Genomic DNA, 144,179 nt, shown 5'->3' with positions numbered 1-144,179 from the left:
ATTGATTAATCTAAACACAACTACCTCAACAAAGCAAACAACTTTATTTCCTTTAGGAATATCATTGTTTTGTTACTTTACAAAGTGAATTTGTTCCAAAAGATTGAAAGTGGGTTTCAATCTTGAAATCCTACAGCATGAGTAGATTAAAAAATCAGTTTCTCCAATTATATTCAACACCACTAAACCACGCCATGACATCATCTTGCAGGGAGCAAAAAAGAAATTTATACAAACAATTAGAAAGAATATAATTGTAAATATAAAGTTACGTGATTTAATGGTTAAAAACTACGTAAACCACCTAGCTAGTAAGAAATAAAAAGTATATTGAAACTAAGGACTTACTTGAGCTGAGAGTTCAAATAATGTTTTAAGAGTGATAAAAGTTTTGTTGGATTGAGGTGATTGTAAAGAGATATCTTCTTATGCACAAAGAGTTTCAGATGCATGTTACCGAAGAACATAACATGCTAAACAACAAAGGTAACCCATTATACATGTTGCTCACAATTATCTCATTGCAATCCTGCAGATATTGCTGATCAAGATTGTTTGAAAGAAAATGAAAATTTTGAGGTGTAAGTAAGTACAAAGCTAATAGATACACAAAATTACAAAGGGACTGCATAACCATCTTAATTAAGAATTTGATACAAAAGTGACCATACCTATTTATAGCAATCAGTTCTACATTTATGTTCAATTATCAATTAACAATTTCATACCTTTTATGTCACGGATTTGGGACCCTATGAATTTCTATTGCTTTTTTTGTCCATCTAATTTGCAATCTGTGATTTCCTTTTCTTGTTTATCATCCTTTGAGCTTCCTGCAGAGAACATAGACATGCAAAGCATCTAATCTATATTTTGAGGAAACAAAAACAAAACTCTGTCTTTTCCAGTGAGTGCAAAGATAAATTTAGAAAGAAATGGGCAGAGTGGGTATGAATGGTGAGAACGTGGAAGTGAAGCTGGGAGCAGAGGATTGCCGCTTTTACTGCAAAACCAATACTTTATCAGAAGAAAAAACTAAAAAATGCTTATAAAGACTACAAATGAAACAAATATTGTTAACATTTGGAGCAAAAACCTGACCATTTGAGATTTTCTTTCCTTATATGCTTATATGTTTATATAATAAGTGATAATCATGCTAAACTGAAAACAACTTTTCATTCCCAATGGCCTTCTTTATCGTTTTTCCTAAATGGGTTAGCTGAATATGGGGGAGATGCTGGCTTTAAATCAAATTTGACAACATTTTAGAATTTGATTTTTATTTTTTGCCTGTTTGGTTAGTTTGCTTTTCATAATTTGTTTTGCTTATTTCGACCACACAATGTTACCGTTCAAATTAAAATACATAAATTCCAATAATCGACTCTAATTTAACACTACATTATATAAACATATAACGAAAGCAAAACACATACAATTGGATTATCATTTACAGATAGCATTAATCATATGTTTATGCTAAGCTTCCTTATATTTTATTTTAGGATTCACTAGTACAAAAACATGGTTGCGCGACGGAGCACATTTCGTCATGCAAACTGTCTTTGCACAACGAAACTTTGCGAGGCAGAAACTGCAAAACTAGTTGTAGCAGCTACCTCCCTCCCCCATCTCTCTTCAAAAACTTCTCCAATCCTCTCCCTTCCTCGATCTATTCCTATCCAGTAAGCGATTTGATTTTGTATATGTAACTTTGAATTGAGAATTCAAACTAAAACTGCTAAATTTGTTTTGTACAGGATTTTTGTATACAAATATCATTGAAGAACGAATTTGAAGGTATTTTCTTCATATTGCATATGGGATTTTTGTATATATATACCTTTGCCTACTTGCTATGCCCTTTTTTGGTAATGGTGGAGTTTTGTGAGATTGAATTTTGAAGTAATCTTTATTAATTTTACCTATTAAAAGGAGTGAGAGTGTAGATATATTGTTGAAGACTTGTTTGTGCTTCATTTGGAATTAGCATTTGAATACTTTATCGGGGTTAACTTATATATTTACACGGAAGAAATTGTAAGAAATGTTGGTTTCCCCTTGAAATTTCTTGATTTACATTATACGGTTGAGCTGTAAAGGAAAAAGCAGGAGGCTGAGGAGAGGCAGAGTCAAACAGAAAAGCCACGGGATGAATTCAAAACAATGCTGGAAGTACGTTGTTATCTGCTCCCCTCAAATTCTTCTTCTCTACATAGAAATTATATGCATTGTCTCATTTTCTTATTCATGGCTTGAATTCCTTGGAGGAATGCTCAGAGTTAACATCATTTGCAAGAAGGGGGTATGTCTTTCCTTGTATCAATATTCTTCTGTTTCCAATGTGTGCTTAATAGACAGTTTGATACCTATATGTTTGTGTAAGGGTTGAGGAGAGAGAGGGATTGATGGGCTAGGAAGGAGAGATTAATGGCTTCAGGAACTGCAGATAAAGAATTTTCTGATGTCAATGATATAATGCTGAACCGAAACAAAATGCTTTAACTAGTATGCTTTAATGGACCTCCATTTAAAAGAAGAAGAAGAAAATTAACTAATTATTCTTCTAACCGAGTGGGAAGGAACTTTTAGTGGGTAAAAATAATTTATCCATAGCTCTTTGATATGGCTACGATTGATTGGAAAAACATTACAGCTCTGGTTCCGGCTCTGGTGGTCAAGTTGCTAAGGATGCTCTCGGAAACGACGTGATTGCAGCTGAATGGCTTAAGACTCATGGCCCTGGTGACAGGACCCTCACACAAGGATTGAAGGTACAGATACATGTCACTGATGAAGCTCAATATCTTAGATTATCATATCCTCATTTCAATTTGTATGACATGTTCAAGTCTAACTTCCAATACAATCAGCAGCATTATGGGATTATGAGCTAATGATACTTTTTGATGTGATCAACCATTCTGAAAATCGAATTGAGAAATTTGGGATGTATATTATTAGAAGGTATTAAATTAACTTGGATTGTTTGCTATGGTTGTTGTGGTATTAAATTAACTTGGTTGTGTCGTGCCATTTAACGAGGCGGAGAACAAGTTCTTATGCCCCTGCCATGGATCCGTACAATGACCAAGGAAGGGTTGTCAGAGGACCTGCTCCTTTGGTAAGTTCATTTAGACTTTTATTGACTCTTGTTAGTTCTTATGTGAAAGGCTGCATAATACGTACGATAAAAGGCTGTTTCTTTACCTCCTTTCTGAAATAACCAATCTTTGAAATTTTACTTATTGGAACAGTCTCTGGCGTTGGCTCATGCCGATATTGATGACGGGAAGGTGTTTGTTCCATGGGTTGAAACCGATTTCAGAACCGGGGAAGCACCATGGTGGTCTTAAACATCACAAGGCAACTCTTACGAAAATATGTAATTTGAATTGTTTCGCTATATCTTGCTTCGTTCGTAAACAACCTGTGTCATAAGGTTATTCTTCGTTGAATTTGAAGCATTTATTTGTCCGAGGAGGACCTAATTTTTTGCCATGTTCTGATCTTCTCTTCTTTATGTATTAATACTGGCTTTTGCAAAACCTGTTGGATTGTAATGTCTTGTAGTTGGTGGCTCCATTGAGTCGTGGCAAAATTCTATCTCCATACTGACTGCAAACGTGTCGAATGAAGTTTAAGCCACATATAAATTTATTTAGAATTTGTTGAATTACCAAATTCAAATTGCCGTATTATTTGGCAATTCATATAAGTAACAGATTCAATTTGACGGTTGGATTATTGAAATTAGTTTCGTATGATGCGTATTACATCAAAACGATAAATTCACTAACACTTAAAGTTTATTTATACTTTCCATTAAGTATAACATAAGATTTTGTGGTATCCACTAGTGTAAATATTTTAAATTGACGATCGAGTTCATTCATTGTATTCATATAAGGTCAAGGAGTGTAGCTGTAAAAAATCATCAAAATCGGAGTTAAAATTATTGTTAAATCGTGATTTTTCATTTATAATCGTCGAAAAGTTTTGTCTTGTTACTTGATCTCTGAATGTTTGTTTTTTGCGATTTTTGGCGTATGCAATCTCGAAATATATACAAACAAGTTTGACGGTTGAATCGTTGAAACTAGTTTCATACAATGCGTTTGCCATCAAAACAATAGATTCACTAATACTTAGAGTTTATTTATACTATTATTAAGTGTAACATAAAATTAGTTTCGTAGGATGCGTATCCCATCAAAACGATAAATTCACTAACACTTAAAGTTTATTTATATTTTCCATTAAGTATAACATAAGATTTTGTGGTATCCACTAGTGTAAATATTTTAAATTGACGATCGAGTTCATTCATTGTATTCATATAAGGTCAAGGAATGTAGCTGTAAAAAATCATCAAAATCGGAGTTAAAATTATTGTTAAATCGTGATTTTTCGTTTATAATCGTCGAAAAGTTTTGTCTTGTTACTTGATCTCTGAATGTTTGTTTTTTGCGATTTTTGGCGTATGCAATCTCAAAGTATATACAAACAAGTTTGACGGTTGAATCGTTGAAACTAATTTCATACAATGCGTATGCCATCAAAACAATAGATTCACTAATACTTGGAGTTTATTTATACTTTCATTAAGTGTAACATAAGATTTTGTGGTATCCATTTAATTGTACGGGCCTTAGCGATGTTCGGCCTCCAAATCCTGATGCTAGCACCTGATCTTGCTTCACCTTCGACTTCCCAACCACTTTGCCCAATCAATACCCAATAGCATGATGTATTAAACCTAGAATACTTGTACTTTTTTCTATTTTGTTCGGACATCTTGTATGTACATTTTCATATATTTTATAGTTACTTTTTCTTGGTTTATTAATTATTGTTTAGAATTTAATTACAATATTTATTAAAAAGTAAATTAAAAAAAATTGCCAAAAAAAGAAAAAAAAAGGGTTTGCGTGACGAAGAAGTGACCTACGTCGCGCAAAACCACTTTGCGCGACGTAGGACCTACGTTGCGCAAAGTCTTTTTTGTGGTATCCACTACTGTAAGTATTTTAGATTGCAGATCAAATTCATTTCATTGTATTCATGTAGGGTCAAGGAGTGTAACTGTAAAAAATCATCAAAATCGGAGTTAAAATAATCGTTAAATCGTGAATTTTTATTTATAACCATCGAAAAGTTTTATCCAGTTACTTGATCTCTGAATGTTTGTTTTTTGCGTTTTTTGGCGTATGCGATCTCGAAATATATACAAACATGTTTGACGGTTGGATCGTTAAAACTAGTTTCGTAGATTGCGTATCCCATCAAAACAATAGGTTCATTAACACTTAAGAGTTTATTTATACTTTCATTAAGTGTAACATAAGATTTTATGGTATCCATTTAATTGTACGGGCCTTAGCGATGTTCGGCCTCCAAATCCTGATGCTAGCACCTAATCTTGCTCCACCTTCGACTTCCCAACCACTTTGCCCAATCAATACCCAATAGCATGATGTATTAAACCTAGAATACTTGTACTTTTTTCTGTTTTGTTCGGACATCTTGTATGTATATTTTCATATATTTTATAGTTACTTATTCTTCGTTTTTTAATTATTTTTTAGAATTTCATTACAATATTTATTAAAAATTAAATAAAAAAAATTTTGCCAAAAAAAAAAGAAAAAAAAGGGTTTGCGTGACGAAGAAGTGACCTACGTCGCGCAAAACCACTTTGCGCGACGTAGGACCTACATTGCGCAAAGTCTTTTTTGTGGTACCACAACTGTAAGTATTTTATATTGAAGATCAAATTCATTCATTGTATTCAAGTAGGGGTCAAAGAGTGTAACTGTAAAAAATCATCAAAATCGGAATTAAAATAATCGTTAAATCGTGATTTTTCATTTATGACCGTTGAAAAGTTTTGTTCAGTTACTTTATCTCTGAATATTTTTTTTTTGCGATTTTTGGCGTATGCGATCTCGAAATATATACAAACATGTTTGACGGTTGGATCGTTAAAACTAGTTTCGTAGATTGCGTATCCCATCAAAACAATAGGTTCACTAACACTTAAGAGTTTATTTATACTTTCATTAAGTGTAACATAAGATTTTGTGGTATCCATTTAATTGTACGGGCCTCAGCGATGTTCGGCCTCCAAATCCTGATGCTAGCACATGATCTTGCTCTACCTTCGACTTCCCAACCACTTTGCCCAATCAATACCCAATAGCATGATGTATTAAACCTAGAATACTTGTAGTTTTTTTTGTTTTGTTCGGACATCTTGTATGTACATTTTCATATATTTTATAGTTACTTTTTCTTGGTTTATTAATTATTGTTTAAAATTTCATTACAATATTTATTAAAAATTAAATAAATAAAAAATTTTCCAAAAAAAGAAAAAAAAGGGTTTGCGTGACGAAGAAGTGACCTACGTCGCGCAAAACCACTTTGCGCGACGTATGACCTACGTTGCGCAAAGTCTTTTTTGTGGTATCCACTACTGTAGGTATTTTATATTGAAGATCAAATTCATTCATTGTATTCATGTAGGGTCAAGGAGTGTAACTGTAAAAAATCATCAAAATCGGAATTAAAACAATCGTTAAATCGTGATTTTTCATTTATGACCGTTGAAAAGTTTTGTCCAGTTACATGATCTTTGAATGTTTGTTTTTTGCGATTTTTGGCGTATGCGATCTCGAAATATATACAAACATGTTTGACGGTTGGATCGTTAAAACTAGTTTCGTAGATTGCGTATCTCATCAAAACAATAGGTTCACTAACACTTAAGAGTTTATTTATACTTTCATTAAGTGTAACATAAGATTTTGTGGTATCCATTTAATTGTACGGGCCTTAGCGATGTTCGGCCTCCAAATCCTGATGCTAGCACATGATCTTGCTCCACCTTCGACTTCCCAACCACTTTGCTCAATCAATACCCAATAGCATGATGTATTAAACCTAGAATACCAGTACTTTTTTCTGTTTTGTTCGGACATCTTGTATGTACATTTTCATATATTTTATAGTTACTTTTTCTTGGTTTATTAATTATTGTTTAGAATTTAATTACAATATTTATTAAAAATTAAATAAAAAAAAAGTTTGCCAAAAAAAGAAAAAAAAAGGTTTGCGTGACGAAGAAGTGACCTACGTTTCGCAAAACCACTTTGCGCGTTGTAGGACCTACGTTGCGCAAAGTCTTTTTTGTGGTATCCACTACTGTAAGCATTTTAGATTGAAGATCAAATTCATTCATTGTATTCATGTAGGGTCAAGGAGTGTAACTGTAAACATCATCAAAATCGGAGTTAAAATAATCGTTAAATCGTAATTTTTCATTTATGACCGTCGAAAAGTTTTATCCAGTTACTTGATCTCTGAATGTTTGTTTTTTGCGATTTTTGGCGTATGCGATCTCGAAATATATACAAACATGTTTGACGGTTGGATCGTTAAAACTAGTTTCGTAGATTGCATATCCCATAAAAACAATAGGTTCACTAACACTTAAGAGTTTATTTATACTTTCATTAAGTGTAACATAAGATTTTGTGGTATCCATTTAATTGTACGGGCCTTAGCGATGTTCGGCCTCCAAATCCTGATGCTAGCACTTGATCTTACTCCACCTTCGACTTCCCGACCACTTTGCCCAATCAATACCCAATAGCATGATGTATTAAACCTAGAATACTTGTACTTTTTTCTGTTTTGTTCGGACATCTTGTATGTACATTTTCATATATTTTATAGTTACTTTTTTCTTGGTTTATTAATTATTGTTTAGAATTTAATTACAATATTTATTAAAAATTAAATAAAAAAAAGTTTGCCAAAAAAAGAAAAAAAAGGGTTTGCGTGACAAAGAAGTGACCTATGTCGCGCAAAACAACTTTGCGCGATGTAGGACCTACGTTGCGCAAAGTCTTTTTTGTGGTATCCACTACTGTAAGTATTTTAGATTGAAGATCAAAGTCATTCATTGTATTCATGTAGGGTCAAGGAGTGTAACTGTAAAAATCATCAAAATCGAAGGTAAAATAATCGTTAAATCGTGATTTTTCATTTATGACTGTCGAAAAGTTTTATCCAGTTACTTGATCTCTGAATGTTTGTTTTTTGCAATTTTGGGCGTATGCGATATCGAAATATATACAAACATGTTTAACGGTTGGATCGTCAAAACTAGTTTCGTAGATTGCGTATCCCATCAAAACAATAGATTCACTAACACTTAAGAGTTTATTTATACTTTCATTAAGTATAACATAAGATTTTGTGGCATCCACTAATATAAATATTTTAAATTGAAGATCGAATTCATTCATTGTATTCAAATAGGGTCAAGGAGTGTAGCTTTAAAAAATTATCAAAATCATAGTTAAAATAATTGTTAAATCGTGATTTTTCGTTTATGATCGTCGAAAAGTTTTGTCCTGTTATTTGATCTCTGAATGTTTGTTTTTTACAATTTTTGGCGTATGTGATCTTGAAGTATATACAAACAAGTTTGACGGTTGGAGCGTTAAAACTAGTTTTCATACAATGCATATGTCATCAAAACAATAGATTCACTAACACTTGGAGTTTATTTATACTTTCATTAAGTATAACATAAGATTTTGTAGTATCCACCTGATTGTACGAGCCTTAGCGATGTTCGGCCTCCAAATCCTGATGCCAGCACCTGATCTTGCTCCACCTTCGACTTCCCAGCCACTTCGCCCAACTGATACCCAGTAGCATAATGTCTTAAACCTAGAAGACTTGTAGTTTTTTCTTTTTTTGATCGGACATCTTGCATATACATTTTCATATATTTTACAATTAAATACTTTTCCTTGGTTTATTAATTATTGTTTAGAATTTAATTACAATATTTATTAAAAATTAAATAAAAAAAATTTTACCAAAAAAAAAAAGGGTTTGTGTGACATAGGACATGCGTCGCGCAAAGTCTTTTTTGTGGTGTCCATTACTGTAAATATTTTAAATTGAAGATCAAATTCATTCATTGTATTCATATAGGGCCAAGGAGAGTAACTATAAAAAATCATCAAAATCGGAGTTAAAGTAATCGTTATATCGTGATTTTTCGTTTATGATCGTCGAAAGGTTTTGTCTCGATACTTGATCTCTGAATGTTTTTTTTTTTTTTTTGCAATTTTTTGCGTATGCGATCTTGAAGTATATACAAACATGTTTGATGGTTGGATCGTTAAAACTAGTTTCGTAGAATGCGTATCCCACCAAAACAATAGATTCACTAACACTTAAGAGTTTATTTGTACTTTCATTAAGTATAACATAAGATTTTGTGGTATCCACTAGTGTAAATATTTTAAATTGGAGATCGAATTCATTCATATTCATATAGGGTCAAGGAGTGTAGCTGTAAAAAATCATCAAAATCAGAGTTAAAATGATCATTAAATCGTGATTTTTCGTTTATGACCGTCAAAAAGTTTTGTCCCGTTGCTTGATCTCTAAATGTTTGTCTCTTGCGATTTTTGGCGTATGGGATCTCGAAATATATACAAACATGTTTGACAGTTGGATCGTTGAAACTAGTTTTGTAGAATGCGTATCTTATCAAAACAATAGATTCACTAACACTTATGAGTTTATTTATAATTTCATTAAGTATAACTTAAGATTTTTTGGTATCCACCAGTGTAAATATTTTAAATTGAAGATCGAATTCATTTATTGTATTCATATAGGGTCAAGGAGTGTAGCTGTAAAAAATCATCAAAATCGGAGTTAAAATAACCGTTAAATCGTGATTTTTCGTTTATAACCGTTAAAAAGTTTTGTCCGTTACTTGATCTCTGAATATTTGTTTTTTGCGATTTTTGGCGTATGCGATCCCGAAGCATATAAAAACAAGTGTGACGGTTGAATCGTTGAAATTAGTTTCGTAGGATGCGTATCCCATTAAAATGATAGATTCACTAACACTAAAGAGTTTATTTAAACTTTCATTAAGTATAACATAATCCACTAGTGTAAATATTTTAAATTGAAGATCGAATTCATTCATCGTATTCATATAGGATAAAGGAGTGTAGCTATAAAAAATAATCAAAATCGGAGTTAAAATAATCGTTAAATCGTGATTTTTCGTTTATAACCATTGAAAAGTTTTGTCTTATTACTTGATCTCTGAATGTTTATTTTTTATGATTTTTTGTATATACGATCTTGAAGCATATACAAACAAATTCAATGGCATATATTTATATAAAATAATATTTTTTATTTAAAATACCTTGCACGACGTCTTAATATAAATGTTGCGCAAAAGTACTCTGCGCGACGTCATAATTTATAACCAAGGTATAAAATATTGATGATATCGGAAATATCGGTAGTCCAAGAACACGGAAATTTCGATGGAAATATCGGAATATTATCGATATCGATTAAAATTGAATAAAAACCACGAAAATTGTAAGAAAAACTTGGAAATTTTTATTGAAACTTTGCAGGATGTTTATTTAGTCAATTATCTATTAGTTTATCACAAAAAAATTGGAAGGAAATGCATTGCATGATGGATATAATTGATTTAAGTTGATTATATAGCGAGTTGACAAACATTGTGAGTGTAAAAAATATGTAGTAATTAATGAAAGAAGTTTAAACACACCATAATCATTTGTATATAATGAATTAGTACAATATTTTACACTTTATACATTGCATGGTAAGATACATGAGTGACTTAGCAAGGTCTAAAATATCGATGATATCGGAAATATCGATAGTCCAAAAAAATATCAGTATTCCAAAAACACGGAAATTTCAATAAAAATATTGGGATATTATGGATATTTTAGACCATATTTATGACTACGTCGCACAATTGTTAAAAGTTTGGCGGTTTAATTGAAAAAACATAGGCCTTTTTTTAGGGTTTAATTGGAAAAGAGTCCAGACGCTACCCACAAATCTATCTCTTCCCTCCAGCTCACTCGGTCTCTCTCCCCTCTCGCTCATCTCGCCCTCTCTCTTACCCTGTCTCGCTCACGCTTAGAGCCGAGTGCTCCTCCTGTTTTTTTTCCATAGCACAAGCTCACAATCTCCCCTCTCCTCACCCAGACGACGTCGTTTGCTTCGGTTTCCTTCGAAGAACAACTTGGAGTTGAGAGCCCTTTCTCGTTCTCATAGTTGGCTCTACGTGCGACTATGTCTGAGTGATGAGCAGTCGAGCAGTGGAAGACGATGCACTGGCCAAAGCCGCAAGAGCTGCCGAAGCTCTTTACCTCCTCTGAGACACCTACTTTCCAGCCGACCCGGATGACAAAATCTCCAGATTAAACGCCGATTCCGATCTTGCCCTCAACCTCCTCGATTCCATACCTCTTGGTAATTTTTCCATTTACCCATTTCGTTTTAATCTCTGTTAATTCCATTTGAAGCTGACCTAAGTGCCCTTTTATTATAAACCCGATTGTGCCTTTCTCTTTTGTGGGTTTTCGTTGATATGCTCGTTTCAACTTTGAAGTTCCAATTTTGATTTTGGACTACATTGGTACACATAGAAGCTTAAAATTTGAGAAATAGACTAAAAAGTTGATGAATTCAAAATCTCCCCCGATAAAAGTGTTGTTTCTGTAACGATAATGCCTACATTGTGTTCTCGAATCGCTGTCACTGCTAATTCCTTTGTTATTATGTTGCATTTGTATTTGTATCTTATTAGTTCAAGTTTCAAACACTGTGTCTTTTACCAGAGCAAAGAAAGCATCCGGCTTAACATGCGAAATACGAATATCTGAGAGGAAAGATACTAGATGTTTTACCGAATTATAGAAAAGAAGCAGAGGATCATCTATCAAAAGTTGTAAGAATGCATTGTGACTTCCTGTAGTTGAGCATGTTTGTAATTCTTTCAGTTCACTTCCTGAAATAGATTAAACGACGATGCAGGTTAAGTTGAATCCATCTCTTGCAGATGCTTGGCTATGTTTAGGTAACCGCATTTGGAAGAAGGGAGATCTATCTTCAGCCAAGAACTGCTTTAATCTTGCCCTAAGCAAGGTTATTCTTGATTAGATTTTTGTAGTTTTATTGCAGTGACCTCTCGATTCATTGTACTATAAGTTTTATGATTGAGACGTGCATTGCGTTTGGAGGCAGGGTCCAAAAAGGCAAATACTCTGTCAACTTTCGATGCTTGAAAGAAAAATGGTTCAAGGCAACCGTTTTGTCGCTCAACTTGTTTTTCCTGTTGTTTTTCATGATGTGTGCGTCATTATGCTTACCTAATTTTCATCATTTTCTAGGTACCGTCAATGAGGCAGAACTTGTTGACCAAAGCATTCAACATGCCAAGGAAGCCATAACTCTTGATGTCAAGGATGGCAATTCATGGTGTAAGATCTCATAATCAACCATCTCAAAAAGTTCTATATTCTTCGGATTTGAGTAAGATTTATACTTGATAAGTTGTATAGCATGTAACATTTAGTTTGCTTTGCCATTTACCCTGGATGTTTGCCAGCCTTCTTCCAGTTAGCATAGTTTGACTGGTATCTTGTACATGCATAAATATTTTCTACTGATTCACTTAATCCCTAGTTTCATTTCTTTGGTTATTTTTTGGAGATCATTGCTTATTCTATTTAACTGAATTTTTCTAACTTTATTGGCAGACAATCTTGGAAATGCATGTCTTACAAGATTCTTTGTGACTGGAGCTTGGGACCATTCCAAACTTCTGCAATCTTTGAAGGCATACCAAAATGCTATAAGTGCTTAAAGTAAGAACTACTGCAGAGTCAAAGTCAGTTGTCTATGTGCTGTATTTCTTGTAAGTATGGATCTTCTGTCCATGAGCGGTAGGTCTTGGGTTCGAGACTTGGGAGTAGCCTCTCCATAAATTGGGGTAAGGCTAGCCGACATTCACCTCTCCCAGACCCTGCATAAAGCGGGAGCCTTGTGCACTGGGTACGACCTTTTTTTTTTTATGGATCTTCTGTCAGTTAGAAGATGTTCTAATGTTTTACATTGCGTATCACGAAAAGGATGAAAGAATGCAGTCCAATCCAGACCTATATTTTAACTGTGCCACTGTAAGCTCAGTTTTTCTTGTGTTTTGTCTGGAATTAGTACTCATAAGTTTCTCAAGTAGATGATGATTCGTCAATCTTTCTTTTCTGAGTCAGCGTCTAGATAGGTTAAAGATAGAGTTGTACTAATACAAGTAGAGAGAATAGGAAACAGTAATGATAAATTATATATTATTTTCTGTTTTTGTTAAGTAAAGAGGAGGATGTATGAAGTGACATAAGTTGCATGAGTCTTAGAAAGACATTCTGCCACCCGATTGGGTCCTTAGTACTGCTCAATATCTCATGTTTTGTACAATTATAGGATTAAGTTTCTGGTTTTAGGTAAACAGATATCTGGAAAACTATGAAAGGGCCCTTTCTGGATTTGAAGATGCTGCTTTAAAGGATCCTGGTCTCAATGCTACAGAGGAGGTTTAAAAGATTGTTAGCCTTCTTGACAAGCTGGATAATCTGGTATTTCGGTGTCTTCAATGTTGATATTAAGTTAGCCTCCTCGCATGAGTTTTCTGCCCTGATATTGTTAAGTTTCAGTATCTTTGGTTGTTTTACCCGTTGGTTTTGCTATTGTTTTAACTTTTACATATTATTTACAGCCTTGCTGTGTATCCGTTTGTATGCTATATTGCAAGAATTATGCACAACTTTGCTAGGCTTATTGTTGAGATTGTCAAAAATTTCGTTGCACTTTGATGTGTTTAAAAATTAAAACAATATCATATTCCTTTGTGTTGATGACACATCTGTATATGTAGGTTTAATGAATTTGGTATGGTGGCCCTGTTGCAAAGGACTTGGCTCCCAAGTTTAATGTGTTAAAGAAAAATTTGTCTGCTAAGCTAGGGGTTACAATACCGGAGATAGACATAAGTCTTTATTTCTTTCTCAGCAGTTTCTCCCTTGGATTCTATGGTCATGTTGCGCATTTGTAGTTTAACTTTTGATATCGGAATTCAAATTTTAATTAGATTGCTTAGTTAGTGGGTCGTTTCCCAAAAGTGAAAATGGACATGGTCATGGAGTTAAACCCTAATTCTTTTGAATTGGGTTGTAATTCCAGTTTTCGGCCCAGGAAGCAGTAGCTCAGGAAGCGAGATTGCAACCTAGTTTTCGGCCCAGGACGAGCAGATGAGTATGATCTTACAGGCCTTACAGATGTTTGGCCTCCAAATCCCAATGTCAGCATCTGATCTTGCTTCACCTTTGACCTCCCGACCACTTCGCCCAACCAATACTCAGTAGCCTAATGCATCGAGCCTAAAAGACTACTTATTGTAGTTTTTTCTTTTATATTTGGACATCTTGTATATACATTTTCATATATTTTAAAATTCAATACTTTTTCTTGGTTTATTAATTATTGTTTGTAATTTAATTATAGTATTTATTAAAAATTAAATAAAAAAAAATTTTGCAAAAAAAAAAAACATAGGTTTGCACAACAAAGAAGCGACCCACGTTGCCCAAACTACTTTGCGCAACAGAGGTCACTTTTTCATCATGCAAACCCTTTTGTCATTACCTTGACACGACGATTGGTGCACGACAAAGGTTCTTTGGGCTAATTTTTACGCGATGTTTTATGACTTTGCACGACGAATGACCTACGTCGTTCAAAGTGTTTTTTGTACTTTCGTGTGAAGTGTTTTTTGTACTAGTGATTATATATTGACATTCCATTGTTGCGGGAATGTATTGCATATAAGTGTTAACTAATGGACTATATGTGTTATAAATATTTTGCGTAGATTTTATACACACCATATTTTTAATTCATTTATCTAAAATATTACTGAACTATATAAAAAAAACTGGAGGATTCAATTCATCCAAACTTCTGACATCTAAACTTTCAACCTACCATCTATTCTTTAAGAGTTCATTTAGGATCCAACTGAATTTTACTGCTTCCTTCATCTTCCTCCTCAGTTGCACACTTATTTGTCTCCCAATCCCTTCCACTCCTGCATTATCTGTATTGATGAAACATGGAAAAAATACAGACTTTCATATAGCATATCTTTCAATCAAGTAAACATTTGGTCAAATGCTTAACCATCTAATAATACTCTTAAATCAAACCCAAAATAACCGGCCAAAGGGTTTATAGATTCAAACCCAAAGTTAACCAGTTAAAAGCATATAATAATCACCATAAGCACATAAAACTAACCAAAAAAATACAATCAAGAATGCTAGCCAAGAAGGACAACGTTGTTGGATGCCAAAGTTTTTACAAAATATTGTAGGAATACAAAACATATTTACCAATCAATGAAATTAAGCATGCATGCCATTGAATGCCCAAACAAAAAACGGAATTTAACTCCAATATAATAAAAAACCAAAAAAAACTCTAAATCAAAATTCTGAATTCAATAACCCCAGAATCATTCTCTAACTTCTCACGCTCTAATAAGTAGCTTTCCTCAAGCTCTTGAAACCACTTTATGCAAAGTTTCAGCCTTTTAATATACTCACTCATAGTCTCCCATTTTTCCTAGAAAATCAATTAAAATTAAATTTCATAATCTAAAAATATACCCAGAACCCATCTCAGGTAAACTAATAATAAAAAAATTAAAAAACTCATACATTCAAATTTCAAAGAGCAAACAAAATTATTAATAATAAAATTAAGAAGTGAAAGCTCACAGATCTTGAGATTGAATACTTCCTTCCTTTTGCTTCTCTCGCTCAACAATGCATTAACACAACAAATACAATCTTTTCAGTGGGATCTCTGTACATCCTCGATAATTAAAAAGAAGTAGAAGCACAACCTACCACTGAGCATTAAACCTAAACCCAACTAAGAAGATCAGGTAATCTACTCAAACATACCAACTTAGGGTCCTTGTGCCACTTCAACGTAACTTTGCAAATAGTCAACCTTATTTCCTTGCATTTGGCAACAATTTCCATATCTCATAATTTCCCCTAAAATTGGCAGCCAATAAAGTGATATAAGCAAAGGAGAATCAAGCAATGGAAACTCTACCCGTACGCATATAACACATGTTTGACTGACCTCAGGTCCATAGAAAGGATGTCACGGTGCACAACGTCATAAAGATCTTAAACAGCCTTAACTGCTCATTTCTCCAGTTTGGGTGTTCCTTTTTCTTTCTGTGCATTATATAAAACGAAGCGAAAATTTTGAGAAAAAAGAAATCGATATACCAGAACATATGACAAATAAATAGCCATATAAAAACATCAATTTTATGTAATTAGAAGAAAAGAAAACTTAGAAAGATAATGTAAAGTTTAGAGAGCTGCCTTCAAAGCGTTAGACAACTATCACAGGAAGCTTGTAACCAGTTACAGTGACTACCCAGTTCACAATTGTGAAGTCAGAAGAGGTACTTACAAAATCATTTCTACTCCCTCAGGATTTACATATCTCAAGTAGTCATCCCAGCCGTTGCTAGTCTCATCATAGCCTAAAAGAAATTCACAAAATCATTCATATCACACACATGAATTTTGATATAAAAAATATACATGAATTTAAAGAAGATTCTGATAATCCATAAATAAACCAATCTAAAGCAAATAGTTCACCCATAAGTTTTACCTCCATAGTAATAGGCAGCAGACATAATAGTTATGAAGATAGCACATAGATGAATCCATGAAATCAGATAACAAAGGGGTAGCAGAGCACTCTGATGCGATTTGTCCATTTGCAGCATTACCAGACTGAATAGACCCGTTTTGGTTAGTAGAAGGCTGCATGAAAAAAGAACCCAAGCTTGGAACCACCATATATAATATAAACGAATGAATGTTTCAAATGTAGTTTGTTAATAGTTTTTCACGACCAATTGTTGTGATACCTAAATACCTTATCTCACCCTGTTCAATTTATATCACGTCTCGTACCATAACTACAAACAAATACATAGTTACTCAGTTTCTCAAACAATCAACTTTCACAATATACAAAATAAAACTATCACAATATTACCCCAAAAAAAAAAAAAAAAAAATTGTTCCACAAAAGCCTCAAGGGAAAAAACCATAATTATTTACCTTGAGCACAAAGGGCTTCGAAAGCTTCACACAAAAGCCCCAAGAAACGAAGAGTAACGAGTCCTGAAACGAAAAACAGAAGCAAATCATACGCCCAGACAACGATTCTAACTATATAAACAATACCCAAAATTACAAAAACAAAATTCATACACAAATCCCATCTGAATACAAATATCTCGATCATCGTCAAATTCCAATCAACTTTAGTTAATTGAATTAACGTTATAAATTGTAATAAGAAGTAATGATTATGTCCAAACTTCAGGTCAACATTTGTAGGCTATATCTACAAAAACTACCAAAAAAAATTTAAAGGCCATACCAAGAAAGTAAAAAAACTCATCAGCAAATGTAGAACTTGGAGGTAAAAAAAGGGACCCAGATAAAATCGAAAAACCAACAAAATTCCAATCGACTGAAGATAAGGTACAATGAGGTTTCATAGCTTTTATACACCTTGAGCACAAAGTGGTTCCAAGGTTGCATACGAAAGCCCCAAAATTGCAACACCACCATTTCCTGAAATTGATACCTAAATCATATCCAAGCGCACACACAAAACCCCAAAATTACAAACACAATTTAAAACACAACCCCCCCCAAAATTATAAAATCAAAATTTAATCTGCTATCCCTTCTCTCCCGTTTTTCTCTCACCCTAATCTCCATTTCTGCAAATGACCTACCTCCCTCTCTCCGTGTATACTCCTTATCTCTCTCATTAAATCAAAACTCTCAAACCCAATTCCATGCCTCATCAGAACCCATAGCATAATCTAATTGAAAAATATTACCCAAAAATAAAAGATTCAGTTTTTAATATTTTAAAATTGAAGAAAACAAAACCCATAGATTTGAAAAAAAAAAAAGAAAAAACAAACTCCGAGATGTAGGTTTCAAAGAACTTACCAGAGCTTAAAATCATCTTCAATCCAAATCAAAAAGCTGAAGAAGCTTAAATTGATTCAGACTTTTCCAGTGAGCCAAGATTTGACAGGGATAGAAACGAAGGTTTGAGAGTGATGGAGACCATGGCGACAAAGAGAAAGGGAGAAATGCTTGCAAAACACTGAGAAGAGGGCGAGAGAGAGAAGAGAAAAGGAAAGCAAAGAAAGAAAAAGCAGAGAACCGAAACAGAAACGGCAGCGATGATGGACGTGTGCCAAGCGAGGAACAGAAAAAGAAGATCGAACCTAATGGCACACGGATGAGAGAAGCGTGGGCTAGGAGGACAAAACCGCCATTTTACTGTGGGAGTAAAAAAGGTTGAAGACCAATTGGGGGCATTTTCGCCCGCGCACTGTCCGTGAACAGTGCATCCAAGTTTGGGTTTTACTTTTAGTATAGAAATTGTTATAGAATTAGTGGATGAATAATAAATGTCCACTCAAAATTGTAAAGACTTAATAATAGTGAGTAATAGTGTTTGATACTTTCAAAAGTATCATCATTATATTTTAATGGTTGTAGTTACGGGAGTCACTCTATAAATAGAGCACTTCGTCTGTTATCAAATACACTACGAAAGAAAGCAAGAGAAATAATATTAGTATCTTTCCCTCTCTTTTTCTGCCATCATTTTTGTATTATAGTTACTAAAGTTATAGTGTGATATTTTACACCTGCTTCGCTCATGTCCTTAAAAAGGTTATCTCTCTAACTTTTGCCTATTTATAACACGTTATCAGCACGACTCTTTAACCTTAAATAGTTTCCATTTACCTTCACCGAAAGAAAGAAAGAAAAACAATTTCCTCTAAGGATTTTACTATTCATCTTCTTCCTCTACCTCAACTGCTGGACATACCCTTGCGAAGAACTGTTTGCACCATGCATGCTTTTAGTTCTCAACCTAACAGTTACATATATCTTTGATTTCTTGTTTGGTGTAGCTATTGATTATTAACCCAGTGTTTATTTATATTTTACTGCAATCCAAGATGATGTGGTATAATCACCATCTTGAACTGGAAATTTAATCTTACTGCAATCCAAGATGGTGCGGTATCATCGCCTATCTTGGACTGCAGATCTAATTTTACTGCAAATTTTAGGTGGAGCGGTATAATCGCCCACCCTACCCTGCATATTTAAATTTGCATGCTGTTTAATTTCATTGCAATTTTAGGTGGTGTGGTATAATCGCTCACCCTGCTCTGCGTATTTAAATTTTCCTGCTGTTTAAGTGGTGCGGAATAATCGCTCATCTTATGATTGTTTCGATGAGAATGGTGCGGTACAATCGCTCTTCTCATTAATCATGAAAATCTCGAGCCTGAAGTTTTGAGTGCTTATCATTTTTGGCCCGAAGATCAAAATGAAAAATATCTAAGAACTAGAAGTTCTAACGCTATATTCCTCCAGGAATACATATTATTGCAAGTTTTTACACATCTCATTTTTCTTTCAGAAAAGAAAATGGCGAACTTGGCAAAACTTGATTTTGCTGCCCTGGACATTACTGGGAAGAATTACCTTACCTGGGTGCTGGATACCAAGATCCATCTAGAAGCAGGGAATCATGGAGATACCATTAGGGAAGAGAACAACTCATCCTCTTAAGATCGGGCGAAGGCCATGATCTTTATTCGTCGCCATCTTGACGAGGGACTAAAGAGTGAATACTTAATGGTTGAAGATCTGTTAGCTCTCTCAAAGGCCTTGAGAAATAGATACAATCACCAGACAACGGTGATTCTTCCAAAAACTCGCTATGAGTGGACTTACCTAAGGATCCAGGATTTCAAGTCAGTGGTTGAGTACAATTCTGCGTTGTTCAGAATTACCTCTCAGATGAAGCTCTGTAGGGATATCATTACTGAGGAAGATATGCTGGAAAAAACTTTCAGCACATTTCATGCCTCTAATGTGCTCATGCAGCAGCAGTATAGAGTGCGAGGCTTTACTGAATACAACTAGCTGCTATCTGTGCTCTTGGTAGCTGAACAAAACAATGAGCTCCTAATGAAAAATTATCAGTCCCGACCTACTGGATCTGCACCATTCCCAAAAGTGAATGATGCTTCCCTCGAAGTGAACGCCACATCATCTGGTGGTGATAATCATAAATGAGGACGTGGCCACAAGCAAGGTCGGTGGAACAGTAAAGGCAAGAACCATGATGATCAGTCTCACAACCAGGTTCCAAAGCAAAATTCAGGCTGAGCTTTAAAAATGGAAATCGCCACAAAGGCAAAGCTCATATGAACAATGCTCCTAGAAACTCTAATGAAGCCTGCCATAGGTGTGGTGGCGATGGGCATTGGGCGTGTACCTGTTGTATCCCAAAACATCTGGTGGATCTATATCAAGCCTCTCTCAAGGAGAAGGGTGTCGAGACTAATTTCTTCAACCAAACTATACCAATGGATATACCTGATCCAGTGTGCGACTTATCTGGACATTTGAACACAACCCCCCTAGATGTCTCGGATTTCATTGTGGAAAGGGGGAATGAAGTGCATCGGTTCGACTGAATCATTTATGTTTGATGTACTTTTATTATTCTGAACTTGTAGTTTAAAACTAGCATTTCAATTCAATAAAAGTGGTATTTAAATTTCCTATTATAAGTTGTTTTTAACCGTGATCCTTTTTACTCAGAAAGCATGGATAAAAACTATGGTTATTCTCAGAACATGAGAAATGGCGGAGATATTTGTCTTGCAGATAGCGCAACCACACATACAATACTTCGTGATCGAAAGTATTTCTTAAGCTTGATGCTTACAAGAGTAAGGGTAACAACAATATCAAGCAAATCAGATGTAATTGAAGGCTTAGGGAAAACCTAGATTATGTTACCAAATGGAACAATATTGTCTATACATAATGCATTGTATGCTACTCGATCTACTTGAAATTTGTTGAGTTTCAAAGACATACGTTTAAATGGATAACACATTGAAATGAAAATTGCAGAAAATGTGGAGTATCTATGCATTACCTCCAATGATACCCATAAGCATATATTGGAGAAGTTGCGTGGTTTGTTGAGTGGATTGTATTATACATACATAAGAACAATTGAATCACATACTGTCATGAACCAGAAGTTCATTGATTCAAAAGTTTACATGCTTTGGCATGACCGTTTGAGTCATCCAGGATCCACCATGATGCGTATGATCATTACCAACTCTAATGGACATCCATTATTGAGCAGAAACATTGCTATCTCAAATGATAACCCTTGCAAAGCTTGTTCTCAAGGGAAGTTGGTAATTAGACCATCACAACTAAAGGTTGATGCTGAATCCCCATCATTTTTGCAAAGAATTTAAGGGGATATTTGTGGACCTATTCAACCATCTTGTGGACCATTTCGATATTTTATGGTTTTGGTTGATGCATCTACCAGATGGTCACATGTTTGTCTCTTGTCTACTCGAAATGTAGTTTTTGCGAGACTTCTTGCTCAGATAATTAAGTTACGAGCACAGTTCCCAGATTACCCCATTAAGTCAATCTGACTGAATAACGCTGGTGAATTTACATCTCAAACCTTTGATGATTACTGCATGACATTGGGCATTGATGTTGAACACCCTGTTCCTCATATCCATACTCAAAATGGTTTAGCAGAAGCATTGATCAAGCGGCTTCAATTAATAGCTCGCATTCTGCTTATGAAAACAAAATTGCCAGTTTCTGCATGAGGACATGCCATCTTACATGCTGCATCATTGGTTCGATTGAGACCTATAGCCAATACTCATCAGTACAACTCGTGTTAGGGCATCAACCAAACATTTCACATTTATGAGTTTTTGGTTATGCCGTTTATGTGCCTATTGTACCGCCGCAACGCACTAAAATGGGACCTCAGAGTAGACTGGGAATTTATGTGGGTTTTGATTCACCATCTATCATTAGATATTTGGAACCCCTGACAGGTGATATATTTACAGCTCGTTTTGCTAATTGTCACTTTGATGAGACAGTCTTCCCGTCGTTAGGGGGAGAAAAGACCGTTCCAGAAGAACGGCAAGAGCTGACATGGGTTGTACCCCACCTTGTATCATTTTGATCCACGTAGCACTCAATGTGAAAATGAAGTAAAAAGGATCGTTCATCTTCAAAGTATTACCAATCAAATGCCAGATGCATTTAATGATGCTATGAAAGCGACAAAATCACATATACTAGCTGTAAATGCACCTGCAAGAATTGATGTCCCTGTTGGACAAAATAAAATGGCAGCGAATGATTCATCTGGTGCACGCCTGAAGCGTGGTAGACCCCCAGGTTCAAAAGATTCAACCCTCGAAAGAGAAAGACAAGGGCACATCTGAATCCAAATGAAATCATTCAGGAAGAGAGAATGAATGACAAATTCACAATTCATGATTCTGGACTTCTAGAAAAAGAAAATGTCCTTGATGAGACACATGTCCCTGAAGAGACAACAGTACATGAGAGCAAAGAAATTTCCATAAATTATGCATGTACTAATGAATTATGGGATCAAAATGAAATAATCATCGATGATATGTTCGCATTTGCAGTAGCCACTGAAATCATATTAAGTGATGATATTGAGTCCCGCTCTGTTGATGAATGTAAATAGAGATAAGATTGGCCTAAGTGGAAAGATGCAATCCAGGCAGAATTAAATTCCTTGGAAAGGCGAAATGTTTTTGGACCAGTAGTCCAAACTCCGCCCGATGTAAATCCCATGGGTTACAATTGGGTATTCACAAGAAAACGCAATGAGAAAAACGAGATTGCAAGATACAAAGCACGACTCGTTGCACAAGGCTTTTCACAAAGACCTGGAATTGATTATGAAGAGACATATTCTCCTGTAATGTACGCAATTACGTTCTGTTACTTAATAAGTTTAGTGGTTTCATAAAAGCTTGACATGCGACTTATGGATGTCATCACTGCGTATCTATATGGAGAATTAGATACTAACATATACATGAAGGTCCCAAAAAGACTTAAGTTGCCTGAAACAACTAAAAAACCACGAGGTATGCTCTTGATCAAATTAAAGCGACCATCGTATGGGCTGAAACAATCTGGACGAATGTGGTATAATCGTCTCAGTGAATATTTGATCAAAGAATGATAAATCAATAATGTCATTTTCCCTTGTGTGTTCATTAAGAAATCCAATTCTGGATTTGCTATAGTGGCAATATATGTTGATGATATGAACCTAGTTGGAACTCCAGAAGAGCTTAATAAAACTGCTGAATATCTGAAAAGTGAATTCGAAATGAAAGACCTTGGGAAAACAAAATATTGTCTCGGCTTGCAGATCGAGCATTGTGCTAATGGAATTTTGGTCCACTAATCAGCTTACATTGAAAAAATCTTGAAACGATTTGGCATGGACAAGGCTTATCCACTCAGCAAGCCAATGATCGTTCGTTATTTGGACATTAAGAAAGATCCTTTCCGTCCAAAAGAAGATGGTGAAATGGTCCTTGGTCCAGAAGTACCATATTTGAGTGCAATAGGTGCTTTATTGTATTTAGCACAATGTACTAGACCAGATATAGCTTTTTCAGTTAACTTGTCATCAGCATACCCATTGCTGCTAGGGCTTGACAACCCATCAATCTCCAGCTTTGAATTGGTCATCGCCCAAACAACACCACCGCCAACTCTGCCATGTGGTGAACCCTCGCTCGCCTCCTCCACCTCAACTAAACCAGGAGTAACCAAATTGGCCTGGACTTCCTCCTCATCATTCTCGATCTCCTGGTGATTATTTTCCGTGGCCGATCCATGTGCGATGCCATTCCCGTGGCTATCGACCTCCGATAATGCGAGGGCTGCCAATTGGTTTTCTAGGGGTTTGGGAGTATGGTCAGGGTTAGGGTTTGGCTCAGAGGCTTCAACGCTGGAGGTTGAAGCTCCTGATTCGGAGGACATGGATAACCAGAAAGGTTAGGGAATCGCGGTGAGCCTTGGTGAAAGTGAGAGATTAGGGCTCCAATCGACTGTGCTTGGAGAGAAAGAGGTGAAGAGGGATGGGAAGTGGGAGGGATCGGGGAAGATGGATGAGTGGGTTTTTTTTTGTTTTTTGTATTTTTTTAATTTTTTAATATTGAAGTGGACCCATATTGACACGTGGTGCTCAATTATTGTTCATGTGGACGCCACGTCATTAGTTAACAGAAGTTCTAACGGAAAACTTAACGGATGTATGAAACTGTCCCAAAATTAAGACTTGAGGTATTGCTCTGGGATGAAAAAAACTTCATATACTAAATGTTGAAAATCACGAAACTTCAAGGTAGTATACAGAGATTAACCCAAAAATATAAATCAAAGCATCGATATCTTGAGACTCGCTCTTTTACTTGCTGCCATTTGCACTTAAAATCACAGCTCTTAATCAACTAAAACTAACACAATATCTAACTTAACAAAATCCAACCAAGATCGAAACTTTCCAAAACCACACCCGAGTCCGGAACAAAACGGAAACAAATTCGATACCGCTCTATTACTTGCTTCCATTGCACCTAAAAGCAACGTTCCCAGTCAACTAAAACTAGCACAACAGTATTAACTTCCAAAATCAATGCAACCAAGTTCGAAACTTTCGAAACCCACACAGAAAACCCAATCACGAAAACAAAAAATCCCCTGTTTCCAATCTCATTATCTAAGTTTTCAGAACATACAAACAAAAACCCAGAAGCAAAAAACAGGGAATCGAAGAAAGAAAGTTTTTTTTCAGTTTTAACTTTACCTTTAATATTAATATTAATTAAAATCCACGTAAGCATCCATGTCATTTAATGAATAAATAAGAACCTTTGAATGTTATAAAATCCAAACGCTACAAAGAAGTGTGATAATATTTGTAAAAATATTTGTCCCTTGATCCTATCCCGATATATATATGAAAGAAGAGCTGGCTGGCCCTATAAATATCCCCGACTTACTATTCATTTCATTTCACTAATTCCAATTTCCATCTTTCGTTTGCATTAGTACATACAGCTTGAGAGGGGAAGCAAAATTATTGTTTGCCAAACAAGGAACAACATGAAGTTTTTGAATATGCTTTTGGTGGCCATGATGGTGGTTTTTCTTGTGAACGTGCAGTCGAATGAGGCCTGCAGAGTGTTGTATCATGGGAAAGAGAAGTTGATGAAGATGGAGTAGGATGTTTTGCATAAGCACTTCCCTATGGAGGATAGAATTATCAGGCAAATACTGCAGAGGGGTCCTGCTCCACCCGGTGGTCCAAATCCATCGTTAATTAGATTTATATTCTACAACATTTAATTCATTATTTAATCATCTTGTAGTGATAAGTACATGATGCCGTGTTCCCTTGGAAAAGTTGCGTAAGCTGTAAAACTGTTAAATTAGCTTTGACAATGTACATGACTATATTTGACGGAATATGTATAATACAAAGTAATAAAGAGGAAGTTCTTTCTTTCATTATTCTTTTCTGGTTTATTTATATTTTTCGTCGTGTTAAGTGGAAGTGGACATCAAACTGACCAATTCAAATTGTAATGAGCAGTTTGATTCGGTATTGCTCTCAAAATTGAACCAAATTTGCTCGTTCAACCATAGTTTTGGTCCTCTAAAACTCACAACCGAACATCCGTTTCATATTTTAAACCGGCTGAACCAAACCACAAGACAATGAATTGGTTTAGTTTGGTTTCGACCATGGTTTAATTTAAAACGAAACAAAAGTTATTCATTATATAATATAATGAGTATGGTTACCAATTGAGGTGCGAAACCTATCCAAATCTGCCTACCCCTAACAACTTATACAAAAATCTTATATATGAATCATCTATAAATTAAAATCATATATTACGATCATATAGGGAAACTTGGGAAATCTTGAAAACATGCTATATTTTTTCCCATTAAGTACTACATCCATGTTAACAAAAAACTGATCATATTTTCAATTAAGAAATCTTTCACTGATTAACACCAACATGTTCAATGCCAATTTCCTCCCGTGTGTGGAAAAGCATCCATGAAATATTATTGATCAATAACTTTTGAGTATTTCTTCATGTTCACTCTTTAGCCCAGAACTGAGAAGGGAAGAAAAAGAGAATAAAAAGTAGTGGCATAGAAAGGGAATGCAACATCAAAAGAGTAAGCATAAAACGGCCTCTAAATCTCTAAATACTCATATTACATATCTTACTGTTTGTTTACTCCCTTTCTCTCTAAAGCTACATTCCTTTTATGGTTTGAAAAGCTTTTTTGTCCTTTTTTCTCCCATTCTTTGTAGGATTAGCCTATTTGGGACTTCCTTTGTTTTTGGGAAAGAAAATAAGCCTACACCAAAACTAGTATAAATATAGGCTTATACTATTCTCAAGTTCTCAACGTACCCCTCTTTAATTTTCCTTGAGTACGTAGCCATCTTCAATTGGCCTTGTGTTTGTTTGTTGCGAAGTAGTGTACACTTTAGTCGATTTTAGTGATCAAGATGTCTGAAGTAGGTTCAACAACCCCAACAACTAAAGAAAGCATATTAATGCGACCGGAAGATGTGCCATGCCCGCCAGCACCAAAAAAGTACCGACCTCATAATAATGAAGTTGATCCTAAGAAAGCCCCAAAACGTGATTTGAATAAAATTTTCAATGAAGTACGCAAATTGAGTTAAGAAATAATATAGGGCTATCAAGAGATGGATGGTGTTTTAGGTCAAGGTTATTTATAACTTAGGAGTTTCATTCATTATGTTAATCATTCGTTATGTTACTTTTATGAAATAATATTTATTTTTGGTAGCTTATTATGGGTATGCATGTAAGAGGAACTGATAATAGTTTTGAATAAAGATTTACATGTTGTTTTATATGATGGGTTTGACATATCTATACATGTAAGAGAAACTCCAAAGTTGATTAAAATTATTTTTGCATAGTATATATGTTGGAATTCAATTATTTGTCGTGGTAATGTTTGGTACCATGGCATGGAACTGCCTGGCGCCTCTTACTTACTGATATCTAATTTGTAGAGACCAATTTGGTAATTGTGTTCTTCTACATGCAGACATCTGAAAGAACTCCTTGAACAAAATTTTCTGATATTCCAGGGTTTGTTTACCCTGCGTCATGTAATATTAGTTAACTTTTTTTTAGAAAAAATTAGACAACAGTTCGAAACTACTACAATAATTTAAAGAAGGAAAAATTTCTAAATCGGTTGAGATGCGTGGGTGAACAGTCAACACTATGTCCACTAGGATATTAGATTACATGTATATAGTATTAGTTAACCAGAGATGACACAAAACATAGTAATTGAAAGTTGAAAGTCTATAATGTAACCTGAAAAAAAACAAAAAAATAATGCCTCACAAACTTTGAGTATTTGCTCAATTATATAGGGTATATAACAGGGTCCAATAATACATGGTTTAGGGTTTATGGTTATAACATGCATGCAGAAGTTTTGCAACTAAAGAACTTTTTTTTAAGACTGCGCTGCAGTATCAAATTTCGGGTACAAAGATATCAAAACCAAACCTTGTGCTGTCGATCATCCAACTATTAAAAACTTAATTGGTATCGGCTGTTAGTTGCAGTCCTTGGAGATTTTACGTTGTGACTGTCACACTGTTATGTATTGTTATTAATTCACTTGTGTTAACATGCGTGTATTTATTTATAAATATTATATCCTAGTGTATGATATATCAACTATGATGTCCACTCTATTATACACGTGTCACGTGTGACCGTTAATTACACTAAAAAATTGCTTACTACTGCATCCTGAGCTTAATATGTTTCTATGAGAAATCTCCTAAACCCTTATACATAAATGAAGATATAAAGTAGTAATTAAAGAATAGTGTTCATACAAAGAGGGAGTATTTAACCTAATTAAGACAATCATTCTACACATCATGCATGATATATTCCAGTCAAGTGGGACTTTCAGTCGTATACCATGAAATTCAATTTTTTTTTTCAGAGTAATCCATGTCGTGTAAAAGGTTAGCACACATCCAATACTACAAACGTTCAAACTTTCAAATCGTAGTTAATGCTTCCCCGTCAAGCCTTACTTCTCAGTTCTCAGTTTGCAAAGCAAGCAAATGAATTGATCAAAACTCAACTTTATCACTACGTTAATTAATTAATATTACCTTATTCCATATAATATTGCGAGATATTCCATGTATATATAGTTAAATACAATCTATATGGAATTTTCTGAGGTGATTTTACATATATATATAAATTTTTTTTTTTTTGAAACTCAGTTTCTTCTCGTAATTGTATGACTCTCATTCAATATCTGACCTTTTGACACAATAGTCAAAACAAAGAATAGCTTCATAAAATATGATTGGAAAATTCAACTCATAATATAGGTTGGTCCATATATATAGAAAGCTCTATAGTCCTCTATAATTCATTCATTCATTCTCCATCTCTTGTTTGCGTTGCATACAGAGAAAGACAGAAGAAAGAAAATGTTGTGCTTTGGCCTGTTATCTCACCAACTTATAAATCCACAGTTGAACAATTTAAAATACAAGAAATAAAGACACCAAGAGAATTACGAGGTTCGGCAAAAACCTGCCTACGTCCTCCGAGAGATATTGCTCTTCACTATGAGAATAACTAGTACAAGATACACTTGAGTTAAATCGACATAACCCAAACCCCAATCCCTTGTACCCTCACAGAATTTTACTAAGAGACTCACTCTCCCCAAGAGTTTCTCACTCTCACTCTATATTTTCTACCACTTGTGTTCTCCTCTGGATGTTCCCACAATTCTCTCCCCCTCTCACTCGGCAAGCCCTACTTAACATGCAACCCCTTTCTTTCTTTACATTAAATTACAAAGAAAGCAAGCACACTTGCATAAAGAAAACCAAAGTTTACGGGGTCATGTTTCCAAAGTCCAAAAACAAGCCTACTCTTGCTTTGTCCTTTGTAGCAACTTTAAATGATGACTACAAACACAATCATGATTTTCTTCCACAAAACATGCTCCTTGCTTTGCCATTTAATCAAGCCCCAAAGCCACTCACGGGTTACCTTATTGTTGCTAGCTCAAAATATGAGCCAATCACAACAGAAAAAAGAAAAATTTTTAATTGCCAAACAAGAAACAACATGAAGTTTTTGAATATGCTTTTGGTGGCCATGGTAGTGGTGTTTCTTGTGAACATGCACTCACACGAGGCATGTAGAGTTTTGTAGGGGAAAGATAAACTCATGATGATGAAGGAGGATGTTCTGCAAATTAGGGATAGGGGTACTACTGTCAAATACAACTTCCCTATGAATTTGATTATCAGGCAAGTACTGCAGAAGGGTTCCGCCCCACCCTGTGGTTCAAATCCGACCAACCCTTGAAGTTGTAACCAATTAATAAGACTCTACAAAGGCAGGATTCTTGCTTGTCATGGCCAAATGATGAGTACAATACTCACATGAAAAATGATGTCGACGAGTTTATCCTGCAAAGAGGGCCACATCGATCCATATATCAAATTTTAACCATCAACCAAAGAATTATTTTTTTTTTTTGCAAATCATATGCAATTAATTTTATATTCTTTCTAATGAATAATTAAGGAAAGACCTAACTGTTGGTTTTTCGTTTTAGCTTAATAAGTTGTGTAAGTTGTAAAAAAATTGTGTATTAGCTTATCAATGTAAATGAGTTTGACAGAATATAATATAAATGATTGAAGAAATTCTTTATTTGATAATGTATTTCTTTTTTACACATTTTTTGTATGTGATACGATGCAATTTATACTATATATGTTTGTAAACATTGTATTCTTTTAAGGGACAGAAAAAATGATAAAGCGAATTTATTTTTCTTTTCTATTTTCCTATAACAGTGTTTTATTATTGAGTTTTGCGTTTGTTGTACCCCCCGCGTTATCCGACTTAACTTTGCCTTGAGGGAGGTTGGCTCCCTTTCTTTCTAGGATGAAGCTATATTCCTTTTATGGTTTGAAAAGCTTTAAATGTGCTGGGCCTATTTAGGATTTCATTTATTTTTGGGAAAGGAAACAAGCCTATGACAAAGAGTATAAATCTAGGGCCTAGTATTCTCAACACATCAACGTATAATTTCCTTGAGTACTTGGCTTTAGGCTTCTTCCAATGGCCTTGTGTGTGTTCGTTGCAAAGTAGTGTACGCTTTAACTTATTTCAGTGATCAAGATGTCTGAAGTAAGTGCAACAACCCCAACAACTAAAGGAAGTAGATTAATGCGACCAGAAGATACCCCATGGCCACGAGCACCAAAAAAGTACCGACCTTGTAATAATGGAGCTGATCCTAAGAAAGCTTGATTTGAATAAAAGCTTCAATGAAGAAGCAAATTGAGTAAGGAAGGAATATTAGGCTACCATGACAAGGATGGAGTTTGAGTTAAGCGTAATTCGAAGTTGAGAGTTTAATTTGTTGTATTTTCTTTGTTTGGCAATCCTATTATTATGTTACTTTTTAAGACATAATTTTTCTGTTATGGTAGTTACAAGAAGCTGATAGTTATGAATAAAAATTTACTTGTTATCTTATGTAATCGATTTCAAATATCTATACATGATATGGAGTTGATTAAGATTTTGACATTATGTTGGAATTCAACACATATAAAGCAGATGCTAGCGTTTTTCTCTGCCTGCAATCCCAGAAAACTCCCCAACTAGAATTATTGTGATCAAACTTTCCAATAAAAAGTATTGCACTTGGCAATTATTTTACAATATTTATGAACCAACACCAAAATAAATTTGAACCAGTTGTTCAAGTTTTATCATCCACATAGAGCAATGAGAAAGCAAGTTATTCAAATGAAAACAATACAAAACTATAATTCGTGCATGATGATCAACTAAGCTTGGAGCTTAAACGTTTCTAGTAAAACTTCTGTTTTACCCTGCTTCATAACATAGTTGATAAAGAACTCTTTGTATTGAAAGGGTTTATAGTGCTGTGGATTGCTTGCACTAATAAGAGCTTCCACAGGTTCTACAATGCAATCGTCTGAAGGCGCGATGAAAAATGCAGTAGATGTCCTGGAATGGCTTGAACTCGTCACCGCCCAATGTTCAACACTTTTCAGCTTCCCATTACTGATAATCTACATCTCATGTCAATCAAAGAGAAAAGGGTTTTCATATGGTAATTAAGAAGGGTGACTACATATGTGGGGAAATATCCTCAGGCCCTCATATCGACATGATATTGACAGCGATGTATTAAAGTACCATTACTATCAACTATATCAACAAACATGATATTGACGGCTTTGAAAACCATATATAATCTTCCCCTAAAGAAGGGTACACACTGAATCTACTGATGTACCTGTAGCTGATGGCCAATGTTAACCACCAATGCTTGTGAAATAGGCTCCACACTGATCCATTCCCCGTTTTTGAAAACTTGAAGTCCATTTACATGATCTTCTTGAAGTAAAATGGTTGAGGTTTGGATCACAATGTTTAGGTACATCTAATGTCAAACTTGGGTCCAAGCAAGGCAGGTAATGATTAACTGAGAGTGTCACATTATGGCAAAGTTCATCCCTAAAATATGTAGTTCCGAGCCCAAGTCCTTCACTTATTAGCTCCAAAACTTTCATAGCTACTTTTCTCACTTGTGCAGAACATGTCCCAACAAGATATCTGGAATCCATATCATCAATAATTAGTCTTTGTAGATATGAAAATATATATGTCACATATATGCAACAACAAAAAAATGGAGTTTTCAGAACATGAATCTATATATCTTTGGTACCTATATCTACTAGGCTATTGAGTCCACTGCTGCATACATTCCTCTAGAGGATGGCAAGGGTGTCGTAGGTAATCACGCCACAAATGAACATCTTCTAAATCAAAATATCCACTGCTGGTTGAGAGCATGTAACTTTTTTTCGGGTCATCAAAGTAGAGGTTTGCCTTGTCTTCTGCATGCAAGTCAAAGAACTCCTTGAACACACCCATCGTGTCATTCAACAAACTTTCTGATATGCCATGGTTGACAACCTGCTTTGTAAATAACATTAATTGGATGACGCATAACATAGTAATTGAAAATCTGAAGCAGTGGTTACTCGATGATCAAGGAAGAGTATTTGAAGTCTCAAAAAGTTACCTGAAAAAAACCCAAATTCCTGGCAAGACTTGAGTATTTTTTGGATTACATAGGTTTGATCACCGCCTTTTGCTCCACCCAGATCAATCACTGGAATGTTGTCTCGCGAAGGAGCAGTAGTAAGATTCCCAGATCTTGCATCCAGTGGGAATATGTAACTCTCAGGCAAGGTTTGACCGTTGTACCAGCTTGAAATAAGCTTCTCCATTCCCTCAATGTGTATCTAGCCTCACAATGATTGAAGGGGAAAACTAGTGCACATATAAAGCTGAGAAATTGCTTTCAAACTTACCTATGATTTAAAGTCAACCATCCATATATTCCAAATTTTTTATATCAATTTGGAATAAAGATAATTCTTACGTGTATCAATTGGCTTAATAAAGGCTCACATAATGCAGATAATCTTGTAATTAAATAGAAGACATAAACAATACATTGATTGTGATCCAAGGCCTGCAAGGCGATGCTTGACATTGTTGAGAAAGAATTTTATATTGATGGGGGGAGAGAACCTTGCATAGCCTTATAAGAGGTTGGAGTACTTTTCATATTGTTAATTGGTTTTATGGTGGAACCCCAACTTTCTTCATGGTATAAGAGCAGGTTGTCTCACATGTGAAGCCTAACGGCCATACACGCTCCACGTAACTCCGTTTGTGTTGTCCACGTGCTTGACTTGAAATTCGCCATACGTAAGATGCGTGTTGAGAAAGAATCTCACATTGATGGGAGGAGAGACCTTGCATGAGCTTATAAGAGGTGGGTTACTCCTCATATTACCAATTGGTTTATAGTGAAACCTCAACTTTCTTAAGATGTTAAGGTAAGGTCAAGTCACTGCACATAAAAGAAAAAAAATAAGGAAAGGATTTGAAGTCTCGATAGTTGATAAATTACCTGAAAGGAAAATAAATAAAAAAAAACCGATTTCTTGACTAGCTTTGAGTATCTGCTCGGTTATACAGGTATGACCACCTCCTTCGGCTCCACCTAGATCAATCACTGGAATGTTTTTACTGCATTCTATATTTGCACAAACAGTTTCCTTATCACAACAAACTTTTAAATGAGTATTGAGAATCTTGTTATTTGCCTATGGCGGACGCGGGGAGGTTAAATGGTTGTGATGGACTCCATCGGATTTCAGTGTGGGATGCAGATGGGAGGTCGGCAAAGCGTTACATGTTTTATGATGCGATGGTTATTTACCGAGGCACACTGCATTAGTGTACCAAGTCCAACTTGACATTTCCACGACTGCTTAGAAGATTTCAATATTAGGAGATATGGTTGTAAACGCTTGTATGTGGTTTTTTTATTTTATTTTATTTTATATTTATATTTATATTTTATATTTTTGTATATGTCTTTGTTTTGCCCCATGATAGTGTTCGGGCAACGCATCTTTTGATCACGTTTTTGTTACTATAATGCTTATATTTGAATTTCAAATGAAACATTTTTAACTATTCTTTGAAACATCTCATGGTGCTTGAATAAAACGTCTTACATTCTATTCATCTCCACTCTCATACTGCATAAGGAAGAAAATAAGATATTTGTAAGAGAATTCGTCTATTTTCTTATTCAAGTAGAGTGTGCTGCAAGCAATACAAAGACATCTAGGGTTTTTCCCTTCTACTTATTCTGCACAGTAAACACTATATTATATCACATTATATAGGTTTTTTTCCCTCTACTTATTCTGCACAATAAACACTATATTATATCACATAATTTGATGTATCTTATTAGGTTGGAATTTCTGTAGTTATTGTTAATCATTCAAATAAATGATTAACGATCTGTAGCCACGCCGAGTAGTGATCTAGCCACGGCATTATTAGGGTATGCATCGTGTGGAGGAGGTGAAGTAGTAGTACTCGTAGTGTGGCCTGCAAAGTTCCTTTGGTTGATGGTTGTATCGGCAAGATCAGCAGACCCGGGGATCTTCCCACTAGGTCCACCGGGAGGAGGAGGGCCCCTCAGCTTCGAATCCATCAACATGATGATTTTGTTCACCGTCGTTATCGTCTTCAAGTTTTCTTTCTCATCATGCAACATCCTGCCTGCACTAACCACATGCAAGTCCATACTCACGAGAAATACAACTGTTATAACTGCGAATAAACACTTAAGAAACCTCATGGTGATCTATTGATCTTGTACTTAGAGATATTAAACAAAGATAGCCAGCTTAATTACGAAGGATGTGTTATGTGGAGGTTAGATACGTGTGTATTTATATGCACCAATCTGCATGACTTTCAACCTTTTTCTTTTGTGAAAAACATTAAAAATTGAATGGGTCAGAACAGAAAATTTGATTTTGTTCTATGATAGTAGAATTCAAAGTAAAACTTTCAAAGTTCATAAGTTGGCATCTCTTGTTACATGTATTGGCACGAGTCTTGCAAAGAAAGTTCTCCATTTAATTGGCATGCATTTTGGGTCACAAAGAAATCAAAACCAAACCCACAATATATGTTTCTTTGCACTTACAATGGACTTCGCAATACCTTCACTTCGAGACCTACAACCGAGATAAAATCACAGAAATATATATCTTCTTATGTTTACAGGTTACGTGATGAGTGTTGTAGATACACAGAGATTTATCTTCGATGACAAAGCAGATTCTCTCATTTTCCGTCCGAACATTTGACCAAAATGTTAATGAAAACTTTTGGGTTGACTTGCTGATTGTATATTAGGACTTGAATTTCGTGTATCTCAAGTTTGAAGTCATGGATGTATAAAAGCGAAACTTGCAATACATGTTGCGGTTTAACGCTGCAATGGTTTGAGTTTTGACTTGTACCCAATTCTTCACGGCCAGCCAGTTTCTGTTTTAGGAACTGGATCATCTCATGAGCTCAGGATGGGGATCCTCCTGAGCAGCCCATCTGGGCCGTTGAAATTTGATCCAACAGCTCCAAACAGGAGGCCCCTCTAAAAGTTATAATAATTGCAGCTGTTGGATCAAGTTTGAACAGCCTGGATGGGCTGCTCACGAGGATCCCCATCTTGAGCTCAGGAGAGGATATCCAGTTCCTCTGCTTTAGCCGCACTAATTGCTTCGTCATGCATAGAAAATGTTGGAACTCACCAAACCGGGTGGAAAACTGAATCTTTACTTGGGAATGTCTACATTTTGGTCTAAATTTTTGCCCGTGCTATGAATTTACTCTACATTCTTTTCGTTTGTTGGAAATTCTGAAAAGACTTCACTTGTTGGGATAATGACTCGTGTTTCTAACACGAGCCGTTTTATCGTTCTCAACATGGCACGAGAGGGGAGCAAGGGAGAGAGTCCGACTCTAACCTAAGATGTAATTAAAGTATCATTATCATACGCATGGAGGAGTAAATACTCGGTGACGCTACAAACCCGGGAACCGGACTTGAAAATCATACAAAACAAATCAACTTAAAACGTAAAATGACACGGGTAAAGATTGATTAGTGCACAAGCAACAAAGCTATATAACACAGCTTTACATATATATGTGTATATAATACATATCTATACCTGTTCTCTGGAAAAATAAATGATACAAATATATGTAACTCATGAATTCAACCTTAACTACTTACCACTTTACTCACAAGTAAGGTATTTATTTTGGTCTGCCGTACTTTCGGACTAGACAAATATGCTAGCAGCAATGACCCCGAAGAACCAATATAGACAGCGCTGCAATGACCATTTGGGTCATCCAGGATCCACCATGATGCGTTGGATCATTACCAACTCTAATGGACATCCATTATTGAGCAGAGACATTGCTATCTCAAATAATAACCCTTACAAGGCTTGTTCTTGGGTTTGGGAGGCCAGGAATTAGGGTTGGGGATTCTAGACCTGTAAACGGGTTGGGTTTATCGGGTTTGGGTTCAATCCGACCCGTTAAGCTAATGAGTCACCCGAACCCGACCCGTTAAACTAACGGGTCACCTGTTTCACCCGTTAACAATTATTATTATTATTATTATTTTTGCACAGAGTTTATTTTTTGTTGTTAAGACTTTACTGAAATTACTAAAATATCCTCAACTAATGGGTGCTAACGGGTCTAATGGATTGACCCAAAGTGACCCGTTATTTAACGGGTTCACCCGTTAGCAACCCAACCCATTAAGCATCAATCCAAATACTAATATTAACTGAGTCAGGTTGGGTTAACGGGTTGGGTCCAAAATGCCAGCTCTAGGGGATTCGTTGATCGGAATCAATGGCAGAGAAGAAGAAGAAGACTAGGGAGGTGGAGATCCAAATCGGGTCATTTCTTCCTCTTCGGAGTCCGGGTGGGTGTTGAGTTAATGGTTTTTTTGGACATGCAGTTTTTGTGAAGTATCCGACAGGTTACAGTTTAGTAACATGTGGATTGGCGGTTGATTATTCCCTCCAATTTATCCACAAGGGATGGGGTTACTTACCATTGGGTTATTTTGTGGGATAATAATTATGTTTTTTTTATGTGTGTAATTATGTTTAGCACACAATAGTTTCTTATTTGAAAAATCTCAACGGTACAAAGATGTAAGTTTATTTACTCTTGTGCCATTATTCCATTCATCTTGGCGTGTTTCACAATTATGTTTATATTTTTGTCTGATGCTTGAATTATTGTATGTAACTTTACATGGTGATACTGTGAAATATTCTCCACCTGTTGCATTATTGTGCTACCTTTTCATCTTTTGATTATCTGTTGTGAACTCCTCTATGTTTCCATCATTTTGTTGATGTCTTGCAGTTCTTATTTCTGTCAAGTTATTCCAGTATTGTTCATCTCTGACTTCTATCTATGCTTCTTTTTCACTATTTTCTTTTATTTTGTAGTATATTTTTACAATTTTTTCTTGGAAATTTTGGGCCTCCAGTACGGTTGATGTATGATATTTATTTTGCTATAAGTATACATTTCTTCATCTTCTGCTTCTAATAATACATCGTGCTTGAAAGCTTCAAATTCATACAAAACTAACATTTGGGCTCCTCAATATCTCAAAACATTTTGTTGTGTAGGAGTCCATTTGTAGGGTGATATGGGAGATAATCCAAAAGAGTAATAATTTATCATGGCTATATGTGTAACAACCAGTCTTTGATTTTACAATTTTGTTAGTTTTAAATGAGTGAATCAACGAAAATGCCCCTTAAGGCGAGATCATTGACTTCTGTAGACTGTCATCTTATGACGTGTATAAGTTATTATTATACCATATTCTCGAAGTACTCGACAATACGACAAATGAAATTGAATTTGAAGTTATAAAGAAGATTTTATGAATCACCGAATACTTAGGGCAAATTGGTAATTTTGTATTAGGAGGATTTTTGAGTTTTGCTTTATGAGCCATGTGGAGCCCACACCGCACTCCTCCTTTGTCCCCATGTCCCCTTCCATAAATCTCTTTGACCTCTCTCTTGCTGCCACCTCACTTCTTCTCCCTCAAGCTCACTAACCCTTTTGGTCTCCCTCTCATTTCTTTCTTTCTCTCATTCAAACTCTATTTATCTCTTCTTTCTCATCTCTGTAACACAGAGGACCGACGACCCATTGCCATTTTTCCATCTTCGGCGAGCTCCAATCGAACCACCCACTTTCTGCAGGCCTCGCAGCAAGCCACCAGTAGCCTTGATGCTCTTTCAATGGCCCTATATCTCTCAATCTCTTCCGAAACATAGCGGTAGTGAGCTAATCTCAACCACCATCACCTGCCTATCATCACCATCACCACTCTAGCGAGTTCTCAGGCCATTGCACCGTCATGTCTCTCTCTCTCCCTCACTTGTTATCTCTCTTCTTACCATTGATGTAGAAATGAACTACGAAAGTCGTCGTCGGTGCCATATTTCATGGCGAGTTTCTTGAGTCTTCGTAAGCCTTGGGATTTTGTAAGTCACTTCTTTTTTGCTGTTAGATTAGATGGTGGCCTTGAATACCTGTTTTGGTGAAGCGTAGCACGAAATAGACTCGGGAAAGAATTTTCCCGAAATTTTGGAACTTTGGACCATGACCATCAAGCCACTTTTAGGCAGTTCACCCAGCCAATTCCGGCCACGATTGGACCTTGAATTGGTATAAAACTCTTCCTCACATTCCTATCTTCTAATTGGTTTTTGAATCACTGCTTTTGGTTGTGAAATGAGCTTGTTTGGAGCTCTGAAATTTAGGCCTGCAACTTGAGAGTGGTGCGTGTGGCAGCGTGTGGAAGAACCCGAGGTCCCTCCTTAGGTTTCTCAACGTGCCGAACCCAAATCCGCCGTCCATTTTCCAAAATTTGACCATTTTAAAAACAGTTTATTTACTTGTCGTACTTAGCACAAAAACATGTATATACATTAATATGTTATGTATTTACGTAAATGGTTTCGTTTCTAGGTGCAACGCATGCCAAAGAGCTTCGATACCTGCGAGGTAGGTTTGACCAAACGACATGATTTGTGAGTGGGTCTTTGCTTTTAAATATTACATATTTGTTTAGTTTCCATTTACATATTTGATAAAGAACTTTCCACATTACGCTTAGATTAGATTAATGTTTATAAGAATTAGTGTATTAACGGAATTCATGAAAATATGCTACATCCTATGGGATGCACATGTATGTGTGTTATTATTAATGCCTTAATTGGAGTTACGGTCATGAATATCGAATTATTGATTTACCGTGGCATGATCATAGTTACGTTATGTGCTCATTGTGTGCTGCACTGGTGTTAGTACTCGCCCAGGGCCAGGCTAGTCTTTCACGTTCATGTTCACATCGCATCGTACACTCACTTTGGATCCATTGTAGGTGCCAGTCATGTCCTAGATTGCTATAGGCCATTAGGACTCGTATGTGAAGCGCATAACGCCAATCTTCATGTGATTATAGTAGTAGAGTGTAAATCACTATTACACCAAATCATGTTCATGTTAGAATATCTCTGCATGAACTCGTGTGTCAACATATGTTGATGAACACTTGATATGATATGTTTGTTTATATGAAATTATGTGATTATTGGACGTTATGTGTTTATTTACGAAATGTCGTGACATATTGCATTATTGAGATATTGCTGGATACGGTAAGTATTTTCATACTATACGGAGTATATTATGTTTGGAAACTATACTTGTTTTACGGCGAGGGGTTATTACATTTTCAAAAATATTTTTACAAAGTTTTATTTGTAGGCCCACTCACCTTTATTTTTTGCCCTTCCAGGTTTTAGTAGAAGAGCTTTCGTGTCGACGAGGATTCTTGGCAAGTCTTAGTATAGGCGATTACCTTCGATGGTATAATTCTTATCCTACATTTACTGTACTTTACTTATACTCTGACATCACGTGTGAAATGAGTTTATTCTCGCTCACTAGCACACTCTTTCATTTATGCACTTTTAGGATTAAATTTACTCATATTTTCCACCTCACTACACTTTTATGGCTTCGTCACCTTTCGGGTGTCGGCCAGCATAACTTGATTTGGAGTCCAAGTGGATAATTCGTGTTTAGGTATTCTAATATGATTATTTGTGCTCAAAGTTAAATTTTCTAATTTTGTAATAAAGATGTTGGCAGTGATAAAGATGTGTTATGCAAAACTTGATTAATTTATGCTATTTGTTCTTTAACTTTGTTTGTACCATACTTGACCAATCCCGAAACTATTGAGCACCGGTCAATGTTATACCGTCAAGGACCCAGAAGAGTTTCCCTCAAACCAGGAGGCCAATCATAGCGTGACACGTGTCGACATCAGAAGCCAATCATAGCGCGACATGTGTCAACATCAGAAGCCAATCACAACACGACACGTGTCAATGTCAGAATGAAACTAGAAACTCTTTTCTATAAATAGAGATCATTCTCTCATAATATTTCCGAATATCATTTGTACTAAATCATTCACTATTACTCACTAAAGGAGAGCTTGAACCTATGTATTTGTGTAAACCCTTCACAATTAATGAGAACTCCTCTACTCCGTGGACGTAGCCAATCTGGGTGAACCACGTACATCTTGTGTTTGCTTCTCTGTCCCTATCCATTTACATACTTATCTACACTAGTGATCAGAGTAATTTAGCGAAGGTCACAAACTTAACACTTTCTGTTGTACCAAAGTCCTCACTGATTTTGTGCATCAACATTTGGCGCCGTCTGTGGGAACGACACTTATTTCCATTTTCTTCAGCTTTGTCAAGCTGGTTTCCACCATTCGTACACTCTCTTTTGACCATGCATCCCTCTCCAACATGGGGAGTGAAGGAAGCCACATCACACAGAATGACACCCCTCTTGCACCTAGTGCGAAGCAACGAAAGAAGGAAGGAAATAGGGTTGCTCTTCAAGCTAAAGTCGATGTGCTAGAAGCTCAAAACAACAAAATAGCAATGAAGAATGAGGTCCTCCAGGAGCAGTTTGAGAAGCTCTTTGAGACGCTCCACGAAACTATGCGTACTCAAACACGTGAGCTTGTTGCCTCTGTGGACATCAACCATCATCTAGGTGCCCCCCAACAGGGAAGGTCACCTTCCTTCGACATAGGTATCCCTGATGAGGAGCGAGCTAATCATCAAAACATTGATCAACATGAGACTTCTCTCAACCCAGTTGCTTCGACCCAAAGCAGGAGAAGTGGAGGAAGACACCTCCTTGCAGAAGGGTTGGAAGGATCGAAAGTCGTTTATTGTGACTGCTGAGACTTCCTAAAGCAACATCGAGAGAATCCCCTCCACATATGCTCGAAGATCAATGACCCAAGGGTTTCTAAAAGACTTGGTCCCCTCCCACGACCAAGGCCAGCTGCCAATCTAGGGAAGGAACGACATGTCCTAGATGAACATGAAGGTACATGGGACTCTGAGGTATTTCGACAGACTCACCCTAGAAGTCAGTACGACGAGTCCAAGGAAAAATCACACGCCCTTGCTCAAACTTTCCTACTTCAAAGAGGCGATGGAGACTTAAGAAAGAAAATCCCAGTGGTACATGACTCAACTCAAAACCCCCTTGTCCTACAGCTCATTGAGGAAGTAAACAAGTTGAAGGCCGAACGTCAAGCCGAGATACCTAACTGGAACCAACCCAGGCCTGGCCCTCTCACAAAGAGGATCCTTGACACCCATTTCAAGTGAAAACAAAACAAAAGCTTGGTTTACAACTCTATACTGGAAGGGAAGACCCAATTGAACACCTTAACCTCTTTGAGTCCACCATGGCATATCGAATGCACACCGACATCTCTTCCCCTCCACCCTCTCTGGCGGAGCTCTAAACTGGTATTGCTGTCTTCCACCTGAGACAGTAGACTCATTTAAGGAACTAAGGAAACTGTTTGTCTCTCAACATATCTTCCAGATCGATCGCTTGCATTCTGCGGATGACTTGTACACTATTCGCCAGAAGCCGGACGAGTCACTACGAGAGTATGCTGGTCGTTTCAGCCATGAGTATTCTCGTTGCGCTGAGGCAGATGACAAGACCGCCCTCAAGGCCTTCACGACAGGCCTACATGATTGTTTCTTCAAGTATATGATCAATGCCAACACTTGAAAGACTTACTCTGAGGTGATGGCACAAGCTTACAACCATGCCTCCGCCGAGGCAAAGACATATCAAGGGAAACCCCCCACAACCACCCCTTATCAGCAAGTAGGGAGTGGAAGCCAGATCCAACCAAATGAAAAGACCTCGACCTTCCAAACGGCAGCGGTGCCTCCCTCTGCTTTACTTAATACTTTGCCAAGTCAACAGACATATCAATCTCAGGGCAAAAGAAAAGATTTCCATCCTTACCAGTCTCATTTTAGTAAAAAGAGTAAAGGACACTACCGCGATAACCAAGGGTATCGCCATGATAATCCCCGACCCCAGGCAGTCAACATAGTGGATCAAGCACGTGTCAGGACAGCCCCTACCCCGAGGTATGAGGCATACACACCTTTGAACGCCACATGCGTGGCCATTTACCCCAACATAGCACACTTGATACCGAAGCCAAAACCGAGGCACCCGGATTACAAGCCAATGAAAAACACGGGCATGTTCTACTGCTACCACGAGCATAACGGCCATGACGGCGAGAAGTGTATCACCCATCGTGATCATATTGAAGCTTTGGTACGTGAAGGAAAAATTGATCAATTCCTCATTCACCCTCCAAGGGCTAACCGTAACCAACGCCAGGTAAATGTGATATATTCCATAAGTGGTGGCACACCCATATCTAAATCTTCCAACAGGGCCATGAAAAATAGTGAACGAGCTTTAAGGTCTGGCCACCAAGTGTTTCACATGGAAGACATCAGCGGAGGTAAGTATCAAAAGCCTAACTGGGATCCAATATGTTTCTACCCTGAGGAAGAAAGAGGTATCATCTACCCTCACAACGACCCACTGATCGTGGAAGCTCACATAGCCAACTTTGAAGTACGACGAATCCTGGTAGACACGGGGGCTTCGGTCAATATCATGTTTGCTGAAGCTTTCAGGGCACTTAATGTAGCTGAACACTTGCTCGACCGCTCGATTTCCCCTCTGATAAGCTTCTCCGGTGATATCGTGCAACCTTTAGGGAGCATACACTTACCTTTCACCATTGGTAAAGGCCCTTACACAGCTACCATTACCACTAACTTCCTGGTGGTTGATTGCCCAATGGCATACAATGTCATCTTCAGACACACAGGCATCAATGATCTCAAGGCCATGGTATCCACACATATGTTGTTGATGAAATTTCCAACCCCCTATGGCAATGATTACATCAGAGGAGATCAACTTAGTGCACGATCATGTTACAACACTTCGGTCAAGCAACAGCACCTGCATGTGCCCAATGAAACCCTTTCTATACATGACTAAGTCATAAAGACCAGCCCAGACGAAGCCAACTTAGATCTTCACGGTGGCAACAGTCAACCTAACGATCCTCGAGATGACTCTTTCACCCAACAAGTATAACCCGCTAAAGTGTTGGAGAAGGTCTCTATCTCAAAAGATTATCCAGATCGCATGGTGAAGATTGGTACCACCTTGTCACCACCCATTCGGTTGACATTGATCTCCTTTTTGCAAGAGAACACTGAAGTCTTCGCCTGGTCATACGATGACATGTCAGGCATCTCTCCCGATATAATCTTTCATCGCTTAAGTATTGACCCGAAGACTAAGCCAGTGAGACAGAAGTGAAGATCTGATGACGCTGAACCGTACGAGGCAATGAAGGCAGAAGTTGAAAAACTCAAAGGTATAGGCTTCGTCCGCAAAGTCAATTATCCAATGTGGGTAGCAAATGTTGTCCTTGTTAAGAAGAATCCGACCAAGCAAAGTCTCCTGCTCCAAAAGGTCTTGTGGAGAATGTGTGTCGATTACACCGACCTAAACAAAGGATGCCCGAATGATAGCTTTCCTCTCCCTCTCATCGACAGACTTATAGACTCTACGGCTGGGTGTGAACTCCTGAGCTTCATGGATGCTTACTCAGGATACAACAAAATCCTCATGAACCCTCCAGACCAAGAACATACAGCCTTCACTACTGACAAGGGACTATATTACTATAAAGTCATGCCCTTCGGCCTAAAGAATGCAGGAGCGACTTATCAGAGACTGGTCAATTCAATGTTCGCCGAACAAATTGGGAAGAGCATGGAAGTTTACGTTGATGATATGCTAGTCAAGAGAAAACATGCTGACCAACACATCACCAACCTATCTGAAACTTTCACCATTCTGAAGAGGTATCGAATGAGGTTGAACCCTAACAAATGTGCCTTCGGTGTAGGCTCTGGCAAATTCTTAGGCTTCATGATAAACCAACGAGACATTGAGGTTAATCTCGAGAAGATCAAAGCAATCCTCAACATGAAGGAACCAGTAACTTCAAAAGACATCCAGAGCCTTACTGGCAATGTGGCAGCCTTAACTAGGTTCATCTCTAAGGCCATAGACAGATGTGCTCCTTTCTTCAAAGCACTTAAGGGTAGTAAGAAGTACATTACATGGACTGATGAATGTGCTGAGGCATTCAAGAACCTCAAAGACTACATGAGTAAAACCCCTTTGTTCTTCAAACCTGAGGTTGGTGACACTCTCATTATCTATCTGTCGGTATCGGCTTCACTAGTAAGTTCCGTTCTCATTCGAAATGATGGTAATGTCGAACGGCCTGTCTACTACATTAGCAAGGCCTTACAAGATGCGGAGACACGATACTCCAACATTGAGAAATTGGCTCTAGCATTGGTCATGTCTGCTCGAAAACTTCGTCCTTATTTCCAAGCACACTCCATCATCGTGCTTACCAATCATCCTCTTCGACAAATACTCCAAAGTCCTGACACTTCCGGGCGAATGATCAAATGGGCGATAACATTGGGTGAGTTTGACATCTTCTATCAACCAAAGCCAGTTGAAAAGGGCCAAGCAGTGGCAGACTTCATCGCCGACTTCACATATCCTGTTGCCATTGTTTCTACGCCTAAAGAAGTGGTTTCATTACCTTCGGAAGCTCAAAAAATAAAACCAACAACCCCAGCATGGAATCTATATGTTGATGGCTCGTCCAACCAACAGGGTTGTGGAGCAGGATTAGTCCTTACGACCCCTGACAAAGTGGCGATGGAGTATGCTCTTCGTTTCAAATTTAAGGCGTCGAACAATGAGGCCGAATATGAAGCCCTCCTGGCAGGCTTACGTTTGGCCAAACACCTTGGGGTTAAACGAATTGATATCTTCAGTGACTCCCAATTGGTGGTTAACCAGGTCACCAATAACTTTGACGCTAAGGATAGCTCAATGGCAGCATATCTGGCACAAACACAATTGTTGCTCAAGCACTTCCATTACCAGATCATCCAAATTCCACGAGCGGCAAACAGTCATGCAGATGCTTTGGCTTGCCTTGCCTCAGCGGTGGAAGACAAGATTGGGAGAAAAATTCAGGTTGAATTGTTTGCAGCACCAAACACCATGGTTGCGGAAGTGTGCAACTTACAACAAGGAGATAGTTGGATTACCCCGATTTATAGATTCCTTGCTCATGACACCCTTCCAAATGACAAAGTCCAAGCTAAGCAGATTCGATACAAGGCTACCCGTTACTTGATCATTAATGACCAACTCTACAAACGGGGTTTTAACCTACCATACCTAAGATGCCTTACGCCCGCAGAGGCGGAAACTATCATTCGAGAAATACATGAAGGAGTTTACGGAGATCATGCTGGATCTCGATCCTTAGCACACAAGGCTTTTCGCCAAGGATATTACTGGCCAACACTCCACCAAGATGCCATCAGAATATCCTGCTCATGTGATAAGTGTCAACGCTACGCAACTATTCCTCACTCCCCTCCCGAGCCGCTCACTCCAAAGATCAGCCCTTAGCCCTTCGCCCAATGGAGACTTGATTTGATCGGCCCAATGCCTGCAGGGAAGGGCAATGTTCGCTATGCAATCGTTGCATTTGACTACTTCACAAAGTGGGCCGAAGTAGAACCCTTGGCAACCATTACTGAGGTAAAAATAGAAGACTTCGTATAGAAGAACATCCTTTGCAGATTTGGCATTCCCAATGCGATAGTCACTGACAACGGGCGATAGTTCAACAACAATAAGTTCAGGATGTTCTGCTCTAAGTTCAACATCAACTTATATTTTGCCTCCCCAGCTCATCCCTAGTCTAATGGACAAGTTGAAGCCATTAACAAAATAATCAAGCGAACTTTGAAAACCAGCTTGGACAAGGCTAAAGGTTGTTGGCCAGAATTTGTACCCCAAGTTCTTTGGTCATACCGCACTTCATATCAGACATCAACAGGAGAAACCCCATTCTCACTTGCCTTTGGTACAGAGGCAGTTGTCCCAGTTGAGCTTGAGCAAGTAACGTTCCGAGTCCAGAACTACGTGCAAAGCGAAAATGACAAACAACTTACCCTCAACTTAGATCTAGTCGAGGAACATAGAAACCAGGCTCACTTGAGAAATATCGCCTATAAGCAGCGCATCTCCAACTACTATGACTCAAGGGTCAAACATCGTTCTTTCAAAGTGGGGGACTGGGTATTGAAGAAAAGATTACTCTGCGACAGAGTCCCAAGTGAAGGAACACTTAGTCCAAAATGGGATGGATCGTTTGAAGTTGTTGGCATTAGTCAACCTGGCTCCTACAAGCTTAGAAGCTCCGATGGCAAGACCTTTGGCCATCCATGGAACGCTGATCACTTAAAGTACTATTACAAGTAAACTCACATTGTACAAGTGTTAAGCTTCAGCCGTTCGGCATCCTATGTAACGGAGACTATTTGGCATGAATTCAATAAAGAGGTGATTTAGACAACTCGATCTTAATCCTCTTACATTCCTAGCAATGAAACACTTGGGTTCAAAGCTTCAACATGAATGCTTCCAACATGAAACAAAGTCTAAGTATATGTCAACAAGACTATACAAATAAATGAACAGCTTCACAGTATATTCGTTCAATCATACATTCCAACACATTCATACATAAGCCAACTGTGCTTTGAAAGGGTTCAACATATTTTGAGTCATTCGACACTTGCTACAATGTGCCTAGACACCTTGCCCTTATTCTCACCAACCAGGTGATGAAATGTACAACCCGTACTCTAATATCATTTGGCAACTTGCCATTCATGCCACCAACCAGGTGATGAAATGTACAACCTGTACTCTAATATCATTTGGCAACTTGCCACTCATACCACTAACCAGGTGAAGACGGAACTCATCTTCGTGCCACCAACCAGGTGATAAAATGTACAACCTGTACTCTCATTCATGCCACCAACCAGGTGATGAAATGTACAACTTGTACTCTAATATCATTTGGCAACTTGCCATTCATGCCACCAACCAAGGGAAAAAGGAACTCATCTTCGTACTACCAACCAAGTGATGAAAGCAACTCACCATTCATTCCACCTACCAGAAGACAAGTGGTACAATTGTACATGTGAACTCCTAATATTCACAAATAATCAAAAACCCTCAAGCTTGACAACTCAATTAGAGGAGCACTTATGCCCAACAAGAGTTATAGTCACCAACAAAGTCTTATTGCAAGCCAACAACAACTTCAATGCATGGCATACGAATATCAAGCTATTCAGCCCTCTTGCATCTGCTTCAAACATTTCCCCTCTGTAACAATGCAAACACTACAACTCATAGAAAGCTTTACACACTCTTGATCAAGACAGTCTGAAGCAAAACCAATTTATGGTGCCAACAAGAGCTTCATCAATGGAGGGCAACCATAATTCTCAAAAGCTTCACACATTCTTGATCAAAACAGTGTGAAGCAAAACCAATTTATGGTGCCAACAAGAGCTTCATCAAAGGAGTTCAACCACAATTCTCAAAAGCTTCACACACTCTTGATCAAGACAGTGTGAAGCAAAACCAATTTATGGTGCCAACAAGAGCTTCATCAATGGAAGGCAACCACAATCTCAAAAGCTTCACACACTCTTGATCAAGATAATGTGAAGCAAAACCAATTTATGGTGCCAACAAGAGCTTCATCAATGGAGGGCAACCACAATTCTTAAAAGCTTCACACATTCTTGATCAAGACAGTGTGAAGCAAAACCAATTTATGGTACCAACAAGAGCTTCATCAATGGAGGGCAACCAAAATTCTTAAAAGCTTCACACACTCTTGATCAAGACAGTGTGAAGCAAAACCAATTTATAGTGCCAACAAAAGCTTCATCAAATGAGTTCAACCACAATTCTCAAAAGCTTCACACACTCTTGATCACGACAGTGTGAAGCAAAACCAATTTATGGTGCCAACAAGAGTTTCATCAATGGAGGCATCCACAATTCTCAAAAACTTCACACACTCTTGATCAAGACAGTGTGAAGCAAAACCAATTTATGGTGCCAACAAAAGCTTCATCAAATGAGTTCAACCACAATTCTCAAAAGCTTCACACACTCTTGATCAAGACAGTGTGAAGCAAAACCAATTTATGATGTTAACAAAAGCTTCATCAATGGAGGGCAACTACAATTCTCAAACCTTCGAAGCAAATTCAATTTATATGGTTCATCCAAACCTTCGACTACTACAAGGTGTGGCTTGCATCACAATCTCTTGCTCAACAGTGTGGAAGAAAATTTGTATATGTTGTCTCTCCCACATTTTCAAATTTCTAGTTTCCAAAAAAAAAAAAAAAAAAAAAAAAAAAAAAAACAGAAGGAAGTTCAACAAAGCTTCACCACAAAAGCTTCATCAATGGAGGACAACTACAAATTCTCAAAAGCTTCACACTATCTTGATTAAGATAGTGTGAAGCAAAATCAATTCATGGTACCCAACAAAAGCTTCAACTCCAAAGCTTCACCTACAAGGCTTCAACTCCAAAGCTTCACCTACAAAAGCTTCAACATAAAAACTTCACCCACAAAAGCTTCATCAATGGAAGACAACTACAAATTCTCAAAAGCTTCACACTATCAAAATCAATTCATGGTACCCAACAAAAGCTTCAACTCCAAAGCTTCACTTACAAAGCTTCAACTCTAAAGCTTCACTTACAAAAGCTTCAACACAAAAGCTTCACCCACAAAAGCTTAAGCACAAAAGCTTCACCCACAAAAGCTTCAACACAAAAGCTTCACCCACAAAAACTTCACCTACAAAAGCTTGACCCACCAAAGTTTGACCTATAAAAGCTTCACCTACAAAAGCTTCACCCACAAAAGCTTCACCCACAAAAGCTTCAACACAAAAGCTTTATCAATGGAGGACAACTACAAATTCTCAAAAGCTTCACACTAACTTGATCAAGATAGTGCGAAGCAAAATCAATTCATGGTACCCAACAAAAGCTTCAACTCCAAAGCTTCAACTCCAAAGCTTCACCCACAAAACTTCACCCATAAAAGCTTCACCTACAAAACTTCAACACAAAAGCTTCACCTACAAAAGCTTCACACTAACTTGATCAAGATAGTGTGAAGCAAAATCAATTCATGGTGCCCAACAAAGCTTGACCTACAAAAGCTTGACCCACAAAAGCTTCACCTACAACACTTCAACACAAAAGCTTCACACTGTCTTGATCAAGATAGTGTGAAGCAAAATCAATTCATGGTGCCCAACAAAGCTTCAACCTCAAAGCTTCACCTACAAAGCTTCACCTACAAAGCTTTAAAATATATATATATAATTTTTTTTTTTCGAAATTCGGAAATTCAAAAATTCGGAAATTAAAAAAAAAAAAAAATTGCCTAGGCCTCATCTTCTTTGGGCCTAACAACTTTCATAACAAATATATATGAAGAAGGAGTTTTGGGCTACCACTTAGAAAGGAAATGCCTCATTTGTCAACTCCCTCGACCGGAGACTTGGGGAACTCCTACCATATGCTACTGCACCTTGATACTCGGAAGTCTCACGTCCACTCAGTGACTTGGATTTTTCAAGTCTCCAAACAAAAGTTTTCCTCACTTGGGAAATTAAGGGAGCACTACCTCAACCTACATGCTTCGCTCACAAAGCTTCAACATACAAGCTTTAACAAAAGGAAAAATTCAAAAAGCTTAGTGAAGAAGGCCTTGGTGTATTTAACACAATACGTTGAAATGAAGCAAAGTTTGTTTATTGATATCTCCGATAAGTTACAAATATGTACATATACATGAATCAAAATAAACAAACAAGAGCGAGCCTTCACAAAGGTTGCTCAGAAGAAGTCTCAGCAGTCGGCAGAGCCCTAGAAAGAGGAGGCACCAGAGGGTGATTATTCGGAGCCTCAGTACTAGGCAGAACCCCAGAAGGAGGAGGCACCGAAGGTTGATCATTTGGAACTTCATTATGCGGTACAGCCCCAGAAAACGAAGGCAATAAATGCCTTTGGAACAAACCCACAAACCTCTGATGATCAAGTAAAATCTGACCATCAGATTCCTGCAGCTGGTCAAGCTTCATTCTTATGTTTGTAGCATAGTTATGTGCGAGCATGTGCAACTATTTATTCTCATGCTTGAGCCCTTTGATCTCCTGTTTGAGACTTATCACTTCAGCCGCCAATGATTCAACTTGGCGGGTTCGAGCAAATAGGCGTTGGGCCATATTAGACACATAACCTGCACATTGAACGCTGAGAGCCAGAGAATCCTTAACAGCCAACTCATCAGACCATTTGGAAAGTAGTCTGTTATCTTTGGGAGTGAGAAGGTTCCTAGCCACCACCGCAGCGGTCATATCATTCTTCATCACAGAGTTCCCAACGGTAAGAGGACTAGTAAGGGATAAGAAGGATGGGCGCCATATGTTTTCTTGAGAAGGCATGGCTGCCTCTTCACCAAAGTTCAAGTCAAAACAACGGTCGGATGGGCCAGACATTCTCAGAAATGATGAAGGAGAAATGAGGTGCAATGAATCTTTGAAGTAAGGGGAAAATTCCTATAAGCAATAACTCTCTGAATGTACTTCTTGCACACAATTGGTGCCCTTATAAAAGAAAGGGTAACAAGGTCGTTGGTTCAAAAATCGAAGAGGCACCACTCTCCGGATTTCGAAGAGGCACCACTTTCCACATGTAACATCAGCTTTCCAGATACCATAGATCATTTTTTCAAAGCGCTCTGACAAAGTTAAAACATGTGAAGCTTGCAGCCCCCACTACATTGCTATGACCAAGAAAGGTAAAGGAATAGCATTATTACTTGCTAAAAAATCGAAAAGGCACCGCCATCCGAATCTCAAGAGCTAGTCTCCCAACAGGATTACTTTCTCAAAAATCGAAGAGGCACCGCTCTCCGAATCTCAAAAGCCAGACTCCTAACAGGATTGCTTTCTCAAAAATCAAAGAGGCACCGCTCTCTGAATCTCGAGAGCCAGATCCTCGACAGGATTACTTGTTCGAAAATTGAAAAGGCATCGCTCTCTGAACTTCGAGAGCCAGATTTCCTTGTATAAAGCTTGTCTGCAATCTTCACACGCAACACTTTTTCAAAGTGGTCTAACAAAGTTAAAACATGTGAAGCTTGCAGCTCCTACTACATTGCTACGACCAAGAAGGGTAAAGGAATATCATTACTACTTATTGTTAGGGAGACTCTTATATATGTCGACCTCCATCCTCCACAGACAGGCAGACCTGCAAAAATACTCAACCCTTCCTCATATCTGAGAGGGCACTCCCAACGAAGCCTCTCGAAATACTCAGCTTTCTTCCCCCCCAATAATACCTATGCAAACCAGCTACACCAGAGCAAGAGTATCTCATATCATCAGGGTCAAAAGCAAGAGTATCCCATATCATGCTTTTTTCCTGTCTTTTCCTTTGCTCTTGTTCTTACCTGCAAGACAAGGAGAAAGAGAGCAATCAGTCAGCACTTGGAATCAAGCTTCCAGTTAGGAACCGACTGCCTGGAACCCCTTGCCTGATTACTTACCTAGCATTGCTCTCGAGTACTCATCTTCAACATCTTATGCTTCTAGAAAAGATACCACATATGCCTAAGGAACAGATAGGGCAAGTGAGAAGGATATAAGGAAGCATGTGGAGACAAGCGCAACAAAACACGTGTCGATTCATCTATTACTTCGTCAACAGAAAAAGTATCCTATATCATCAAGGTTGAACACACTCTTGATTCGATGGACTTGTTTTGACCCTTAAATTCTTGAGTCGGCCTTATACTCTGGAGGAAACCAGAAAACCCTCCAGCCCAGTTCAAGAATAAGCCTGTGGAAAGTTACTTCTTCAAAAGAAAAAAGTATCTCATATCATCTCTTCTCCATTTGCTTCTCCTTATCCTTGTTGCTGTTTACGACACAAGGAGAAAGAGAACAATCAACCGGAAGCCGAAGTCGAACCTCCGATCCAGATTACTTGCTTGGAAGTCTGATTGCTTACCTTGTCTGTTACCTCTTTCGGCAAATCTTCTAGCTCAGCGACTTGAGGGACTCCTACTATAGGGTTTTGTATCGCACTTGACCAAGCCCAAAACTACAAGTAAGCTTCAAGTGAAATTGATACATTACCTTGTGCATCTTTATCGATTAAAGATACCACCCCTGGATGGAGGAAAAGTAATTCTAGAGAAGATGCCACATCTACGTATGAGACAGATAAGGCAAGTGAAAATGATACCACACTTCGGTACTTAGAAGTTTCGTGATTGCTCAATGGCTTGGATCTTGCAAGTCCCCAGCCGAGGAACTTCCCTCACTCGGGAGGGGAGCACTGTTTGTACCATACCTGACCAATCCCAAAACTATTAAGCACCGGTCAACGTTATACCGTCAAGGACCCAGAAGAGTTTCCTTCAAACTAGGAGGCCAATCACAGCGTGACACGTGTCGACATCAGAAGCCAATCATAGCGCGACATGTGTCAACATCAAAAGCCAATCACAACACGACACGTGTCAATGTTAAAATGAAACTAGAAACTCTTTTCTATAAATAGAGATCATTCTCTCACAATATTTCTGAATGTCATTTGTACTAAATTATTCACTAGTACTCACTAAAAGAGAGCTTGAACCTATGTACTTGTGTAAACCCTTCACAATTAATGAGAACTCCTCTACTCCGTGGACGTAGCCAATCTGGGTGAACCACGTACATCTTGTGTTTGCTTCCCTGTCCCTATCCATTTACATACTTATCCACACTAGTGACCAGAGCAATCTAGCGAAGGTCACAAACTTAACACTTTTTGTTGTACCAAAGTCCTCACTGATTTTGTGCATCAACAAACTTGATCTAATTTTTCAACAAAATTTAAAAGTAATTGGATAATTAAATTATTTTGTCTAATGGAAATATTACTACTAGCTACTTGTGATGAAAAATCAATTAAATCAATTGGTTCCTTATTTAATATCTAATTCCTTCAAAACTTGGATATATATTCTATTGGTTCAGGAATCGGCCATTAAACTAATGATCTATCTATTTTATTATGTAACTTATCTATTTGCTGAGTGAAATCTTTCTATACTAATTGAACTTTTGAACTTCTAATTTTAATTGCTTAACTATTTCTAGTGACCCACTTTCTACTTGCTTAGGCTTACTATCTATGGTATCAATGAGCTATTTTATCTCTCTTGCTAGGAAGTCTCTATTTTTATTATTATCTTCTAGTTGGGATGTAATGTGATTTATATTTTGTCTAACAATTTTTATTTTTATTTTTTTTAAATAGTCTAATAACTGGTTTAATAAATTATTATCCGTAATATTTTCTAATTTTATATTTTCTGCTTGACTAATAAAAAGATATACAATACTATTTGCTTGGAGATTTTCTTCACTATGTAAAATATGATTATACTACTACAAAAGTGGCTTATTGTGTCAGCGGTTGGTGTCGGTTTTATATAATATAGTGGCTGATTAGACATTTCAGACAACCACTTTCTATGGTGTTGGAATTATTGTTGCTTATAACCGACATAAACTGTCTATGTCGTTTATAACCGACATAGACTGTTAATATCGCTTATAACGACATAGTTTTTAATCTTTTTAAATGGTGGTGTCGTATAAAAAATGAATCGTGTCGCTTTCAACCAACATAAAGGTAATGTCGGTTAAAAAGAGAATCGTGTCGCTTATACCCGACATTAATAATTATTTTTAAATATTTTAAAACTTTCTGTCGGTTGTAGCTGACAAGTTGATGCTCTTTATATATCTTGTCTCGTGTCTTGTTCTTCCTCTCTCGCGTCTTTCTTCTCTCTCATTTCTCTCAGCCATCTCTCCCTTTAATAGCAGAACCCTAACTACATCTCATTTCCCAATAATGAAGAACCCCTAGCCGCGCCTCATTACTCACTATTCCCTGCAAAAACCCAAAATTGGTGAGTCTGCTATGGAAATGTAGGCACATCTAAGCTCACTATAAAAAAAGTAGTCATTACAGACGAAGATTTTTCGAGGGCCCAAAAAAACCGTTGTAAAAAGCACATTTTACGACCATAAAATATGAGTCGTCGGTAACATGGCATGAAACAAATTTGTATTACCAACGCACATGATATCCTCGGAAAAAGTCTCAAGTTTCGTCGAAATTGCACTTTTGTTTGGCGGGAATAATTGGCGCCAGTTGTATTAACGGCAAGTAAAGTTCTTATCGGAAATAGAATGGTTATTTCTGAAGGTTGACTCATGTTGACGAAATTGATTTAGTATTTTCGAGGGAAAAAAAGTCCTCTCGGTAATGTTTTTATAATTTTGAGGGAAAAAAAAGTCCTCTTGGTAATGCTTTTATATTTTCGAGGGTGATTAGTTGTTATCGGAAGTAATCATATTTTTCCGACAAATTTTTTCTTTGTCAGAATAAATTTTAAGGCATATGGTTTTGTTGGAATCAATTATTTACTAAAGGTCACATGTGTCGTTTGAATATTCTTGAAATAAGTTTGATGCTTAATTTAAATTCTACAATAAATAGATCATATAACTTAGAATATATATGGAGAAAATTGAACCATTAAATTAAAAATAAAACCATTGAGCAAAAAAGTGTATAACTTAATATTGTATTCTATGATAAAGAAATCATTTGCATGCCTTTGTTAAATCATAACATTTGTCATTGACATTGAACAAAGTATAACCATATCACTTCCGCAACTAAATTTTCAGATTAAAAAAAAAAAACACACACACAATCACAATGAGAGCTTAGCCCACAATTTCATCATCTTTGTCATCATTTTGGTTGGCTTGAATACCCCCATGCACGTCTTCTTCTTGGTATGGCTCATCATCATCATCAACATTAGGCATCTCATAAACATTTCTAGGCTTCGTTTCCACCACGTAACTCCAAGCCTTATTTTTAATCTCTCTCACATAAAAAGCTTGGGTTGCTTGGTTTGCCAGCACAAATGGCTATTTAGTATGCAACTTGCGAGTTGTATTAATACTAATTATTCCATAACGATCTATCTTATAACCTGTTCCTTTTCGCACAATGTCATACCACTCACAATTGAACAATACAACTCTATTGCCTTCTGTGTAACGAAGCTCAACCACGTCTTTTAATACTTCATACCAAGACACACTAACAATTTGTAAAACTTTTCTGCATCTCTATTTGGGTCCTGTGGACAGCCTTCTTCTACTAAACCATGCATATCATCATCTTGTTCCATATTGATCACATCATTCTCACTACCATCACTATCACGGTCACTGTTGCTTTCATCAGTCTCGTCATTCTCATCCTCCCCATGCAAATGCCATCTAGTATAATTTTTGATAATTCCTTTATAAAGAAGATGTTGTTGTACTTCAACCTTAACTTTTTTGTATCTATTACTACACTTGACGCAAGGACATAAAATTTTAGCATCGTCCGGCTGAAGATGGTTGTATGCATAATCAAGAAAAGTTTCAACTCCGTTAAAATAATCTTCGGATGACCTCCCAGATTGCATCCAAGATTTATCGATTGGCATTTTTCCCTGCATGGAACAAAGTTCACACAGAGTGTCTAATTGGGGGGACACACACGTGCAAGAACCGAACAGTCTTTATCGAATGCTATAAACGTATTGCGTTTCTCAATATTATCGTCAAAATCAGTTACGTATATAAGCACAGTAACCAAAAAAAAAAAAAAAACAATAAACGCCAATATGCTTAAATGCAAATCAACAAAATCCTCTTAGTTTTGATAATCCAATTCATAACTTGCATGCCAATAAAGAAGAAAAGCAAATAAAGATTCTAAATTCAATCTCACATGGACCTCAATTAGTCATAAACCACATAGAAACAGATTTCAATAGAATAGAAAATACGAAATTCAATCTCAATAATTAAAATTCCACACACGCCCAAATGCTAACTCTTAATCTCCCCCCCACCCCAAACCCAAACATATAGAAAAAGTTGAAAGTAATTCAGATATGTACAACCTAACTCCCATATTCCTGCTTCTTAGTCAATCCCTACTAGATTTCTAGATGGATTAGACATTTATAATTGATTATGGAGCCTTCTTTGTCTACCCAACCCCAACCGTACATGGTTTCTTCTCTTCTTTTTAGCAAGACTAAGACAACCCCTTCAATTTGACCCAAATAAAAATATATTTCCGAAACACCCCCCAACCCATCCCCCCAACCCCCCCCCCCCCCCCAACAGACGTGCAAAATCAAAACTATAAATCTGAAAAAATAAAGGTTGAAGTCACAATTAATTGGAAAATAGAACAAGCCAATAAATAACATAACAATGGAACGGAAGAAAAAAAATTCAAGAACGTCCAGATGATGGAAGAAATACCTAGAGTTCAGACGTCCGACGGAATGGAGGGAGAAAGTCAAGAATGCCCAAACCATAAGACAGAGGAAATGGAGTTCACAAATCCAAGAGTTGTTTATCCCAACTAAAATTATATGTAGGTTTATTTTGGGTATAATTAAGCAATACTAAAGTGGAGGGATCGTATACATTAATTTGGGTATTAAAATATTACATACACGCAACAATAAAAACGTGTTTTCAACAAAAAAAAAAACCACAAAACCATATTAAAATAGTATTATCCATTAGTGCAAATATTAAATTGAAGATCGAATTCGTTCGTCACACTCTTATAGGGCTTAGGAGTAGTTGTAAAAATCAGCTGGGTTAAAATAACCGTTAAATCCTCAGTTTGCGTTTATAATCGTCAAAAGGTCTCATCTCGTTACCTAATATCTGAATGTCTGTTAGATCATATAGAAACAAGTTTGACGGTTAGATCATTCAAATTAATTTTCCAGACTGCAAATATTAATTTTTGATAATGTTCAGGGTTTTGGGTTTTTTCCTTAAATGAATGGTATGGAACAATATTATTTTATATTTTAATAAAAATGTTTGTAGAATTTAGTGTTTTGCCGTTTCCCAAAAAATAAATTTGGCTTCCCTCATCTTTTTCCCACAATTCCCAAACTCTAGTTTTTATGGAATTTAAGCGGTTTGGCTTTTTTTCCAAATTAATTAGGATTTTGGCATGTCCCTCCCTTTTCTCCCACAATTTCCAAAAATGTTTCCTAAAATTTGTTCGGCCCACAGCAAAAAAAAAAAAAAAAAAAAAAGAGGAGGGAAACTACACTCTTGATTAGATTAGGGTTGCATCTATGCCATTATTTATATTAATGCCTCCAACCTTCAAAGGAGGCAACAAAAAATCTCCCTAATCAATATTCAAAGGGCACAACCGTGAGTATACAGGTAAACCTAAAGTCATGTTTGTCTAGTTCGTCCAGTTTAGGTTTTGTGACAATGAGTTCTCCTTGTGCCAATTTTAAGTTTAGGGTTTATGTATATATTAAATTTCAATTTTATTCATTTTTCATGGCTGCTGGGATTTTCTAACAATTAGGGTTTATGTATATATTTTGCCTTCTGCCATTAAAACCCTAATTCTAGTCAATTTTATTTAGCTTTCATGGTTTCGTTTTTTCATTTTTCTATCTTTCGGTACTATTGGCATCTAATTTTCTTGTACTTGTATGATTGATAGATATGGTAAATAAGGGAATGAGCCAAAAAAAATTCATCAAACACACGTCGTCTGTCATCTAGACTCTCTTTAAAACCAACATGATACCACCACTGAACTACATGACAATGAAATGCAAGAGACCCAACATGCAAATATACAAGGTAATTTTATATGTGGATTTTTAATTTATATGTACAAAAAGAAAAGCTACAATGGGATTTTGTCTTTGCCTAATCAAGTCTGGGTTCTTGGCCATCAGAAATTATTTTTGATTTTGTCTAAACTACATGTAGGAGTAGCCGAAATTGAAGGAAAACTGAGAGAAAATCGGTTACGGTGGTTTGGACATGTGCAAATAAGGCCTACTGACGCTCCGGTTAGAAGATGCGACTACGGGACAGAGGTTCAGGGCCGAAGGGGTAGAGGAAGACCTAGGAAAACTTTGGAAGAGACTTTAAGAAAAGACTTAGAGTACTTGGATCTAACGGAGGACATGACACATGATCGAGCACAATGGCGTTCTAAGATTCATATAGCCGACCTGACTCAGTGACTTGGATTTTTCAAGTCTCCAATCGAGAAGTTTTCCCCACCCGGGAAATTAAGGGAACACTGCCTCAACCTACATGCTCCACTCACAAAGCTTCAACATACAAGCTTCAACAAAAGAAAAATTCAAAGAACTTAGTGAAGAAGGCTTTGGTGTATTTAACACAATACGTTGAAATGAAACAAAGCTTATTTATTGATATCTCTAAGAAGTTACAAATATGTACATATACACGAGTCAAAATAAACAAACAAGAGGGAGCCTTCACAAAAGTTGCTTAGGAGAAGTCTTAGCAGTCGGCAGAGCCTCAGAAAGAGAAGGCACCAGAGGGGGATCATTCGGAGCCTCAGTACTGGACAACACCCTAGAAGGAGGAGGCATCGGAGGTTGATCATTTAAAGCTTTATTACGCGGTACAGCCCCAGAAGACGAAGGCAATAAATGCCTTTGGAACAAACCCATAAACCTCTGATGATCATGTAAAATCTGACCATCAGATTCCTTCATCTGGTCAAGCTTCCTCTTCATGTTTGTAGCATAGTCATGAGCGAGCCGGTGCAACTGTTTATTCTCATGCTTGAGCCCTCTAATCTCCTGTTTGAGACTCATCACTTCAGCCGCCAATGATTCAACTTGGCGGGTTCGAGCAAATAGGCGTTGGGCCATATTAGACACAGAACCTGCACACTGAACACTGAGAGCCAGAGAATACTTAACAGCCAACTCATCAGACCGTTTGGAAAGTAGTCTGTTATCTTTGGGAGTGAGAAGGTTCTTGGCCACCACCGCAGCGGTCATATCATTCTTAATCACGGAATCCCCAACGGTAAGAGGACCAGTAGGGGATACGAAGGATGGGCGCCATATGTTGTCTGGAGAAGGCGTGGCTGCCTCTTCAACAAGGTTCAAGTCAAAACGACGGTCGGAGAGGCCAGACATTTTCAAAGGTGTTGAAGAGAAAATAAGTCGGACAAATCAAGATCTTAGAAATGTAAGAAGGGAGCTTCTACTGGTGGAGATTCAAGTGTGCTTTGGAACTTAATACCAGCCTCTATAAAAATCCGCACTCGATGGAGCTTCAGAAATCGAAGAGGCGCCTGCTCAGAAATCGAAAAGGCGTTTGCTTTCTCAAAAGCTGGGCTGCTCAGAGACCACGAGGGCCGATCTCAGGAATCGAAGAGGCGTTTGCTTTCTCAAAAGCTGGGCTGCTCAAAGACCACGAAGGTCGATCGCAGAAATCGAAAAGGTGCTTGCTTTCTCAAAAGCTGGGCTGCTCAGAGACCACGAGGGTCGATCTCAGAAATCGAAGAGGCACCTGCTTTTTCAGCCTTGTCAGCACCTGTCACATGCACACTCAACTTTGCGGAAATTACGGGCATTCTGTCGAAGATTTCTAGTGAAGTAGAAAGCACGTGAATGTTACTGTTCAATCATTCACTTTCCACACGCAACATCAGCTCACGGGTACCACAGATAACTTTGCCAAAAATCTCTGACAAAGTTTAGACACGTGAAGCTTGCAGCTCCCATTACATCGCTATGACCAAGAAGGGTAAAAGAATAGCAAAGAAACAACACTAACAAAGTTTAGACACATAAATTTTGAAGGTCTAGCTACCATATTATTACCCACAAGGGTAAAGGAACAGGACCATTGCTGGATAATTGGAAAGTCCTTGTGGGTCAACCTCTGTGCTCCATGGCAAGGTAGACTAGCAAACAGGCCTAACCTTTACTCACATTCGAGAAAACACTCCCAACAAGATTGCTTGCTTCAAGATCGAAGAGGCACCATCCTCCGAATCTCGAGAGCCAGACTCCCAACACGATTATTTTCTCAAAAAGCGACAAGACACCGCTCTCTGAATCTCGAGAGCCAGACTCCTAGCAGGATTGCTTTCTCAAAAATCGAAGAGGCACCGTTCTCCGAATCTCGAGAGACAAATCCCCGACAGGATTGCTTGTTCGAAAACCGAAGAGGCACCGCTTTCTCAACTTCGAGAGCCCCTTAGATAAAGCTTGTCTGTAATCCTAACACCGCTTTCTTAACTTCGAGAGCCAGATCTCCTTGGATAAAGCTTGTCTGTAATCTTCACACGTAACATCAGCTTTCCAGATACCACAGACCACTTTTTCAAAGTGCTCTGACAGAGTTAAAACACGTGAAGCTGGCAGCACCCACTACCGTGTTATGACCAAGCAGGGTAAAAGAATAGTATTACTCCTTATTAAGGAGACTCCTATATATGTCGACCTCCATCCTCAACGGACAGGCAGACCTGCAAAAATGCTCAACCCTTCCTCATATCTGAGAGGGCACTCCCAACGAAGCCTCTCGAAATACTCAGCTTTCTTTCCCCCCGAGAATACCTCTGCAAACAAGCTACACTAGAGCAAGAATATCTCATATCATCAGGGTTAAAAGCAAGAGTATCCCATATCATGCTTTTTTCCTATCTTTTCCTTTGGCCTTGTTCTTACCTGCAAGACAAGGAGAAAGAGAGCAATCAGTCAGCACTTGGAATCAAGCTTCTAGTCTGGAACTGACTGCCTGGAACCCCATTGCTCTCGAGTACTCATCTTCAACATCTTATGCTTCCCGAGAAGATACCACATCTGCCTGAGGAACAAATAGGGCAAGTGAGAAGGATACAAGGAAGCATGTGGAGACAAGCGCAACAGAACACCTGCCGATACATCCACTACTTTGTCAACAGCAAAAGTATCCCATATCAGCAGGGTCGAACGTACTCTAGATTTGATGGACTTGTTTTGACCCTCAAATTCTTCAGTCGGCCTTATACTCTGGTGGAAACAAGAAAACCCTCCAGCCCAGTTCAAGAATAAGCATATGGAAAGTTACTTCTTCAAAAGCAAAAGTATCACATATCACCTTTTCTCCTTTTCTTCTCTTTATCCTTCATGCTACCTGCAAGATAAGGAGAATGATAACAATCAGCCGGAACTCGAAATCAAAACTTCTGATCTGGGACTGATTGCTTGGAGCTCTGATTGCTTACCTTGTCTGTCACCTCTTTCAGCAGATCCCCTAGCTCGGCGACTTGGGGGACTCCTACTACATGGTTTGTATCGCGCTTGACCAAGCCTGAAACTACAAGTAAGCGTCAAGTGAAATTGATACATTACCTTGTGCATCTCCACCAGTTAAAGATACCACCCCTGGAGGGAGGAAGAGTACTTCCAAAGAAGATGCCACATCTACCTATGAGACAGATAAGGCAAGTGAAGACGATACCACACTTCGGTACTTAAAAGTTTCGTGATTACGAGATCATTCTTCCACAATATTTCCTAATGTCATTTGTACTAAATCATTCACTTGTACTCACTAAAGGAGAGCTTGAACCTATATACTGTGTAAACCCTTCACAATTAATGAGAACTCCTTTACTCCGTGGACGTAGCCAATTTGGGTGAACCACGTACATCTTGTGTTTGCTTCATGTCTCTATCCATTTACATACTTATCCATACTAATGACTGGAGCAATCTAGCGAAGATCACAAACTTAATATTTAAGATGATATTCTTTGGTGTATGCTTTTCGCAAACGATATAGTGTTGATAGATGAAACGCAGGAAGGGGTAAACGCGAAGCTTAACCTTTGGAGAGAAGTGTTAGAATCTAAAGGTCCTCGCCTAAACCGATCAAAGACATAATATATGGAGTGCAAGTTCAGTGCAAACGGAGGCCAAAATGAGTTAGGGGTGAGGATCGGAGATCAGGAAATACCAAAGAGCGACCGTTTTCGCTACCTAGGATCTATCTTGCAAAAGAACGGAGAATTTGATGGAGATCTCACCCATAGAATACAAGCTGGATGGATGAAGTGGAAGAGTGCATCCGGCGTGTTGTGTGACCGTCGTAGGCCACTGAAGCTCAAGGGAAAATTTTATAGGACGGCAATAAGGCCGGCAATGCTGTATGGCATAGAATGTTGGGCGGTGAAGCATCAACACGTAGGTGTAGTGGAGATGAGGATGCTTCGTTGGATCTGTGGGCACACGAGAAAGGATAAGATTAAGAATGAGGATATCCGAGATAAAGTAGGAGTAGCCGAAATTGAAGGAAAGAGGAGAGAAAATCGGTTACGGTGGTTTGGACATGTGCAAAGAAGGCCTACTGACGCTCCGGTTCGAAGATGTGACCACGGGACAGAGGTTCAGGGCCGAAGGGGTAGAGGAAGACCTAGGAAAACTTTGGAAGAGACCCTAAGAAAAGACTTAGAGTACTTGGATCTAACGGAGGACATGACACAAAACCGAGCGCAATGGCGTTCTAGGATTCATATAGCCGACCCCACTTAGTGGGAAAAGGCTTTGTTGTTGTTGTTGTTGTTGTCTAAACTACATGTCAGTTTCACTAGCATGGAAAAGAATAGTATAAGACCCATGGAATCATCCTGGAATTTTTTTCGGAAGACATCCATGTTTCTAGCACATTTCATTTTATTTGGGAAGACATCCATGTTTCTAGCAGAACGACGTAGGTCTAGAAGAGCGGTTTAGATTGGTGAATTTCAGTGTAAATAGTGTAGTTTTTTTAATTTGGTAGTTTTTAGGTCTATGACTAGACGATCAAACTTGTAGCTTTTCCATGATATATATGATGGATTAGTTTGAATCATTCTAATTTCTAACAATTTTTGTGTTTAATAACACGCATCATGGAATTAAAAAAAAATGTATGGGTTTGATCATAAAATTTATAATCAAATACCTGAAGACAAAGGAAGATCAACTAAGAGGACTAGATGATTCGTCTCCAATTTTCTTCTCCCATCCCCGAGTTCAAATAAGCTTGATAGAAATTAAAAACAAGTAAATCATATGCTCAGTTTAAAACTTTATTCTTTGGTTAACAAAAGAAATAAGTCAATTTCAAGTAGGCCAACTCTTAAATCTTGATGTTAGGCTAAAAACAATCCAACCATGTTTGCCATGCACTTGATTAAAAACTAATTTTTTGCAGTTTAAATTAACTAACCCGTTTGCCTCACACTTATTAAAATCATGATGAAAAAAAATAAACAATATATGCACAAATTTAGTTTAATTTGGTTCGATTTTTAATAATATATCCTTAAAAATAGATTATATCAAACTAGTGTTGAACGGTTAGATATAAAACCAATTATTAAATTGGAATGTATAGTTTAACTTCAAAGTATACTTGAAGATAGAAGAGAGTGGTATTTCGTTTGCTTAATTTCATGATTCAAAGGTTGTTGGTTGTTTTATAAACTTTGTCCTATGCTAAAAGAAACTAATTCTCTCATAATTATGTCTTATTTAGCTTTGTGTTTTCTTTGTAAAATTGTAGCCACGGCAACAAGAGGAATGAGTCAAAATAGAGCACCGCGCACTACTACTCATTCACCTACACCCTCTTCAGACCAACTTGGTGTTACCCAACCATCACATAGTAGCGAAATACATGAGACACAACAAACATCTATTGAGAATCAACCTTCAAGTGTCCAAGTCATGGTCGTCTTCTTCATGTAGGTGTTGTCTTTAGTACTAAAGATGCATATCCCTTAAATAGCCAAAGTTGTAATAAACGTATGTGCTTAGGACGTGAAGAAAGCCATGAGCAATTGAAGGACCAAGTCCACACTTTAACAGATAAGTTGAATTCTTTGCAAGAATTAGTTGAAAGATTGATGCCAAACAACTCAAATAATTATGCAGACTCAGGACCATCTGCTTCTATGGTAAATTGTTTTATTTCATTTTTATTGTTTGTCTTATTGTTGAATAATATATTATTTCTTTACTTACTCTCTTTATTGTTTGTTTGACAGGAGAATGTTCAAAGTTGGTCAAATGCTCAACATGAAGATTAGTAGTGCATCATACTTTTATTTTGATATTAACAAATATCTGAACTTGTTAGGTTTTATTCGTGGGATATTGTTCTTTTTTTTATTTTTTCCAATTTAACTATTGTCCATTTTCTTTTTTAAATAATTTTATGAATAATCTTGCTTGGATATTGAGAAATTTAATACAATGGTTTGGTTAATTTATTAGTAACGATTACATACCTATTTTTATCATATTTTAATTTCAATATATAATTTAATTATAAATAGAATAATAGCTTTTTTGATTGTAAATTCCTCTCGTTACTGTGCACATTTCTAACAAAGACGCTCATATAGGAAAAACCAATTTTCAACCAAATATTGGTTATGAAAAAATTTGCGATGACTAAATATGGTCAATAATATTTATTTCCAATGAAGCTTCACCGTCAAAAATATATATTACCGACAAAACTTCACCATTGCAAATATATATATTCGACGAGTCTTCATTGTTGAAAATATATATATTCCCAACGAAGCTTGCCATTGCAAATATGTATTACCGATAAAACTTCACCGTTGGAAGTACATATTTTCGATGATGCTTGATCATAGCAAATATGTTTTTGTGCCTATTTCTGTCAAGCCGTTATGTATTTTTGACAACCTTGTATGGTCCGTAATTGTAATTGCGATGATTGTGCACTCTCATAAAAAAAGATGATTTTGTTGGAAAAAGATTTTTTGACACAATTGTTTGGTCGAAAAAACGTGATTGCAAAAAACATTTGTCGTCACTTGAAAAGTAATTTCGACAACTCTATAAGTATTTGCGACCAAAATTCCATGTTGAAAATAAAATAAGTTTGCCATTTTGAACATTCAATTCCAACATAAATATAACTATTAACGAGTCATGTGTGTCGAAAATGCATTAATTCCAACGGCTGGTCGGAACAAAAGTATTTCCAATGGGACAATTTCCGACGCTCAGCGAGGGCTTTTTCCCGTCGGAAATAAGTATTTGCGACGGAAAAATGCCTTTTCCAACAGTATTTGACCCTCACTAATGACACTTTGTTTTGTAGTCATCAACCCTGCCATTGTTGAATATGTGCATGATAGGATTAAAAGCACACCACAAAGTAGCACACAAATGTCCTATTGATTTTCCTTATTAACACTAAGATTTGTCAATTGTAGCATATGAAAATAAGGGTCTTTCCCGCAGAAGATTGTTTTATCTAACTACCTAAAATGTCACAAAAACTGGGTTGCTGTCCCTACTGACCAGCCACCGAAAAATAATTATTAGACTGACTTATACATATCTAAAGTCTACGAAATTTTATATGTAGATACTAGACACACAAAGCTACACTCACACAAATTTTTGGGATTTTTGGAGTTGATTTGCTATTTAAATTAAATAGAACAAAAACAGGATAGAAACAAATTTTAAGTAGTTCACAAATTAAGAAAAACGAGTTAGGGGTATTGCTATCCACCACCAAATAATCATGCAAACATGTTATGTTTCATTCAAATTTCTTTTATTTCCGGATGAAGATGCTCAAGTTGGCTCAATGTTAGAACTCAACCTATTACTCTTTCTTACGTAGTATGTTAAGAGAATGACGTTTTCAACTTAACTTAGTCCCTAGCATGCAATCTAGAATGGCGTGTTCATAGATTTAACAAGTAGAAATCATTAAGAACGAAAAGAGTTTGAGTCATCACAAGGCATCGTAAGTACTGGCGTTGTCTTACTTATCTTAGAAATTGGTTCACATGTTAATCGCAATTAACAAGTACTACTTTAGAACATATGTAGGTCCTCATTCGACAAGGGCAGGCACACACATACTCGTAGCATTAGAATCCTATATATGCTTACTACGTATGCATCCATAGAAAACAAATAAAGAATTCATCAATGAGACAAGTAGTGAACCAAGTTTCATCCATTCATAAAAATAATTTAACGAAATGTCATAACAAAATTGCAATCATATTCGGGGCTTCAAAACAGCCCCTATAACCTCTAAAAAATTCGTTACACATAGTTCTCAAAATAAACCAAAAGAAAGACATGAGTTTGAGAAGATAAAACCTAGAGAAGAGAATGTCAAGATTTCCTCCTTCCTTTCTTTCCTTTCTCAACGCAGCAGCCTTACTTTTTTTTCCTTCCTTTCCTTCCTTTTTTTTCTATCTTTTTTTCTCTAAAGAACTCTCCTTTGCTGCTGCAACTTGCAGCCTTTATGCCCATGCTTGCTGCCCCATTTATGCTCCATAACTCACCCCACTAACAGCCATTTAGTGATGACAATAAGTGAGAGGAAATTGTAAAACAATTGTAACTCTTTGGGCAACCTTTATGCCAATTACTCCCACTTAATCCTCATATTTAATTCCATTTCATCTGATATTTGAGGAGATGTCAGCTGGCTTGTTCTTGGCTGCAAGTTTTATTGGATTTATTGCCTTCAATGCAGTTACAAACTGCACAGCGTCTTGGAAACCTTTCAATGTTAAAACAGCCATAACTTCTTCTATAAAAATGCTATTAACAATCCGCGAAATGCTCCAGAAAATAGACATCCGTAGATTTCTAAGCATATAAGGCTCATTCTCTAATTCATTCTGAGATGTTCGCAACTTGCTTCCAAAGTCAGCTGACCTGCACAGGCAGTTTTGACGAATTTGTCACTTAATATCCAACTTGTGCTATTTTTCTTTTCTTTGCTTGACAAATCCTACTAAACACAAAAACAAAGTAAATAGCTCAAAAATATAAGGAACTAACTAAGAAAAGACAAGTGAATTTGATGTAAAATATATATAAATATGAGCTTATCAGTGCATTAATGCCTTTTCCTACAGAGGTAAACATCAACCCTGCCATTGTTGAATATGTGCCCAGTTGATGATTTTTATACAGAAATAAGAAGCAAACTAATACATGCTTGTTTGATTTGTGTATGAGTTTATGAATCCGCCGAACAAATAATGGGAAAAGGCATAATAACACTCGAACAGCTCAGATCCGAAAAATAAAGGGTAAAATCACTAGCCTGCATAACTGATCTCTCACTGCATGTTGCATATAAAATTCACCTTGGATGTGCTTGTTTTGATGTTGAAAAAAATCCGTTGTTGATACATGTACAACGGCTGCAGATACATCCCAAGAAAGATGCAGAGGTCCAATAGTCAAGGTACTTGTCCCCAAACGTCCGATCTTAGCTAATTTACAAGAAAGGTAATAATCTTTTCTGATTTCCCTTCACTGATGTGAGCTCAACATACATTAAATATGTCCATATATGAATGTGAACTCCTTGTTTCTGGTTATGAGTAGAACAATGCCTGATCTGGCATCCGTTAGGGAAATGACAAAGAATGGCTTGGTTAAATCACAGTTCCAAGCAAACAAAGGGTAAGAAAACTTGTTTGTACATGTTGTAGGTTTGATCTTCAAAAATATGGCTATGTATCACGACATGTCTCATATTTTTGCATTGTTTGTGTAGGACACTACGACCTAATGTATATCCGAGAAAAGGAAATGTTGAAGTTGTAGATCCAAAGGCAAACAAATTATCAACTAACACATCATCTGATCTGAAAGGTATACACTCATCTGTGCTGAGATTTTGTTGGATCTGCAACGTGTGTGAATGGATATGGAATGCATGTATCATTTGAAGATACATGTGGACCATTTGGAACTTGACCTGCTCTGAGAACAAAAGAAAAATCCACTTCTAAACTAAATAAATGACATTTTTTTTTTCCCGAATGCATTAGTGATAGATCTGCTGAAAACAGTCGTGTTTCCTCAATAACTCATGAAGCTGTTTACTTGTGGTAGGAAACTTTTTATTTTTTTTTATTAATAGTTTGTGGTATCCCTTATGAGCGATAGGATAGTTGTTATTTTATTTATCGAATTGTTAGATGGTGTCAGTTAGGGCCGACAATATAGTTGTTTATTTTATTTATTAAATAGTTAGGTGATGTTGGTTAGGACCGACACTACTATCCTTTTTTAATGTCGCCTATATCCGACGTGAGTTTCAATGTCACTTTTACCCGACAATACTATCCTTTTTTTATTTTATATTGCTTTCCTTTTTCGTGGCGGATTAAGGGGACTAACTGACATCAAAAGCCTTTTCATGACACTAGTAATGGTCTCGGTTCTGTTATCCGACATTGCATCAGTTTATGTCGGATTTTTACCTATTATCCGACAAAAATTATGTTTTCTTGTCGGTTTTTGGACCACCAGTTATAGGTAATTTTGTAGTAGTGTTATGATTGCCTACTTCAAAATAACAAACTCAACTATTTAGGTCTAGGGTGATTTTTCTCTTTTGTTATTTACTAGTTTCTAAATTGAGGTACTCTATCATAAACTACAAACTGAGGTACTCTATCATAAACTACAAACTACAATTCTCTAAAGTCACCGTTAATGGTTCTTAAAAACTCTCTTTATTCTCTCAATGACTATAAAGTATGATTAGTGTTCTTTTTGCTGTTAATACCTTATGCTGCACTTCTTTATCCTTACAGGTAGGTAAAAGTGGGGTGTTCAATATAACTAAGATAAAACATTTACTTCTTCATGTTTTTATTAATTTTTTTATTTATAAATAGGGCAAAAGACTTTTTACTACCCTCATGTTTCGTGGTTTTCAATATTTAGTACATCAAGTTTTTTTTCGTCCCTGAGTCATACCTAAAGTGTAAATTTTGGGACAGTCTCATACATCCGTTAGTCAAACTGTTAAGTCTCCCGTTAACTATGATGTGGCGCCCATGTGGAAAATGACTGGGCACCACATGTCACCCACGTGGAAATTTAAAATAAATTATTTATTAAATAAATAAATAAATAAATAAAAAATTATATATATATATATATATATTAAAAAATAAAGAAAAACCTTCATCTTCCCCAGATTCGGAGGAAGAAGAAGAAGAAGAAGAAGAAGAAGAAGAAGAAGAAGAAGAAGAAGGAGAAGGAAGAAGGAGGAAGAAGAAAAGAAAAAAAAAAACGGAATCTGCAACCCAGATTCGGAGGAAGAAGAAGAAGAAAAAGGGGAAGGAAGAAGGAGGAAGAAGAAGAAGGAGGAAGAAGAAGAAGAAAGAAAGAAGAAGAAGAAGAAAAAAAAAAGGGAACCCAGTTCGTCTCCCCCTTCCCCCCCAAAACCCAACCCCCTGCAACCCAAAAGAAGAAGAAGGAGGAGGAAGAAGAAGGAAGAAGAAGAAGAAGAAGAAGAAGGAAAAAAAAACATGGATGACACGTGGCGCCCAGTCATTGTCCACATGGGCGCCACGTTACAATTAATGGCAGATTTAACAGTTTGACTAACGAATATATAAGACTGTCCCAAAATTTACACTTTAGGTATGACTCTGGGAAGAAAAAACTTGATGTACTAAATGTTGAAAACCAAAAAACTTTAGGGTAGTAAACAATCTTTTGCCCTTATAAATATATGCTAATCTTCTCTTCATGCTAGTTATAATAGGATGTCCATGACAACAAATTCCTGACGGTTGAGGTTGACAAAGTCTACAAAGACAATAATGTACAATGTTCATTCAAAATAACACAAGTGTTTGATATCAGTTATGTTGATGACTTATGTCATCAAGATACTTTATTGTAATATTATTTAAATATTAAACTTGGCTCTGATACCAAGTTCGGAGTAAGGCCTAGTTAAATAGTCGGATGACTATTGTAACAACTAGACATAAAACCTTTCATATAGAACTCGACATGTTTCAACATTATGACTGCTTACAATGCAGGTATAAGACCGCAAAGACTAAACTTAGAGGTACTAAGAACTCATAGGTATCCTGGTTAATGTCCAATTCTTTGTATGACAAACATTCAACTATAAAATAGGGCTCGAACAAAATATGGTCATCAGCTTAGCAAGATAATAATATACCTACAATAGTATTTTCCTGTTTTGGATTGGAAGTCTATTTAAACAAACATACTAAAAGAAAGAAAGGAAACTTAGTAAGACTGGATAAACTGCTTGACTATGTTCATTTACTCTTTTATTGATATATAAACATTTACAAAGGATGGAAGTTTACAAAGAATGAGTGTTTGCAAAGGATCCTAGAAAACTATGGAAAGTTGGTTCTATGTAGGTGTGTGTTCGCTGTGTAGAGGTTTGTGTTTAGGGATTATGTGTGCATGAAGGAGAACCCCTTCATATACACAAAGTATGATGGTGCTACGTTACAAAGATCTTTTCAAAAAGATGTAATATTATATAGAAAATATTTTCATTTTCCTTGACTATGTCATTGTTTTTGAAAACATGGATTGTTTCTGAAAGTGAAATTGGAGTCTTTTGCTTTTATGCTATTTTGGACTCCATGATTTTGCTTGGTGTCTTCTTTGAATGATGTGGGTGGAAGTACCACTTTTGCCTATTCTGGAAATTTTGAAAGTTTTGTGTCATGATGATTAAACATGAAGTATTTTATTGTTTTCTCATTAGTTTCTCCTTAAAATAAAAGGAAACCTAACGAAAAGTCTAAAAAACTTTAATTTTAATGAAAAATGACAAATAAAGGTGTTGTGAATAGTACTAGGGAAAAGGTAAAAATATGATTTTTTGTTAAAAATGAACAGTACCTGAAGTGTTTCGTTAATACTCCCTAAAATAAAAGGCATCTCATGCTACTCAAACAATTTGCACACACAAAACATATTTCACTATTCTATGCCCCACATACTGTTTTAAAAATCCCCACCTAGGAGCTAGGCGGTTGGTCATCACCCCGATTAATGCAGAGGCATTTAGAAATTAAGAAAGGCCTAATATATTTTAGAACCTAGGCACTATGCTTCACCCTGCCGTCCGACTTGCACATAACATCTTTTAAAACCTTCGCTCCACATAGTTTAACCTCATGGCTCACTCACGGTATATTATAAAATGATTACTTGATAAACAAGGTACGCAAACTAGAGTACTGTAGTAAAACGATTACTATTCTATTATAAAGGCCGTTTAACCAACTGAAAAGAAAACATTCACGAGGCTTAAACTTTGCAAGCTGGAGAACTGTAGTAAAAACACTGCGAGAAAAGTTGCATCATATTATGATGATTTTGCAGTAGGCAAAAAAATATTCTTATTAATCACCTGCGACGTCAAACGTTAAGTTTTCTCATTTTCTTGGTCAAGAGCACAAACCAACAAGAACAATAAGAAAATCACAATCTAGTCTTACTATAAATTGATTCGAGATCGAGTAGTAAGACATAATCACGTACAAAAGCTCTCCAAAATCCATTTTCCAAGCCGTTGGATCCATTCTTTGGGCCCAATAATATAACAACGAATTACTTTAGAAAAACATTTTAACAGTCGTCTCTTTCCTGTGAAGAAAGAGTGAGAGTAAGGCGCGAAGGGAGTGAGAGAGAGCCACAAGAATGGCGAAATTGTGGGGCGTGCGAAGACTGCCACTTCCACAAACCAAACGACACGAACAACGCAATTCCAAACCAACGAGGAACAAAAAGAAGAAAAGCAAAGAGTAAGCAACTTCTGCAAGTTTTTTCGTTTCCTTCCACTCTAAAAATCTATCATTATTTTTATGAGAAATCGAAGTTAAAATCGCTGAAATCTTTATGGGATTTGATTCTTGTGCAGAAGGGTATCTGCGTTTCTGGGTTTCTCGTTGAGAATCGATTGGAATGGTGTGTCAAATTTCGAAACTTTGCCTTACATTTCTGGTTTCTATTTGCGATCTTCCCATGAAAATGTAGTATGGTGATGAATGCTGCTCCTTTAGTGTGTAGATTAAGGAAAACTATTGTGCTTTATCCGAAAAGACGATATTTTAAAGTACTGTAAACTATTGGAGGTGGATTCAAACTTGGGTGCTAAGGGATATTGTTGTAATCTTTTTAGATTGAAAACACAGTGGATAAATTATGAGATCCCATAAGTTTCTTTTTTTCCGTGGTCGGTGATCTGATGAGTTTATTACCTACTGTTCATGTAAACTCACTATTGTGGATTTTGGTATATATTGTCCAAACAAAAATGTGAAAAAGGAGATGTATTTTACTTGCATTCCAGATTTTAACTGCTTACTGAAAGGGAAAAGAAAGCATTGAACTGATTAAGTGGTAAAACCTTTAACTGCTGCAGGCCAAGCCAGTGACCATTGTTGTTGGTTCTCTTGTTTGGGTTGAAAAACCAGAATCAGTTTGGATTGACGGTGAAGTACTAATTATTAAGGGTGATGACGCTGAGATTCAAACGAGTGATGGGAATAAGGTAATGCAGTTGTTGTTGTTTTCTTTCTGCCACAAGAGTTGTTATTATTTTAAGTCTGAATCTTTTGGTCTTATTCATTTGTCTTTAAATCCAACATTTTTCTAAATTATTATTTGCTAGTTTCAGTTTTAAGGATTTTAGGGCTTTGATCTTCGTTGGTATTTATATGATTTTGTACATGTTGGGTTCATTAGGCAAAGAAGTAGCAGTTGTGATCTGATATTTCTTTATATTTTGTGTTTTTGGCTAACCAAAGAGACGGTTAAGAACTGGATTTCAAGTAAGATAAGATTTTCTCTCCATTTATAGACATTGGTATTTTAGTGCTTGTTAACCGAGCTTTGGGCAGTAGTTTTCTGCATGTTCTAGCTTCTGCTTAGAAATACTAAGATGTTATTTAAGAAGAGATCGAATCTGCTGTTATCCTTTATGTGTTGGATGGTTCTTTTTCTGCATGGTCTATATCATTGTGGTTTGCCCCTTCCCTCCATCATTTTTCCTTCTCTTCTTCTTCTGCAAGATTTATTATATTCTCCTGAAAGACTTCATAGGCATATAATTTTTATAATTCTGAGTTTGTCGCAGGCAATTTATGCAGATCAGTATCATTTTGGGACTTACTGAAATCTCTTCTTATTAGAAGCTTCTGTTCTATATTTCCATCTTTGTTTCCTTATGTAAAAATGACTCCTTGAGTCAAGTGCCAAAATGTCACTTCATATGCAGCTTTACTGAAACACCAATTTGTTTATTTGTTTAGTCGACCTACTTTCATTTTGTCCAGGTTGTTGCAAAGCTGTCAAAAATATACCCGAAAGATACAGAAACTCCTCCTGATGGAGTTGATGACATGACTAAGCTAGCATAATTGCATGAATCTGGAGTGCTTCACAATTTGGCAACTAGATATGAGATAAATGAAATTTATGTAAGATTTTTCTCATCTTCTGTTTTGAGTGAAATAATGTACACCCTGGTGAAGAAAGTGATTAATCACTCCAGCTATGGGCGTCTCTGTTATAATACTTTGACATCATGGCAGACTTACACTGGAAACATTCTCATCGCCATCGATCCATTCCAAAGTCTCTCACATCTGTATGATGCTCATATGATGGAATGGTATAATGGAGTACCATTTGGAGAACTGAGCCCTCATGTTTTTGCAATAGCAGATGCTGCATACAGGTGAACTGTGTTTCTTTTGCATGCTACTCTTTATCTTTGAATGATGATGCAGTTACTTAATTGAATTTCCCGAATGTGATCAGGGAAATGATTACTGAGGGAAACGGCAATTCGATTCTGGTTAGTGGGGAAAGCGGAGCTGGTAAGACTGAAACAACTAAAATGCTTATGCGCTACCTTGCCTATTTGGGTGGTAATGCTGCAGCAGAAGGGCGGAGTGTAGAACAGAAAGTTTTAGAAGTAAGCTGTTTAGCTTGAACTGTATTTCGGCATCTAACTTTTTTAGTCAGTCTATTGAGATCTGAACCCTTGCATAACCATTCATTCCCATCACTAAGAAAATGATATTCAGTGCCAATATTTTATTAATATTTTTTCTCAACTGGGTTGTACCTTCCCTGCAAGTAGCCCAGCAGGTGTGGGGGCATATGTGGAGACAAAAATAATCGAGAAAAATATGAAGGTGACACGTGGATTCTAGGGTAAAGAAAAAGACAAAATTACCTTCGAGGCACACCAAAGCTTCTACGCAAAAGCAGTAGGAAATCATCCTTCAATTAAGTCAAAAGTGCCCAAAATAGGTATTTATTTATAACCTATTTCATCCATCCCTCATCATATCTTCTCCACAAGATAACCCTTAAATCATTCATTTTTTATTATATTAATTAGCTAATTAATTGATTAATTATTCAATTAATTTGCTAATTAAACACAAATCATGAACTTCACCCACAAAACCATCCAAGTGGCCGGTCCATCTCCTCCCAAGGTGGCCAGCCACATCCCTATATAAACACCCTCATTCTCTTCAAAACTCAATTCCAACTCTTTTGCAAAATTCTCTAAATTCTCCAAACACTTTTCTCTCAAAAGGCATCGGAATCGGAGATTCTTCGGCTCAAAGCTCCCCCCCCCACACAATTCATCATGGGCGCATGAGGCTCTTGACCTTGACCAAATGTGTTATTTGTTTTGTAAGTACAGTTTTATCTAAGATCAAGAAGGAAGAAATTTACTGCAAAGGAGTCCTGCTCCACTCGGTGGTCCAAATCCAACCAAACCTTGATCGTAATTAGATTTAAATTCTACAACATTTAATTCATTATTTAATCATCTTGTAGTGATAAGCAAGGAACAAAATGTCGATAATATCGGCGATATATCGCTGATATTATCGGTTTTTAAGGGAACCGATATTTTTATAACTATCCAAATAGTTTTCGTGATAATATCGCGATATTATCGATAATATCGCGATATTATCGACAAAATCACCAAGGCTCCGTCGTCGGAAAACTGCAGCCGAGGCTCCGTCGTGGCAACTGCCAAGATCTGCACCTCTCTCTGCACCTCTCTCTGCAATCCGCGCTCAGACCATCAAAATCCGCAATCCCTTCTCTCCGGATCCCAAAACCCGCTCGGGTTTGATGGATCCTCCGCCTCGTGTGGGTGTGGTGTGGCTGTGCTCCGGGAAGGAGAGTTGCAGAAATGGGGGGAGAAGAAACAAGGAGAGGAATGAGGGAGAAGGTTCGAGGGATTGGGGAAAGGGGAAACACGGGGAAGTGGGGTGTGTGTGTGTCTGTCTCCTCTGGGAAGGAGAGATGCATAAAAGAGATAGAGGGGAGAACTGGAGAAGAAACAAGGAGAGGGAGGCTGTGTGTGCGTGTGTGTGTGGAATGTGGGAGAAGGATCGAGAGATTGTGTGTGCGTGTGTGTGTGTGTGTGTGTGTGTGTGTTATCCGAGAGAAAAAAAAAACATTGAGGGTGTGTGTGTGTGTGTGTGTGTGGCACACAGTTTTGTATGAAACCATGGTTTTGTGTGTGTGTGTGTGTGTGTATGGTTATGTGTGTGTGTGTGTGTTATCCGAGAGAAAAAGAAAAAAACTTTGAGGGTGTGTGTGTGTGGCACACGGTTTTGTATGAAAGATTTGGAAGTGACTTTGCTCAGAAGAACCAAATATTCTGTCAGAGAAGAACCAAAAAATCTGCTTACTTTATCTTCTTCTCCATGTGAAGACCAAATTCTGTCAGAGAAGAACCAAAAATGCAATGTATAAAGTGTAAAATATTGTACTAATTCATTATATATAAATGATTATGGTGTGTTTAGACTTCTTTCATTAATTACTACATATTTTCTACACTCACAATGTTTGTCAGCTCGCTATATAATCAACTTGATAATGTTAAATCCATCATGCAATGCATTTCCTTCCAATTTTTTGTGATAAACTAATAGATAATTGACTAAATAAACATCCTGCAAAGTTTCAATAAAAATTTCCAAGTTTTTCTTACAATTTTCGTGGTTTCCATGTAATTTTTATCGATATCGATATTATCCCGATATTTCCATCGATATTTTCGTGTTTTCGAACTACCGATATTTCCGATATTACCGATATTTTCTTCCTTAGTGATAAGTACATGATGCTGTGTTCCCTTGGAAAAGTTGCGTAAGCTGTAAAACTGTTGAATTAGCTTTGACAAGGTACATGACTATATTTGACGGAATATGTATAAAGTAATAAAGAGGAAATTCTTTCTTTCATTATTCTTTTCTGGTTTATTTATATTTTTCGTTGTGTAAGTATTGTAATGGGCAGTTTGATGTTGGATTTTTAGATCGTCGGGTCCGCTTTCACTCTAACGACACCGATACTATCCCTAACTTTACCACCTGCCCAATCCGTTAAGTATGAGATTTTACCACAAAAGACTTCGGTATTAGTTAGAATATGGTAATTCTATTTAAACCTATTGGGTGTGGGACATTTAATACTCCCCCTCACGTGTAACCTCATTTAGTGGTTCACACGTAGAAATCCACACATCGGTAATTGAAACTCAGAAGTTGGCTCCAATTTGTTTTCAATATTTTTTCAGGAAGTGCCTTTTTAGGAACTCAAAGACCGACTCTATGTTAAGAGTCCAAGTTTGTTTCCAAGCCCTTCCTGGTGACAAGCCTTGAGCTTGCACGGGCCCAAACCTTGGTTCCGATACCATGTTGAATTTTTAGATCATCGGGCCCACCCTCACTCTAACGACATCGATATTGTTACAAACTTTACCACCTACCCAATCCGTCAGGTGTGGGGTTTTATCACAAAAAAAGCCTCGGTATTAGTTAAAGTATGATAATTCTATTTAAACTCATTGGGTTTCTTTGAACCCACCGATGTGAGAGATTTAACATTTGATTCGGTATTGCTCATCAACAATGCAAACGGTCTCAAAATCGAACCAAATTTGCTTTGTTCAACCATAGTTTTGGTCCTCTAAAAATCACAACCGAACATCCGTTTCATATTTTAAACCGGCTGAACCAAACCACAAGACAATGAATTGGTTTAATTTGGTTTCACCCATGGTTTAAATTAAAACGAAACAAAAGTTATTCATTATATAATATAATTAATTAGTATGGTTACCAATTGAGGTGTGAAACCTATCCAAATCTGCCTACCCCTAACAACTTATACAAAAATCTATATATGAATCATCTATAAATTAAAATCATATATTATGATCATATAGGGAAACTTGAGAAATCTTGAAAACATGATATAATTTTTAGAAAAACTAACGAAAAGTTCTCAAAAACTTTAGTTTGAATGAAAATGACAAAATAAATGTGTAAGTGAATAGTACTAGAAATGACTTTTCAAAGTAAAATTGTCCTTAACGTTAAAAGTGACCAGTACCAGAAGTGTTTCGGTAAGATTCCCATATTTTTTCCCATTACGTACTACATCCATGTTAACAAAAAACTGATCATATTTTCAACTAAGAAGTTTTTCACTAATTAACACCAACATGTTCAATGCCAATTTCCTCCCTTGTGTGGAAAAGCATCCATGGAATATTATTGATCAATAACTTTTGAGTATTTCTTCATGTTCACTCTTTAGACCAAAACGGAAGGGAAGAAAAAGAGAATAAAAAGTAGTGGCATAGAAAGGGAATGCAACATCGAAAGAGTAAGCATAAAACGACCTCTAAATCTATATATACTCATATTGCATATCTTACTGCTGTTTGTTTACTCACTTTCTCTCTAAAGCTATATTCCTTTTATGGTTTGAAAAGCTATTTTGTCATTTTTCTCCCATTCTTTGTAGGATTAGCCTATTTGGGACTTTGTTTTTAAGAAAGAAAATAAGCCTACACTAAAACTAGTATAAATATAGGCTTATACTATTCTCAAGTTCTCAACGTACCCCTCTTTAATTTTCCTTGAGTACGTAGAGATCTTCAATTGGCTTTGTGTTTGTTTGTTGCAAACTAGTGTACACTTTAGTTATTTTAATGATCAAGATGTCTGAAGTAGACTCAACAACCCCAACAACTAAAGAAAGCAGATTAATGCGATCGGAAGATGTGTCATGCCCACCAACACCAATAAAGTACCGACCTCCCAATAATGGAGTTGATCCTAAGAAAGCTCCAAAACGTGATTTGAATAAAATTTTCAATGAAGTACACAAATTGAGTTAAGAAATAATATGAGGGCTATCAAGAGAAGGATGGTTTTTCAAGTCGAGGTTATTTATAACTTAGGAGTTTCATTCGTTATGTTACTTTTATGAAATGATATTTCTTTTTGGTTGCTTATTATGGGTATGCATGTAAGAGGAACTGATAACAGTTTTGAATAAAGATTTACTTGCTGTTTTATATGATGGGTTTGACATATCTATACATGTAAGAGAAACTCTAGAGTTGTCCTTATCATTAAAACTCAAAGTTTTCAAGCCCTTTTCATTAGTTTTCCTTTTTTTTAAGATTCCGCTGCAGTATCACATTTCGGGTGCAAAGATATCAAAACCAAACCTTGTGCCTGTCGATCATCCAAATATTAAAAGCTTAATTGGTATCGGCTGTTAGTTGCAGTCCTTGGAGATTTTACGTTGTGACTGTGACACTGTTTTGTTTTTTTATTAATTCACTTGTGTTAACATGTGTGTATTTATTTATAAATATTATACCCTAGTGTATGATATGTCAACTATGATATCCACTCTATTATACACGTGTCACGTGTAACCGTTAATTACACTAAAAAATTGCTTACTACTGCATCCTAAGCTTAATATGTTTCTATGAGAAATCTCCTCCCTAATGCATAAATGAAGATATAAAGTAGTAATTAAAGAATAGTGTTCATAAAAAGAGGGAGTATTTAACCTAATTAAGACAATCATTCTACACATCATGCATGATATATTCCAGTCAAATGGGACTTTCAGTCGTATACCATGAAATTCAAATTTTGTTTTTTTTTTTTTTTTTTCAGAGTAATCCATGTCGTGTAAAAGGTTAGCACACATCCAATCCTACAAACGTTCAAACTTTCAAGGTCGTAGTTAATGCTTCCCCGTTAAGCCTTACTTCTCAGTTCTCCGTTTGCGAAGCAAGCAAATGAATTGATCCCACACACAAGTTGGTATTACCGATATTCCCCCACTTTAGCAACCCGGAAGCAACGGGTATAGGTTTTACCAAAAGGCCTCGACAATATGTGTGTGTGGTGGCATTGCTTACACTACTACCAAATCATTTATTAGTGTTTCTATGAAAACTGACAATAAACGTATATTACCGTTGGATATTTAGCAAAATCCGACAGAAAATAGATGCAGTGGCGAATATAATAAGCGACAGAATTGCCAGCGTCAGGAAATGAATTTTTTGTCGGTTAAGGCTCTAAAACCGACTGAACTTGTGTTAGATATATGCGACAATAAATTCTAAACTATTGTCGGATATTATCAATTAATGTCGTTCGTGACCGCCAGGAAATTAAAAATACCGTCGGATTCACATCATGCTTCTGTCGGTTCTAACCGACATAAATATTTTAAAAAAAATCTATTTATTTTTCGTCGGTCACAACCCATAGAACAATATTAATAATTGAAAAAAATACAAAACTTTCTGTTACTGAATGAATAAAAGAAAATTTTAATGAGTGAATAAAATAAACAAAGCTCATAACAAACATAATATGCATTCAAATATACATTAACCTATAATACTGTCATCTAAATTTGCCATAATACATAACTATACAAAAAACTTTTGTCCAAAGTAAGTAAAGTGTCAGACTGGGCGCCGAATGTTGTGATGCTTAAGGGCTGAGTGGTGGCCGCTGCATTTGTGGAATAAGCAACATCAATATTTGATGTTGCTACATCATGATCTGCTGGTTTATCGCCTGTTGCTGCTGGTTTACCTGTTGCTGCTGGTTTACCTGTTGCTGTTGGTTTACCTGCTGCTGCGAGGTCTTTGACTGCTTAAGCTGAACCGTTACCGCCGCCAACTGTCTGGAGGCTTCTTCCTCCCTCCTCCTCAATTCGTTGTTCTTAGCTAGCACCTTGACCAATGCACCCCTGGATGATTTCTTGGAAGAACTAGCACCTGAAGATCTTGCATAAATGTCTTGCAATATAATATTTAAACAAAATAATAAAAAATTATTAAGAGTTGAAATATAGAAGGATAACTAAGGCTCATAAAAACATAGATTCATCAATCCAAATAGAAAGATAAACAAGGTTCATAAAAACACAAATTCTGTGTTTAAATAATATGTGTTCTAAAAAATACAATATTATTGTTTAAATAATTGTTAGAACACAAATTCATCAATTCAAATAGAAAGATAAATAAGAATTAAATACAAATAGTCATAATTTGAATAGAGTTATGAACCATTTACCCCTCTCTGATGTGACGATTCATCAATCCAAGAGTCATCTTTTTAAATATGGGTAGCTCGAAAAAAGGAGATGGGATCCGGCTCCTTCCCATGCTTGTTCTTCTTTAAATATGTTAAAAGAGAGCAACAAATACATATTAACTACATATATTACAAATTAGCAACACATACATATTATCAAAAGTTTTTGAACCAGTTGTATGGTTCATAGTTTTTAACTCTCAATTATATTTGTTTTTCTCTGCCACCTCTTGAAAAGTTAAAAAAAAAAACATTATAAGACAAACATCTTTCAATACCAAATATCAAATCATTAATTTTTTGGTATAATACTCCGCTTTTAAACCATTCCGGTATTCCTGGAATTCATGAAAAACAAACATTTGTCATGTATTTCAAAAACAACAAAGAAAAAACCCACAATATAATTACTTTAAAACGCACCGTTTTCAGTTTGTTCCTGGAATTCATGGCCTTCATTTTGTTCCTCCATAGAAATGGCTGGAAGTGAAAATGAGAAGAAGAAGAGGAGTCAAAATGGTTGGAAGTGAAAATGGGAAGGAGTAAAAATGGGAAGGAGAAGAATGACTGGAAGTGAAAATGAGAAGGAGAAGAGGAACGACTGAAGTAAAAATGGGAGGTTGAATTATTTTAGCTTAGGGTAATAAATGTTGTCGGTTATAACCGACAGGACGTCAATTAAAACTGCCAGGAAATTAAAATCTGACAGAGCTTTTATGTTTCTGTCAATACAGTGCATTTATGTACGTCAGTACGGTACATTTATGGATGTCAGACTAATGTTGGTTATAACAGACAAAAATAACCAAAAACCGTCACAAAATTTTCCTCAGTCGGATTTTCTACGCCATTAATTTTTTTGATTCAAAGTCACATGAAATATCCCGCCCAAAATACCTATAATTATAATAAGAAGCACAAATTATTATAATTACTAATAAAAATTATCATTATAAATTATAAAATTTTATAAAGATGTTAACAAAGATAGTTAAACAAATTAAAAAACAATAAAAGGTTAACAAAAATATGTTTATCTACACTCTTGATTATTTATTCAATTCAAGTTTTGTATATCCTCATAGCAATTAGAGTGAAATATTTAATTAATTAACATAATATATACCTATATTACTAAATATTACCAATTTATGGTATATTAAATATTGTCAATTTAACATAAATATTTACAAATAATATTTATCTCAATTTCTTCATAACAATTTAAATGAATAAAATAAACTAATGGAACACAAATATTCTTAATTTATCTTACTAATTAAATTAAAATCTCTAAATAAATAAATATTGGTAAATTACATAAAATTACCTCAATTATTGGGTCATTAACAGTTTCATACCTCATCTTTAAAAAGTTCCAATGTCAAACCTCGAATTTGTTGCAATGTCATACTGTCACATCCCGGCCCGAGCCCTTACCACATCCCGGGCTCGACTCCGCCGTAGCACGATATTATCCGCTTTGGGCCCCGACCACGCCCTCACGGTTTTGTTTCTGGGAACTCACACGAGAACTTCTAAGTGGGTCACCCATCATGGGATTGCTCTCACGCGAACTCGCTTAACTTTAGATTTCTGATGGAACCCGAAGCCAGTAAGCTCCCAAAAAGCATTGTGCTAGGTAGAGATGGGAATATACATATAAGACTTACAGGATCCACTCCCCTGGGCGATGTGGGATATTACAATCCACCCCCTTAGGGGCCCGATGTCCTCGTAGGCACACTTTCTGCCAGGGATTGGCTCTGATACCAAATTGTCACATCCCGGCCCGAGCCCCTACTACATCTTGGGCTCGACTCCGCCGTAGCACGATATTGTCCGCTTTGGGCCCGACCACACCCTTACGGTTTTGTTTCTGGGAACTCACACAAGAACTTCCCAATGGGTCACCCTGAAACACCCCAACCCTATTTTTATTTAAAAATTGTTTTAAAGCCTTAATTGGTGAGCCGGTGGGGCCCACCTTGTTTTTCTTTGTAAGCTTCCCGGTTACTCTCTTCCTCTCACCCGAGCTCTCTTTCCCTCGTCTCTCTCTTTCTCGTCCTTCTATGAGCACACACCCACACTTACGCACTCACATACCCATCACCACACCACCCTCTCCGACGTCAATGACGTCATCATCATTATCATCAGTTCGTTCTCTCTCTCAGTTGCTGCGAGGACAACAAAACTTGGACAGCTCTGACGAATTTCCTTCGATTGATAAGTTCCTATTGAGGTTAAAGAACATTAGGGATCAGCTTAATGCAGCAGGGGAATTCATTTCAGACAATGATGTTATTATTGCTGGGTTAGTTGGTTTACCTAACGAGTATGCTATTATTAGAACAGTCATCTTGGCTAGGGAATCTTCTATTACACTGAAAGAATTTCATGCTCAGTTGCTTGGAGCTGAAAAATAGATTGAAGGGATACTAATATCTTGTCTCAAAATTCGTCTGCTTTGTATATGAATGGTTTTGGTTCTAGTTCTAATTCTGGGACTTATGGATCTCATATTTCTGGTTCTACTTCAACTCCTCAGAATCATAGTCATATTTCAGCAACTACTACAGGTGTTATTACTCAGGTTCCATACTTATCTCCACAGCAACCGGAATATCCTGTTCCACCACCATTTTATTCTTTGCCTCAACAACCGGTTCCATTTTATCCATCATCATTTGGTTATGGTTTTGCTGGTAATATGGGAAGTTTTCAGTCTTCTAGATCTAATTCTCAGCAGTCACATAGCAATGGAAGTCAGTATGCGTCTAAGACATTTTAGGGTTCAAAAGGACATAATAGTTATAGAAGTAATGGGGGGTTTAAAGGCAAGAACTTTAGACAGAATGGTAATTCTAGTTGGTCTAGGAATACAGACATGAGGACTAATGTGGTTATTAAATGCCAGATTTGCAATAAAAGAGGGCATACAGCTGCAAACTGCTATCACAGAAATAATAATAATGTTTCTGGAAATGGATTTTGGGTTGAATGTCAAATCTGTGGCACAAGGGGTTATTCGACTCTTGAGTGCTTTCACAGAGGTAACTATGCATTTCAGGGTCATCCTCCACCACCATCTTTCAATGCTATAAGTGCACAACAAACATCTTCATATGGACTTGCAGACTCTTAGATTGTTGATTTTGGAGCATCTCATCATATGACAGCAGATATGAATGGATTGTCACAAGTCATGCCATTTGAGGGTTCTGAAAAGATAACAATTAGGAATGGTACTGATTTATCTATTCAAAGTGTTGGTAATACTACTATAGAGACTGCTAATCGTCCTCTTATTCTCAAACATGTTTTACATGTTCTTCAAATTGCTCGAAGTTTGTTATCTGTTAAACAACTATGTGCTGATAATAAGTATTGGTTTATTTGTGATGAAACTGATTTCTTTGTGCAGAACCAGCGAACAAAAAAGATATTGTATCAAGGAAAGAGTAGGCCAAGAGAATTGTTCCAGATTCTAGTTTTCCAAAAGAGCAAGGGTTTACAATCTGCAGTTTCATCTTCAGCAGCTTTGGTAGGGCAAGTAGTGAAGTCACACATTTGGCACCAGAGGTTGGGTCATCCTGCCAATGACATACTGTCTTTCATGCTGAAACAATCTCATGTTCCAGTTAGTATAAATCATAGGCAAAATATATGTGTACCTTGTACTCAAGGAAATATGTCCAAATTACCATTTCCATCTAGAACTGATAAATGTACCTCACCATTTGAAAAGTTACATAGTGATGTGTGGGGTTCTTCACCTGTAAAGTCTCTAGATGGTTACAGATATTATGTACTATTTGTTGATGAATATACAAGATATGTTTAGATATTTCCCTTGGTAAATAAGTCAGATGTGTTTTCTGTCTTTGTCAGATTTTATGCATTTGTTTTGAATCAGTTTGGGATTTCGGTTAAATGTTTGCAAACTGATGGAGCAGGAGAATATGTGAGTACACGATTTAAGAACTTTCTTGCTCAAAAAGGTATAATGCATATGGTATCTTGTCCTTACACACCTCAGCAAAATGGGATCTCTAAGAGGAAACATAGACATATTGTAGAGACTGCAGTTACTTTGCTTACACAAGCTGGATTATCATCTGAGTTTTGGTCTTTTACTTGTTCTCATTCAATGTTTCTCATAAATAGGATGCCATGTAAGACTCTGAATATGCCATCTCCATTTTCATTGTTATACAAAAAGTTTCCAGACTTACAGAGTTTAAAGGTTTTTGGAAGTGCAGTGTATCCATGGATTAGGCCATATACTGCAAACAAACTTCAACCAAGGTCTGTGATGTGTATTTTCTTGGGATACTCAGTAGGATATAAGGGGGCTATCTGCTTTCATTTGCAAACAAGAAAATGCATTATCTCACGGCATGTGTTTCATGAAGAGAGTAGTTTTCCATGTAACCTAGTTTTAAATAATGTGCCTATACCTAAAGATCAGTTAACTCAAGTGCAAGCTTCTTCTGTGTTTATACCAATACCTATATCTCAATCATTTGGTCAACAATTCGAGAGTTCACCTGCAGTGTTTCCATTAGTATCTCCACAGTTAGCTTCTGCAAGGGAATCCAGTAGTGATAGTTTGCATCACAGTGGTGGTAACATGCAAGGATTGGATATTGTAGATTTGTCAGTTCATTCCACATTTTCAAGTCCTACTCTTTCTTCTTCAAATGATACAACTCATTTGCTTCCTGTCCTAGATCCTGCACAACTTTAGGTAATCATCCCTATTTCTCCAACATCACAAAATTTCGATGTTCCTTTATTACCTACAAATACTAGTATACAGACTAGACTTCAAACTGGAGCTATTTCTAGGAAGAATTATGCTGCATATTATGTTGATTTGCCTGAGTTACAATCTTTGAAGATTGACAATGCTTTCTCTGGAGGTTTTTCATTCCTCGTTGATGTAACCAATATTGAAGAACCTACAACTTTTAAGCAAGTATCTGTACATCACCAATGGCAGTTAACTATACAAGAGGAGTTTGATGCTTTAACAGCACAAGGCACTTGGAATCTGGTACCACCTTCGAGTAACATGGGTGTTATTGGTAGTAAATGGGTGTATAAGGTTAAAAAGAATCATAATTGGATTGTTTCAAGATATAAAGCCCGATTGGTAGCACAAGGCTTTACTCAAGAATTGGGTTTGGACTACTCAGAGACCTTTAGTCATGTGGTTAGGCATACAACTGTCAGGTTCATTTTAACTCTAGTTGTTCAATTCGGATGGTCATTCAGACAATTGGATGTTAAAAACGCCTTTTGGCATGGTGATTTGGAAGAAAATGTCTATATGAAGCAACCTCAAGGTTTTGTTGATTCAAAGTATCCAAACCATGTTTGCAAATTAATCAAGTCCTTGTATGGTCTTAAACAAGCTCCGAGAGCCTGGAATTCTAAATTCACAAGTTATTTGCCATCTCTGGGATTCAAGACATCTCTTTCTGATACAAGTTTATTTGTGAGATCTGATCACAAAGGTGTAGTTATTCTTCTGTTGTATGTGGATGATGTCATCCTAACTGGTTCAAGTGAGGTACAGATTCAACAAGTAATTCACGATCTTGCAGAGGTATTTAATTTAAAAGATATAGGCAGACTCACTTATTTCTTAGGTTTTCAAATTCAGTATCAAGAAGATGGATCTCTGTTTATCAACCAGTCTAAATATGCAAGGGATCTCCTCCATAAAGCTGGTATGGAGAATTGCAGACCTACATCCACACCTTCTAAACCACATACACAACTCATTGTCACAGAAGGAGTGCCAATGACTGATCCAACTCAATACAGGAGTATAGTAAGAGCTTTATAATACTTAACCTTTACTCGACCTGACATATCTCACTTTGTAAATGTGATGTGCCAATACATGACTAATCCGACTGAGATGCATTTTCATTTAGTCAAAAGGATTTTGAGGTATTTACAAGGCATGAGTACTTGTGGATTGCGATACACAAAATGCACAGATTTCTCTATAAATGCATTCTTAGATTCTGATTGGGCTGCAGATATCAACATAAGGAGGTCTATCATAGGCGTTGTTGTTTTCTTAGGTTATAATCCAATATCGTGGCAATCTAAGAAACAATCAACAGTTTCTCGCAGCTCTATAGAAGCAGAATATAAAGCACTAGCTCACTGTGCTGCAGATGTGTTTTGGATCAGGTCACTTCTCAAAGATCTTCATCAGGTGTTGTTACATACCCCTTGTTTACATTGTGATAATTTGTCTGCGTTGGCAATCTGTTCAAATCCAATGTTTCATTCCAAGATAAAGCACTTAGGCACGGATTACCATTTTGTTCGAGAGAAGGTACAAAAGAATGATATAATGGTTCAGTATATTCCCACTGAGGATTAGGTTGTTGATGTCTTAACAAAGGGTTTACACAGCCCTGTGTTCATCAAACATTGTCATGCTCTAGCATTGGGTGCTTCTACTCTTGATGTACAATCTATGAGTTATGCTGCAACAGCTTCAACATCAACAATCACTGATACCCTCCAATTTGTGATCTATGAGCATGGTTAGGAACAATCTCAGCTTCTTACTCGCTGAGTTTGAGGGGGGAGTAATAGCTGACACTTGTCATGATTAGAACTAATGAGTTAGTTAGTATTATTGGTTAGTTTGGTTGTGATAAGAAGAGGTAGTTGAAGGGTATTTTTGTAATAGTAATGCTGATAAGAATACCATATATAATGTGAAATGTAAGACTCTAAAGGTCATTGTGTTGTGAATAAAGAAATATAATAAGTCCTCTCTCTGCCTTTCTTTCTTCTTCGATAGCTTCTTCTTAGCTTTATAGTTTTCTCCATTGTTATAAGCTTTCTGTTTCCTCTAAGTCATCAGTTTTATGATGCGATGGTTATTTACCGAGGCACACTGCATTAGTGTACCAAGTCTAACTTGACATTTCCACGACTGATTAGAAGATTTCAATATTAGGAGATATGGTTGTAAACGCTTGTATGTGCTTTTTTTCTTTCTTTTTTTTTTTTGTATATTTCTTTGTTTTACCCCATGATAGTGTTCGGGCAACGCATCTTTTGATGACGTTTTTGTTACCATAATGCTTATGTTTGACTTTCAAATGAAACATTTTAGACTGTTCTTTGAAACATCTCATAGTGCTTGAATAAAACGTCTTACATTCTATTCGTCTCACTCTCATACTGCATAAAGAAGAAAATAAGATATTTGTAAGAGAATTCGTCTATTTTCTTATTCAAGTAGAGTGTGCTGCAACCAATACAAAGACAACTAGGGTTTTTCCCCTCTACTTATTCTGCACAGTAAACACTATATTATATCACATTATATAGTTTTTTCCCCATCATTTATTCTGCACAATAAACACTATATTATATCACATAATTTGATGTATCTTAATAGGTTGGAATTTCTGTAGTTATCGTTAATAATTCAAATAAATGATTAACGATCTGTAGCCACGCCGAGTAGTGATCTAGCCACGGCATTATTAGGGTATGCATCGTGTGGAGGAGGTGGAGTAGTAGTAGTGTGGCCTGCAAAGTTCCTTTGGTTGATGGTAGTATCGGCAAGATCAGCAGACCCAGGGACCTTCTTATTAGGTCCACCGGGAGGATGATCGCCCTTCTGCTTCGAATCCATTAACACGATGATTTTCTTCACCGTCGTTATCGTCTTCAAGTTTTCTTTCTCATCATGCAACATCCTGCCTGCACTAACCACATGCAGGTCCATACTCACGAGAAATACAACTGTTATAACTGCGAATAAACACTTAAGAAACCTCATGGTGATCTATTGATCTTGTACTTAGAGATATTAAACAAAGATAGCTAGCTTAATTACGAAGGATGTGTTGTGTGGAGGTTAGATACGTGTGTATTTATATGCACCAATCTGCATGACTTTCAACCTTTTTCTTTTGTGAAAAACATTAAAAATTGAATGGGTCAGAACAGAAAAAACGACTTTGTTCTATGACGGTAGAATTCAAAGTAAAACTTTCAAAGTTCTTAAGTTGGCATCTCTTCTTACATGTATTAGCACGAGTCTTGCAAAGAAAGTTCTCTATTTAATTGGCATGCATTTTGGGTCACAAAGAAATCGAAACCAAAACCACAATATATGTTTCTTTGCACTTACTATGGACTTCGCAATACCTTCACTTCGAGACCTACAACCGAGATAGTGTTGCAAAAATATATATCTTCTTATGTTTACAAGTTACGTGATGAGTGTTGTAGATACACAGAGATTTATCTCCGATGACAAAGCAGATTCTCTCATTTTCCGCCCGAACGTTTGACCAAAATGTTAATGAAAACTTTTGGGTTGACTTGCTGATTGTATGTTAGGACTTGAATTTCGTGTATCTCAAGTTTGAAGTCATGGATGTATAAAAAGGCAAAACTTGCAATACATGTGCGGTTTAACTCCTCAATGGTTTGAGTTTTGACTTGTACCCCATTCTTCACGGCCAGCCAGTTTCTGCTTTAGCCGCACTAATTGCTTCGTCATGTATTGAAAATGTTGGAACTCACCAAACCTGATGGAAAACTGAATCTTTACTTCGGAATGTCTGCATATTGGTCTCAATTTTTGCCCCTGCTACGAATTTACTCTTTTCGTCGGTTGGAACTTCCGAAAAGACTTCACTTGTTGGGATAACGACTCGTGTTAGAACAACTTGTGTTTCTAACACGAGTCGTTTTATTATTATTCTCAACACGGCACGAAATGGGAGCAAAGGAGAGAGTCCGACTCTGTCCTTAGATGTAAAGTATTACTCGGTGACGCCACAGACCCGGGAACCGGACTTAAAAATCATACTAAACAAATCAACTTTAAACGAAAAATGACACCGGTAAAGATTGATTAGTGCACAAGCAACAAAGCTATATAACACATCTATACATATATATGTGTATATAATACATATCTATGCCTGTTCTCTGGAAAAGTAAATGATACAAATATATGTAACTCATGAATTCAATCTTAAAACGGGTAAAGTATTTATCTCGGTCTGCTGTACATTTGGACTAGACAAATATGCTAGCAGCAATGACCCCGAAGAACCAATAGACAGCGCTGCACATCAATCGGTACAATTATCAACACAAGTACAAGCAATAAGAATCGAGATTCACAAGCAAATGGTGCTCATAACTGCAGTATTGAAATCCAAGCTGTAATGGAAAGGTGACTTTGTTATGATAGATCTCCATGTCTTCTTCTTAGGATGGTATATTTGGACGTAAAGTGTGCCAGCTCTCGTATGCAATCGCGACCTGCGGATTTCTGCTGGCTCGACTGCCTTCAAAAGGGTTATTACATGCAACTCTCCATCCAATACAACGAATCTAATGCTGAGTTGCATGGGGCCTGTCTTGGTATACGCGACTCCTTACACCAACGGTTTGAAGCCATGTCATATCTGCAGTACATATCATGTGGAAGCAACATAAGCAAAAACTTCCATAAAATTATCACTTAAAGATCAAATTAATAATGACGAGGAAGAAATTCAAAGGACATAAATTAGGGCAGATGCATATGTCCAAAAAGACATCAAAAAGCATACACAAAGGTGAACTTAAAAGAATGTGATCCCATATAATAGAATTACTCGTACTAAACTACTGATAATCCCATAAAACCATGCATCTCTCAACATTTTTTATATATTGCATAAGAATGGTAAACAAGAATTTCCCTCGTGTAAACCGCAATAGAAAAGTAATATAAAACATCAAAGCGTTATGTGTCGGTAGAACCTGTGTCATTTACGCCATAAATTTAAATTAGCATAACCATCCAAATTAAGTCATCGCATATCCCTCAAATGATGAAACTTTGGAACTTTTCTGTAAACAGAATAATAAGTTTTTCTTAGGGTTGTTTATCTGTAATGGGGATGAAAAGAAAGGGAATGGGTTCCCTTCATGACTTCCCCGCATCTACTTGCATGTAATCAGTAATGGATTATCTAAAATATGTAATGGAACAACCCAATTTCAGCAATTTGAGTGTTAATTCAATTCCCTTTCCTTAAATTTTTGCATTCCATAGTTAAGTGAATCCTTATTTTCCCATTATTGATAAGTAAACAAGCCCTTAATTCAATATAAATGAACACATGAAGATTTCAAGCTGAGCCTTCTGCATTCTCCTTATGGTGCAAAGTATAAGTACTAACGAAATCATGCCAAATCAGAGTAAGTTCACGACCTTCCCCTCTCCTAGTTGTTTCATTCAAAAAAAATCCAAGCACAAAACTAAAGTGGAGTCATATATCATATACGACCAAAGCCACCTAACAACTTCCACCAATCCAAAAAGCTCGGATATTCTTACAAAAATCATCAAGAGCTACTATTAGCACATTAGGATTCAAAATCAAAGCGAATTTGGATACTTTCAGCCAGATCACTCTCTCTCACATTCGCGCGCGCGCACACACAAACACATGTTTTGCCCATGGTGCAAGGAAACAATGGCCAACTCAATCCAATCTCTTATACCCTAATTATTGTGCGGAAACCCACAACAACAGGTTGCCAACAGACGAGTCGCCAACAAGTCCCACACACACAAGTCAGTATTGCTGATACTTCCCTCACTTTAGCCACCCGGAAGCAATGGGTATGGGATTTTACCAAAAGGCCTTGATAATATGTGTGTGTCGTACCATTGCTTATAAAGCACTACACAACTCTTCCTCTAGCCAATGTGGGACTCAAATGTGGCTCTAATCTAAGCCACCAAACTCCAACAATCTCCACCTTGGCATGATTCGAGCCATCTCCAAATTGATGTCTCACGATCCAAATGCAAAGAGAGCTCCACCTTGACCACATGCACCAAATTCCAAATGGGCTCTTCAACTTTAAATATTGTGTACGCCACCAATCCTAAGTGTTGCCTGGGCTTTGATACCAATTGTTGTGCGGAAGTGGGTCCCACACACACAAGTCGGTATTGCCGATATTCCCCTCACTTTAGCCAACCAGAAGTAAAGGGTATGGGTTTTGCCAAAAGGCCTCGACAGTATGTGTGTGTGGTGGCATTGCTTATAAAGCACTACACGACTCTTCCCCTAACCAATGTGGGACTCAAATGTGGCTCTAATCTAAGCCACCAAACTCTAACACTAATTTCATCGCTCCATTCACAACAAACTTTTTTAGGAATGTCCCTGAGTGGGTACTTGCTCTGGTCTAGACCATCTTAGCAACTCTACATGCTGATTCCTCGTATGATCTAGTCATACTAGCATTTCGAACCCTATATCCCAAATTACGGAAAAGACAAGTTTTTGGCACACCTCTCAATCAAAATTCTGTTAATCAATAAAGATAAATTCCGCACCTAGTGAGGTCTAAGAAAATGTAATACGCATGTATACACCAGAACATGAGGCAGCACCAAGTATCCCTATCTCGATCACACTTTTAGTTCATTCGAAAATACCCACTAAACAGAACTCAATTGACATCCAATAATGATGCTCACAATGCAGAACAAAAAAACTTCAACTTGGAGAGTCATAGAGATATTTAATGCTGACACTAACCTTAGATTAGCATGAATAATCTCAATCTAGTTGGAACCAACCGTCACTAGCTGAACATAACAAACAATGTTACTTCAAGACCAAGCTCAAACACAAAAACTAAAGAAAATGGAAAAACTACTTGAATATAACATTCTGATCAAGCATGGAGGCAGCAGGTCCACCACAATCATCGCCATCTTCAACGACAACAATTTTGCCCAGTCTCACCCTCTCCCCTGCTTCCCACATATCCCCAACCTCTCTCCACCTACAGCCACCATTCCCATTCTTCAATTCCATCACCACAGCGTCTCTGTAATGCTCATCCACAGGAAAAACCCCTGATATTATTCTGGACTCGTCGTACCCACCCATAACCCAAAAATCCCTCTTCTCACCGTCGCCAACTAAGAACCCCGTTCACCCGACCCGAGAACCTGGCAACCCATCCATTGCAACCCATTCATTTCTCCCAATATCATACCTATTGAAAGTATAAATAGGTTGTATGTATGAGTTGTCATCCTCACCATAGCTTGTCATTCACCTTACATCAACCTTTCTCCATGCTTGTCATTCACCTTACATCAACCTTTCTCCATAGCTTGTCATTCACCAATCACTTTCCATAGCTTGTCATTCACCTTACATCAACCTTTCTCCATAGCTTGTCATTCACCAATCACTTTCCATAGCTTGCCATTCACCTTACATCAACCTTTCTTAGTTGCTTGTAAAAACTTCTTTACTTGTAATTTGGTTTTTGCTTTTCCACTTGTTATGGCAGATTTTAGGGATTGTGTTTGTGTAGTTATCCTACAATCTATTGTAGCTTTCTTTTGGCTCTCTATAAGAGTTGCCTTCACTCTCTTGTAATCTTCATAATGAAATATACAACAAATATTGAAACCAAAACTCAACATGGTATCAGAGCAAGAACCATAAGGTCATGACTCTGTTCATTTTTTTTTTTTTACTTCTTCATTTGCTCATCATCGATAGAGATGGCAGAAGAAAATATGTCTAGTGCCTCATCCTCTTCCCCAAACTTAACCCAAGGGGTTGAGAACAATCCAAATCAACGACTCTACTCGGTGCTACTGAACGAGTTCAACTATCTTCCTTGGTCAAGAGCTGTGTCACTTGCTCTAGGAGGAAGATTGAAGCTAGGGTTTATCAATGGAATTTATGAGCCCCAAGAATCCACTTCACCAACTTACGATGCATGGCATGCTACTGATTAGCTGGTCATGTCCTGGTTACTTAACTCCATGGAGCCAAAACTGTCTGAGCTTTTCAGCTACTCAGAGTCTTCCCTTCTCCTATGGGAGTCTATCAAAGATATGTATGGTAGCCAAAACAACTCAGTTCGCATCTTTCAACTAAAGAAAAGTGTGGCTAGTTTAAAGCAAGGTGATCACTCATTTGTTCAACACCTTGGAAGTATGAAATCCATGTGGAATGAACTCGATATGTATCGTCCACACACAACTGATTCCACTATGTTACTCAAGAGGGCTGATGAAGACAAGGTGTTTCAACTCTTAGCAAGCTTGGGAGCGGAGTATGAAGACTCACGCAGTCACTTGTTAATGACTCAAGAGCTGCCCTCTTTTACCAGTGTGTGTCAAGCAGTCCAAAGAGAGGAAACTCGACAAAGAGTGATGAACATTGAGCCCAAATCCAACTCTGAAGCTAGGGTTTTCATGACAAATCACAAAGCAACTGGTGATAGAGTGCTTGGCAAGAAAGCAGACTAGAAATGTTCTTATTGCAACATGAAGGGAAATTTGAGTGAAAAATGTTGGATTCTTCATCCGGAGTTAAAGCCTAAGTTTGATAGGGAAGGCAGGATGATCAAAGATGGGAAGGGTGGAGTCACTCCAAAAGCATTTCATTCAGCTTGTTCCTCAACTAATGGGATGACCAATTTCTCAACAAATCATATGTCATTGATCAACGAGTTTGTTGTTTTTCTTCAAAAGAAGCAAAGAAGCACTGAACCTGATGAAATGACACCTAAAAATCCTACTGCAATGCTAGGGAAATTTGCTAGATTCTTGGCTGACTCAGAGAACACATCGAAAGGCAATATTCCAGGTATTATCAGTGCCATTTCCACTGCTCTTAATGCAAATGTTACACATGATTTTTGGATTATTGACTCTGGTGCCACTGATCATATAACTAATAAACCCTCTAGTCTCCACGATTTTCAAAGAACTATTGATCCAATTCATGTATCTGTTGCAAATAGGAAAGGGGAACCTATTCTAGGGAAAGGAAAGATTAGATTGCTAAGTGAGCATACTGATTCCACTGCTCTCTATGTACCTTCTTTTCCTTTTCAGCTCTTGTCAATAGGAAAAATCACAAAAACCTTAGACTGCCTTGCCATATTTTCCCCTCACAATGTTGTGTTTCAGGACTGAGTTACTCAGAAGACGATTGGTGAAAGGTTTTTCTTGAATGGACTCTACTATCTCTCAAAGGAGTCCAATTTTGTCAAAAAGCTCAGTGTCAACTTAAGTCAAGTTTAGGAACACCAACTCTGGCATCAACGCCTTACCCATCCCTCAGAACATGTGATGACCAAGTTGTTTCCCTTTTTTTGTAAAAACACACTGGAGTGTGAAACTTGTTAAATGTCAAAAGCCACTAGACTTCCTTTTGTTTCCTCTAATTCTAGAACTAGTAAACTTTTTGAGCTTGTTCACTCTGATATTTGGGGTCCTTCTAGTGTAGAATCCTTTGATGGGTATAGATATTATGTTACATTTATTGATGACTATTCTAGAGTAACCTGGTTGTATCTTTTAAAACTTAAAAGTGATTTGTTTGATGCTTTTAAGAACTTTCACAACCTAATCACCAATCAGTTTTCATCTAAGTTATATATGTTAAGATCAGATAATGGTACCGAGTACACTTCCAATAACATGAGTAATTACTTGAGCAATCATGGCATTTTGCATCAAACTAGCTGTGTTGGTACACCACAACAAAATGGTGTGGCAGAGAGAAAGAATCGAGACTTATTGGAGAAGACTCGATCACTTATGATCCAAATGAATGTTCCTAAGAAATTTTGGTCTCAAGCCCTACTCACTGCCACATACATCATTAATAGACTGCCAACTCAGGTGTTGAATACTAAATCTCCTTTTGAAGTCATGAAGGGCAGGCCTATAAACTTGTCTCACCTCAGGACCTTTAGTTGTACTTGTTATGTGCACATTCAAGCTCTCCATCATGACAAACTCAACCCTCGAGCTGCCAAATGTGTGTTTATGGGATATGTCAGTTCTCAAAAGGGTTACAAAGTGTACAACCTTAACACGGGGAAGCTGACAGTTTCTAGAGATGTGCGATTTGATGAATATTCACCTTATTTCCACAAAGGGTTAAAGACTAATGCAAATATGGAAAATCTTATGGACCTATTTCCACTACCAATTCCAGCAGAAATTCATGAAGTCACTCATGCTCATATCAACACTAATAATTCTCAACTCACTGAGAGTGTAATTGATGCAGTGCCAAGCTTCTCTGGACCATCAGAAGCTCAACTAAATCAGCAAGCTATAAGTACACCAAGAAGAAATCCTACACGAGATAGACATCCACCAGTGAGGTTACAAGAGTATGTTACTTACACTGCAAGGCATCCTATCTCTGCAGCCATTTCTTATCACAGATTTTCATCTTCTCTTACTTCTTTCCTTAACAAATTGTCCCACACTTTCGAACCAAGGAATTTTCATGAAGCCACATGCATGCCTGAGTGGCAAGATGCTATGACTAAAGAGCTTCAAGCTCTGAATGACAACCAGACATGGAGTGTGGTGGATCTTCCAAATGGCAATAAGGTCGTGGGAAGTAAGTGGATATATAAGACCAAATTCAACTTCAATGGAAGCATTGAAAGACATAAGGCACGGTTAGTAGCTTAAGTTACTCAAACCTATGGTATTGACTATAAGGAGACCTTTGCTCCTGTTGCCAAAATGAACATAGTAAGGGTATTGTTGTCTGTGGCAGTCAATAATGCATGGCCCTTATTCCAAATGGATGTGAAGAATGCATTTCTTCATGGGGATCTTGAAGAAGAAGTGTACATGAAGTTGCCTCCTGGTCATCCAAGAGAAAATGAACCCAACAAGGTCTGCAGACTTCACAAAGCCATATATGGTCTCAAACAGTCCCATCGAGCTTGGTATTCGAAGCTTAGTTCAGTCCTTGAAGCTGCAGGGTTCAAAAGGAGTCATGATGACTCTTCTTTGTTTGTTCGAAGTAGTATTACTGGCAAATTGGTTGTGCTTATATATGTTGACGACCTAATTATTATAGGTGACACTATAAGTGAAATCAAGACGCTTAAGCAGTCACTTCACCAAAAATTTGCCATTAAAGACTTAGGGCCCTTGAAATACTTTCTTGGAATTAAGGTAGATACCTCTTCAAAAGGATTTTTCTTGAATCAAAGAAAGTATGTTCTCGATCTTCTAGATGAAGCTAACATAATGGAATGTAAACCAGCTCGGACACCCCTAGCTAGCAAACTTCAGTGGCATGAAAAAGGTGAACCTTTTTTTGACCCTAGTGTTTATCAGCGAATGGTTGGGAAACTTATTTATCTCACCATTACTAGGCCTGATATCTCATATTCAGTTAGCCTAGCCAGTCAGTTCATGCACTCTCCTACTCTAGTTCACTGGGAAATCGTCAAGAGAATACTTCGATATCTCAAGGGCTCAGTAGGAAGGGGGATAATTATGAAGAATAATGGATCAAATCACATCTTGGCCTACATAGATGCTGACTAGGCTAGAAATGCCATTGATCGAAAATCCACAACAGGTTTTTGCACATTTGTTGGAGGGAACCTTGTCACTTGGAAGAGCAAGAAACAAACTGTTATTGCTCGATCTAGTGTCGAAGCTGAGTATAGGGCTATGGCAGCAACAGCCTGTGAACTCATATGGTTGAAAGGTCTTCTTTCCGAGCTCGAATTCACAAGCATGACACCTATGTCCTTGTATTATGATAACCAAGCTACCATGCATATTGCCTCCAATCCAGTATTCCATGAAAGGACCAAACATATTGAAGTTGACTGCCATTATATTCGTGCTCAAGTTCAATCCAAGGTGATAGACACCGTGTTCACACGTAGCCACGATCAACTTGCTGATTTATTCACAAAAGCACTAGACTCTACTCAGTTTCAGCGTTTGTTGTGCAAGCTTGGATGAATCAATCCCCTTGATCCAGCTTGAGCGGGTGTATTGAAAGTATAAATAGGTTGTATGTATGAGTTGTCATCCTCACCATAGCTTGTCATTCACCTTACATCAACCTTTCTCCATGCTTGTCATTCACCTTACATCAACCTTTCTCCATAGCTTGTCATTCACCAATCATTTTCCATAACTTATCATTCACCTTACATCAACCTTTCTCCATAGCTTGTCATTCACCAATCATTTTCCATAGCTTGTCATTCACCTTACATCAACCTTTCTTAGTTGGTTGTAAAAACTTCTTTACTTGTAATTTGGTTTTTGCTTTTCCACTTGTTATGGCAGATTTTAGGGATTGTGTTTGTGTAGTTATCCTACAATCTATTGTAGCTTTCTTTTGGCTCTCTATAAGAGTTGCCTTCACTCTCTTGTAATCTTCATAATGAAATATACAACAAATATTGAAACCAAAACTCAACAATACCGCTCCACCGAGCTTGTTCGGCTTCCAGCTGCACTGAACAAAGTGTGCCGGGATCCGCCGCCGGCGACGAAAATCTCTCCCAATTTTGGAACCGCAGTGCAGGAAAAACTTACGCACGGTGGTGCATCGGGGCGAGGAAGTGCTGAAGTCGAACCGAAATACGACGGAGGACGGGGAGGGGCGGTCAATCAGAAATGAGCGAGTGTCGAAGAGAGAGTCGCCGATTATGTAAAGGTTGGGTCCAACAAAGAGGGAGGTAAAGTTGCTGAAGTCGTAGACATGGGGGTTGCAGGGCATTGGCGAAATAGGGCACCAGGCTAGGGTTCGAAGGTCGAAGAGGTAAGGGGCGGTGACATATAGGCCTTGGAGGAAGACACAAATGAGGTGAGAGAGGTTGGTGCAGTGGTGGGTCTGGCGGAGGGCGATTAGGGTTTTGGAGGAGAAGAAGAGCCTCTATGATTTGTAGGTGGGTCGAAGGCGGGCCTGGTCATTTCTTCCTCTTCGGAGTCCGAGTGGGTGTTGAGTTAATGGTTTTTTTGGACATGCAGTTTTTGTAAAGTGTCTAAAAGGTTACAGTTTAGTAACACGTGGATTGGCAGTTAATTATTCCCTCAAATTTATCCACAAGGGATGGGTAGATCGGCATTTTCTGACACGACACGAAAATAATGGGTTTTTGGTCAACACGATAACTAATCAGGTCATTATCGGGTGACCCGTTATGAACCCATTAATAACGGGTTCTTAACAGGTATACACGCAGGTAACACGTGGTTAACCCGTTTCGACCCGTTAAGAAAAATATTATTTTGATAATTTTAAAGTTTAATTACTAAAAGATTGATTATAAAATACAATAGCCATATTAATATATACAATATATTTTATATTAAATATATAGTTTTGTATTATTATTCTATATAAGTTTAAAAAAAAAAAAGTTTTAGTCATTATTTATTTTTATTATGAGAGTTCCTTATTATCATTACTAGGATAAATTTTACTTAACATGTTGTTGTCCAAAATTAAAATAAACTAGTATCGTATTTGAATAGGCAAGAACTATGAAGACATACATATAAGTATGAAAAATATGAAAGAATATATAAACACTCATGATTCATCGTTATTCCTCCACGAGTAGATAATGGTTACACTTACATTATCGTTTAAATTTTTAAAATCCTCCAAACCCTCATGAATAATGTTTTTTATTTGAGGACAAAATTAATAAAATTAATAATAATTATTGTATAAGTGCAATAAATGTAAAAAAAAATATACAATCACTCATAGTGACAAGCTTTACAACTTTCATGAAGGGTCAGCTTCAAAGCCCAACACTATAATCCATAAACCTTAAATTTATATTTAATCGTCGATTGTCATTTACGATTTATTCTTCTTACTAAATTTCATTTTTAAAATTTTCTTTTTTGAAAACATCATCATCTAGCGGATGTAAGAAGATGAACGGTTCAGATCTTTGATATCAGGTTTCGATATTTATGATTAAATGAAATATGAGTCAATGTAATATAGTTTGTAGAAACTTTATAAACATCAAGCAATATTTTCACTAACCGTAAAACTTTGAATATAATATCAACGATCCAAACCGTTCATCTTCATGCATCCTCTAATAAATCATGTTTTCAAAAAACAAAATCTGAAAAAAAAACAAAATTTGATGAGAACAATGAAGAGTAAATGTAAACAACAATCAATGGTTAAATTTTGATCTATGATTTATATGATTATAGTGGCGAATTTCGAAGTTAAGCTCTTCATGAAAGTTGTAAAACTTGTCATTACGAGCGTTTATATATATATTTTATATTTTTTACACTTCTACATTAATTAAAAAACTATTAAAGACTTTACTTAAATACGTTATTATTTTTTGGATGTGACAATATGGTATGTATATACTTATTAAGTATTATGTTTTTCATTTGATTATTTATTGGTTTAAAATATATTTTCCTTAACGGATAACGGGTCGGGTCATAGTACATGTTAATATTATCGGGTCGATTTCGGGTCGAGTTATTTTACCCGTTTATTTTAACAGGTGTTACACGACACAACCCGTTAAGATATCAAATATGACACGAAAATGACACGAACACGAAAAACACAACACGAATGTCAAGTCTAGGGATGGGGTTACTTACCATTGAGTTATATTTTGGGATAATAGTTATGTTTTTTTTTTATGTGTGTAATTATGTTTAGCACACAATATTTTCTTATTTGAAAAATCTCTACGGTACAAAGATGCAAGTTTATTTACTCTTGTGCCATTATTCCATTCATCTTGGTATGTTTCACAATTATGTTTATATTTTTGTTTGATGCTTGAATTATTGTATGTAACTTTACATGGTGATACTATGAAATATTCTCCACTTGTTGCATTATTGTGCTGCTTTTTCATCTTTTGATTATCTGCTGTGACCTCCTCTATGTTTCCATCATTTTGTTGATGTCGTGCAGTTCTTATTACTGTCAAGTTATTCTAGTATTGTTCATCTCTGACTTCTATCTCTGCTTCTTTTTCACTATCTTCTTTGATTTTGTAGTATATTTTTACAGCCTTTGCTTGGAAATTTTGGGGCTCCAATACGATTGATGTATGATATTGATTTTTCCATAAGTATATATTTCTTCATCTTCTGCTTCTAATAATATATCGTGCTTGAAATCTTCAAATTCATATAAAACTAACATTTGTGCTACTCATTATCTCAAAACATTTTTGACACACCCCGACCGAGGTCAAGGCATTCTGGCCGTCACGCAAGAGTGACGTAGCCATGTGCACAGTACGGAAGCGATAAAGATAGCAAATATACGAATAATTAAAAAACAAATTACTAGAGTGCACTACTAAACGAAAGTGATAGGAGTTAGTTACAACAGTGAACACTCCTAATTAGAGCATAAAGTCTAGGTGCAGTCCAGTAGGACAAGTACTAGTTACACAGTACTAGGAATGTCCTACTATTATTCAGATAGGTCAGAACTGTCGATGAACCCGAGCCACCGACAGCAAGCTTACTTAAAACCTAAAGGGGCGCAAAACAGAAAACGTGAGTGGGCAACAACAAATGTTTTACAAAATCAATTTATTCATCAATATACTAACCCCTCGCTGTAAAACATGTATACTTTTTCCCATAATCAGAGTATAAGCATATACATAATTAGATATGAAATATATCAACTCAATTCATGCTTCACATAATCATATTCATATGTATGCCATGCCAAAATATAACAAAGTAAACAATCCAGGTAAGAATGATTTCATAGAAATATGATATGTTAGCCGGAACCCCTGAGGTAGTCTGTACGGCTGAATTCATAGCTCAAAAATCAATCTGGCCGGAGTCATTGCAATGACCTATATGGCAATATACTGCATATAAGTCGGAACCACTAAAGAGGGTATGTACGACAAGATTGGGTGAAATATAATTATGCCTAATTATATTCTCTCATAATAGCCCAGCGATAAATCGCCAGTCATCTACGAGTCAGAACCATGAATAAGGTCTATACGACAAGACTGTGCACTTAAGTTGGATCCAATATGAGCATATAATGCGGGAAGTGACGTAAATAACAGGCCTGTACCTCATATCTCTAGCTATTTCACAATCACTCTAGGTGCAGCTTTATGAGCTCAACATTACTTAATCACATATCACATATCACATCATCGATGATTCACAACCAAACATAACTTACCTGAACTCACATGTGCCTCCACAGCACCACATTTATATATATATGCAACCATGCAATGCATATTCAAAATACAGAAGCATTTGGCATATTATTTCAAAGCAAACTTTGCTTAAAAAAAAACATTTATGGGAAACATATCAAGTATATAAATATATACTGGAAACAAAAGCCCACTCACTGATATGTCAAATGGTCGTAGCCCCCGAGTCGCCCGTGAATACGATCGTCCTCGGGATAAGCTTCACCTATATGCGAATTAACTATAAAAACGTTATTTTTAAAGCACATAGGCAATACTAGCGAATAACTTCTCATACATTGCTCAAAATAGGTATATGAATATACCATGGTGATCTACACAACCTCAGGATCATCCCCATATTTTTAGAATTATTTTTGGACCTCCCACGCGCCGGCAAGAGCACGGTAAACCGCCCCTACGCGCGGCACAAACCTGACGGATTCCCTAACCACTGTTAGGGAATATTCCGTTAAACCTAACAAATTTTGTTAGAATTGACTGACGACGTCAGCATATTCCGTCCAAACTGACAGAATATGCCGTCATCTTCTCCGATGAGTCGCCGGTCGCCAGAAAACTGGGTAAAACTTTAAAACCCTTGTTCTCAATCATTTCTTCACCAAAACTTATGAAATTTAAACCAAAATGAAGCTAAGGAAACACGATATAACAATTTGGGTCCTCGAAATTTACGAGAACACGTTAGAAATTACCTCGACTTTCCAGCCAAATTTAAAACGTGTCGATTTCCACTTTCCGACGTCCAAAATCCTCAAACGAACTATCCCTAGCCTTTTAGGGACCTCACAAAGCTTCTTATAAGCTTCAAATTCCATAAAAACAAGCCATAAGTTTTTGCATGAACAGTACCTCATTCAGGGTTAGGGTTTTCACGTGAAAATGAAGATGTCCTTACCTGAAAATGGTATGGATGTGTTTGTCTAAGCTTCACGAACACAATGGTGCCATTTTCCACTTCGATCTGTAGTGTTTGCAGAGGTTTTGGCGTTGTACGTACACAATGTCGAGAGAGAGAGAGAGAGTGAAACTGAAAAAGAGAAGAGAGAGAGCACGAGGGAGTGAAAGAGAAAAAGGTATGGATGTGTGTGGTCCAAACATGCACACCAATCACAATTCTCTAATCTTTTAATTCTAATGGGTCCAATTAGTTAGGAATAGAACCAATTGACCGAATTTCTTAATCCAAAACACCAACACACCTCCAACGCCTAAGGGTAAATTCGTCCTTTCATAATCACGATAATTAATCCTCTGGACGGGCTGTGACAATCTCCCCACCTTATAAAATTTCGGCCCAGAAATTATACATAACAAATACATCCATTAATAATCATAAAACAAGCGTGGATACATCTCTCTCATTCGATCCTCTGTCTCCCAAGTAGCTTCTTCCACAGAATGATTTCTCCATAACACTTTCACTAAACGAACTGTCTAGTTCCTCAGTTCTCTATCCTTCCAATCCAACAGATTCACTGGTTCCTCATCATAAGTCAAGTCCAAATTGATTTCTAAAGGTTGAGGAGGAATCACATGTGAAGGATCTGATACATAATGTCGAAGCATCGAAACATGAAATACATCATGCACCTTTGACAACTCTTAAGGCAGCTCAAGCCTATAAGCAACCTTACCGACTCGCTCGGTGATCGAATATGGCCCAATGTACCTAAGACTCAATTTTCCTTTCTTTCGAAATCGTACAACACCTTTCCAAGGTGATAGCTTCACAAATACCCAATCACCTACATCATACTTCCGATCAATGGCATGCTTGTCAGCTAAGCTCTTTTGTCAATCTTGGGCTGCTTTCAGGTTAGACTTAATTACTTGAACATTTTGAGTAGTCACATCCACGATCTCAGGGCCCACTAAAACTCTTTCACCAACATCTGACCAACATAGAGGCGTACGACAAGATTTGCCATAAAGTACCTCAAATGGTGTTATACCAATGCTCGAATGGTAACTGTTGTTATAGGCGAACTCCATCAAATCCAAACAATCATGCCAACTATCTCCAAACTGCAGTACAGAAGATCTCAACATATCCTTTAATGTTTGAATGGTCCTCTCAGATTGTCCATCTGTCTGAGGGTGATATGCTGTACTATAAAGCAATCTCATACCAAGGGTTTCCTGGAATGCTATCCATAGCTTGGAAGTAAATTTGGGATCTCTATCCAAGATAATATTAATCGGCACACCATGATACTTCACAATCTGTGATATAAATAACTTAGCTAATCGGCTTAACGAATACTTCTCCCTCACTGGAATAAAATGCGTTGACTTCGTAAGCCGATCAACTACCACCCAAATGCCGTCATAACCATTCTGGGTACGAGGGAGCTTGTACACAAAATCCATAGTAATATTTTCCCATTTCCACTGTGGAACAGAAAGTGGTTGCATTAACCCAAACGACTTCTTTCTTTCAGCTTTAACCTGTTGGCAAATGGCACACCTACTCACATATTCGGAAATTTCTCTTTTCATACCTGGCCAATAATAAAATGGTCTAATGGTATGATACATCTTAGTGCCTCTTAGATGCATCGCACATGCCGAAATATGTGCTTCATCCAAAATTTCTTTCTTTAATTCTCCATTATTCGGCACATACATCCTACTTTCCTGCATAAGCATACCATCAGTTTCTCGAATCTCAAAATCTTTCTTTTTGCCTTGGTTTGTTGCTTGAATTATTTCCTGGGTCTCCTCATCAATCATCTGAGCCTCAAGCACACGATCGATTAAAACTGGCCTAACCTGGAAATTATCAAACAAGGCTTCTCCTCGATCTTCCACTCCTAGCTCCACTCCAGTGAACCTCGAATCTGCTAGAAGAGGGACATGACAATCATAAATGGCATTAAGTCTGGCTGGAGTCTTTCTACTCAGTGCATCCGCCACTGCATTTGCACGACCAGGATGATACTCGATAGTGCAATCATAGTCACTAAGTAACTCAATCCACCTCCGCTGTCTAAGATTAAGATCTCTCTGAGTAAATAGATACTAGAGACTCTTCTGATCTGTAAAGATCTTACATTTCTCACCATAAAGATAATGTCTCCAAATCTTCAAAGCAAAGATGATAGCCGCTAACTCCAAATCATGTGTAGGGTAATTCTTCTCATGGCGTTTCAACTATCTCGAAGCATAAGCAATTACCCTACCATGTTGCATTAATACATAACCCAAACCATTCAAAGAAGCATCATTATAAACCTCATAATTACCGCTATCATCTGGAAGTGCTAGAACCGGAGCATGAGTGAGATAGTACTTTAACTGCTGAAAACTTTGCTCACATTTATTATCCCACTCAAACTTAACATCCTTTCGCGTCAACCTCGTCAATGGCAAAGCAATCACTGAAAAATCCTTAACGAACCATCTATAGTAGCCTACTAGGCCAAGAAAACTCCGTACTTCAGTGACGATTCGACATTGCTCTCAATTCTCCACAACTGCTACTTTCTGAGAATCCACTTGAATGCCTTGAGCAGAAATGACATGTCCCAAAAATGCCATTTGATTCAACCAAAATTCACATTTGCTAAACTTAGCATGCAGTTGGTGTTCCCTCAAACTGCTCAACACCAACTTCAAATTTCTAGCATGCTTAGCCTTAGACTTAGAGTATACCAGAATATCGTCAATGAAGACAATAACAAACTTGTCCAAATATGGCTGGAATACTCGATTCATCAAATCCATAAAAGATGCTGGTGCATTAGTTAACCCGAATGGCATCATGAGAAACTCATAGTGACCTTATCGAGTTCTGAATGCGGTTTTAAGGACATCTTCATTTTTAATCTTCAACTGATAGTATCCCGACCTCAAGTCAATCTTAGAAAATACACAGACACCTCTTAGTTGATCAAATAAATCATCTATACGAGGCAATGGATAACGGTTTTTAATGGTCACCCGATTCAATTGCCTATAATCGATGCACAACCTCAAAGTTCCATCTTTCTTCCTTACAAATAAAACTAGAGCTCCCCAAGGTGAAGTACTCGGCTGAATAAAACCTTTATCCACTAACACTTGTAACTGCACTTTTAATTCCCTTAACTCAGCAGGAGTCATTCTATAAGGAGTTAAGGATATGGGATTCATACCTGGAAGCAGTTCAATAACAAACTCCACCTCTTTATTTGGCGGCAATCCAGGCAAATCCTCAGGGAATACATCCAGAAAATATCTAACCACACGAACATCCTCCACACTGCTAGGAGCATCATCGTTCAACACCACATTAGCCAAATATCCCTGACAACCTTTTGACAACAATCTCTTTGCTTTCATGGCTAAAATAATACCATGCCTCACCCCACTAGGCTCTCCTACATATGTAACTTCAGGTAATCCAAGACAATGAAATGTGACTGCCTTCCCATAACAATCTATCTTGTCACAATTATAATGCAACCAATCAGTGCCCAAAATCACATCAAAATTCATAATATCCAATGGCATAAGATTAGCTGGCATAATAATACCCTCTACTATCACTGGACATCCTGGATATACCCGATCCACAAAACAACTATCCCCTCTAGGCATAGAAAACTCTAAATCATACCCTAGAGGTGTAGGATGAGGTTATGTCACTTGAGCAAATGTATGAGAAATAACAGAATGTGTAGCAACACAATCAATCAATACTCTAGCAAAATAACCAAGAATATTTAACGTACCCATGATTAAATCTGGATTATTCTGGGCATCTTGCAGTGTCATGTTGTGGATACGTGCCTGGTTCTGCTGTCGTCCACTGCGACCTCTGTTGGCATGAACACCACATCCCTGCCTCTACTGACCCAACTGCCTCGAAGATCATGCACTACTAGCAACAATCTCTCACTGCTGGGGCTATTCCCCCTTGATACCACTAAGATTCACCAACTGAATATGGTTGATAAGACATAGATCCTCCCTGATACTGAGGGTACCCACTCTGATATTGAGGATCCTGAGAATACTGCTGTTGTCCTGAGGTGTAGGGAGTGGCATCGCCCTGATGGTGGTAGGTACCTCCTCGTCTAGTCTGAGTATAACCACCAGATCCTGAAGCGTGCTGGATAGGTACAGGTGGTGGGAATGAAGGTTGCTAGGGTCTTTGCTGACTCTGAGGGCATTGAGCAGCCCTATGACCCATCTGTCCACAAGTAAAACATCCATTATTGCCTCTCCTACATCTACGGAATAAGGGAGCACCGGATCCACCTGAACCACCAAAAACTCTCTGTCTCTGGAACCTCGGACCTCCAATGAATCTACCACCTCTCCTCTGCATATTAGTACTCAATCCCCCGCTAGAAGAGCTGGAACTGCCACCACTCTTCTTAAAGTTCTGAGTCTTGCGGGGTCCCTGAAATGCTTGCCCTTTTCCTTTGTCATCTCGTCTCTAGCCTCCATTCTTTCCTTCCTCATCCTCACTTTCACTAGGCATGTTCTCTGAGGTCTCAATCCTCAGTAGAATCTTATAAAACTCCTGGTAAGAGGCACAGTGAGTCAATGTCGCTATGGAACTCCATTTCTTCTTACTACCCAAACTGAAACGGCAAAGCGTCTCTACTGGATTAGCAGCAATTTCTGGATCATATATTGACATATCAGTAAACATTCGGTAATACTCATTAGCATACATCTTCCCTTGCCTTAGATGAGTAAACTCCTGTTTCTTAAGATCAATATACGCAGGAGGAATGAACCTTTTCCGAAACCGCTCCTTAAATACTCCCAGTCCACAATCTCTTCTGGGGTCATCTCGTAAGACTCCTGTCTCCACCAGGATGCAGGCTGTTCTCCCAAAAACCAAGTAGTTGTCTCGACCCACCTATCAGGAGGAAGATTCCCCTGATTCTGCATCACCTGAAAGGTCTTCTCCATATGATTCAGCCATTTTTCTGCCCCATCATGACCTTCATTACCCATGAAGTAGGTCAACTTCATATTATGAACTGTCTCAAGAGGTGTCCTCTGGGGAGTACGAAATGTTGTCTGAATGGCAGAAACTATAGCTTCCCCTAATTGAGCAATACCATGGAAACTAGATTCAGCTGGTTGAAGGGGCTTTCTACGAGGCGGCATAGTTCTGACATAAGACATCACAAGGATTAGAACATTTAAGAATTATACAAGACTGCTAAACCTGGGCTCTGATACCAAACTAACACATCCCAACTGAGGTCAAGGCATGCTGGCCGTCACGTAAGAGTGACGTAGCCATGTGCACAGTGTGGAAGCGATAAAGATAGCAAATATACGAATAATCAAAAACCAAATTACTAGAGTGCACAACTAAACGAAAGTGATAGGAGTTAGTTACAACAGTGAACACTCCTAATCAAAGCATAAAGTCCAGGTGCAGTCCAGTAGGACAAGTACTAGTTACACAGTACCAGGAATATCCTACTATTATTCAAATAGGTCAGAACTGCCGACGAACCCGAGCCACCGTTAGTAAGCTTACTTAAAATCTGGAGGGGCACAAAACAGAAAACGTGAGTGGGCAAAAACAAATGTTTTACAAAATCAATTTATTCATCAATATACTAACCCCTCACTGTAAAACATGTATAATTTTTCCCAGAATCGTATAATTTTTCCCATAATCAGTGTATAAGCATATTCATAATTAGATATGAAATATATCAACTCAATTCATGCTTCACATAATCATATTCATATGTATGCCATGCCAAAATATAACAAAGTAAACAATCCAGGTAAGAATGATTTCATAGAAATATGATATGTTAGCCGGAACCCCTGAGGTAGTCTATACAGCTGAATTCATAGCTCAAAAATCAATCTGGCCGGAGTCATTACAATGACCTATACAGCAATATACTGCACATAAGTCAAAACCACTAAAGAGGGTCTGTACGACAAGATTGGGTGAAATATAATTATGCTCAATTCTATTCTCTCATAATAGCCGAACGATGAATCGCTAGTCACCTACTAGTCGGAACCATGAATAAGGTCTATACGACAAGATTGTGCACTTAAGTTGGATCCAATATGAGCATATAGTGCGGGAGGTGATGTAAATAACAGGCATGTACCTCATATTTCTGGCTAATTCACAATCACCCTAGGTGCAGCTTTATGAGCTCAACATTACTTAATCACGTATCACATATCACATCATCGATGATTCACAACCAAACATAACTTACCTGAACTCACCTATGCCTCCATAGCACCACATTTATATATATATATATATATATATATATATATATATATATATATGCAACCATGCAATGCATATTCAAAATACAGAAGCATTTGGCATATTATTACAAAGCATACTTTCCTTATAAAAAAACATTTCTGGGAAATATATCAAGTATATAAATATATACTGAAAACAAAAGCCCACTCACTGATATGTCGAAGGGTCGTAGCCCCCAAGTCGCCCGTGGATACACTTGTCCTCAGGATAAGCTTCACCTATATGCGAATTAACTATAAAAACGTTATTTTTAAAGCACATAGGCAATACTAGCTAATAACTTCTCATACATTGCTCAAAATAGGTATATGAATATACCACAGTGATCTATACAACCTCATGATCATCCCCATATTTTTAGAATTATTTTTGGACCTCCCACGCGCCGGCAAGGGCACGGCAAAACACGCCCCCACGCGCGGCCCAAACCTGATGGATTCCCTAACCACTGTTAAGGAATATTCCATTAAACCTAACATATTCTGTTAGAATTGACTGACGGTGTCAGCATATTCCGTCCAAACTGACGGAATATGCCGTCATCTTCTTCGCCGAGTCGCCGGTCGCCAGAAAACTGGGTAAAACTTAAAACCTTTGTTCTCACTTATTTCTTCACCAAAACTTATGAAATTTAAACCAAAATGAAGCTAAGGACAAGTAGAAACATGATATAACAATTTGGGTCCTTGAAATTCACGAGAAAACGTCAGAAATTACCTCGACTTTCTAGCCAAATTTAAAACGTGTCGATCTCCACTTTTCGACATCCAAAATCCTTAAAAAAATTATCCCTAGCCTCCTAGGGACTTCACAAAGCTTCCTATAAGCTTCAAATTCCATAAAAACAAACCATAAGTTTTTGCATGAACAGTACCTCATTCGGGGTTAGGGTTTTCACGTGAAAACAAAGTTGTCCTTACCTGAAAATGGTATGGATGTGTTCGTCTAAGCTTCACGAACACAATGGTGCCATTTTCCACTTCAATTCGTAGTGTTTGCAAAGGTTTTGATGTTGTCCGTACACAATGCCAAGAGAGAGAGTGAAACTGAGAGAGAGAAGAGATAGAGCACGGAGGAGTGAAAGAGAAAAAGGTATGGATGTGTGTGGTCCAAACATGCACACCAATCACAATTCTCTAATCTTTTAATTCTAATTGGGTCCAATTAGTTAGGAATAGAACCAATTGACCCAATTTCTTAATCCAAAACGCCAACACACCTCTAACGCCCAAGGGTAAATCCGTCCTTTCACAATCACGATAATTAATCATCGGGACGGGTTGTGACAATTTTGTTGTGTAGGAGTCCATTTGTAGGGTGATATGGGAGATAATGAAAAAGAGTATTAATTTATCATGGCTATATGTGTAACAACCAGTCTCTGATTTTACGATTTTATTAATTTTAAATGAGTGAATCAACGAAAATGCCCCTTAAGGCGAGATCATTGACTTTAGTTAACAGTCATCTTGTGACACGTATAAGCTATTATTATAACATATTCTCAAAGTACTCGATGATACGACAAACAGAATTGAATTTGGAGTTATAACGAAGATTTTACGAATCACCGAATACCGAGGGTAAATTGGTAATTTTGTATTAGGAGGATTTTTTAGCTTTGCTTTGTGAGCCACGTGGGGCCCACACCGCACTCCTCCCTTGTCCCCATGTCCCTCTCCAGAAATCTCTCTGACCTCTCTCTTGCTGCCGCCTCACTTCTTCTCCCTTAAGCTCACTAACTCTCTCGGTCTCCCTCTCATTTCTTTCTCTCTCTCTCACTCAAACTTTAGTTATCTCTTCTTTCTGATCTCTGTAACGCAGAGGACTGGTGACCCATCGCCATTTTTCCATCTTCGGCGAGCCCCTGTTGAACCACCCACTTTCTGTAGGCCTCGTAGCAAACCACCAGCAGCCTTCATGCTCTTTCAACAGCCTTATATCCCTCAATCTCTTTGTAAACACAAAGGTAATGAGCTAATCCCGACCACCATCACCTACCCATCACCACTCCAACGAGTTCTTAGGCCATTGCATCGTCATGTCTCTCTCTCCCTCACTTGTTATCTCTCTTCTACAGTTGGTGTAGAAATGAACTATGAACATCGCCATCGGTGCCATATTTCCCGGCGAGTTTCTTGAGTTTTCGACCAAGGTAAGCCTCGGGGTTTTGTAAGTCAATTCTCTTTTGTTGTTGGATTAGAAGGTGACCTTGAATACCTGTATTGGTGAAGCGTAACACGAAATAGACTTGGGGAAGAATTTTTCCAAAATTCTGGAACTTTGGACCATGACCATCAAGCCATTTTTAGGCCGTTCACCTAGCCAATTCCAGCCACGATTGGACCTTGAACTGGTATAAAACTCTTCCTCACATTCCTAGCTTCTAATTGGTTTTTGAATCATTGTTTTTTGTTGTGAAATGAGCTCGTTTGGAGCTCAAAAACTTAGGCCTGCAACTTGATAGTGGCGCGTGCGGTGACGTGTGGGAGAACCCAAAGTCCCTCCATCGTCCATTTTCCGAAATTCGACCATTTTAAAATAGTTTCTTTACTTGTCGTACTTAGTACGAAAACGTGTATATACGTTAGTATGTTATATATTTACGTAAATGGTTTCGTTTCTAGGTGCAACGCATCACAAGGAGCTTTAATGCCCGCGAAATAGGTTTGACTTGACGACATGATTTGTGAGTGGGTATTTGCTTTTAAATATTACATATTTGTTTAGTTTCCATTTATATATTTGATAAAGAACTTTCCATGTTACACTTAGATTAGATTAATGTTTATAAGAATTAGCGTATTAACGGAATTCATGAAATTATGCTACATCCTACGAGATGCACAGGTATGCGTGTTATTATTGATGCCTTAATTGGAGTTACAGTCATGAATAACATTGCATTGATTAGAATTATCGAATTATTGATTTACTGTGGCATGATCATATTTACGTTATGTGTTCATCGTGTGCTGCACTGGTGTTAGTACTCACCCAGGGCCAGGGCCAGGGCCAGTCTTTCACGTGCATGTTCACATCACACCGTACACTCACTTTTGGATCCATTGTAGGTGCCAGTCATGTCCTAGATTGCTATAGGCAATTAGGACTTCTATGTGAAGCGCATAGCGCTAGTCTTCACGTGATTGTAGTACTAGAGCGAAAATCACTACTACACTCAGTCATGTTCATGTCAGAATATCTCTACATAAATTCGTGTGTTAGCATATGTCAATGAGCACTCAATATGATATCTTTGTTTATATGAAATTATGTGATTACTGGACGTTATGTGTTTATTTACGAAATGTCGTGACATATTGCATTATTAAGATATTGCTGGCTACGGTAAGTATTTTCATACTATACTTAGTATGTTATGTTTGGAAACTATAATTGTTTTACGGCGAGGGGTTATTATATTTTCAAAAATATGTTTACAAAGTTTTATTTTTAGGCCCACTCACCTTTGTTTTTCGCCCCTCTAGGTTTTAGTAGAAGTGCTTGCGTGTCGATGAGGATTCTTGGAAAATCTTAGTATAGGTGATTACCTTCGATGATATAATTCTTATCCTACCTTTACTGTACTTTACTTACGTGTGAAATGAGTTTATTCCCGCTAACTAGCGCACTCTTTCATGTAGGCACTTTTAAGTTTAAATTTACTCACATTTTCCACCTCACTACACTTTTATGACTTCGTCACATTCCGGGTGTCGACTAGCACAGCCTGATTTGGAGTCTAAGTGGACAATTCGTGTTTGGGTGTGTCAATATGCCTAGCTTCTTCCTTGTGCATATGCATGTAATCTTCTAATAAAACTTATATAAATTCCTTCCAAAGTGCTAAGTAATCTTCTGCTAATTTCTATTTATTTTCTCCTGATGTGTTCTATTTTTTATTATCAAAATGATTAATCTTAGGTATTCTAATATGATTATTTGTGCTCAAAGTTAAATTTTCTAATCTTGTAATAAAGGTGACAGCAGTGATAAAGATGTGTTATGCAAAACTTGATTAATTTATGCTATTTGTTATTCTACTTGATCTAATTTTTCAACTAAATTTAAAACTAATTGGATGATTAAATTATTTTATCTAATTGAAATATTACTACTATCTACTTGTGATGAAAAATCAATTAAATAAACTGGTTCCTTATTTAATATCTAATTCCTTCAAAACTTGGATATATATTCTATGGGTTCAGGAATCGGCCATTAAATTAATGATCTATCTATTTTATTATGCTATCTATTTGCTGAGTGAAATCTTTCTGTACTAATTGAACTTTTAAACTTCTAATTTTAATTGCTCTACTATTTCTAGTGACCCACTTTCTACTTGTTTGGGCTTACTATCTATGGTATCAATTAGGCCTGGCATTTTGAACCCAACCCGTTAACCCAACCCAACCCGACCCAACCTGTTAATATTTGTATTTGGGTGGATGCTTAACGGGTCGGGTCGCTAACGGGTGAACCCGTTAACAACCCGTTAAATAACGGGTCATTTTGGGTCAACCCGTTAGACCCGTTAGCAGCCGTTAGTTAATGATATTTTAGTAATTTTAGTAAAGTCTTAATAACAAAAAATAAACTTTATGCAAAAAAATAATAATAATAATTGTTAACGGGTGACCCGTTAGCTTAACGGGTCGGGTCAAACCCAATAAACCCGACCCGTTTATAGGTCTAGTATCAATGAGCTATTTTATCTCTCTCTTGCTAGGAAGTTTCTGAATATTTTTATTATTATCTTCTAGTTGGGATGTAATGTGATTTATATATTGTCTAACAGTTTTTTTTTAATTTTTTTAAATAGTCTAATAATTGGTTTAATAAATTATTATGTGTAAAATTTTCTAATTTTATATTTTCTGGTTGACTAATAAAAAGATCTATGATACTATTTGCTTGGGGATTTTCTTCTTTATGTAAAATATGATTACACTACTACAAAAGTGGCTTATTGTGTCGGCGGTTGGTGTCGGTTTTATATAATATAGTGGTGGATTAGACATTTCCGACAACCACTTTACATTGGAATTACTATCAGTTATAACCAATATAAACTGTCTATGTCGCATATAACTGACATAGACTGTTAATGTTGCTTATAACCAACATAGTTTTTAATCTTTTTAAATGGTGGTGTCATATAAAAAACGAATCGTGTCACTTTCAACTAACATAAAGTTAATGTTGATTAAAAAGAGAATAGTGTCGCTTATACTCGACATTAATAATTATTTTTAAATATTTTAAAGCTTCATGTTGGTTGTAGCCAACAGGTTGGTGCTCTTTATCTATCATGTCTCGTGTCTTATTCTTCCTCTCTTGCGTCTTTCCTCGCTCTCATTTCTCTCAACCCTCTCTCCCTTTAATATCAGAACCCTAGCTGCATCTCATTTCCCTAGAACCCTAGCCACACCTCATTACTCACTCTTCTTTGCAAAAACCCAAAACCAGCGAGTCTGCTATGGAAATGTAGGCACATCTAAGCTCCAATCTTCCTACAGAGGTAAACATCGACCCTGTCATTGTTGAATATGTGTCCATTTGATGATTTTTATACAGAAATAAGAAGCAAACTAACACATTCTTGTTTGATTTGTGTACGAGTTTCTGGATCCACCGAAGAAATAATGGGAAAAGGCAAAAGAACACTCGAATAGCTCAAATCCAAAACAAAAAGGGTAAAATCACTAGCCTCTATAACTGATCTCTCATTGCATGTCGCATATAAAATTCACCTTGGATGTGCTTGTTTTGATGTTAAAAAAAAAATCCGTTGTTGATACATGTACAATGGCTGCAAACACAACCCAAGAAAGATGCAGAGGTCCAATAGTCACGGTACTTGTCCCCAAACGTCTGATCTCAGCTAATCTACAAGAAAGGTAATAATCTTTTCTGATTTCCCTTCACTGATGTGAGCTCGATATACATTAAATATGTCTATATATGAATGTGAACTCCTTGTTTCTGGTTGTGAGCAAAACCATGCCTGGTATGGCGTCCGCAAGGGAAATGACAAAGAGTGGCTTGGTTAAATCACGGTTCCAAGCAAACAAAAGGTAAGAAAACTTGTTTGTACATGTTGTAGGTTTGATCTTCAAAAATATGGCTATGTATCACGACATGTCTCATATTTCTGCATTGTCTGTGTAGGACATTACAACCTAAGGTATATCCGAGAAAAAGAAATGTTGAAGTTGCAGATCCAAAGGCAAACAAATTATCAACTGACACATCTTCGGATCTGAAAGGTATACACTCATTTGTGCTGAGATTCTGCTGGATCTGCAACGTGTGGAATGCATGTATCATTTGAAGATACATGTGGACCGTTTGGAACTTGACCTACTCTGAGAACAAAAGAAAAATCCACCTCCAAACTGAATAAATGACATGTTTTTGTTTCTTTTTTTTCTTTTATGAATGCATTAGTGATAGATCTGCTGAAAATAGTCGTGTTTCCTCAATAACTCATAAAGTTGTTTACTTGTGGTAGGAAACTTATTATTTTTTTATTATTAATAGTATGTGGTATCCCTTATGAGCAACAGTATAGTTGTTATTTTATTTATCGAATTGTTAGGTGGTGTCGGTTAAGGCTGACAATATAGAGTTTATTTTATTTATTAAATAGTTAGGTGGTGTCGGTTAGGACTGACACTACTATCCTTTTTTTTAATGTCGCCTGTATCCGATGTGAGTTTGAATGTCACTTTTACCCGACACTACTATCCTTTTTTATTTTATATTGCTTTCTTTTTTCGTGACGGATTAAGGGGACTAACTGACATCAAAAGCCTTTTCGTAACGCTAGCAATGGTGTCGGTTATGTTATCCGACATTGCATGAGTTTATGTCAAATTTTTACCTATTATCCGACATAAATTATGTTTTCTTGTCGGTTTTTTTACCGCCAGTTATAGGTCATTTTGTAGTAGTGTTATGATCGCCTAATGAAAAATAACAAACTAAACTATTTTGGTATAGGGTGATTTTTCTCTTTTGTTATTTACTAGTTTCTAAATTAAGGGAATCTATCATAAACTACAAACTACCATTCTCTAAAGTTCTCGCTAATGGTTCTTAAAAACTCTCTTTATTCTCTCAATGACTATAAAGTATGATCAGTGCTCTTTTTGTTGTTAATACCTTATGCTGCACTTCTTTATCCTTACTGGTAAAAGTGGGGTGTTCAATATAACTAAGATAAAACATTTACTTCTTCATGTTTTTATTATTATTTTTATATAAATATATGCTAATCTTCTCTTCATGCTAGTTATAATGGGATGTCTATGACAACAAATTCCTGATGGTTGTGGTTGACCAAGACAGTAATATACAATGTTCATTCAAAATACACACAAGTGTGTGATATCAGTTGTGTTGATGACTTATGTCATCAAGATACTTTATTGTAATATTATTTAAATATTAAACTTGGCTCTGATACCAAGTTCGGAGTAAGGCCTAGTAAAATAGTCGGATGACCATTGTAACAACTAGACATAAAACCTTACATATAGAACTCGGCATGTTTCAACATGATGACTACTTACAATGCAGGTATAAGACCACAAAGACTAAACTCAGAGATACTGAGAACTCATAGGTATCCTAGTTAATGTCCAATTATTTGTATGACAAACATTCAACTATAAAATAATGCTCGAACAAAATATGATCATCAGTTTAGCAAGATAATAATATATCTACAATAGTGTTTTCCTGTTTTGGATTGGAAGTCTATTTAAACAAACATACCAAAAGAAAGAATGGAAACTTAGTTAAGACTGGAGAAACTGCTTGAATATGTACACTTACTCTTTTATTGATATATAAAAAATTTACAAAGGATGGAAGTTTACAAAGATTGAGTGTTTACAAAGGATGCTAGAAAACTATGGAAAGTTGGTTCTCCGTAGGTGTGTGTTCGTCTGTGTAGAGGTTTGTGTTTAGCGATTGTGTGTGCATGAAGCAGAACCCCTTCATATACACAAGTATGATGGTGCTATGTTACAAAGATCTTTTCAAAAAGATGTAATATTATATAGAAAATATTTTCATTTTCTATGACCATGTCATTGTTTTTGAAAACATGGATTGTTTCTGAAAGTGAAAATGGAATCTTTTGTTTTTATGCTGTTTTGGACTCCTCCATGATTTTGCTTGGTGTCTTCTTTGAATGATGTGGTGGAAGTACCCCTTTTGCCTATTCTGGAAATTTTGAAAGTTTTGTGTCATGTTGATTAAACATGAAGTATTTTAGTGTTTTTCATTAGTTTCTCTTTAAAATAAAAGGAGAATTAAAGAAAAGTAAAAAAAAAAAACTTTAGTTTTAATGGAAAATGACAAATAAAGGTGTTGTGCATAGTACTTGGGAAAAGTAAAAATGTGGTTTTTCGTTAAAAGTGAACAGTACCAGGAGTGTTTTGTTAAAACTTCCTAAAATAAAAGGCATCTCATGCTACTCAAACAATTTGCACACACAAAACATATCTCACTATTCTATGCCCCACACTGTTCTAAAAATCCTCGCATGGGCGCTAGGCGGTTGGTCACTGCTCCGATTAATGCATAGGCGTTTGGAAAATAAAAAATGCCTAAACTTGCTGAGGCGCCTGCTTAGACCGTCTAGGCACCTGTTTGACCCGCGTAGACCCGCCTAAGCACCCGCCTAGGTTGTGACTCACTTAGACATAAAATAGATAACTTTCATTTTGCATTTTATTTTTTTAATAAATTGTAAGAGACTTGTTGAATACTTAAATGAACACACATTATATGCTTGTTCCATATGTTTTCATTATGTTCCAATACTTCATGATATATATGTCATTCTATTTTGTAGTTTATGATGAAATTATATATATTTTAAGTATAAACAGATACTTATTTGCACGAAATATAATAAATTTATTTAAATCCGTCTAGGCGCTAGGCCCCACCTTGCCGTCCGACTAGCACATAGCGTCTTTTAGAATCTTGGCCCCACATAATTTAACCTCATGGCTCACTCACGGTATATCATAAAATGATTATCTGATAAACAAGGTACGCAATGTATAGTAGTGCAGTAAAACGATTACAATTCGATTATAAAAGACGTTTAACCAACTGAAAAGATTAACAGTCACGAGGCTTAATCTTTGCAAGCTAGAGAAGTGTAGTAAAAACACTGCCAGAAAAGGTTGCATCACATTATGATGATTTTGCAGTCGGCAAAAAAATATTCTTATTAGTCACCTGCGCCGTTGGACCCATTCTTTGGGCCCAATAAAATACCAACGAATTACTTTCGAAAAATATTTTAACAGTCGTCTCTTTCCTGTGAAGAAAGAGTGAGAGTAAGGCGCGAACGGAGTGAGAGAGAGCCACAAGAATGGCGAAATTGTGGGGCGTGCGAAGACTGCCAGTTCCACAAACCAAACGACACGAACAACGCAATCCCAAACCAACGAGGAACAAAAAGAAGAAAAGCAAAGAGTAAGCAACTTCTGCAAGTTTTTTCGTTTCCTTCCACTCTAAAAGTCTACCACTATTTTTATGAGAAATCGAAGTTAAAATCGCTGAAATCTTTATGGGTTTTGATTCTTGTGCAGAAGGGTATCTGCGTTTCTGGGTTTCTCGTTGAGAATCGATTGGAATGGTGTGTCAAATTTCGAAACTTTGCTTTATATTTCTGGTTTCTATTTGCGATCTTCCCATGAAAATGTAGTATGATGATGAATGCTGCTCCTTTAGTGTGTAGATTAAGGAAAACTATTTTGCTTTTTCCGAAAAGACATATTTTAAAATACTGTAAACTACTGTAGGTGGATTCAAACTTGCCAAGGGATATCGTTGTAATCTTTTTAGATTGAAAACACAGTGGATAAATTATGAGATCCCATAAGTTTCTTTTTTTCCGTGGTCGGTGATCTGATGAGCTTATTACCTACTGAACATGTAAACTGACTATTGTGGATTTTGGTATATATTGTCCAAACAAAAATGCGAAAAAGGAGATGTATTTTACTTGCATTCCAGATTTAACTGCTTACTGAAAGGGAAAAGAAAGCATTGAACTGATTAAGTGGTAAAACCTTTAACTGCTGCAGGCCAAGCCAGTGACCATTGTTGTTGGTTCTCATGTTTGGGTTGAAAAACCAGAATCAGTTTGGATTGACGGTGAAGTACTAAATATTAAGGGTGATGACGCTGAGATTCAAACTAGTGATGGGAATAAGGTAATGCAGTTGTTATTGTTTTCTTTCTGCCACAAGAGTTGTTATTATTTTAAGTCTGAATCTTTTGGTCTATTCATTTGTCTTTAAATCCAACATTTTTCTAATTTATTATTTGCTAGTTTCAGTTTTAAGGATTTTGGGTCTTTGATCTTCGTTGGTATTTATATGATTTTGTACATGTTGGGTTCATTAGGCAAAGAAGTAGCAGTTGGGACGTGATATTTCTTTATTTTTTGTGTTTTTGGCTAACCAAAGAGACGGTTAAGAACTGGATTTCAAGCACGATAAGATTTTCTCTCCATTTATAGACATTGGTATTTTAGTGCTTGTTAACCCAGCTTTGGGCAGCAGTTTTCTGCATCGTTCTAGCTTCTGCTTAGAAATACTAAGATGTTATTTAAGAAGAGATCGAATCTGCTGTTATCTTTTTTGTGTTGGATGGTTCTTTTTCTGCATGGTCTATATCATTGTGGTTTGCCCCTTCCCTCCATCATTTTTCCTTCTCCTCTTCTTCTGCAAGATTTATTATATTCTCCTGAAAGACTTCATAGGCATATAATTTTTATAATTTTGAGTTCTCGCAAGCAATTTATTCAGATCTGTTATCATTTTGGGACTTACTGAAAGTCTCTTCTTATTAGAAGCTTCTGTTCTATATTTCCATCTTAGTTTCCTTATGTAAAATGACTCCTTGAGTCATGTGCCAAAATGTCACTTCATATGCAGCTTTACTGAAACACCAATTTGTTTATTTGTTCAGTCGACCTACTTTCATTTTGTCCAGGTTGTTGCAAAGCTGTCAAAAATATACCCAAAAGATACAGAAACTCCTCCTGATGGAGTTGATGACATGACTAAGCTAGCATACTTGCATGAACCTGGAGTGCTTCACAATTTGGCAACTAGATATGAGATAAATGAAATTTATGTAAGATTTTTCTCATCTTCTGTTTTGAGTGAAATAATGTACACCCTGGTGAAGAAGTGATTAATCACTGCAGCTATGGGCATCTCTGTTATAATACTTTGACATCATGGCAGACTTACACTGGAAACATTCTCATCGCCATCAATCCATTCCAAAGTCTCTCACATCTGTATGATGCTCATATGATGGAACGGTATAATGGAGTGCCATTTGGAGAACTGAGCCCTCATGTTTTTGCAATAGCAGATGCTGCATACAGGTGAACTGTGTTTCTTTTGCATGCTGCTCTTTATCTTTAAATGATGATGCAGTTACTTAATTGAATTTCCTGAATGTGATCAGGGAAATGATTACTGAGGGAAAAGGCAACTCGATTCTGGTTAGTGGGGAAAGCGGAGCTGGTAAGACTGAAACAACTAAAATGCTTATGCGCTACCTTGCCTATTTGGGTGGTAATGCTGCAGCTGAAGGGCGGAGTGTTGAACAGAAAGTTTTAGAAGTAAGCTGTTTAGCTTGAACTGTATTTCGGCATCTAACTTTTTTAGCCAGTCTAGTGAGATCTGAACCCTTGCATAACCATTCATTCCCATCACTAAGAAAATGATATTCAGCGCCAACATTTTATTAATATTTTTTCTCAACTGGGTTGTACCATTCTAATTTGTTGTTGTTGTTGTTGTAACTGACATGGTACAGTCAAATCCAGTTCTTGAAGCATTTGGCAATGCTAAGACTGTTAGAAATAACAATTCCAGGTGAGAAATTGTTAAATGCTTTGAGATTTTGTGTTGTTTCTGCTGTTGTTAGGTTTGTAGGCTCAGCATGTCTCTGGATATACTTTCACGTCTTCTATTTCATGGGCATTCAGTGTTTATTAAAATCAGGAGTAGAAAGTAATACAGGTTTGCATGTGCACCTAAAAACCAGGGTTGCAGTTGTTTGTGATGAGATTCCTGGTGGAAAAAAAAAATACATTGAAACTTTTTGTAGTCCATACCTAACTTTTTTTCTCTTGAATATATTGGTGAAGCCGCTTTGGGAAATTTGTCGAGATTCAATTTGATAAACGTGGTAGAATATCAGGGGCAGCCATTAGAACATATCTCTTAGAGAGATCTCGTGTTTGCCAGATTTCGGATTCAGAGCGTAACTATCACTGTTTTTATCTCCTTTGTGCTGCTCCACCTCAGGTAGATAGCTCAATTTTCTACTTTAGTGCATATCTATGATATTTTCAAAAATTTCCTGTTAACAGATTTAATCTCATCAGGAAACAGAGAAATATAAGTTGGGAGAACCTAAATTATATCACTATCTGAATCAATCAAATTGCTATGAACTTGATGGAATAAGTGATCAACATGATTATCTTGCCACTCGGAGAGGCATGGATGTTGTTGGAATAAATGCAGTAGAACAGGTATTTTTTATTTTATTTTAGTTGAATCTGATAATTGTTTACTGCTAAGTTAAGTATCATTATACTGAAAATCTGGGAATAATTTTGTCTCATCTCTCAGGAGGCTATTTTCAGAGTTGTAGCTGCAATTCTTCACCTTGGTAATATAGATTTTGCCAATGGGGAAGATAATGACTCATCTGTTCTGAAAAATGATGAATCCCTTTTTCATCTTCAAATGACAGCAGAACTTCTCATGTGTGACTCAAGCTTTGCTATAGACATAATTCATACTTTTCTCTTTTAATCACAGTGCAGTTTTGATCTGTCTTATTCATATTTCAGGTGTAATCCTCGGGCATTGGAAGATGCACTGTGTAAGCGTGTAATGGTTACTCCAGAAGAAATTATTAAAAGAAGTCTTGATCCCCTTGGCGCAACAGTTAGCAGGGATGGATTGGCCAAAACTATATATTCTCGTTTGTTTGACTGGTAACATTCTATCTTCTGAATCATTTTCACTCAAATGCTTACCGTGGAAATGTAGCATCTAACAATATTGGTTTTATCGATTTATTTATTTTCCTTTGTATCTTCAGGTTGGTGGATAAGATCAATTTCTCAATTGGACAAGACCCTAGCTCAAAATGTCTGATTGGGGTTCTTGATATATATGGTTTTGAAAGCTTCAAAACTAACAGGTAACGATTGACTACAAAAAATGTGGAATGCATAGATATATTTGGGCTGGAATCTGCGTGATTAAGTTCTGTGCATGTAACAAATACAAAACGGACATTGTAATCTATACTAGACTATTAGTACACATAAGGAGACCTATCACTACCTACCATTGGGTGACTTGAACTTCTGACCTGCACTAAGGTACTTGGGAAATCATCTGTATTGCTGAATCCAAATTCACTCAGTTATAGATAATAATAAACGAGGATATGAAATTGAGCTAGAACTATGAAATTAAATTTAGCTAGAATCTCACTGAGTATTTTCAGTCCTAACTTATTATGTTTCATTAATGCAGTTTTGAGCAGTTCTGTATTAATTACACTAATGAAAAGCTGCAACAACATTTCAACAAGGTACGAGGTTAGTCATACTTGAAAACTTCAGTTTTAAGTAAATTTTTTTAATGTACCATCTAAGTGTTATGATTTGATTCAGCATGTATTCAAGACGGAACAAGAGGAATACACTAAAGAGGAAATAGATTGGAGCTACATAGAATTTGTTGATAATAAAGATGTCCTGGATCTCATTGAACAGGTCTTCTTTTTATTCTCTCTCTCTCTCTCTCTCTCTCTCTCTCTCTCTCTCTCTCTCTCTCTCTCTCCCTCTCTCTCTTAAAGTTGTATACGCCTTTATTCTAAAAACAGAGACTTGTCCCTTCCCATTGATGCATCATTCATGATATTAGAGTGTATAATTACAAACGGCCATGTCTATGGGGCTTCATGTTTGTTGTTGCAACCTTTATTTTGGACCCCAGAATTTCTTTTCATTCTGTGCTAATAATTGTTAAAATTCTGCATGTGTTTCTGAATGGTATATTCGGATTTATTTTAGTGTATTTCTGATTTGTTCGTCCAGCAGTTAAATTATGTAGTATACTGAATTAGCTGCCATACACTCATCACTAATTGATTTCGTTTCTGCAGAAGAAAGGTGGGATTATTGCTCTACTTGATGAAGCTTGGTATGAACATCTCTTATTCTTGACTGCAGTTACATGCACACACACACTTGCACATATACAAAGTGGTTCTTGCTCAGATACTTCATATTAGGTGAAGTTAAGATAGAAAATATCCACGTTCTTCACTGAAATTGCACACACATGTGGACAGAGATTCCTGCTCGGATACTTCATATTAGGTGAATAGTACATCTCCAGCTTTTTATCAAATCAAGACACTGTTCTTATTTTCATGCCCAAAAGAAAAGAAACTGCTTTTATATAGTATGGTTTGTTCTCTTATTGGAACTTTGTAAGATTTATTTTATTAGTTAGGATGTTCGAAGACCCTATGTACACATACGTGTGTGCACACTGGCATGTACACAGAGAGAGAGAGAGAGAGAGAGAGAGAGAGAGAGGTGTTAAATCACTTGGATGCAATTTATGACATTCATCTTTTTGAAGACCCTATGTAGTATGTACACATACGTGCATGGAGAGAGAGAGAGAGAGAGAGAGAGAGAGAGAGAGAGAGAGAGAGAGAGAGAGAGAGAGAGAGAGAGAGGTGTTAAATCACTTGGATGCAATTTATCACATTCATCTTTTCCGATCCCACCATTAGATTAGATGTTCTACCCTGCTTTTCATGCATGCCAAGTTTAAATCAATCAGATATTGGTTGCATCTAATCCTTTGACTCCATTGTTCTTTTAGCAAACATTATTGTAAAACTTAAGTTTTCAATAGTTCATTTAAATTTCTACTCACATTTTTCTTGGATAACATTGTCGCATTGCAGTATGTTTCCAAAATCAACTCATGAAACATTTTCAACGAAGCTGTATCAGACATTCAAAGATCACAAACGCTTCATGAAGCCAAAACTGACCCGCTCAGATTTCACCATTGTTCATTATGCAGGAGAAGTGAGCTTGGTTCCAGTGTTTTGCACTGAAATATATCTTCTGTAATGTGGTTTCCACTGAACTTTGTTAACTTTCTGCACTTCTTTTTTCAGGTACAATATCAGTCTGATCAATTCCTAGACAAAAATAAAGACTATATTGTTCCTGAACATCGAGATTTGTTGAGTGCTTCAACATGTTCTTTTGTAGCAGGCCTTTTCCCTCCACTTACAGAGGAGGCAACCAAATCTTCCAAGTTCTCATCCATCAGTTCTCGTTTTAAGGTATCTTCTATTGAGGCCATCTGCCTACAATTGTGGTCTCAGAAAGAACAAATATTGGTGTTTTGGATTGTACTTTAGAAAATACTGGAAAAGCAATTACTCATGTTTTTCCATGTGTCATGAGATGATTTAATTCATAAAGGTGAAACCTAATTTCTTGACCTTATTGATGCAGCTACAACTCCAACAATTGATGGAAATACTAAATTTTACAGAACCCCATTACATAAGATGTATAAAGCCAAATAGTGTCTTAAAGCCTGCTATATTCGAGAATGTTAATGTCTTGCAACAGCTACGTTCTGGTGTAAGTATAACGTGAATTGTGTGTATATGACTTATTATGAATTGGCGGCATTAAAACTTTGTCATCTACGTAGGGTGTTTTAGAGGCTGTGCGAATAAAATGTGCTGGATACCCTACTTACAGGAGTTTTTCTGAATTTTTAACTCGATTTCGTGTCCTGGCCCCGGAAGTTTTAAAAATGGAGTAAGTTTCAACTTTTATGCATCCATGTTTTTTTTTTTCACATTTTCATCTTTAATCTCATTGCTATCTTTTCTGGTTTTTCATTGGCGTTTTGGTTATGTTCCCATTTCTGAACTCAATGCCTATATGATCAGTTGTCCTGAAAATGAAGCCAGCGAAATGATTCTGGTGAAGATGGGGCTTAAAGATTATCAGGTAATAAGAGCATTAGTGCTTATCAATCTCTCTTACATTGACAATCACATGACAAGATTCACAACAGAAAATTATGGAACTCCAGATATACTTGGCTTTGCCTTGGTGGTTCAACAGAATTATCATATGCTAAGGAATCTCCGAACCTATGACGATTGTTGATTGGATTAGCTATGATGCCTAACCCAATTGAAATAACTGAAAACAGAGTGAAGAGGGAATAAGGAGGGGAGGAAAGAAAATAGGAGGACTAATAGAAATTCAAGACACAAAATTGTTCTGTAAATAATGAATTTTCCCCTAAAGAGTTTACCCATGGCTTATTTATAGAGGCAGTGTGAAATACCTTAAAATCAAAGATTACGTTTACTTGCAAGATATTTTTATATATTCAATTAAGCTTTATCCATTTATTTGTTTATTCAGATAGGGAAAACAAAGGTTTTCCTAAGAGCTGGTCAGATGGCTGAGCTAGATGCAAAGAGAATACTCTTACTCGGTGACTCAGCTAAGGTGATTCAAACCCGGGGCAGAACTCGTATTACTCGTAAGAAGTATGTTTCTACATTGGAGGCTTCTATTTGCGTACAATCATTTTGTAAAGGTGAGTGCATAAAAAGAAGAGGTAGCCATTTTCTTGAGGTGTTCCTTTTTTTTCTTTTTTAATGCAAAATCCTTAAAATTTTAAGTTTTACTGAATGTATTTTGATGGATTTGATCCTCCTTATTCATTTATGTAGATTTCCATTACCCTAGCAGTTAGTGCGCTTATCAGCTATATATACTAAATACCTTTGCAATTACCCGCATTTACTTGCTAGTTTTATATAATACAATATTTCACAAGTATTTCGTTGTTATGATTCAGGAGAACTGGCTCGCAAGTTATTGAAGCTCAAGAAGCGGGAGATTTCTGCAGTTAAAATTCAGAAGACTGCCCGTAAACGCCTGGCGAGAAAAGATTATCTCAGAATAAAGTTCTCTTCGACTATCTTACAGGCAGGCGTGCGGGCAATGGCTGCCCGTGATGAATTTAGATATAGGGTTAATGCGGCAATTATTATTCAGGTGATTATCCAGCTTCCTCCGTTGCAAACTTTCTATATACAATAAACATAGGTGCTTTTCACTTTTTCATAGAATTTGTCTTAATGCCTGGCTTGGAAGACTTTCTACATGCAATGTACCAAGTTTCTATATAAATTATACATAGTTTGAGAAAAGGCTCTCATCTTGGTCCTCCTTTGTCTTACAGACAGGTTTACGGGCAATGGTTGCTCGTGAAGATTTTAGATGTAAAGTTAATGCGGCAGTTATTCAGGTGACCTAGTTTCTTGTTTCTCTATATTACATATTTGGTTGCTTTTCACATTCCCAAAGGATTTGTGAAATATGTGGAGAAAATCTCAAAATTAAATTCTCCTCAATTGTCTAAAGAGAGGTTTACGGGCAATGGCTGCTCATAGTGATTTTAGATGTAGAGCCCAATCTAAGCCGAAAGTTATTTTTCAGAACTCAAAGAAATATCAATAATGCGGCACCAAATTTCTTTACTTCTAAGCTCTTACTAAGAAATCAATGCTTTGCATATGAATGATAAACATATTGCTAGGGTTACTGGGGCGCCAAATATCTTCACTTTTAAATCTTGTAATGGAACTCTCCTTTCTACATGATCAGAAGCATCACAAAAGATAATCTCTTCACTTGTATTATGAACTCAATGTTTTACAGATGACTATTGTACTTTCTCCGAGTTCAGAATCTTCATGCTAGGCAGTCCCTTTTAAATTCTTTTACTGAATTATGCTAATTTGTGCAGACTGACTTGGAAGCAAAAGGAGAAGAAACAACGAAGTTGGAGTCCTCTGTGCAAGCTAGTGTAAGCAAAGTTGAAATGTATTTGTTGCTTTAATATCAGGTTGCACTGATAGAAATTAAGAAATATCAAAGAATATCCTGATCAACTTGCTGAAATCAATACATGGCACTCACAATAATGTGGCACAAAGTTTCTTTACTTCTCAATTCTCGTAATGAAATCTATTTGTTACAGACGAGTATTGAGCATTATGTCAGGTAGTGCTTTTCAAGTTTTTTTACTTTTTACTAAACGTTTAGATAATTTTTGCAGACTGACTTGGAAAAAGAAAAGGTTAAAGAGGCAACAAATGCGGAGTCCCCCCTGCTTACTAATGTAAGCGGAGGTGTTGAAATAGATGTGTTGTCTAAATGTCAGGTTGCACAGGTAGAAACTGAAGACGCATGCTCTATGACCCAAGATCTTTCAAGTCCTGATCAAAATGCTGAAAGAGTTAAAACTCTTACTGCAGAGGTTGAAAGTCTGAAGGTAATGATATCGAACTAATAGATAAAGGGAATTAACATTAGGTTTATTTCAATTTTGTTGCCATCTTTTACTGGCTTAGGAATTACAGCATCTACAAATTGAGACTCCTGTCTTTTTTCACATAGGGCATGTTGCAAGCAGAAAAACAAAGAGCCAATGAGTGTGAAAGGAGGTTTGTGGAAGCTCGGGTATCAAGTGAGGAAGGACGTAAAAAATTAGAGGAAACTGAAAGAATAGTTCATCAACTTCAGGAATCTTTGAACAGGTAGTACAAATTATACTCTGTCTGTATTTCAGTTCTCATTCATTTTGTGTATGTGCTTGTCTAGTTTCTTCACTATAGAAAGGAATCAAATATAGTTTCTGTATGTTAGGACTTTCAAATCCTATTTGTTGAAGCGTATTATAGGTTTTTCTTTAAAAAATAATTCGATTCACAATCACTGTAATGAGATTCCCAATCTAAATTCCTTTAAATCATTAATTAAGATGCATTAAGCCGGAAAGTACCAGAGACGGAGCGTTTCAGTGATGGGAATTTTGCTTCTTACTTGTTTAGATTTGTGCATATATGACAACTTACGATCATTCTAATGATGTTTGTAAAGTTGCTCATAAATTCATTTGACTAATACTAAATATAATCTAGTGTGTGTCAGGATGATATATTGCATGTCAAACCAAGTTTCGGAGCTGAAAACAATCTTATCTACCGCGTCCAAGTCAAGTTCAACAACTTCAGGACCTTTTGTTAGACATGAAGGGTTTGATAGCATTTCCAGTAACTCTGAATGTTCATCCGCCGACTCAGATTTCACTTTTCCAGCTCCAGCTACAAGTTCAGCTTACCTTTCCTCTCTCGGCCCCAACTCTATCCAGCTTATAGTTCAGGACGTTTCAGGCATAGAAGTTTCAGGTTAGCTCAGTTTTATGCATTTTAATTTTCTGGTCATAGGTAATTTTAATCCAGAACCCCACCAATTTTCTAAGTGAGTTTGCATTTGATCCCACTTTGTAAGTGATTTCACGAAAGACAATGGTCCTATATGATAAAAGGGCGACCCTAGGCCAACAAGGCTCCCTCCTTTGCGAGGGTTTGGGGGGAATGTGTATCGTACGCATCCTTATCCTTGCTTTGCAAAGAGGCTGTTTCCACGACTCAAACCCTTGACCTTTTGGTCACAACGGTCTTGTATCATACATAACATTTAATGTTTCTCTGGTGATTTAATTTGCTAAAACTAAGCGCAATCTAGATCAGCTTGTTGCCGCCTTTTATTCAATTGAGAAAAGAATTATTAGAATCTTCTCAAATTTTCTATAAGATATCATGATTCAGCAGTCATTTCCTTGCACATCATTTTCTCACCTTGCAACTTGGATAAAATGGTTTATGTTTCTAACTTAGGAGTTGTGTTTCATTGCTTTATGTTTCCTTTTTTCCCTCGATGATGCATTTTGCAGGATCTGAAAGTGAGAAGGAGGGGGCTTTTGATGACTTCTTCTGACGGAGCTTGTTCTAATTATTTTTCTTCTTTCTTGCTTAGATTTGGGTCTCTCGTTAAACGTCAAACTTCTGGCACTGTAAATAGATCGCCAGACTTGAACATATACGTCCCATATGCTTCATACAGGATCATAGACCGACAAGTTTCTCTCAGGATTATATAGATCAATTAGTCAGGTAGCATGTAGCAAAGGATCAAGTGTAGTAAACTTTAGAGTAGTACGTAGTCGGAGCTCATTCACCAACTCCTTTGTGATTTCATTTCGCCCTGATAACTGGCCACGACGCTAACGTGTGCATAAGAATCCTCCTCGAGTTTTACTGTTAACATTTCACTGTAATTGATTGTATCAGATAGCTTCAATGTGTTAATTTATCTCAACTCAATAGATATGTTGTGGTACTTCTGTTTACAAACAACTGCTTATGTGGAAAACATTTGTGTTGATTCAGATCAAACCAAATTTCTCTTTTTCTCCTAATTTTTTTCAGTGTAACTGTAACACCGTCGTGTGGGCATAATCTTCCAAATTTCATGTTACAGTTGGATTCAATAATGTAGACCGAGAGTCTGTTTGATGGTTTTCATCAGTGTTCAACGGTGAACTATCTCGATAATAGCTATAAATTTTTCTGTATTTATGAGATTTTTCATATTTGGGACGAGTAAAATCCCAAATCCTTTCATGCATATGGGGGTGGCAACTTGTAATTTAAAGCGGTTTTGTGAACCATAGAATTAGCCTTAAATAAGGGCTTGTTTGGAAATTTAAAGTACTTTCAAAGCACTAAAAGTGAAGGACTACGTGCTGGTTTGGTACTAAAGTGATTTTATAAAAAGTGGGTATAAAAAAAAGCTGAGCTCAAAAAGGTGTTTGGTAAATACTTAAAAACAGTTTATTTTCACGGTTTTAGGTGAAAAAAAACTGAAAACATGAAGCAGCAAAAAAGAAGTGTTAGTCCAAAAGAATATGCATTTTTATTGAAACTTTCAATGTGCTTCTTGTTAACCTACAGAAATGTAGTGAGAGATAGAGAAGAGACTCGAGAGATTATAGAGAGAAGTAGAGAATGGAAAGCTTCAGGATATTGATTTTCTTAATCCCTACGTAAGTACACTCAACAGTATTTATACTTCTCACTACTTCTATCACCTTAACTAACTAACTGATACAAGTGGTAAAATCACAGCCACACAACCTATCTCTATCACTTCTAATAAAAGTGCTTAAAATTGAAAGTTCTTTTGAGTATAAGTGCTTTTTAAATAAGTAGTTCCAAACGAGTCATAAATCTACCCCTAAAACATAAATTTTGCCACTTAATCTCTTGAAATGAACTTGCATCTCACTTTGCCCCTACTGCTAAAATACATTAATAAACCCGTCAAAACTATTTATGTGGCACACATCTCAACAAACAAGAAGTTCTGTTTGTACAACGTAAACAATTGCAACGGATTTATTAACAGGCTTTGGATGTAGAAGCAAAGTGAGACGCACAAGTTTAGTCTCAGTGGGTTAAGTGACAAAATATGAATTTCAAGGAATTAAGTTAAACGAGTTGAGTTTTAGGGAGGTGTTTCCGTAAATAAGCCATATGTTTTAAACTACTTTAAATCTACATGGATAGAAATCGAATATGGGTGTAACAAGGGCATGTTGCCCTAATTAACTAGCCTAATCCACCATTAATGTATGGCTTTATAATATAATAAATATAATAAAAACCACATCAGAAGTAGGCATCACCTATGCTAGAGAGGTGATGTACAATGTGATACAGTCTCTAACATTTCTTGAAATTAAGGAGTCTTATACATTATCACCACATTTTCACCAGCTTAATCATGTTGTGGAAAATCAACAATAATAGGACACGAACTTAATTACATTGCCAACACACTTTATTTAATAGAGGTCGGGTGAACCCTCCCCCTCTCTCACTCTTTAAGTAAAAAGGAGGCACCTCTCTATAGTACAACCAAGGTATAAAATATTGATGATATCGGAAATATCGGTAGTCCAAAAACACGGAAATATCGATGGAAATATCGGGATATTATCGATATCGATAAAAATAATATGGAAATCACGGAAATTGTAAGAAAAACTTGGAAATTTTTATTGAAACTTTGCAGGATGTTTATTTAGTCAATTATCTATTAGTTTATCACAAAAAATTGGAAGGAAATGCATTGCATGATGGATTTAACTGATTTAAGTTGATTATATAGTGAGCTGGCAAACATTGTGAGCATAGAAAATATGTAGTAATTAATGAAAGAAGTTTAAACATTGTATGGTAAGATACATGAGTTACACAAACAACGGGAAATTAATGAGAAAGCCCTTCCCAAAACGTCAGCACCTGCTTTTTTGACCACACTAATCCAACGGCTCAATACCATTGATAGCCTTAAAAAGAAAAAGAATTGTTTGGTCTTAAAAAGAAAAAGAAAAGAAAATATTATATTATAAGAATATAATATAGTATTGTTTTAAAAGATAGATAGTTTAAGGGGTAAAAATAGAAGGACAATTTAATCTTTTGCTGGAAAAGACGTCGTGATCTAGTTGAGTAATCCAAATAGGAAGAGGATACAAGCCATATCTAGAAATGTCAGTCACAATTACTTCATTTATTTACCAAAAAACCAAAAAAAAATTGTTTTAAAACAGAACAAATAATATAATGTTATCTTAATCATTTATATAATATATTTATTGCACCAAAGCAATAACAATAGGAAGAAGGATTCACAAGATCTTGTTCTTGCATTTCTTTGTCCAACTTTGATAGTGGGTAATTATTTTTTGTTTTTTTTAATTATGTGGGTGGTAGACTTTCACACAAAACTAGGCCTTTTTTTTCCACTTTCCCGATTTCCCTGCTGCCTAATTTCTATCAATCATCTCAACTTCTCTGTTTAACCCTCTCTTCTTCTCTTCTGATCCCTCTTTCTAACCCTCCATGTCTACTCCGCACATCTTCCTCTATCACTTCCTCTAAGCCATCATGGTAATGCTCCATTTTCAAGCACAACACATCTCACGAACACACACACTCACCCACCGTTCGTCTCTTCCCAGCTCCGCCGCACAATTCCACCACCACCAAGGGTCGCGTCCGCACAAAGACAGTGAAGAAATCCTCTCGCCAAGTGATCGAGCGCTTCTACTCGCGCATGACCCTGGACTTCCACACCAACAAGAAGATCCTCGAGGAAGTCGCCATCATCCCCTCCAAGTGTCTCTGCAACAAGATTGCCGGATTCTCCACCCACCTCATGAAACAGATCCAGAAGGGCCCGGTTCGTGGCATTTCCCTGAAGCTGCAGGAGGAGGACCGCGAGCGCTGCATGGACTTTGTCCCCAAGGAGTCCGCCATCAAGATCGACGAGATCTCCGTCGACAAGGAGACCCTCGACATGCTCTCCGCTCTCGGTATGGCTAACATGCCTGGTTCAAGCGGGTCGACCCGGAAGCTCAGACTCAAATTTGCATAATATCGCGATATTATGACGATAATTAAGGGGATAAGTATAAAAATATTGTCATCTAAAAAAAACGATATTATCGGCGAAATATCGCCGATAATATCAATATTTTGTTCCTTGAGTACAACCATAATTACTGGGATTAATGCAAAATCCTATGGAGGTGTTCATCTTAAGGTATATATGCCATTATAATTAAATACCGCAAGTCCTGCACAATAATTATACGGAAAAGGATCCTCACCGAATCCTTTTTCTGAAGATCCTAGGGATTCTGAGACCGTGATCGTTCATCATACATCGTGCGGTCAGTTTTTGTTGGGTGTTATTCATATTTAATTTTAAATTTTAAATTGTAAAATAATTTCTAATCATACAATGTACGATGAACGTCACGATCACGGAATTTCTAGGATCTCCAGGAAAAGGATCTGGAGGATCCTTTCCCTAATTATACACCCTTCAAGTGCGTAGTGAGCATTTTATAAGTCATATGCTTTTACATGTTCCGATATTCCTCCTATTCCTCCTATTCCCACTGACCACAAAACCCTAGCTAGCTTTAGCTAGTTTCCCATGTCCTCATGTATTAAACTTCGTAATGCACATTTGCTAGACGCATCTCTCCTAGAATCAGCAAAAAGTTAAAATAATGTCTTTTTAAGTTTGTACACTTCCATTGCTGAGCAATATCCAGATATAGGTATCAGCATTTTGGCCTTTATTTGTAGTACTTCATATCAAATAGGATCTTCATTTTCTTCTTCTTCTTCTTATTTCAGTGTTAGCTCAGCCAGCTTTCCTCGACCTGAACTACTATAGTTCTCTGATCCAACAGCTTAGTGAGTCTCTCTCTCTCTCTCTCTCTCTCTCTCTCTCTCTCTCTCTCTCTCTCTCTCTCTCTCTCTCAAGTTGTGAAATTAAAAGATGGGGTTTTCATTTTACTCCGATTATAGCGTAATTAAATCCGTTTTTTATGTTTCATTTGATGAACTGAACCAGATGTGATATGGAGAGGCTCACTTGAGTACTTGTGGCAAGATACCGATGCTGAAGGGATCGAGATCGATGGATTGTATCAACTTCTTTGAAGGAGAAAATTTATGTGATAATTCATGGGCTACAAGAAACTTTGCATGTAGCTTTTGCAAGAGAGAGTTCAGGTCTGCTCAAGCACTTGGGGGTCATATGAATGTTCACAGAAGAGACAGAGCTAGGTTGAGACTCCTACCGCCAACCCGTTCTTCAGAAATATGTCCTCAAAACCCTAGCCCTAACCCTAGCTCTTATTTTTCTACATCATCATCCTCATCTCTTTCATCATGTCATTCCTTGTTTTCTCCTTCTCTGAAGACTCTGGTCTCTACACCTTCATCAGCTTCATCTATGGATGAAAATAAAAAACCGAGATATGACTACTGGCCGGAAAATCACTTTCCTGATCTGATTCTCAAGAAAGGCATGGGAGGTGGTGCTGATCATGAGGCTGGACAAATATTTAAGGGTTTTGCACAAAGAGATGATGAATACTTCAACAAGATTGATCCGGAGGAAGAAAATAAAATAATTAGGGTTGACTTGGAGTTGGACTTGGATTTGGACATAGGGTTGCTCAAAGATCACAAGGAGGAAGTGGATCTGGAGCTTCGACTTGGTCATCTTTAGCTGCAATATTCTTCACTACTTTTGGGGAACTTAGTTAAGTTACTTAAGATTTGAAATTTGCTTTGTTTCCTTTCTTCTCTCAGCAAACCTTTAGTTATAGTAGACTGAAATTATAGATGGTTTGAGAAGGTTGAATTTTAATAATAGATCTACTGGATGATTAAACTTACAGGTTTATGCAACTTTTTTTTTTCTGCTGTTTTTTTTTTCTTAATTTCTCAGTTAATTTGGTTAGTACTTAAGATAGTAATCTACTTCATGACATGCTCAATTTCTGTACTAATTCAGTCCTGCAAAATGTCTTTAGTCTAATGAATCTTGAAATATTCATTTTTTTTTCTTGTTCTAATATTTTATATGGTGGTAAGGTGGGGTTTACTAGCTGGTCCTTTTTGGAGTGAGCGTGCATATAGCTAGAGTTGAATGATCTGATATCTGCAGCTGTCTCATAATTGTATTGAATTGCTACACTGTTTGAGATATATCATGATATATCATTAATTGTTTCAAAAGAAACGGGATGGTTGTATAGTTGATGTTTTCTTGTGATTGTTCTCTAGGAAATGCAAACCTGCATCTTCTTTCTCTCTCTTTTTTTCTTCCTTTACTTTCTTGGAAATGGGAAAACTGGAAGCAAAGTTGTGTAGCATAGAAAGAGCACAAATTTAAAGGTTATAAGTTCCTGCAAGCTTATTTTAATCTTGTGGCTCTCTCCTTTGTGTGCAATGAGCACAAATTTGATCATAACTGCATATATACTGTTAGTATATATTATTATATAACTTCATGTATAATCATTACATATTGAAAATATTAGACATGTATGTACATTTGCTTTATGGGTTTTCTTAATTCGTTGGTTGTCACAGTATTCAATTATTCAACTATTGAGCAGTTTAATTAGCTAAGTTAGTTTCGATCAAAGAAAAAGCCTAGCAGATTTAAACCAAGCACAAGATTCAAATTAATTACTTACTATACTACGTAGTTGTGAGTAACCGTAACCATTAGAAATTAGTAAAAGAATATTGGTTAATAAACAAATCAGAGTAAGAATAGCAATTCTAATTTTACTTCACGAGAATGAAGATTTTTTAAAGGCTAATATTTAAGAAGTTGAAATTATAAGCACCAATATCATCACTTTCTCTAGCTTTAACCCTTTAACAAACCTGTGGTTTACAAAGGGGTAAACTGTATTTACAAACAAGTAGTGGATGTTACAATTTACAATCTGAATAAACTTACTCCTGATCATGGTCTAAAATATCCATAATATCCCGATATTTCTATCGAAATTTCCGTGTTTTTGGACTACCGATATTTTTTTGGACTACCAATATTTCTGATATCATCGATATTTTAGACCTTGCTAAGTCACTCATGTATCTTACCATGCAATGTATAAAGTGTAAAATATTGTTCTAATTCATTATATATAAATGATTATTGTGTGTTTAAACTTCTTTCATTAATTACTACATATTTTCTACACTCATAATGTTTGCCAGCTCGCCATATAATCAACTTAAATCAGTTATATCTATCATGCAATGCATTTCCTTCCAATTTTTTGTGATAAACTAATAGATAATTGACTAAATAAACATCATGCAAAGTTTTAATAAAAATTTCCAAGTTTTTCTTACAATTTCCATAGTTTTTATTCAATTTTTATCGATATCGATAATATCCCGATATTTCCATCGAAATATCCGTGTTTTTGGACTATCAATATTTCCGATATCATCGATATTTTATACCTTGCTCTTGATTAAATCAGAGCTGTAAGCCTGTACCTGCATTCTATTGGATTCAAAATGTTTTCATGAAAATATATGAGAAAAAAAAGAAAGAACAACATTTAAATATTACCATGGCTATAGCCTAAAGACAGGATATTGTCATGACTTGTCAGCTGGAGGGAACATTAACATGTAATTTCTGCATCATGATTTGATGACCTGCGTACGTACGTCAAATATCAGAGATACAAAATTGTATGTCAAATTAATGCAAATTAGAGCAAGACATAATTATGAATTGCTTAAATATTTTTGCATGTCACGTATGTGTTGCCTTGTCCAATGTCCAACTCCGGTGATGCAACAAAGTGGTGGTTTTGTGTTTTTGCTGTCTCTTTCTCTCTCTCTGCTGCTGCAGAGATTTGCATTTCCCGACTTCTGATGTTTTGCATGTTCCCAATAACTTCCCAGTCTCTCAGCTGCATGATGACCTTCCTTATTTAGAACTTCATAATTTGCCCACTGCAACCCAAAACTAGATAAATGACACCCCCCCCCCCCCCACACACACACACACACTCTCTCTCTCTCTCTCTCTCTCTCTCATCACTACACTAGTACTACTACTATTCAAGATATGTACTACTACTATTCAAGATGTCTCTTCAATAAATTAAAGGGTGTGTTATCCATATATATATATTTTTTATTTTTTACACATTTTTTTAATTTTTGGTGATTTGATCGGATAAACTGCAAAAGATCAAATGACATAAATTAACAAGGAGTATGTAACAAGTAAAAAAAGCATACCCCTAAATTAATAGATAATGTTTCAGAAAAGAAAAATGAACAGTTAAATGGGATATTTGTGAAAAGGAAATAATTAAAAGGTAGGGTGGTCATTGGGGGAGTTGGATGGAGTTTGAAGTTTGAAATGAGGTTAGAAGATTTAAGTGTTGTAGAGAAGAAAATGGCAAGAAAAATGGACATCTGGGTGAGTAGGACAGAACCTGCCAAAGTGCTTGTTTTTGTGAAAGATGAGGGCATGGGATAAAGTATAGGCTAGTCGGCGCACGTCACCATCCCCACCCCCTTAATTCTCTCGTTCTCACCTAAACTTAAATGATACATCCACATCCTCTCTCTATTCATTATATTTCTTAATTCTTTTTCTTTTTACCAAAAACAAAAATGAAATCCTGTTCATCAAATGTTTCCTTATATAAGATGAAAAAAAAAATAAGGTGTATCAAATATTGAATTCTTGATCAATTTGATCAAAGGACTAATGATAACAAAACTCAGTATATAAAATACATCGAAGCATATTATAAAATCTCGTAGGACTTATTCAGCAGGAGAGGAAATAAAGTTAAAGACCATATACTTCAATCTTTTTGGTTGTTTTGTGCCTTCACCCCAAAACACAACATGAGTTTTAAATAATTGTAAGCATTATATTGTTTGGCCGATTGTTTAAGAGTACGGTTAGATATTGGTCATTGAATCTTTAATCAAAGATAACAGCCAAAAAACACAATGTATAGAGTACATTAAAGCATATTAGAAAATCTCGTTGGTTAAGGACCACATTTCAACCTTTTGAGTTATTTTGTGCCTTCGCCCCAAAACACAGCATGAGTTAATATCAAAATAATAGTAAACATTATATTGTTTGGGAAATTGTTTTAGGCTACCATAAGATATTGGTTATTAAATATTTGATAAAAAAAATAATGGCCAAAGAACTCGGTGTATAAAATACACATAAGCATACTAATAAAAAAACTCGTTGAGTTGATCATTCAGCAAGAGATGGAATAGGGATGAGGATCATATTAGATAATAGTGAGCATTATATTGGGAGAAGAAATAGAACTAGACTGCAAAATTTATTGATGCTAATCTTGAAACATTTCAAAGAAGCTTGTAGCCAAAGGAAAAGAAGAAGGAAGATGATGATGAAGAGAAAAACAAGACTATTAGAGTTGTCCTTCTATTTGACTCTAATCATCTTTCTTTGGGTTCTTTATGTATAAGTCATTATTGGTGCCAAAATTCAGAAGGAATCTGGACTGGATTCAACACATACTTGCTTCGAGTAGTGTTGTTTTCGATCTTAGTGCCACAAGATGGCTTGAAAGAAATAGAGAATAGGCGTGCCACATTTGGAGGTTGCCAACGGACAATGTTTGTGTTTGAGTGTGTGAAAGTTACGCGTTAATATGATTTCTTTACCAAATGATTATGCACCGAGTGGGACGTTGTATCAGTTAAGCTCTTTTTTGTGCCTCGAGGGAATGAGGACTTAAAACTCAATGTAAATTCGAGTATGCGAACCTAAAAAGGAAATGAAAGTGAAAAAGAAACTAAAACAAGAAACAAAATGTAATCATTGCATGATAGGTTCAAGATTAAAAACATTCACAAAAATAAAATCTAGGTTGATGGGCCGAGCTACATACTTGAAATGTAACTTGACTGGAAATGTAAAGAAAGTAGTAAAACTCTAGCAAGATTCGGTGCTAGAGGAGTCAATCGAGATCACTGATGTTAGATTGGACTTAGTACAAAACGTGTGCCTTGGAGAGGAAATCAGGGTGGTTGGAATTGCGCATCAACCGAATCATACCACGAGGTGGCAGAGCTGTGTTAAAGTTTTAGATATCAAGGTCGTAGGTAGTGTTTGCTTCAAAGGAAGGCTTTGAGTCCCCCACTGTCAATTTCATTAAATAATTCGTTAAATATGATGACATGGCAGAAATGTGGCTCACTTGTTTGTAGATATGTTAACAAAAATTCCAAAGTAAAATTAAAACTTTTCTCCAAAACAAAGAACAGAAATTAAAATTAAAAAATCTAAAAGAATATCCACCATCAATCTCCCTCCCTTTCACATAAGCTGTTTTAATTTTTTCACGGACTTGAATAGTACGGGGCAAAGTTACGTGATACAATTTGAGTTTCAAATGGTAAGTGAATAGTTTAATTAAGCCCTTCGAAAGATATTCATTCCTCATTTGAAAGCTTTGACTGTTGTGAATGTTCCAAACTGCAAACGCCAACGGATCCATCAATTTCGGTCCAAACCACCAGCTTCAGCAGGAAACTTAATAAAATTCCAAAAACTTTGTTTATATTTTTTGATGCAATGGGTCTGAAAGCTGGTGGGTCAACTGTTGAATGGCAGGCCGTCTGCTGACTTTGGTTCTTAATTGTTTGGAAATATGGCTCTTTATTTTTATGCTAAATTTAAAGCAATAATTCGAGGAGCAGGAAAAAGTGTGATTCATACACTGTTATAAAAAGTTGAAAGAAAAATCAGAGGATGGAGTTGTTAAACTCTCAAATCCAACGAACTATGCAATAATAAAAATGGATCGAAGAAAAATGGTGATGAAAGATTTTTGCAGAGAGAATATTCATTGAGTAATTCTTCTCATTCATTCACACTCTTCACCCAAAACATGTGAGAGAGATAACACATTTAAGAGGAGAGAGAAACTCTCTATTACAAATTCAATCTCAACCATTCATGTAATCTACCCTATGAGATAGTTACAAGAGACAAAACCCATCATTAAAATAGGGATTTCATCTCAGTTGTCCAATTCGAATGTAATCCAATGGCTCATATTAAAGAAACAGAAATATATATTTAACTAGCACAAACACTTATATTCCAACACTCCCTTCTAAGTGTTGTGCTAAAATTACTCCAAGCTTCTTTCTCAAATATTCAAACCGATCTCTGGCCAATGCTTTGGTAAAGATATCTGCAACTTGCTTTTCAGTCTTGCAATACAATAAATCGATCTCCCCATTTTGTAATGCATCTCGAATGAAGTGAAATCTCCTGTTTATATGCCTTGTCTTATGATGATGCACAGGGTTCTTGGTTATAGCTATAGCTGATGTATTATCACATAAGATTGTTGTTGGCTTAACTTGTTCTTCACCGAAGTCTGAGAGAACAAATCTTAACCAAATTGCTTGTGCAGTGGCCTCTTCTGCACTAACATACTCAGCTTCTGCAATGGATAGTGCTACACTACTTTGCTTGACTGATGCCCACAAAAATACACCTGAGCCAAGATTAAATGCATATCCGGATGTACTTTTCATGTCATCCTCACTCCCTGACCAATCACTATCACAGAAGCCAATAAGCATTGCTTCTTTTCCCTTCTCATATGCTATACCATAGTCAAGTGTGCCTTGAATGTACCTAAGTACTCTCTTGGCAGTTCCCATGTGTTTTCTGGTAGGACCATGCATAAATCTTGCTAACAAACTTGCTACAAACATGATGTCCGGCCTTGTTGCAGTCAAATATAGCAGACTTCCAACTATCTACCTATATAGATTCTCATCAGCTTGTTCACTACCATCCATCTTAGATAGCTTCTCATTCACTGCAAGAGGAGTAGCAACTGATTTACAATCTTTGAAGCCAAACTTATCCAACAATGTCTGTGCATACTTCTTCTGGTGCAAGAAGATATAAGAATCAGTTTGTATCACACCTAAACCCAAGAAATGATGCAACAATCCAAGATCAGTCATTTCATATTGCCTCATCATTGCAGTTTTGAACTCCATCATCAATTCTTGTGAACTCCCAGTGTAAATGATATCATCCACATATAGTGAAACAATGAGTATTCCACTTTTGGTAATCTTCACATATAAAGTTGCTTCACTAGGACTCCTTTGAAAACCAACCTTAGTGAAGTAAGAGTTGATTTCTTCATACCAAGCTCTTGGAGCTTGCTTAAGACCATATATGGCCTTCTTGAGTCTGTAAACTTCATCCTCCTTGTTTTTAATCACAAACCCAGGAGGTTGATCAACATATACCTCTTCATGCAATACCCCATTTAGAAATGCTGACTTCACATCTAATTGAAATAATCTCCACCCTTTCTGAGCAGCCAAAGCAACCAATGTTCTTATTGTGTCAAGTCTAGCAACTGGTGCAAATGTTTCATTAAAGTATATTCCAGTATTTTGGGAGTAACCTTTTACAACCAGTCTCGCTTTGTTTTTCTGCACAGAGCCATCGAGATTCAACTTGGTTTTGTAGACCCATTTGACTCCAATCACTGGCTTATCAGATGCTCTACTAACAAACTCCCAGGTATTATTCTTCTCTATCATTGCAATTTCATTTTCCATTGCTCTCTGACATGATTCATCCTTGGCAGCTTCTTCAAATGTCTCAGGTTCTATGATACACAGATTGCACCTTTTATATACTTCTGTAATGCTCTTATATTTGAGTGGTGTGTGATCATAATCCTATGGAACTGTGCTTTCACTATGTCTTGCAACACTACCTCCAACATGTATTTCTTCAACATTTTCTGGTATCACACTATCACCTTCTGAAATCTCAGTTTGAGTTAAATCAGATTCACCAGCCTTCTTTTCTTTCTCTGTAGGTATATCAGTAAGTGGAACTGAAATACAATACTCTTTTTGTGCACTCCAATCCCAACTTGCTTCTTCATTAAATACTACATCTCTAGAAATGACAACTTTTCCAAATTCGATGTTATACAGTTTGTAGCCTTTCTCACAACTTCCATACCCCAGAAATACACATCTTGTGCTAGACAAATCAAACTTCTGTCTTTGTTGTCTTGGAACATGTGCATAACACAGAGAACCAAACACCTTCAAATGTTTAACTCCTGGCTTCCTTCCACTATAGGCTTCAAATGGAGTTTTATTAACCAAGGCTTTGGTTGGACACCTGTTTAGAACATATACTGCAGTGTTAACTGCCTCAACCTAAAATTCCAGTGGCATTTTCTTCTCAACCAACATAGATTTAGCCATCTCCACAATGGTCCGGTTCTTCCTTTCAGCCACTCCATTCTGCTGTGGTGAATATGACACAGTAAGCTATCTTTCCATTCCCATTTCTTCACAAAACTTGTTGAATTCCAAGGATGTATACTCTCATCCTCTGTCACTTCTTAGTTTCTTCAACTTATGTCTACTTTAAAGTTCAACAGTAGCCTTAAACTTCTTAAAGACACTGAACACCTCAGATTTATACCTTAGAAAGTAGACCCAACACATCCGAGTACAATCATCTATAAAAGTGAGAAAGTATCTATTTCCTGCCTTTGTTATAGTCTGCATTGGTTCACACACATCTGTGTGTACCAATTCCAGTGGAGTTAAAGCCCTATTTGTTGACTCTCTTGGAAAAGAATCTCTGCAATGTTTTCCAAGAATACACCCCTCACACACTTCATTCATGTTTTTGATTTCTGGCAGTTCAAACACCATTTCTTTCTCCTGTAAGAGCTTCAAGCTGTTAATATTAAGATGTCTCATTCTCCTATGCCAAATTAAGGTTGATTTACCCACACTTGCTCTTAAAGCAAACTGCAATCCTGTTTGAAGTTTCAAAGGAAAACTTCTGTTTCCTTTCATTGACACCTTAGCAATCAGATTTGATAAAGAGCAGTCATCATAAATTTCCACCTTATTATCTCCAAAAATCAGAAAGTATCCATGCTCCATCATTTATCCTACATTAACTAAGTTCTCTTTAAGACCAGAGACTAGCATTACTTCTTTGATATACCTCCTTCCCATCTTAGTGTCAACCACCAAACTACCTTTTTCCAACAACATCAACCAATTATCATGTCCCCATTTCTACTTTTGCAGTTATGCTTCTATCAAAATCAACTAACACATCCTTTCTGCCAGTCATATGTTTACTATAGCCGCTATCCACATACCATACATCTTCCATGGGCTTCTTATCAACTGCATTATTAACATAGAACATGGTTGGAACCTGAGTTGCATAATTTAGCTGCTGAACATTTTTCTTATTGTTGCAGTCCCTTGCAATATGTCCTAATTTCCCACGACAGTGACACTTAGGTTTGCCTTTAAGAAAGCATTCTTCATAATGATACTTATCACAGTGCTTGCAAGGATTTCTACCACCTTCTGCAGCTACAATTTGCTTCCTAGATTGGTAAGCAGGCTTTTGATCCCACTTTTTAAACTTTAGTTTCCAATTCTTCTAATATCGATTTCCAGAAGCATTAACAAGTTTGGGGTTTACACTAAGACTTGCAAATGCTCTCTCAGTCTTATTCTCACTATGTCTTTCCAATCTCTGTGCAAAGCTTTTCAATGAGGCAACTACCTTTTGAACTTCAATAACATCTATATCCCTTGAGTGTTCAATTACAAAACATATAGGATCATACACAAAGGGTAAACTAATCAATAGTTTCTGCACAATCCTTTCTCTAGACAATTCCTCTCCATAACTTTTCATTTGATTTATCAGATCGAACAATTTTATAAGATAAACAGAAAGAGATTCATCATATCTCATTCTAGTATACTCAAATTCTCTACGAAGACCTTGTAATTTAACACTTTTAACCTGTTTGTCACCATGAAATTCTTGCATCAGAATATCCCAAGCTCCCTTAGAAGTTTCTTCATGAGAGATCCGAGGAAAGATCTCATCGGAAATTGCTCCCTGAATCAGTCCAAGTGCCTTGGCATCTTTCATGAGCTTCTCCGTGAGAGATGCAACATCACTTGATCCCTTATTCTCCTTCTTCTTTGCATCGGAAACCTCCTCAGCTCCCTTCGAATCTGAGTACTCAATTCCCTTTTCAACAAATTCCCATAATCCATGAGACTTGAAAATAGTCTTCATCCTTATGCTTCAGAACTCATAATTCTCGCCGGTGAAGATCGGCGCTCTTAGCTCACCCCTTCCAGATCCTGCCATGTTAGACACAGATCTCACAACCAATTTCTTCAGATTTCAACTCACACATTCAATCGCCCAGTGCTAAAATGACTGAACCTAGCTCTGAGGCCATGTTAAACTCTCAAATCCAACGAACTATGCAATAATAAAAATGGATCGAAGAAAAATGGTGATGAAAGATTTTTGCAAAGAGAATATTCACTGAGTAATTCTTCTCATTCATTCACACTCTTCACCCAAAACATGTGAGAGAGATAACACACTTAAGAGGAGAGAGAAACTCTCTATTACAAATTCAATCTCAATCATTCATGTAATCTACCCTATGAGATAGTTACAAGAGACAAAACACATCATTAAAACTGGGATTTCATCTCAGCTGTCCAATTGGAATGTAATCCAATGGCTCACATTAAAGAAACAAAAAAATATATTTAACTAGTACAAACACTTATATTCCAACAGGAGTTGTGGTGAAGTTTTAGACTTTGATTTGGTCGGATAGAGGACTAAATTCCGTTTTTTATTAGCAAACAAATTAAAGGCAACAAACAAACAAACAGAAAAGGTTATCAAAACTCAAATTAAAAGATGCAAATGATTTGGTGGAGAATTGGAGGTTTGTTGCAGCATTACTCACGTTGTAGTTGTTGTCCATGTTCATGATCATCTCCTTGCTTGTCCACGAATGTATGC

At 36.9% G+C, this 144,179-nt stretch overlaps 2 protein-coding genes, 2 long non-coding RNA genes and 3 pseudogenes across 15 annotated transcripts; 5 read left to right on the top strand and 2 right to left on the bottom strand.

Annotated features, from left to right (window-relative positions):
* Nucleotides 1–2,063: 2,063 nt before the first annotated feature.
* Nucleotides 2,064–3,618, top strand: LOC126584630 (uncharacterized). Of its 3 annotated transcripts, none has more exons than XR_007610047.1 (4): nt 2,064–2,178; nt 2,660–2,777; nt 3,049–3,127; nt 3,261–3,618. It is a non-coding gene; the product is annotated as an uncharacterized LOC126584630 (long non-coding RNA). The 3 variants fall into 3 exon arrangements; XR_007610048.1 differs by lacking the exon at nt 2,064–2,178 and adding an exon at nt 2,214–2,308; XR_007610046.1 differs by lacking the exons at nt 2,064–2,178; nt 2,660–2,777 and having other exon boundaries at nt 2,808–3,127; nt 3,261–3,551.
* Nucleotides 3,619–10,927: 7,309 nt separating this feature from the next.
* Nucleotides 10,928–13,802, top strand: LOC126584625 (uncharacterized; annotated as a pseudogene).
* A 973-nt stretch (nt 13,803–14,775) lies between these two features.
* On the bottom strand, nt 14,776–18,260 carry LOC126584626 (uncharacterized). 3 transcript variants are annotated; one of them, XR_007610041.1, is made up of 7 exons: nt 17,106–18,260; nt 16,918–16,960; nt 16,648–16,802; nt 16,441–16,513; nt 16,099–16,192; nt 15,723–16,007; nt 14,776–15,040 (listed from the first exon to the last, which is right to left on the bottom strand). It is a non-coding gene; the product is annotated as an uncharacterized LOC126584626 (long non-coding RNA). The 3 variants fall into 3 exon arrangements; XR_007610042.1 differs by having other exon boundaries at nt 15,912–16,007; nt 17,106–17,998; XR_007610040.1 differs by lacking the exons at nt 15,723–16,007; nt 16,099–16,192 and having other exon boundaries at nt 17,106–17,980.
* Nucleotides 18,261–30,783: 12,523 nt separating this feature from the next.
* Nucleotides 30,784–32,436, bottom strand: LOC126584624 (protein DOWNY MILDEW RESISTANCE 6-like; annotated as a pseudogene).
* A 39,135-nt stretch (nt 32,437–71,571) lies between these two features.
* Nucleotides 71,572–129,267, top strand: LOC126584620 (myosin-11-like). 7 transcript variants are annotated; one of them, XM_050248951.1, is made up of 28 exons: nt 71,572–71,721; nt 118,423–118,469; nt 118,921–119,049; nt 119,810–119,977; nt 120,091–120,236; nt 120,320–120,476; nt 120,674–120,732; nt 121,008–121,167; nt 121,248–121,397; nt 121,498–121,634; nt 121,722–121,868; nt 121,976–122,077; nt 122,419–122,476; nt 122,559–122,660; nt 123,053–123,090; nt 123,872–123,998; nt 124,091–124,261; nt 124,437–124,568; nt 124,642–124,751; nt 124,886–124,946; nt 125,373–125,550; nt 125,815–126,014; nt 126,202–126,267; nt 126,769–126,828; nt 127,081–127,296; nt 127,422–127,561; nt 127,956–128,212; nt 128,761–129,267. In XM_050248951.1, the coding sequence occupies exons 2-28, from the start codon at nt 118,467–118,469 to the stop codon at nt 128,802–128,804; spliced, it is 3,318 nt and encodes a 1,105-aa protein (XP_050104908.1). In that variant the 5' UTR covers nt 71,572–71,721; nt 118,423–118,466; the 3' UTR covers nt 128,805–129,267. The 7 variants fall into 7 exon arrangements, with proteins under 7 accessions (XP_050104908.1, XP_050104909.1, XP_050104912.1 ...); XM_050248952.1 differs by lacking the exon at nt 118,423–118,469 and adding an exon at nt 71,838–71,884; XM_050248955.1 differs by lacking the exons at nt 118,423–118,469; nt 118,921–119,049 and adding exons at nt 71,838–71,884; nt 72,342–72,470 and having other exon boundaries at nt 119,834–119,977.
* Nucleotides 129,268–131,821: 2,554 nt separating this feature from the next.
* LOC126587321 (40S ribosomal protein S17-3-like) lies at nt 131,822–132,311 on the top strand (annotated as a pseudogene).
* A 580-nt stretch (nt 132,312–132,891) lies between these two features.
* On the top strand, nt 132,892–134,308 carry LOC126587316 (transcriptional regulator SUPERMAN-like). 2 transcript variants are annotated; one of them, XM_050252351.1, is made up of 3 exons: nt 132,892–133,005; nt 133,085–133,144; nt 133,305–134,308. In XM_050252351.1, the coding sequence occupies exon 3, from the start codon at nt 133,350–133,352 to the stop codon at nt 133,965–133,967; it is 618 nt and encodes a 205-aa protein (XP_050108308.1). In that variant the 5' UTR covers nt 132,892–133,005; nt 133,085–133,144; nt 133,305–133,349; the 3' UTR covers nt 133,968–134,308. The 2 variants fall into 2 exon arrangements, with proteins under 2 accessions (XP_050108308.1, XP_050108309.1); XM_050252352.1 differs by lacking the exon at nt 132,892–133,005 and having other exon boundaries at nt 133,030–133,144.
* Nucleotides 134,309–144,179: the final 9,871 nt, after the last annotated feature.

Source organism: Malus sylvestris, chromosome 10 (assembly GCF_916048215.2).
Source record: "Malus sylvestris chromosome 10, drMalSylv7.2, whole genome shotgun sequence".
Taxonomy (NCBI): Eukaryota; Viridiplantae; Streptophyta; class Magnoliopsida; order Rosales; family Rosaceae; genus Malus; species Malus sylvestris.
The sequence above is the reverse complement of the archived record's forward strand: the minus strand, read 5'-3'. Positions and strand labels throughout refer to the sequence as shown.

Coding starts and splice junctions, on each gene's coding strand:
- LOC126584620 (XM_050248951.1), top strand. Junction 124,262..124,436: donor CCATCAGTTCTCGTTTTAAG/GTATCTTCTATT, acceptor TTATTGATGCAG/CTACAACTCCAACAATTGAT. Junction 127,297..127,421: donor CAGAGGTTGAAAGTCTGAAG/GTAATGATATCG, acceptor TTTTTCACATAG/GGCATGTTGCAAGCAGAAAA.
- LOC126587316 (XM_050252351.1), top strand. CDS start 133,350: ATGCTGAAGGGATCGAGATCGATGGATTGTATCAACTTCTTTGAAGGA.